Source organism: Opisthocomus hoazin, chromosome 12 (genome assembly GCF_030867145.1).
Source record: "Opisthocomus hoazin isolate bOpiHoa1 chromosome 12, bOpiHoa1.hap1, whole genome shotgun sequence".
In the NCBI taxonomy this organism is placed as follows: Eukaryota; Metazoa; Chordata; class Aves; order Opisthocomiformes; family Opisthocomidae; genus Opisthocomus; species Opisthocomus hoazin.
Window position 1 is genome coordinate 9,419,294 of NC_134425.1, and position 127,067 is coordinate 9,546,360.

Consider the following 127,067-nt stretch of genomic DNA (forward strand, 5'->3'; position numbering starts at 1 on the left):
AGGAGGATATCATGGGAGACTGTGTCGAAAGCCTTGCTGAAGTCGAGGTAGACAACATCCACGGCTCTCCCTTCATCTACCCAGCCAGTCATGTCATCGTAGAAAGCTATCAGATTGGTCAGGCATGATTTCCCCTTGGTGAATCCATGCTGACTACTCCTGATAACCTCCTTTTCTTCCACTTGCTTGATGACGACCTCCAGGATAAGCTGCTCCATCACCTTTCCCGGGATGGAGGTGAGGTTGACCGGCCTGTAGTTCCCTGGGTCCTCCTTCTTGCCCTTTTTGAAGATTGGAGTGACATTGGCCTTTCTCCAGTCCTCGGGCACCTCTCCTGTCCTCCAGGACCTCTCAAAGATGATGGAGAGTGGCTCAATGACATCCGCCAGCTCCCTCAGCACTCGTGGGTGCATTCCATTGGGGCCCATGGATTTGTGGACATCGAGATCGCTTAAGCAATCCCTCACACAGTCCTCCTCGGCCAAGGGAAAGTCATCCTCTTTGTAGGCTTCTTCTCTTACCTCCGGGGCCTGGGAATCCTGAGGGCCAGTCTTAGCACTGAAGACTGAAGCAAAGAAGGCATTCAGTAGCTCTGCCTTCTCTGCATCCTCTGTCACCAGGACACCCACCTCATTCAGCAGCGGCCCCACACTGGCCCTAGCCTTCCTTTTGCTGCTGATGTAGCTGAACAATCTAACCCCCACTTTAAATTGGAATACGGACATGGATATAATCTGTAAGCTTAGGTCAGCTACTGCAGCCATATGTTGCTCCACATCTAAAACAAGACTAATCACGCACTTAAAATCTTAAGCAGCATTAATGTCTGTAACATACAAATGTATAGAAGGGAAAAATGCTACTCATATTTGCCAATGCCAGAAGAGGAACATAACCAGAACATGTCTCAGTTCCTAGATCTCCGGAATACACACTATAATATCGTTTTCTTCAATTTGGTTGTGTTAGAGGAGAATTAAAGATGTTCCTCACAAACCTTTAAACAAACAGTGAATTTATGCACCAAGGCAGCTTTCTGACTAATCATCATAAGAGGAAAATACTCCACCAGTTTTGTGAATTTGAGTTTTGATATCAAAAATAAAGCGAACCAAATTAGAGAATATGCTGATAAAGCTGCTTAGATAAAGAATCAATAATGAGGCGGCAACAAACGTACTTTCTGTAAAGATGACATAACCTGGAAAAAAGTTCTAAGCGATACTCATTTTTCTGAACCTCAAATCACAGTGCATGTGAAAGATTTAAATAAAGGTACCCAAAACTAAACTGTGACAGTTCCTTGTTCACACAGATATTACTACTATCAAAAAAGGATGATAACAACTAGAAAACTTAACTCCACTTGTTTTTTAGTTTAAAAGGAGGCACTAACTAAGAATATGAACTTAGAAACAGTGACTAAAGTAACTATACTTCAATGAAAAGGGGAGGAAACGTAAAGCATGTTACTACAAAACTATTCAGATTTCAAGACAGCTAGTTTGTAGGGAGCTTTCTGAAGCAACATATACAGTACTAAAAGCCACCATATAGAAGAACAGCAAGAAAACAACAGCTAGATGTTACACAAACTGAAAATCTGAGGTTATATAGCTGAACAGAAAACAGACATCTTGCATATTAACAAGAAAAGCCTAGAGAAGAAATGGAAGAAGGAGATGAAACGAAAAAACCCACACAACAGGAAGGCATAAGACTTAGTGTGTGGTCAATAACAGAACTAAGAACTGCAAATATCAATAATTAAAAAAACATCATGGAATACAAAACTACTTTTGTTTTTTATGCTCTTCCCTTGAGAGTTATTACAAAAATGTTACATTTGATGTGTTTATTTTCTTAAGTCTCACACTGTCTTTTAGAGAGGCTTGCACATCATAGACTTTAGGATCAATATAAGATCCATTTCTTTCTCACAGTACTATTCCTATTGTACAATTCAGACAAAAATCTGGCCTCACTAATTCTAAGGTCAGTATCAAGACTCCTATTACTCACTGCAGGATTTCGATGTCTATCTTCCAAGCTCTTACCTGCCTCCTCTCACTTCCTTCTTGGTAGGGATTTGCTGTTTCAGACTTAGGTTTCAAAACTATCTAAATCCTCAATACAATCAAGCATGAGGAGCTTGAAAGGGATATAAGATACTGAAGTCCTTTCTTCTTGTGACCCTACTGCTTCACATAGGTAGACACCAAAAAATTTACTGCTTGTAAGCCAAAAACATCATATCTGTTCATGTACATCTTTATGCTGTAACTAGAGTTAACAGTATCTAGAAAAGTCACTAGGTGTCTCAGAAGATACTGTAATTAGAAAACAGTATACATTTATCAACCTCTTCTGTGCCCACCATCTAATAAGCATTCCAAAAAAGTACAAATGTACAGTTGAAACTATTCAAACAATTCTTGCGGTGCAATTAGCTTTCAAAACATGAAGACACAAGATTATGTGGAGCATAAGACCTGTGTTGCGGTGAGACAGACTGAATCACGCAAAAGGTCTTTTTGTCTCTGGACTATGAAATATGCATAGAAAAACCTTTGTAAAATTAAGTATTTCAAAAGACAGAAAAGCAATCGAGTTATGTTGTGGCCCACTGAAAAGTCTTTTTAACCCTTAGATAACAGACAAGAAAATATGAAGGCTTCTGTTCGACAAATATGTTATTCCCCTGTAAAAGGTGTACCAGAAAGTACAACACAGTCATGTAGCTTAATCCCATCCTTCATGAAAAGATTCCATTACAAGTAGTAATCATTATTGAACCTTTTAGCCCAAATGTAATTTCCTACATGTTACAACAAGTTTCACATGCATTGTGAAACTCAGCCAAGGTTGATGAAGTTCAATAACTTGGCTAACCAACCATGTGTACTACTCATTACAGAAGTAATAAATAGATTCATCAAAAAGGACATGAAAAAGCAGTATGAACATCTGACACCATTTCCAGCTTACTCAATAAGAAAAATAAATTACAGAAGTCCAAGAGGACCTTTTAATATTTACAAAATGTAACAAGTAGACAGCTGGAGACTTACATAAAGCAGAGCAATATTAGTATTCCACATTATTAAGCCAGAGTTAAAACAGTCATGGAAAACATGATCACTGTGACCTACCATAAATTTTCAGAATACAGCACTGTAAAGAGAACTCTCTTCTATTAACATTATTCAAAATTTGAAAAATCATAGCTTTTAGTAGTCTTTTAATTGTTCAAAATACATCAGGACTAATCCCTGACTGACAGCTACTAACATCCTGTGACAGAACGAGTTCAAAGTTTCACCCCACAGACACATTCCCCTCCATAAACTGTGCTTTTCTACACCAAATACCTAGATAACGTGTTCTGGCCAAAAATATGCTTCCTGGAAAAGGACTGTACTCTCATTTCCCAAAAACACTGGTGCAACAAAATTCATGCCTGCTACAAAGTTTTGGAATTCCACAAAGAAAATACTCAAAAAAAAAAAAAATTGTAAGTTTGTTTAAAGTGTGTTTAGGTAAGAAGCAAACAACAAAGCTCCTATACAGACACCAGCATTTTATGGTAAGGCTACTCATGTGGTTTAAGATAACCCATGCCAAGTTTGGTCCACAGCACGTGGATCACAGCACTTAAAAAATTCAGCCTTTAATTTTTCGGCATTACCCTTCATATGAATTCTTCATTAAGCAAGCAGCTTTTTCTCAAGAGAATTAATGAGTCCGTTGAAATCAGAGTAACAATATGAAACTAAGAAAACCATAGCTACATATACAATACCAAACCATATTAGGCTGAAGGATGATTATTTTTTCCCCCTCACTCTCACCACCCAACCACATTTTAAGAATGTTTAAAACCAAATCTCCATTGTCACTGATTTGTTGGTGAAGGATGGCAAGAAAACAGTCCCTAAACACCACAACTGTGCTGGCAGAAGACCCTGCTGTAAAAGTTACAACCACAAAATAATGATTTTATTGGGTAATTTATTTTTCTCATGAGAGGTTACTTTATTCTACCAGAGCAAAGCATACGCATACTGGCTGCATCCAGGCCAGCCGTGCTTTTCTGTTAATACACTATGCCGCTTATAATTGTGAAACATGATATATGGAGCCTAGAATTCACCAAAAAAATTAAATATACATAAAGGAACAACTCTTTTCATCCTTTTAAGAGCCCAGTAAATACAAAAGCATCCCATGAAAATCATCTCAGGGACAGCTAGGACTTGGCCAAGAAAAATAATCCAAGGTTCTATATTGCTGACCTTTGTGTTTGCCTCACAATAAACTTTGAACCCAAACCTCCATAAATAATATCCACTTCAGTTCTCCACATGTGAAACACTCCCAGCATGGAAACATACAACAGTGCAAAGGTTGTAATAGTTCGTTCACCACAAGTCATGCTTTAGTGAGAACATAAGATGCATCTCCTTAGTAAAACACCAGTATCTCCCTTCTCTCTACACCATTGAGCTACAACTGAATTATGAACAGAAATTCTTCTTAATAAAAACAGGCAGAAGTTTCAACTTATTAACCCCCAGGAATTCATGCATTTATGAAAACTAATTTTGAGTCAGACATCAAACTTTTCACTAAATTAGGGAAAAATTCTACATGGTAGGAAAAGACCGTTCACAAAAGATTGTCACAAGCTTCCTCCCCCAACCTTTTTCTGCTCTCCTAAGAAAAAGGGATGCAAAAAAAAGACCGTAACTGGAAAGCAAACACCTTGCTGCTTATTTATAATAATAAAACATAAAAAAGACATTTAGATTGAGATCTTCGAAAAAAGTTAACATATGAATAGAACTGATAAAAATAACAATACAGAACAAAACCACACAGATGTATTTTTTCTCAAAGATTATTGTTTCCAATACAAACTATCGAACAAAAACAGGCTGATTTTTTCCAAAGCTGACAAAATTCATGTGTTACAGCATAAGAAAGATTCCAGACCCATACAAGAAATCATAAAGTGAATCTGAAACAGAGAACTATCCTGAGCAGTTCCTTAGTAGAAGTCCTGACAGTTATACAACCTTTAAACACTACTTCATCTGGACACGAAAGAGAGAAATTAGAAAACAAACTTTGTGCTTTCAAAGAAAATGTACACATTTTTCAATGAAAATTCACAATCTAGCTCAAAAATAGAGCTGAACAATTCCTTACCTACAGATTCAGACAAGCATCTGTGGGCTTAAGACCACCAAACTCCATGCAATACAATGAAAGACAATGAAAATATTTAAGACAGTCAAATACTACTAAAATGAGTCCTCAATGTTATTTGTAAGGGTCTGTTTTCTTCCTCCCGTATTACTGCAGTTTGACTTAAATGAGACTGTTCACTGGTCTAATTAGGATTCAGCAAATGTTACCTTCTTTGTGAAGGCCGACAGCCAGCCTCAGTGAAAATGCTGTTGCCCACAAGTAATCTCAGTAGCTTCTGCAACTGGAATGGTTGCCCATATTCTCAAAATTCTCTTCTCTGCAAGTACAGAGCAGTCAATTTTTGATTTCTGAAGAGGTAAAGATGCTCTTTTTCATCAGACTTTTTCTATCTCTCCATTGCCAATAGATTTAGGGCACAGTGGTGAAATCTAGCCAGCCCCTATTAGAGACCTTAAATGATCTTCACAAGAAATTTAGATAAGCTTTAAAATTTAATTTTGCTCCTCATAAGTGTAGTAGCTTAAATAGCTATTACTCAATTAGCTGTTACTCAATTAGCCTAAGAAATGCAACAAAGGTTAACCACACCTGCCTCTATCACGGCTCTGAAGGTAGATTCTGCTTTTTAACTAAAAGAAACATTCAAAACAATACTAACACAGGAAGCGCCCAAACACCGTCACACAACATGTAGAAACAATAGCTCAGAAATCAGGATCTCAGAAAATCTGAAGCTATTCAATATGTCACTCCTGCAACAAAAACTTTCATTAGCTTCTGTCAGTACAAAGTATAAAAGCATGCAGTCAAGGCACAAGCAGCCTGAACATGTGTATTGCATCATTTATATACAGGTTTACTTTCTTATACACATTTGATAAACCAAAAAGTAAAAAGCTACTGAAAATAACTTTTTTTAATACAATAAAATGATGAAAGGAAAACAAATGTCTTTGGATGTTTCTGAATTGATGTAAGCACTGCATGCTTACTGAAAAGAGAGATTCCTAGCTTTCTGTTAAAGTTCTGTTTCCATCCTGACAGTATCAGATCTCAGATGCTATTGGTCCCAGAATTCACACAGTTAATCGCACATCCCAGACCACTGAAATTTTACTGGATTTTTTTTTCTCAGTAAGGGAGACAGAAAAGTTTCCAGTGTTTTGGGAACAAAATGATTTAAGAGGGATAACCATTCGACATTGCTCACAGATGTAAAGTGTTCAAATCATCTCACACATGAGAGAGATTTCTGAATTAGGTGCAGGTGATAGCGAAAGGCACATGATAAATTGCAGAGCTACATAATCTGTATGTATCACAAAAGTATCACCATGTGTGAACAAAATCTAATCACCTACATGTTACCATGATAATTAATACTAAGTAAATTATCAAGTTACCTTTTGTCCAAATATTATCTTCTACAGTTACACAAATATAACTAAACATTGTGAATATATACAAACCCTCACTGCAATTAACTATGACATTTGATACTGGGAATACAGCTCATTAAATATGCAATGCATTTCAAAAGCTGCACAGGCTCTGTTCTGATAGTTGAGCTCAAAACAGGGTTTTAGCTCTAAGTCTCTCCCCGTGATTTCTTATACCTCATCCTCAAGTATCAGCTACATTTGTTTAAGGGGATGCAAATCAGCCATGGGTGTAGCATACATCAATTTAAAAAGAATGAAAGAATACAGCTGCCAACTGTATTTTAGTAGTTAGTTATTTTTAGCTGTAAAAGTTAGTTATTTTTAGCTGTAACTTAATCAGACTTTTAGAGATCAAATACCTAAGTGATATGTTACAATCTAACTTGCACATCTTTTGCAATAACCATTTTTTGTTTTCAACTATGTCAAGCTAGCTTTGTGCACTTAAAACATAATACACCAATAGAGTCATCAGGAGAAAAGGCTATGAGAGAGGAATAACCACAAAAACTTCTGTTTATCATTTATAAATTAAAGGGTCAGTTATTCAAAACTTTTTAAATCATAAAGCACATGTTTAATTGCAAAAAATTATAATCACATTTCCTAACTTTTGCAACAGTATGACAAGAGTTGCTAATACTGAAGTTCTGCACAAGAAATGAGTAAGAACACTTCTCACACCAGAAGTATATGTAGACTGAAAGCTCACCAGAGCAGTGACCAGTCTGAAGTACTGAGAAAAAGTACCTAAAATACAACTTATCTCCTGGCTATGGCCTCTTCATTGCATAGCAACAAAAGTGCCAGAAAAACAAGAAATTCATTTAACCAAACATTAACCGACAATTATTTTGAAGAAATAATCTGAAACATTTCCACAATTATAAAGTTACACGCTTTACTCTGGTAAAACATAATCAAGAAAAGCGATATAGCAAGCCACATTATGACTGAAGTTTCTGGATTTTCTTCAATATTTGAAAAAAATTAAGCTGCTCAAAGCCAAAAATGCTTTTCATTTTCTTGAGATAATTTGTTCTTGTTCTGGGCATCCCCTACAAAAGCAATTAACGGTTTTCTTTTGACCTTCATATAGCAGAAAAATTAAAATTCCAGTTTGCGCAATGGTTTGGTCACAATTATCAACATGGTTTTGTGATAAAATCTTGGAAAACCATTAAGAAAAACCCTACTTTGTAGAATCTGCCTTACTGCACAGAACATACACATTTTGCCCTTCCATAATATACTGCAATACTACTTACATTTCACTACTCTTACATACTCTAGCAGTCACAATAGGTTAGATGCAACTGCAGCCGATAAGAAAACAGAACATGTAGGTTCAAGGTCATACAGCTACGTGAATCTTTAAAACAGATAGCAATATTCATACATGTCACAGAAAATCACATTAGCTACACAACTGTCTTCATATTAAAACCAAGTAATATTCTTTTTTAAAAAAATGTTTCATTTGAAGAGATTGCTTACAGATGCAGTTGAAAATACTTTTTTTTTTTACGAAATTAAACCTAGATGAACAGCTGACATGCTTTTTAAAAGTTCGAATTCTAGCCCTAATAATTAAGAACACAAACAACAAAATTACAGGAGCATTTACCCAAAACAGGAAAAAACACTAGGACGCTTTTGTTTAGCATTTTCAAAGAGCAACACAGCCCTCTAGTGGAAAAAAATGAAAGTATGACTTTATTCATACAAGCATTTTCTCTGTAACCTAACTGATGTTGAGACCTTTAAAACAAAAAACAATACACACAAAATTGCACACTATCTTTAATTCCTCACAGCAGAATAAGTCTTACTGACTTTAAGAGAACAAACTGACACTTCACACTACTCATGTTTAAATATACTAAGAACAGTAAGTTTTTAAAACCAGGACTGACACAATAAGACTAAACTGTTCAGTACATCAGTCTTACTTCCTTTTTACTACAACTAGCTTTACCATGACCAAAAGTTACCACAACTTCTGAATGTGATACTCACACTAAAATTTTGATTGAGCTTAAAAACAGATGAGAAAAAAATCCAAAGAACATTTGGATGGCACTGTCAGAAGAAAAAAACTTCCAAAATAAAAAATAAGAAAACATATTTACTAAACTCGTGATCTGCTATGATCTCTCTACATCATAAGAACAGAATAATTCATTAACTTTTTCCAAGCTGCTAGTGAAAACTAATGAAGTGTTTATAAATCTAATTTTAGTACTTTTTTTCCCCCCACACTTTTTGCAATAATTTTAAGGACTAAGTTAAGAAAGTGGGTATGTAATCTAGGGAATTCTTACAGTCCATATTCCTCATCAGTAATAAAAAGTAGAACCACAGAGCAGACAGTCTCTCCATTTTAGAGACACGTTAAGACAAGTTAATGGTAATGAAGTTAGATTTGAGAAGCCAGTTCGTGTGATACCAGTAGAACTCTACCACTGCCGAAGTCATCCAAAGTACTCCCTCAGTAATTAAGTAAGCATCTCTTTTTCAGAAGAGGAGATTTTTCAAATATGAGGGGGGTGAAAAAATATGCATGTCAAGCTACATTGGATCCCCTGTATTAGAGTCACAAATAAAGTGAATTAACATATCATTCCATCTTTATTGATCTGTTTTTAACATTGCTATCTTAAATGGGTGTATATGGATGAATAACAAAAAAAAAAAAAACAACTTCTATGTTCATCCATCTTTCAAGGGATTATCAGCATTTTCCAAACTTTATCTTGAGCATCCAGCAACGCCGTAACTGAAAACCCATTTTTCTGCATTTTGATAGACTGCAGTCTCCTAACTTACACATCGATCTTTGTTCTATCAATGCTGAAATGAAAAATTTCTCAATAAATGTACAGATAACAAAGTCAGTTTCAAATATACCATTGAAATTAATTTTGACAGCAATGAAAGGGCTAAGTGATTTTTTTTCTTACGTGATTAAATACAAATGCTCAACAAGTAATCCATTCTTTTTCAATCACTCTCTACTTAATGGACAGCAACATTTCCTTGGAATATTTACACTTACCTCAAATAAAGCATGATAGTGTTCTGAAAACACAGTAATGGTTTACTCCTCAAAATACTCAGGGAGGGAAATACTAACTCTAAAATACACAGAGTTAAAAGAAGTATCTACAAGTGGAGCACAGCACTGAAATCCTAAAATAACTGGGGAAGAAGCTCCAGAACTGGTAAGACTCTGCTTGAGCTAGCTAACTAGTATTTCCACATGGAGTCCCAAAGAATTGTGTTGATACACTAAAGCTCACAGGGATCTCTACATCGTAATCCACTACATGACACGGACGTGTTCAAAGCAGTTTGCCAAGAGTCTTAAAGCATGGCTAAGAACTAATCTAAGACTGGTACTTCTTAACAACTTGGACAACAGTTTCAAGAAAACTTCACATTCCGCCAATTATGTCCAAATTAATTGGACAAGAACACTATTAGCCAGCCCCAAAGGGGGAACGTTCCCTTCAGACAACACCAAGGAGTTTAACTCTCCATCAAACAGGCTGATCAGAAGTCACAATCAGCACAAGCCCAGTTCAGATTCTAACCTCCCTCAGCAGCCCTGAGGGCTAGGGGGAAAAAAAAAAAAAAAAAAAAAGATTATGAAAGAAGCAACCACCCTATAACTGCTTTCTTCTGTTTTAGCTTTGTGGTTCCTCCATAAATTTAAGCCACTGAAAAAGACATATCCTGTGCAGGTTGCTAAGTGAAACTTCAAATGGCTCAGCATATTAAGCTGGAGAATAAATCCTGTTTTCTGAGAAGAAAGGCAAAGCCTCAAAGCACCAAAGCTTCATTATAAAATGAAACAAAAAGTAGCTAATTAGAATCTCTCACTCACCCACTGTAGAAGTAATACTATGTAACAGGTATCTAAACAAGCCGAGTGCCTAAAAGGATTTATAAACCTACTAGAAAATACAATTAACAGGGATTTTAGAAGGTCATAAACATATTTTTTTGCCCTTAAGGAGTATCAAATATGAAATTCTGACACAAGTTCATCATCAAGTTGACTTGAAAATAACTTCAGAGATAGATTCCACAGCCTTCCTGGAAAATCTTCACCCGAGTTTACTTGCTGCTATTGGGTTTTTCTGAATACTTTACCCGCACTCCCCTGCAGCCATACAAACCTTAGTCCTTGTCCTAGCCACCAAGATTGTAAAAAGAACTTCCCTTCTCTTTCACAGCCATCCTTTATATATTTACATAATGTAAAATGCCTCCATCAGTATTTTTCTACAAAAGAAAAATCAACTGTTTCAGAACTTGATGTCTTTCCTGTGGCTTTCCTCTAAGCTACAGATTCTCCACTTTTTTTTTTTAAAGCAGTACACAAACTTGAACAAAGTTTTTTAACTAGGTTTTATATGGATATAATGCAAATGAAGTTTGCATACCAAAACCACGCAGATATTTAAACAACTGAAGTAGCCTGTTAAGGTAAAGATTGCCATATTTTACCTCATGCACAATGTTAACCTACCTATTCCTGAATTTGCTCCCGTGACTATAACCACTTTTCCACTCAAGTCATGACCCTGGAGTATTTCCATTGCAGTACTGTTTCCATCATATTTCTGTCTAGTAGTAGGTTTTACTGGATTATCTTCAACTGTAAATGCCAGTCTTGGGTCAAGGTAGGTAGTCCTTTTGTTTATGTGGCTGCAAAAGAACACAATTTCAACTGCTTTGAACTTTCAGTACTCTGCATTTAGATTTTAAATGTATTTCAACCATGCTGTGTACAATTCCAGTGGATTACTTAAATTTCAAAAAATCAAAACTTTTTTCAGTTTCATTGAAATAATACCAATTACTTTATCAACCTTTTCTCCAATTGTGACAGCATCCATTAATAATTGTATTCACAAACTTCACAACGTCATTCTGAACTTCATGTGAACCCCTGACATAGAAAGCAGAATTTCATCACGGGGGGGGGGGGGGGGAATCGCACTATATTAGGGAAGATCGTGTTCTCTTAGGAGCTCTGTAAAAGCGGCCTACACTACTTCCTTGAAACAATATACCAATGAGAAATGTAGTTCAGTACTTTTTTTCTCAAAAAAGTGAAAATAAATAACTTCACATCTGCTCAGCAAATGGCATAATTTGGGACAGCCTCACCTTTTTAAAACGGAGTTTTAGTTTTCTTCAGACAATTATCAGAAAGAGACACTAAACAGCAATTTTCAGTCTTCAACCCTTAACTACAGGACAGTGAGGCTACACTTACTATTTCGGCAGAATGAAGAATATTCACAGGCCAAGTCAGTTTGAGATAACTACCCCGTTTTGACCCTGCCACTGAAAATGTACAAGAGGAAGTGTTCCCAGAAATCTCTTTCTGCTTCTGTGAACTTCCTCCTCCCTCACCTTTCTAAAAATCTTTGCTAGCTCAATCCCCATCCTCTTTTCTAGATTGCAAGTGAGTCAGAGCTGCAGCAATTTTGTTTTCATCTTATTGTTTAAAGCACTACTGCAATGTTAACAATCAGCCATGAAGTTCTGGATGCGTTTTTGAAGTTACACATACAGAGTTTATCCATAAAGGTATACAAACAAAATGAGTCTAACAAACTTTGCCTGAAGGTCAGCTCACATCCCGAGATGTGGATACGCAACTCACTTCAATCTGTCACCCAAGCGAGTATTTCTGTGCACATGGAAAAACTCAGAAAACCACAAATGGGTGTTCAGACACTGCTACAAGTGTAATACCTGCATATGGACTCTGAAGTCATACTTTAATATTAATATCTTTATCTTTCCAGCTGATAGTCTCACAGTATCATAACTCAGAAAGGCTACCCAACATGAAACACAGTTGTCCTACTTGTCCATATTCTACATTTTGCTGCACTTACTCTACAAAATAGACTTGTCCATTTTCATCAGTCTCCTGCTCCCATCCGTATGGCAGACCTAGGAAATACAGAAAACATTATCTTTCTGCAGGCATTAGAGTACACTCAGATTTGAGGTTTAAGTGATTTCTCAGACAGATGTGGCAAAATTCTGCATTATTTCTGTAGGTAATACAGCAGCCTGCTGCATCTGAACATTGGAACTTGAAAGAAGGATTCCTTACCTAGTGACACACAATTGCTCTCTAATAGAAGTATAATATACAAGAGATCTGGTACAACTGTAAGGACTAGTATATTAAGTATCATCTAAGAATTCTTTCTAAAGATTATTTCATGTTATAGCACAAACTGGCAAAATGTAACCATGCTTCCCAGTGCATACACATGTCTATACCGGACACAGTTTAGTATCTATCCCTGATAAGGCAAATAGCAAAAACATCAAACTAAATGTAGGAAAAGTCACATAGAACACACACCAAAAGTTGGAAGATCAGAACCCTCAAGTGGGTATGGGATACATTAAATCAAAGTTGGAAGGACAGATAAAAGAATAAAAATGACAAAACTTTACCAAATAGATTATTACATAAAAGACCCTACGGATGTACTTAACAGATAGCATTCCCAAGTACTTCTAATCCTGTCTGATAAGTATCCAATTAGAATTCAACTGGCTCAAAATCTACTGAAAACATTCCAGTTCGTTATAGTCAGATTACCAATGCCAAATGAAATACAGCTTGTCAAGAGTACAGTACCCCTAAGCACGCCATATAGAAGCTTCTGGGAAGATCTAATTTAAGGCACTGACCCAAGGTCCTCAAGAAGCCATAGATCTTTTGGAAGTGTCCTGCAACATTAGCTGTCTTCTGTTTTGGCACAAACATTCAACTGGGTTAGGGAAAACAAGTAAAGTGAAAACTAATGGGACTTCCTTCTGTGCCAGGGTTATTCTTTGATCAAATATATTCTCTGAAGAATATAATCCGACTATAAATATTATCTGATGGACACCCGGAGATCAGAACCCAACCAGAGAATTCCAGCCTTTACAATATGCTTTACAAGCCACAGTAAAACAATCCCTTTATCTCAGAATTAGTATTTTGGCTTTATGGAGCAATACAAGACAGCCATAAAACTGCAAAGTCATCACTCTACACAGACACAATCACATATGTAAAACCCCATTGCAATCAGCTGTATTTTGCAAGCTCAGTTTGCCTAGGTGATTAGTGTCAACTAGAAGATCAGGATGAGATCTAGATCCCGCACAAACTCCAGCTGATGTTTGTAACCTAATTTCAGCTTAAACACAAACCTCCTGCAACTCGTTTCCTCTTCCCAGATTTAGGATGTTCCCACTGTGTTTTTTCTTCCAGGTGGCTGGAGGGAAACAAAAGGTTAAGATTTAAAAAGGCTGTCTAATAATTTTTCTGGTGTAATCCAGTTTTTTTCTATACAGTAAATACAGGTTTTAAACTTTTTTTTAAATACAGTTCCAAAAATGGCTTGTCTTCCACAAAAAAGAAACACGTCGATCCCTTGTTTCAAAAAGGTCAAAACTGCTGCTAGAAGTTACCAGGCTTTTATGTTGTCACAGTTCTAAAGGAAAAGTAACTAATCAGAGAGCACAGGAGTCTATTAAATTCCAAATAAATGTTTGACTTTCAATCTAAGTTTTGTTGCTTACAACGAGAAGAATGAAAACCCAAAAGTCATTAGAGAATAACATTACAGTCTCGGAAAACGTCACGAAAGGATGGTGATCCTTGGCAGGAAAAAGCAAGCAAGAAAAGAATTTATCAGAAACTAGTAGAAATAATACTAGAAAGTTTTCAAATAACACAAGCACCTTTCTAAAACTCTTGTTTAATAATACTGATTTGCAAGCTGTAAAGTCAGCAAGTCTGGACTTCTACACAAGCGATTGCAGCTTTGGACCTAAGAGTTTATCCAAAGGCCTTGACTAGCAGACTACTTACTTAATGTGGGTGTTAATGGTATCACGTCTCTTCTAATTCAGAGATTTTATTCACTTAAATCCCTGTAACAGAATTAATATACTCTAACTATATCAATAAGGTTTTCTGCACTACAGACTAATAAACAAAGCAATGTGCACATAAACAACGTCTTAAGATACCCAAACTGCTGAAATCAGGTTGGATATTAAAATCTTATCTTTCATTAAATATTTTAAAATAACCAAGTTTTAATATTAAAAGTCAGGCAGGGATTACTTGAAAGAGCATCCAAACTGTTAGCTGCCCAAGTTGGAAATAAAAACTGACAGTATTTTTGAATAACACACACAAATGATCACTAAACTACACATCTAGTAGCAACAGCAATTTACACACAAAATCAGCAACTTTTCCTTCTTATAATAACCATGCAGTTAGCCCACAGTGAGAGCACACTGTATCACAAGAATCACAGCTGGTGGTCTAAGACTAAGTAATCACATCTGTGTGACCCGCAGTAGCACTTCAACTTCAGGACACCGGTACACCAAAGATATAAGATCCTTCATTACTCCTGTCTGATGTGAGATACATAACCAAATTACTGCAGCTTAACAACCAAATGCATGCCCACCAAGCTCCACTTGTGAGCTGGTGCATACCTAACTCGCCACAAAGGTCTCTAAAAGTCTTAAAACAAAAGTAACCCTATTCCAGCTAAGTTTAAAGCTCATATTGTTGACAAGGTTTAAAAACAAATTTCCAGAATATGCAGAGGTATCACTCATACAGAGCTTATATCAAAGGTAGCAGCAATGTAACACTTCCTCATAGGAAATATTTTTCAGACACACTGGGCAAGATTTTCACCTGGTAAAGATATATTAATACCATGTCATTAAATTAAATTGAAATAGTTAAGTTTCACAACAGTTAAAAAACAGACCCACTGAATTGACTGTTTGTGTAAAAATTATGCTCAGTAGTATCTTATTATTCTGTAGGTTTGCTGCTTTCACCAAGTGATTCCTCTTGCCAAGAGCTTTTGAAGTCAAAGGAAATATACAGAAGTTTGACCTAGGAAAAACAAACATCCAGAGAGAATGCGCAGTGTTTACAAACCAAGTGCAGATAAACTAAAGCATTCTGTCCAGTCTTTGTAAAGCAAAACTTGAGAGGAAGATGCCAACTCACAACAGGTGAGAATGCATTACACTTTTCCCCCTTTTTGTGAAAGGGAATAAATCTTGCAGCTTTAAACAGGCTGAAAACAGGTTCCAAGATCAGCACAGTTACAGAAACCATAAGAGAGGAGAAAATACATATTTTCCTCTAAGTCAGTTAGCCCTGCAGCACATCCCCTTTTGCAACCGGTGAGGATGCAATAATTTTCAGAGTGGCACAAGCAGATGGTGCCAAAAGCAAACGTTTATCTCTTGTCAAAGCTGTGGTACACTGGAGAGCTGAGGGAGAGCACTTACAGCTTTTAACTTCCACGGTACCCGTTCCTTCTCTACTCCGACAAGGAGAAAGACTAAGAAAGTACAGTACCGTGTAAGGCTCAGCTGCCCACAGACCCACGAGGCGTACCGCACCACCAACAGCCGTGGGACCGCCCACCCCCGCACCCGAGGGCCCGGAGATGCTCCCGCATCCCTCCCCAGCACAGGCCTGCGTGCCAGCGCCGCACAGACCTGCCTGCCCCGCCCGCGGGCCCGGGGGAGAGCCCAGCACACGCACGACGCGGGCAGGGAAGTGACACGGCGACCGGTCCCGGCACCAAGCCCAGCGCCGGCCGCCCGACGGCGGGACCCCGCCTCAGGGTAAAGGGCGGGAAATGGCGGCTCCCGCCCCCCCTCCCCTCCTCCGCCGCGCTGAGGGCACGGCAGCGGCGGCTCCACGGACGCTGCCCCCGGGCGAAGGGGCGGGCGGTCAGAGGGCTCCAGGCGGGCTCGCCCCGCTCCCTTACTTCGCGTAGTAAACCCAGCCGTCCTTGGTGGTGCGCTCCTCCCAGCCCGGCGGCAGCTCCTCCTCGCTGTCCGTGTCCTCCAGCCCCGCGTACTTCAGCGCCGCCATTGGGACGGGCGCCCCGCGCAGCCCCGCGCCGCCTCTAGCCAGCGGGCGCGCGCCGCACCGCCCCTTCCGGCCGGCCCAGCCAATGGAGCGGCGCGGCGGCCCGCGGGCACCATGGGCAGTGTAGTCCGGCGGGGAGGGGCGGGGCTTTGCGGCGGCGGGGCGGGAGGCGCGAGGCGCTCTCCTCAGCCGGCGGGGCCGCGGCCGCACCGCGACTTCGCCCTCCAGCCTTGTGGGTTTTACCTGGTCCGCTGAGTGCTTAACCCCTAAGGGGCTCCGGACTGAGTTGAAATCATCATGGATGGCACAAGAATCTCAGATTTTGGGGGCATTAAGTGTTTCCAGCCTCCTGTTTCCAGAGATGGGCGTGAATACGACAAGGCCCCAGAAAGCAATGAAAAAGGAACTGTTCTTTAAGCTTTTTGCCATTAGTTGTCACCTCCTGGCTTCTGGGACAAGATTATCCGCCGTGGCCCTGTTGGTCAGAGCTCCTCTGAGTTGCTTGGCTTGGTGAGGAAGGCCGGGCTGGAGAGAAGAACCTCGCTGGGCCGCACGCCAGCCTAGGAGGCTGCAGGCTGCCTCTCCCGCCCGGCTGCACAGGCCCCTTTGCCAAGCCTGTGCCACCTGGTGACACAAATACGGTCAGCTGCAAAGACTGAAGCACTTCAGGTCAGTGAACTGACAGTAACCTGTAGTAACTCCTGTCCTGGAAGCTGAAGCCCAGGCAGCCCACTCTGTGGCTGTGACAGATGAATCAACCATAGAATCATAGAACAGTTTTGGTTGGAAGGGACCTTTAGATGTCATGTAGTCCACTCCCCCTGCAATGAGCAGAGACATCTTCAGCTAAATCAGGTTGCTCAGAGCCCCGTCCAGCGTGACCTTGAATGTTTCCAGGGGTGGGGCGTCTTCCACCTCTCTGGACAACCCGTTCCAGTGTTTCACCACCCTCATTGTAAAAAATTTATTTTTCATATCCAATCTAAATCTACCCTCTTTTAGTTTAAAGCCATTAACCCTTGTCTTGTTGCAACAGGCCCTGCTAAAAATTTTGTTCCCGTATTTCTTACAAGCTCCCTTTAAGTGCCGAAAGGCCACAATAAGGTGTCCCCAGAGCCTTTTCTTTTCCAGGCTGAACAGCCCCAACTCTCTCAACTTTTCCTCATATGAGAGGTGTTCCAGCCCTGTGATCATTTTTTGTGGCCTCCTCTGGACCTGCTCCAAAGTCCACGTCTTTCCTGTGCTGAGGAAGAAGTGCCTTGCCAGTTACCATTACTCAGCTGACATGGTGTACACCCCCTGACCTACCTCAGTGCTTTTGATCCCGTACCCATATGTTGACATATTCATATCTATTTATATAACCAAACCCAACCGTCAGCATTTGTAACAGCATCTTCCCATTGTAGTACTTTGGTAGGTGTTTTAAGCTAAAAAAAAGCCAAACCCAGTGTTGGACAGAGCCTGTAACTGCTGAGGACTGCACCAGGTGGCAGTGCAACCCCACAAACGCAGTAGAGTGCGCGGACTCCTCTGGGTAACATTTTTACGCACTGAAGCACTGACCTATATGGCTCACTTACTCCCCACTAATGGCAGAAAAAGCAGCTTGAACTTTTTTCTGCCCTGCTGCTCCCATCACTTTGCGGGTTCCCTTGAGGAATTACACCTACTAAATTATCTCCTCCTGCTAGAAATAAAAACTCACGCATCACCAAGAGCCAGTTTTCAGGCAAGTATTACCGGGACTATTAAGAAAGGCAGTGACCATACTCTCTTGGATAAACATATGAGAATGGAAACATCAGCGACATGCTTGCTTCTCGTCCAAGAAGCTGCTGAAATACTCCACAGGTGACCGAGTGGAAAGATGTGCCGGGTCTCAAGAAACTGCGTTATTTAAGTCAATATTTAAAGTACAGAAAAAGAGTATTAATCTAGCAGTAGTACTGTAGGAAAAGATAGATGTTAGTTTTCTTCCTCTTGCGGTCTGTCAGTATTCAGCATCCAGCATTCCATGAATTGCTTTCATTGGGTATGTGGAAATCATTTGTCTGATTCAGATATCCTATCCCAACCATCTGTATTGCAAAAAGTATGCATAATGCCCTAAACATAAACAACAGCATTGCAGCATTTCAGTGCTAAGGGTGTACAGTGTACTTCAGGTTAGAAAGAGAAGAGGTTTAGTTTGCAGAGCAGTGTGGGTATTAACTAATTGCCTTGAAGTCCTTGCTACACGGATAATATGATACCATGGAAGTCCTATGAGTTTATATTGTTTCCAGTTCAATTTCAGTTTCTACAAAAATATTTAAGAAACCCCACACTTCCCTCTTTCAGAATTCAGAATCAACAGAGACTCCAACAGTTATGATACTTCTCACAGATATTTCTTCCCCTCTACTTTTAGCCATCTCCTACTTATCAGGAAGATTTCATTGGGAAAAAAAAAGTCACAAGTTTTGATAATATGGTGACTCATGTTATTTACTTAATTGTTTCAAAGCACAGTGAGGTTCATCCATGTATTTCAATTTCAAATTCTGGCAAATGGAAAATTCATTCTCTTTCAGAGGCTCAGAGACTCCTTTGCTATCTTTTCCAGATTTTTCTTTTTACATCAATTACCTATATATCTTTACCTACATGAGCCAAATTACAAGAAGCTTCTTTATGCAGACACACAAAATTTAGGTATGATTTCGGTGGGGGTCCATGCAAGTTCAGGTTTCTGTCCATTTGTATTAAATTGCCAAATTAGTTCTGTTAGGTTACTCGAATGTCAGAAAGCAACGACCATGATTTCTGTAAGAGCAGGAGTGTAACTTTAGGACACAGATTGAGAACTGTAACAGTTTTACACAAATTAAGACACTTTTTCATATCCTAAAATGATAGCAGTAACATAGTCTACTCCTTTATCATTTCTTCCCCATCAGCTCTGTGTTAGGAAAGCTAGAAATTGTATATGAATTGACTGAGTGTACCCACTTATCTTTGAGGTACACTGTATGTGCATTGTTCTGGTTATTTTTTTAGGTTTTGGTTTTTATTTGAGTTTTTTGTAATAGCAGTTGTGCAAAGTTACTATCCATTTTTTTGCACTGCAGAAAAAGAACGGGTCTCTGTATTATTACAGTGATCTCAGCCATCCTTTTCATTCAGGTAGGGTAGTAAATAATCCATTCTGTTTAAAATCTTCTGTCACTTGCTTTCAGAGTCATATTTTAGCAAAGAGTGCTTCAAAGATATCATTCTGATCCATTACTGCAGCAATCCTGTAAATTAATTCTTCTGATGATTCTAAGCCTCATAGACCAAGATTAATTCCACCCGCCAGAAAGTGGATAAATTAAAACAAGAAGGCATTTAGAAATGGTTGTTGATTTCACAATAACACAAATGTCAATTAGAGCCTTAATCTCATTTTCTGTTAGCCATACTTTAAACCATCAAAATTAAATGTACCTGTCTAACTTCTCCATGAGAAACACTGACAAAAATTTGGTCATATAATTACACTGGCAAGCCTAAGGCAGCAAAAACTTAAGAATTCCTTAACATTAGTCACAGGCTTACATGCTTTGCTGAATCATAGCCTTTGTCTATCAAAGATCTGAGTACTGATTTATCTGACAAGGATTTGGGCACTAAGAGTTATGTGGACAAGGGAAAAATAATCGTGGCATGTTGCAAAAGCATCCAGATGACACAGCGAAAGGTTGATTCATCCTTTGATACAGCATGTGTTTATTTGTTAGAAACCGTGATTCAGGAATTTGACAAAAATCTGAGCAGCCTTCAGATCATATTTTTTCAGCAGCTGCCAAAACATGTTTGAATAGGCTACAGCTGTTTCTTTTCAGGTGAAAATTCTGCCTTGGTGACTCATGCCTTTCTTACCTCAGCATTAGACTAAAGCAGTGTAGCGTGCATAAGGCTATGACTTTAATCCACTGGGAGATGAGAAATGAATATTTGAGCTACTGCCTAGTGTGAATGTGCCATGTCCTTCAAGAGAAAAAATTGATTTTTTTTTTTTGGTGGAGTTAAACTCAGCTTTCTGTAAAAATGTTTACAATGTCACTTTTTACTTTCTTTGAAGTTATCAAAACTACTTAAATTATTTAAATCCCTGAGTTTTTACCCAAGTTTATTTTTAGAGATGGCAAGAATTTTATCTTCCTTCCTTACATATAATAACATTATTTTCAACACAATTTCAAAGTTAATAGGCTTCAAATAGGCCTTGTTGTTGATGATCTTCCAGTTTCCTCTGAAAACAACATAAAGAACATTTTGCACATGGAATCTATCTATGAAACCTCTGTGGAAACTCCAGCGTTAGAATCCCAGTCACGAGAGTTTCTGTGTCCATTTTGTTATTATTATTGTATTTCCAGAGAAAAAAACATACTAGTGAGATGCAAAAAACAGTGGAATACAATTGTGCCTTGAAATGCCTGTGGCATCCGTAACCTCTGATAGGCCATATTTGAATATTGTAAAGCCTTGTAAAGCCTATCTTTTCTATTTAAAATAATATTACTTCATTAAGAACATACACAGTATGGAAATTAATGTGCAGGGTCATGTTAGACATCCTTACCTGCAAATCCTGATATGTTATTAATAGAAATATTAAACTTGTTCAATGTGATTAAAAAAATACTGGTAAGAAGTGATATTTAACAGTTTTCTTACAAATGCTAGAAAGGACAAGGTTTTATCTTTTTATTCATCATTCAGGTAAGAACTTCCTGTCATTGTCCAGGAGCAAACCTTACCCAATGCAGAAAAGTAAAAGTCAAATAATCCAAACGATGAGGCAGTGTTCAGCCAAACTTTCAGCCTATATATATATTATTTCAAGAGCTTATAAGTTTTTGCCATATACATTAGTAATTTTTCATGTTATTTTTTTCTTTCTAAGCTTTAAGTATCCCTAGCCTTGAGTGCTCTGGTTTCTCCAGTAGTGGCATTTACAGGGACAAACACACTTCCTTTCCTGCATGTTGCATGGTCAAGGTGTTTCTTTTTTTGCATATCTGTATATGTACATAAATTTAATATGAATTCCAAACTTACCAGTGTCAAGCTTCACCATTCTGGGATCTTATTCTTCTGCAATAACATTGAACCCCTCGTTGAAGGCAGTTCTAAACGTCCTGTGAGACACCACATCTCAGCTAGCCTCCTGCTACACTGGATGTGACACAGGGCCAGTTTGTTCACCCTGGATTCTGTATCCATCTTGGAGGCACTGAAAGACGGATGGAATATTCTTCAAGAGCTGGTTAAAAAAAAGAACAAACAATAGTCCAGCCTCCCTAGGTACAAGTCCCATGTTTGAACAAACAGAGAAGTATTTACTCTCATCTAGTAAGTAATTACTCATCTTCCAGGATGCAAAATTTGACACTGATAAACTAGGAAAAAAAAAGAGGTGTAAGTCAGGTATCTAAACTCCTTTAAACATTCAGCTTTAATTGCTTTGTACAGACAAGAAAGCGAGAGGTAAATAAAATTAATTAGTGAAAGAACGGATTAATGGTAAAGTTTTTATACTTCAGTGAGGCAAACGCTTTTGTTCACTCTTGGTTTTGCAGTCTCTCTCTTTGTGTTCAGGGGTACTACTCATACATCTGAAGTTAAACATGGAAATGTTTGCAGCATCAGACCTGGAGGGTACAGGAGAACATCTGCTTCATTTTTTGTTACTAGTCCTGCTCCTACCTGAGCAAAAGTGAGAAAGCTAGAATATATATGTGCAACATCACTGGCAATGGAAGAAGGGGAATTACCGGTACATTCTAAAATGAAGATGAGAGTTGATATTTGACCACAGATGTGAAAAAGATGTTTTCATTCTGAGACTTTTAAAAGCATTCAGATGATTTGTCTATAATTACTCCCAAGAAATCAAGGAGATGGAGTGTTAACTAAAAGAAAATAGAAAAATCATTATAACTATTTGTAAATATTAGTCACCAGTACCCTTTCTTAATCAAATAAACTATCACTCCTGATCAATCTCATCTTTAATGAGCTTTTTCACACTGATAACAATGGCTGCAGTCTACAATAAACACAGTTCAAACAAGATTATTGTTTAGATTGAACTCTAGCATTTTCCTTAGAAAAATTGTTGTCTCCTAAAACTTCTTCTCTCCTAAAATTATTTCAGCACAATAGCCCATTGTAACTAAGTAACTGCATGCTCCTTTCCTTGATCTAGCAGGTTAGTGACCAGGTCTGCCTTATTTATGAAAGCAGCTCATCAGAATAAGTACTGAGCACTGATGATATGCAATCAGTTTACAGCACCATGGAGGAAAAAGTATTATTTAGATAAAGGATCAAGAAGATCAGATGGAAAAAACTTTACCTCCACTAAACAAAGCATTCTAATCCACATCAAATTGCTAGGAAAAAATAGAATTGCTACAAAGAAAACCAGTATTTCCGATAAATTTCACAAAAATATTGTAGTAGACATTTGATTTTTTTCATAGGCTGGCTGCTGGATTACGCCAAGGAAAAGCAGGACTAATATGTCAGAGAAGTCAGTGCAGTATGGACTGCAGTAAAATTGTTTTGGAAATACTTTGAACATCTTGAGCTGATTCTGATCTTGCTTAAACTGTTGATAACTGACATAGTGACATTCCACTTGTGGGAGATTTGAATCCAGTTTATATTTTAAAGGAACTTTAGTATTTGCATAAAGAAATATCGTAAATCCTTCTACACACACACCCCCTCCACTACCTTTGGATGACCATGTACTGTTTGTTTATCTGTTTAAAAATCTTACTTTTGTTTCCTTCTCTCTCTGAAGCTTTGATGGTCACCCCAGTGAAGCACATCACATCTGGCTTGCTGTAATAACATTATTTCCTTGGTAAGACTGTGGGAATTCTTCCTCAATGCGTGTTACATACAACCCTGTAACAGCATTTCAAACTGTCTCATAGAACTTCATTTTAAAGACGTTTCATCAACCAGTTCATGATATCCATATGTTTGGCATGAGCACCTCTTAGAAAAACCTCCACAAATGCAGGGGAAAGGGACCAAATCTCTAAATTCAGCTGGATTTCATTCATATTGCGCATGACCTTCTGCAAAAAACATATCACACAAATCTTGGTGTCAGACCACCTACAACAACAAAAATCATGGCAAAACAGCTCTTAGGGCATGCGTGGGTTTTGACGGGCTAGCCAGTAGGTTTAGACACACTAGAAAAGGGCTCCTCATATAAGGCTTACTGAGTGTGAGAAGGGATAGAGAGCAGCCTGGCAGCACAGACTAGTGACAAACACCTTATTTTTGGAAAATTTCTGTGTCAGTCATTAGTCATGTTTCTTTGTATGAAGTTAAATAGTCTACAGTCTTGCAGAGCTGAAAATGTGTCCTGTAGAGTCAGCCTGGTCATCTAAACAAAATAAATTAAATAGTATGAGGCCTAATGCATGTCCCTGAGGAATTTCACTGTGTACTTCACAGGGGTCTATTATCTTCTCTTTATGGTCCTTCAGCCAATTTTCGTTCTGCCTGAAAATCAATTTGAATTCAGTAAAAGGCTAGCAGTACATTCATTTACATTCCTGACATCTACTGATTCTGTAATTTAGTAATACAATAGCAGTAACAATTGCTTAATCTATTAACTTAGTGTTAAGATGATCTAATGAGAACAAAAGCATTTATGGAAGTGCAAATTAATGGACACATTGGATTTCACTTCAAGTGTTACATAATGACCTGGAAAACATAGTGCATTGTACTGAATGATATGTCCCTATCAGAGGAAATATTTCTAAATGGCTAAAATCTCATGTTGGCACCAAGTAGCTGGATTTTCAAAACGGCTAAAGTTATTGAGTGTTGAATGCTGTTGAACCTTGGGTCTTGAGTCTGAATGTACTCTTAAAAACCTCATCATGCGTTCCCTTGAAAGTCTAGCTTTTATTGTATGAGATGTTTGAATTAATGTATTCACCTTTCCTTACTCAATGAGAATATATGTTCTGTGGTTTTGAAGAGGGACCAAAGGGAAGGTTACTACCCAAAATAGTCTGTGCTTGTGCAGCTTTTAAAAATGAAAAATAGATCTTTAAAGAGTAATGGTTGACAATGTACCCTCATTACTCATGTTTAAATTGCTTTTCTTGGCACAAAACTTTTCTGTGCTGAAGCCTCTATTCCATAGTTGGAGACAATCCAGCGTTTTAAATCTCTGATCAAACTTGCAAAATCTTCACAATTACTCTGTCTTTGGTGGTAAAAAGAAATCCTCAAAATGTGTTAATAAAAATCTTCAAACACACACTTTTGTATCCATAAGCCAAACATAAGACTCTAATGGGATATTCTGCTACAAGTATTCAACAAGTGTTTGGAACACTCGGATGTAGCATATGACAGTATTAAAAAGCAGATCTCAGTCCTCTCGGCTAAAGATCATATTCCTGAATGTTTTTCATATTATTCATTAGCTTCTAATAACAAGTGTGATTTCTTTGGGAGCACAGCTTGATAACACACTATTTATCTTTTTCCTCAATGAAAGTCAATTGCATCTTGATCTTATAGAAGAATGTGAGGACCTTTCCTAGTTCCTGACACAAAAGGGGGAGCAGAGATGCCTATGTAGTATACATACCTCTGTCAAGTGATGCCATGAAAAGTTGGAGTTAATAAAAACTACTAACAACTAGAAAATCTCATTAAACCTACTTTGTTATAGTTTCATGTTTCTTATGATCCCTTCTATCACAAGCAAGAAGGTGGGAAGAAGCATGTGGGAAGAAGCACAAAGGAGGAGAAGCAAAGGTTATTACCTTACCGAGATATTTCCAGCAAAGTTTACTGTATCATGACAAAAAGATGGTATTAAAACCACCTTTTAATACTGCCTGGTTGACATGGCAGCTAAGGAAGACTTGTGGAGAAGTCACAAATTATGACAGTTGGTGTGCTCTCACTCTCTCAGGACTGAGTTTAAAGACAAAAGGTGTACTTATAGCATCTGAGGCAGCCAGTTGTTCTCAGCAGAGGTTCTCAGCTCCATGCTTAGTGGCTGCATAGCTTCCAAAAAGGAAACTCATGTCTAGCTGTCTCAGGGCATGTAACTTAGAGAATTTGATACCGTAGACATATCCTATTCATTCTATCCTGAGAAATATCTGTTCTCATCAGCTGTTTTGGAGAGGACAGCTTGTACAATTGCTACCAGGCAGAGCTGATCAGACATCAGCTTTTAGGGTTTTTTTGGTTCCATTCTCGCTACATCCTTTCCCTGCATCCAATCTCTCTTTCTTCTTCCCTCCAAGAAAATAAAAGAGAAAAAAAAAAAACAAAACCTCTACATTTTCTGCTTAGTTTGATCATTTTTCCCCTCCTGATTTTTTGGTTTGACCACAAAACCAGACAACCCATTATTCACTGAGCTCTACTAATGAGCTCCTTTCTCAGAGTCTTTGTACCCTGCATAATGAAGAACATCTGCATCTTGTGTAAAGCTTGACATTTCCCTGCCTATTCACCAATGGTCTTTTTCTCTGTTCTTTCAGTGATTGAACGGATTAACACTATTGCAATATTACGAATGAAATGCATGGGAAAGGAAACTGGCAGAGTCTCCAGAACATTCTATTCTTATCACCTTCCCTTAATATTTCAGTAGAATTACCCAATTCATATTGTAATCATTTCATTCTAATCAATGTTTCATATGTAACCTTGCTTATTCACTCCTACTTATTCCTACTTGCCAAGAAAGCTGAATGAGACTATTGGGGGTATCTGTCTTTCACGATACTGAGAACAGATTAATAATGCTGGCAACATGCTAACAAAAAGATGTTTTTCATTAATTAACACTTATAAATGATTTGTTAAATGTTACAGACTGATTAATGTATGCCTTAATAAACAGCTATTACATGGACCAGCCAAGGAATAAATTGCAATGAAAGCTCTTCTGATGTGCTTACAGTATTTCTCACCCTTTCTAAAAACAAAGGGCCACCTACTATCCCAAAAAAAATACTGACTGCCTAGTCCTGTAGAAATGGACTATTTTGTGCATCACTGCCATAATGTGTTTCATAGGAATTTATTCTATTTTATTATGCATGTTAACATACCCCTTCTTATTTTGCCATGATGGTTTGGTCATGTGAATGTGATTGTTTGTGAGACTATTTTCTTGGAAGGGAGAGAGACCATTTTGCAGACTACCTTGTGATGTCTGGCAAACCATCCGTGATCCAGGTTGAGGCATAGTGATGTACAGTACACGCTGCTCATGTAAGCATTAACAGTTTCTTTATTATCTCTTACTAGAAGTGTACTCATGGACTTAGATTCCAGTCATTGACATTATTGAACAGCTGTGTACACACATATGCATGCAGATACAGTTTATATTTCCTAAGAAACCATCTGGTTTTAATTTAACACTAGTAGAATATGGAGTTTCAGTAGGGCATCTAATGAAGAATGAAAAATCTGGATTTAAAATTTTGAAAAAAGACAGCAAAGCTTGTCTTCTAGCGGGTAAGGACTACGTTGTCTCCCAGTGTCCCTGCTACATCAGCAAGATCTAATGGATGTTACTTAATTGCTATATATTGGCAAAAATGTTGTAGGAAAAATTGTAGTGCTGTGCAGACAAAAGTTTGGGAAGATTCACATGCTTATAAAATCCCTATGAGCTCATTGTCTTTCATTTATCACAGTGTCTCTATACCAGAGTATACAAAAGAAAGCTGAAGCTGTTTTCTTTGGTACCTGTCTCTGATCTCAAAAGATGGACTTGCTCCATATGCATTCCAAGGTTCTACATGTAATCTGGGCTGAACCCAAGAACTGAACTGGATTCTCCACAAGATCCATCCCCTACCACAGGTTTTTTTGGCCAGTATCAAGATACATGCTTCCTTACAGAATAACCTGAAAAATAATTTTTACAATGGATACTCATATGTGATTATTTTACATTTGATAGGGAAAATGTATGAAGTAGTTCACATTCTTTATAATGGGTATACCAGCAAAACGACCTATGAAAATGTAGCCCTATGTCAGTCAAACTCATTAGGAATAAGTTACAAGAAAACATAAACAAAAACATTACACCTAGTTTGAAAGATCCCTCGTCCAGACTAAACACTTCTGCCGATTCTTTACAAATATCTCAAAGTACCACAGAGGTATTACTAAAACTTGGCACCTGATAGCACTTTGAACTAGTTATGTGTGTTCCATTTCAGAGATATGGGACACAGCCTAGGAGACTGAGCAGTTACAATTTCATTTCATTTAAAGCAGTGGAGAAATTCCCCTGAAGTCTTTGAGTAGAATTAGTACTAAAGTTTTCATGAACTGGAGACTAAGCAACGTTCACATTATTGTCTTTGCACAATAGATCTTACGAAAAGCAGGATTTATGATGGCCAAAGGGCTTCTTAACAATGCCTTTCAACTACATTTTATAATGTTCCAGAATGGTTACAGTGATTCTTAGTAAGCAATATTCTCAGTTGTGTTTTAATCAGCAAAAGAACATACTAGAGGGTTGCAGGTAATACATATGATGATTAACAATAAGAATGGGTCGATAACGTCAATAACTCCAGAGCCAAGATAAAGTTGGGCATGAGTAAACATCTTTGAAGATACCATTTGAACCTCTGACCTTCATGCTTGGAACAGAAGAACCTGTTTCTCACCTAGTGTACCAACAGAGTGATGCCTATAGACTACAGACTACACAGTCTTAAATCTTTGTATTAGCCATATTTTTACAGAAAATAGCTTAACTTTGTGTAGCTTGTTGCATATATTGAAATATATTTGCAATAGGAACAGAATTAGTTTTCTTTCCATTTTTCCAACCAATTAAAATTATAACATTATAAATATACAATACATATTTGAACCAAGACAAATATCTCAGTCTTCAGCAAACTACAGTGAAATTAACTGAAATAGTGCCTTGTCGAACTTGGACAGGTTTCCTAAACCTGCAGTATCTATGTTTGCACTTCACCATACTGTTCCTTGCTTCATTAGATACCAGCCACAGTTTGCTTCATGCTTTTAATCTTTATATTTTTCACATTGCTTTAGCTAGCTCAGATTGACTGCTCAGCTAAATATTTAAGATGATAATTAGTTTTACATCATGTTAGATTTATAGAGCAGTTCTACAGTAACTCATTATTGGCTAGACTAATCACATAGTGCACACTAACATAATTACTCTAGACATACTGGAATAAATATGAAATATAATGTTTATCTGTTGAACGCTTGGCATAACATTACCTGACCCAAAAAGTTAATTTGATATTGTCTTCTTCGTGGGAGGGAAATTCAGGGTTCTGTCAGAGGACAGGGTGGTTCTGGCAGGAACAGTCCTTGCCCTCCTCAGTCTCCCAGCTGCCATCTTTGTTAGCTGGCACCCGGATCCTCCATCCTGCTCCATGCCTGTGCTGCTCCCACACACACACCCCCAACCACTGCTCTCGGGATGGGGGTATATGTCTTTTATAACCTGTCACTCACCCCAGATCTGACTCTTGGGGAAGAAAGTACCTGGTGCCTAAGATACTGGCTCCAGAAGATTTAATTTTCTGTTCTTTGCTTGACAATACTTTATTTCAATCCTTAATTTCTTAGTGCTTCAGCTTCCCCTCTGTAAACTCGGGATAATAATCTTCCTTTTGTCTCTCTAGACTGTAAACGTTGTGGAACAGACACTTTGTTTTACCATGTACACAAGAAGGTCCCGAACACAAGACACTCTAATATTTTACGTTAGACTAGGCAACTCTGATTAAATACAGGGGAAAATTAAACAAAACAGTCATCTTTTGAAAAGGGCTAGTTCTGCAGGTGCTGGGCACTGCCGGTTAAAGCTCATTCTGCCCTAAGAAATCAGCATTAACCAGAAGTTGTCTTTTTAATCCTTCACAGAATCACAGAATCACAGAACGGTAGGGGTTGGAAGGGACCTCTGTGGGTCATCTAGTCCAACCCCCCTGCCGAAGCAGGGTCACCTACAGCAGGCTGCATAGGACCTAGTCCAGGTGTGTCTTAAATATCTCCAGAGAAGGAGACTCCACAACCTCCCTGGGCAGCCTGTTCCAGTGCTCCGTCACCCTCAGAGGGAAGAAGTTCTTCCTCATGTTCAGATGGAACTTCCTGTGCTTCAGTTTGTGCCCATTGCCCCTTGTCCTGTCACTGGACACCACTGAAAAGAGCTTGGCCCCATCCTCTTGACACCCACCCTTCAGGTATATGTAAGCATTTATTAGGTCCCCTCTCAGCCTTCTCTTCTTCAGGCTGAACATCTCAGCCTGAAGAACAGCTCCCTCAGCCTCTCCTCGTAGGAGAGATGCTCCATCCTGACCTCTCTCCTTTCTCAGAAGTCCCACAAATCCTCTTTCTCCTCCTTCTCATACACTTTTTGCACTCCATTCCTCCAAAAGCAGACAGCAGAACTAGCAGGGATACATTTTCCTACCAACAGGTTTAATGTACAGTAAATATTGTTTTGTCTAGACAGAAACTGTGATCAAAACCCCATTTCAACCGATTTTATATAAGTCTTGAACAGCGTCTCACAGCAGAGCAATACCCCTGACATTGCACACTAACCCCAGCTCAACAAAAAATCAGCATCATTTACCCCAAAAACTTTACGAAAATTTCCTGAAATCCTACGTATTTCGAAGAGTGAGACACTGCTTCTGCCAAGGGGTGCCGCGCAGGAGACGCAGCCCTCGCTGAGGAGCAGAGGCTGGAGGCTGAGGACACCGGGGGGCGTCTGGGGACCCCGCGTCGCACCCCGCTCCCGGACGTGCCTAGGGAGGAAACTCCTCCGCGCCTCCGCCGCCCTGCGGCCCCGCCAGGGCGGGCACAGGGGCCGCCCCCTCTCCGCCGCGCTGCTCAGCGGCTGGCTCGGCGGAGGAGCGCGCCCGCCTCCAGCGCCGGGCGCTGCGCGGCCCCTGCGCGGCATCTTCAGCACCGGGCGCGGTGGACAGCGCCCCGCGCAGCGCCGCCCCCAGCGCCGCTCGCCTCGGGGGGCCGCGGGTCCGGGGCCGCCGGGCGCTGCCTGGGGACCGGAGCCCTCCCGGCGCCCAGCCCCAGCGCTTCGGCACGGTCACAGGTCGGTCATCGCTGAGCCCGGGGCACAAAAGGATCATCTCAATGAAAAAAAAAGGAAAGAGCGAAAGAAAGAGCGAAAAAGAGAGAGAAGGAAAGAAAGAGAGAAGGCAAAGAAAGAAAGAGAGAAGGCAAGAAGGCAGGCAAGAAAGAAGGCAGGCAGGCAAGAAGGCAGGCAAGAAGGCAGGCAAGAAGGCAGGCAGGCAGAAAGAAGGAAGGAAGGAAGGAAGGAAGGAAGGAAGGAAGGAAGGAAGGAAGGAAGGAAGGAAGGAAGGAAGGAAGGAAGGAAGGAAGGAAGGAAGGAAGGAAGGAAGGAAGGAAGGAAGGAAGGAAGGAAGGAAGGAAGGAAGGAAGGAAAGAAGGAAAGAAGGAAAGAAGGAAAGAAGGAAAGAAGGAAAGAAGGAAAGAAGGAAAGAAGGAAAGAAGGAAAGAAAGAAAGAAAGAAAGAAAGAAAGAAAGAAAGAAAGAAAGAAAGAAAGAAAGAAAGAAAGAAAGAAAGAAAGAAAGAAAGGAGAAAGAGCATGGGTTTAGACAGCTCATTTAAAAGTACATTATTTACTTTATCAACTAAACCATCTTTAGTCTCGTGCCCCTGCTACACTGCTGCTTTGCTTTTTAAGTACACCTATACTAATCTTTGGCTATCCTGACAGCAGGGATCTATGTTTGTGGAATTTTCCACATTGCTTCTGCATACAAATATAACAATAAATCACAGTGCTTTAGTATTTGTATCGTGTTCCTGTGGTTTAGGTCTGAATATATCTACCTCATAGGCAGCCTGCCTAATTATATCTGCAGGCACTTGGCCATACTGTATCATTAACAGGCTCTATTCACTACCAAAAAAAGTTTTTAAACTTCTTTTCTACTTACTTGGCTGCAAGTATGAGCCGAAGAAACATTTTGAATGTCATAGGGTGATTTTCTCAAGAAAAATCACAAGTGTTACAAGTTTGCTCAAACTATATTATTTATATTCAAACTCTTGTACTATTAATTCTCCTTCTTTTCTGCACAGGCAGTGCAAAGAAGCTACGCTCTGTGTGCACCCCAGCCTCTGGGCTATTCCTCCCTAGCAAGTGAGAGTTTGCCCATCTGTACCCTCACCTCAGGTGCTGCTAAAGGAGGAGAAGAGGCTGTCTGGTACAGTGCAATACTGTGTCCCTCTATTTCTCTGAGCCTATAGACAGCTGCAACCTGAGAGACCAAAAGATATCTTTAAAATACTCTCAAGCCATTCCCTCCTGCCTAACACTTGGCCGGGGGGAGGAATGCTGCATCAAGACCATCACTCCAGGGAAGTTATCTCTTGTTTAGACAACACTAAATGAGATTGGTGTTATTTATCAGTGCAATAAACTGTTTCTAAGGTACCCATCATTTAGTTTACAAGATCTAGTACTGCTTTTATCCTTCTCTAAAGTGATCCACAATGTGGAATTTAAGAAGAGAAGAGAAGCTACAGACGCTTTGTATGAGAAAATCTATTGAAAACCACCTATATAATAAATAGAAAATCAATAAAGAAGGAAATATTTCCAAACTTTGAGGAGTAATTGCAGACCACAGAGGGGAAGAAATAAGCAGAAAAGGAAGTAGAGTTCCTTTAAGCAGAAAGTATGCATAGTTAAGCCTTATTTTTTTTCCCCAGAAAGTATTGCCAGAACTGTTAGAGGTTTAGCTAAGCCTACATGGGCCAAATTCTACCTCAATTTGTCAGCAGTCTTCCAGCTGTTAGGATAAATACAAGCACTCTAAGAGTGTGCATCACATTTTTATTCTAAAATGTGATTTTTGACAGCCTATCTGCAAGTTACTTCGTCACCAGTAAGGCTAGCCTGATTCATGGCAGATATTCCTTTTTTGTGTTTGATAGTGATCAGTAAGAGGATTTGGGACTCCTTGAAGCAGGTTATTTGCCTCTTTCCAAAGGCAGAGGGGCAAGGCTTGTACTAGTGAGAAAATACTCCTGCAGTTCAAATGAGACACAGCAAAACCCTTACAGTACTTTTGTTCTGTGTAGCACTTTTGTCCTCAGAGAGGTTGCAAGGCAGGAAGCTACATGCCTGCAATGCAAGCTCCTACTGCAGGCTTTGAGCTCACCTAGGTACGTACATACCTGGTCTGCTGAGCACAGAAAGGTGCTTCCAGATGGGATGCAGCAATTTTAGCTGGGATTACATCCTCCAAACCCCTATGTTGGAGTCCAGTACAAGAGGATTCTCTCCTCTTATAAATACCACTACAGTGGAAGGAACATAGCTTTCCCAATACCACAGCCATCTCTGTGTTCTGTAGAGCTGATTTAATCCCAGAAGAAGGTTTAAATTGGAGACTAAGACCAAGAAAGCTGAAATTTGAAATTGTTTCCCAACATTTTAATGGATTTCCAGTTAGTTTTAGTTAGTAAACATTTTCCCTTTTTAAAGCTTCTGCTACTAAAATCCACAGCGCTCATTAATCCATGAGATAACCTGTGCCTTAAGCATAGCTGAGAACTTTTTACTGCAACCCAAGCGTTTAAGTGGGTAAGGGTGCTTGATGTATGCTAACAAGCTTGGGCTGAGCTTAAATATGAGCAGAGCTTCCAGGTGGGGCTCTTTGTCCCTGCAGAAGAATCCCCCTTGCTCATTGCTATGGAAAGGTAAGGCTCTCTGAGGTTGCTTCACATTGTTCACAGGTACAATTTCTTCAGTAATTAACCAGATTTAGGCAGTTGTAGTGCATGTATTAGGCAAGTCATACGCCCCCGCGCATATGGCAACATGTGACTTCATAACTGGTCTGAGCTTTCTGGGACAACAGTGTCTCAGAAACACTGAGTGCCCCACAAGGTACTAGGATGTTGCTGATGGATGGAAGGAGTTTAACAAGGTTGAATTTTGCACTGGTACTAGACTCAGTGCTCAAGAATAGATCTTCAAAGTCTTTTAAATTGTAGACCTGGCTACAGAAGCAAACCTCTATGCTCCCAGAAAATTTTCCTTTCCAGCGGGTTAATGTGTATGAATGAAGACTATGGAAAAGAACATATGAAGAAAAATAAATGTAAGGAGTAAAAGTCAAGAGAGAAAGGTGAAAAAGGTGCAAATACCAGTAAGTGAAAGTACTGTGCTTACATTCTTGTGTGTAAGGCCTGCTCTGGGCTTGGCTTTGAAATACAACTTCCTTCCACTTCAAACTGCTCTACTTTGAGCTTTATGCTCCCAACCAAGTTCTCTAATGAAGGTCAGGGGCAAATCAGCAAGCCTTGGGCTCTGCTGTGCTGTTTGAAAACCCTGGGAGATGTTCCTGAGCCCCTCTCAGCTAATATCAGAGCTTTCCCTTCAGGAGCAGACCAAAGAGGGTAACTGCAGCACAGCTAAGCTCTTAGCTGGATGTTGGTGCTGGCAGTCTTTGTTTTGCCTCAGACTCTCCCCTTGCTGGCAGGCAGCGTCAGCAGCCTTGGTAGGATGAAGATCAGCCTGGTTTAATATAGACAGGCAGGGCTGAGGTGGTCAGGAAGGAATGAAGCTGAGTTGTTGAAAATCCCGTGACATGTAGCCCAGATGAAGCCAGACCAAATGATACTGGGCGTATACCAGTGTAATGAAGAGGATGAAAGAGTTTCTGCTGCTGAAAACCTCTTGTAAGTACCAACTCTTATGCTAGAAACAAATTACTGCCAAAACACATAGCAAGGCAGAAGCAGAGATGTGAACGCTGCAAAGGGAAATGTCTTGCTCTAATAAGAGATGAGTTGCCTAAGGACAGAGCGGAGAATGGTGACCTAACCCTGTGCCACCCTATATGGTAACTTGCTCACTTAGGTGCCCACAGGCAGCTTGGCCTTCCTTTAGGGCAGGAAGGCGCAAGAATGAGACCTCCCCTTGGAGATGAAGGAGGAGGGAAATCCACAGACACATCAGATGCAAGGTAGAAGGACAAATAAAAGTATGAAATAAGTGGGGAGAAAAATCACATGTTATTTAACCTGTTGTGATGCTGCGATGCAAGAAGTGGTTTTATGTTTTTTATGTTGTCGTATCATATATTCAGGGCACTATTCCTGAGGCTTTTATCACAATGAATGCTTGATTTGTCAAGATAGAGTCCATGAAACAATTTGAGTTAAGAAAAAAAGACTTTTTTTTTCTGCTTGAAGTGAAAATTTTTCATATATGTCATAAAAAATTAAAAGAATGCAGGTTTAGCAGTTGAATATTAAGCACTTTTTAAAAGTAGCATAAAGCCTATCTAAAAAATTTCTTTTGTATTTTCTTGCGAAGATGCTAGTAGATGTTTGGACATGTTACCTTGCACCTTTTTCCTGTAGCAAGCAACTAGAAGCAGTCTTTGTTACTGTAACCGCATGGAAGTGGCACTTGACTTTGTAAACTCTGTATTCTCCTGTTGTCCCACTAGGTGGGAGTGCTGGAGCTTTTTCAGTTGGTTTTGCAGTAATGTGTATAAAAGCTGCTGTCGTATGTCCTGTTGAATTCCCAGACACCCAAGCAATTCCCCCCTGAACTGTGATGACTGTCCAGTGTGTAAATGGGAAAGTACTGAGTGAGTGCCCACTCCGTGACACAGCTCTCATCTGCAGAACAGAATACCCCAGCTGCATGCAAAACTGTCTTTGATACCCCTTTTGCCAGCTGTACATGGATGTACTGGGGAGCAGGGGTCCCTCGTGCAGTTTTGTGTGACTTTTGCAGAGGTGAGGAAACTGGAGTTGGAATTTGAAGGGAAAACGTCACTGGGACACCTCATAGGATTTGGGAAACTAATTGTGGGAGACAGGTGCAGAGAAGGGAGCCTAATCACCTTGAATGGAAAAGATGGGCAATACCGTATGTTTGTCGGGAGAGAAGGTTTGGGGACAAGAACTGGTGCAGCAGTGGGTCAGAGCGGGCCCACCAGGCAGCAAATATTCGTCCTCACTCTGAGCTCACTTTGCCCAGGCACATTAGGTCATTGAGAGGAAAAATAGTGGCAGTTAATTTTGCAAGACAAAGTTTGTCTCCCTGCTGTGTTTCTACTCCATTTTCTGCCTGTCTTGCTTCCGATGCAGGCGTTTCTGGAGAAGAGCTTTTATCCTCCTACCATCTCCTCTCCCACTCACTCCACCAGAGTTTTCTTCCATAATTTTTCCTGTTTACTTTATGGCCCTTTGTAATTTCATAACTAAGCATTCTGCTGGGAATCTTTAAGTTGATTACTGATTTCTGTATGGTGGGTTTTGTCTTTGTGCAGTAAATCACTGCTAAAAAAATAGTTATTTCTGTGTCTGGTATCTGTATTCAGTGGTTGGCAAATGTCCACCAATAATATCTGTAAACATTTTCAATTCCGGCACACAACTTCAGAAGCTTGGCTGAAATAGGTTCAATAGGACATAAAGTTATAAACTCCTCTACGGTAAACCAGTTCTGGAATTGGTGGTGAATTTCCAGTTTGACTGTAACTGTAGGGATATGCTGAGATACTGACCTATTTCAGACAAGCCAGAGGCAAAGAAGCTGTACAAAATTACTGCAGACTTATAATCCTGTTAAAATGTAGGCAAAAGGAATATTGATCCCAACCTTAGCAAAGGTCAGTAGATCTTGAAAGAAAATTGGATATTTGGGGACTTTTTGCTCTTTTATTTTAACTCAGGAGCTAAATGAGAGAATTCAGAATTGGGCCTATTTTACAAATACTTTGTGTTGGAAAATGAAATTAATTACAACACGTTATAGTGGTACATTGAATAGTTGCATCTCATACAGCGCTTGGGCAAACAGGTATCCAGATTTTGTCCTGTGGCACACAGGTCCACTAGCAAAAAAAAAAAAGTATGGTATAATGTGCCCAAAGGCAGTACCCCTTTCAAATCCTCAAGAAAAGTCCTAGGAAAGAATGGTCTTCACATGGATGCATAAACTGTCAAAAATACTGCTACAGTTAAATACCAGTACTCACAAATTTATTGCATAGTTCAAGAAAATCTTGCACAACTGAAAGACGAAAAGGAGGAATTAGGCTCCAAGCAGCAATATTTTTAAATATTTAAATGAAATTCCTTTACATAGGAGAGAAATTGCTGTTTATAACAGGTAGGCAAATCCCTGTTGTGAGGTCAAGCACAGCCAAAACTAACCAGCGTGTTTTACTTCATTTTCAAATGTCGGGTGTTAATTTGGGAAAATTTGCATGTGGCCAAATGAGCCGTGGTTTGGTCCCACTCTTTCGTGCCAATCGAGCATGTTGCCTGCCACTTGGAAAAAGGTGAATGAGCAGTGATGTTGTGCCCAGAAGGGGGATCCTTCCTCTCCGCTCGTGCTTTCAGGCAGTGTTACTGTCTGAACTATAAAGCCTCTTTCTGATCCTGCAGGAGAGAAGGCTTTTGCACATCTTATTAAGGCATTACAAAGTAGAGGTATGATCTAGTCCCAGGTTGGTTTCTTCTATGGGAATGTTCCAAATTACATCTAATATTTAACCATAATTGAGACATTTAGAGGCAGACATGTTTAGACTAACTGATATTTTAGAACAGCTACTTCCCCCATTTTCTAGCAATGTATCACTTCTAACTCCATGTAGTTTAAAAATTAACATCAGATTTTTCTGTTTCATTTGGCTTTCCTGACCCCTAGGTAAAACTCTTGGTCACAGATCCATCCTGTTAAACTCCATATGGATGATGGCCATTTTGCACAGGAGCTCACATAATCCCAAAGTCCTTCTAAGCACTGGAACTGAAAGGATCCCTACACCTTGTATTGGCACATGTCGCCCTACAGCAATCTTTTGTAAACTTTCAATAAATTCACTAGAGTTCTGAGTTCAAGTAAATACGATTCTACAATGGAAATACAAAGTACAGAAATAGGAGGTGAATTCCAGCAACCCGAACATCAGGCTGAAATAATATGCCAAAATATGATACAATGTAGGTCAAAATATAATATATATCCCTGTACATAATGAGAGCACTCACTAAACGTTTTTAGCATCTGAATAGAAAATAAATTAATAGAGAAAACTTTTCAGGAAAGAGTGAGTACAATGCAGGAGACGAATATTTTTAACTTGCCACCGTCTAAGTGGGAGGGGTTACTAACAAGAAAAACTGCGTATTAATAACCTAAAACATGGTCATGGTCATTTGTATATGTAATTATGGGATCAGAAATTCACAAATATATCTTTTGGCAGTACGGCAGACTTCATCCACCCACTTGCCTTGTGATAACTGAGAAAAAAAGACACAGTTTTCACGCTTCCCCCCATTTGGTTGGGCACGATCCCAGTTGAAGTACTGTAGAGCCATGCCATTGACATCAACGAATTTCCCTTCATTTGTCATGTCATTGACACCCAACCAAAACTCAGACACTCCAGGCATACTTTTCTTGCCATAATCTCGAAGAGTGTTTGTTTCATCGTTGTTCCTTGGGATAGCCAGTGTCCCTCCCTTGGCTATGCAGTCTTCGTTCGCTTCGTGAAAATGTCTGGTGCCTTCTGATATGAGGTAGCACTTCTTATGGGCCTTTGTCCCACGAAGACAGACTGTGAATAGATATTGGTTTACACGTTCAGTAAAAGCTTGGGATATAGTTTTGAATAATGTTTCCTAAATTGACAGTTTTCCAAAGCTATGTTGGGAATTAAGCAGACAAGTCCCTCAGCAAGTGAAAGGCTCTTGCCTCCACAGAGGGGGGCCTGAAAGCAGCAGTAAGATCAAGCTTTCCTGCTGTTCCTCCTGTTCCTGTTGGACCTCGTATGCAGCCAGCATGTTAGCCTGCTTCAGGAAGTCTGAACAGACTGCTCACAGGCACTCTGCAAAGCACCTTAGACTGCAAGGCATGGCCAGAAGCAGGGCGTGCTCATACAGCTGCTTAAGAGGAAGGACAGACATAGCTGTGATTTTAACACCATAAAGTGCTTTGGAGAGTCTTTCCTGGTTTTGTGCTGATAAAGCTCCGGCATGAGCTTGAGTCCCAGATTCCCTCCAGCAATGTAATTCTCTCAGGAACTTCTTTATTTTGCTTTTTCAGAACACTAAAATATAACCAAGTTCTGTTGTGAGTATATCTTATGTTGTCTTTTAACAAATAGTCCTGCTTTCACAAATTTTTTCCATATTTCATCAGTCTTAAAACTGATGGAATGGATGATGCATGGATGTTTGCATTGTTTGCAGTTGTGAGTTGGTCATCAGGAAACCTACACTTGGCTTTATAGTAGAGAGACAAATCTAAGGTCTTTCCTTATTTATTGTATCTAAGTGCCAAAGAAAAGTAAAGGTTTATGCATTAACTAAGCCTAGTTCCTAGCAAACAAAGGCAGGACAGAAAAATGTTGTTTTAAATGTGTTCTGCTCACCAGAAAAATATTGTTTTGAAATTCATAATGCAAATCTCTGTCTGGATGATTGATAAAAGTATATTTCCACCTGCAAAAGAGTACACATTCGCCTCTTTAGTTCTAAATTTCCGGTCTTTCCAGCAAAGTCTGTCCCTTCAAACTCTAAATTCAAATGAGGTAAAGTGACTTAAATCTATAAATACTTTTTAAAATTTTACACTTATTACTGAGCTTGCGTGACAATCTGAACCAAATCTAAACATTTGCATTTATAAATCTGTTTGCTTTTAGTTCTACTGGAACATACCAGGGATGTCTTGATGTAAAGTCCAAAATGTACTAGAACATTAATTTGGCATATGCTCTGTAACTGGAATTGCCTTGAAGAACTGCTGTCAGAGTGCTTCCAGCCCAAGGTCTGTGTGGGCAGGCTTTCAGGAGTGAATCCTTAAATTTTGCTTTCTAGCTCTCCTAATGCAGATAGGTGAGAAAGTGATTCTCCCAAGAAAAATACTTAGAAGAAGACAAGTCTCCTCGAATGAGTGTTCCTTCTGAGCTGAGGAAGGTAGCAAAGGCCTTGAATGAACTCCTGTAACAATTATTTTTGGAATCCTGCATGTGACTACTTCCAGATTATTTCATTTATTGCTTAAACTCATCTTGTATTTATATTAGAAATATGTCATGAAACAATATGAACATCTTTTGTCCTGATGTTTTCTATAATCAGTTTCTAATTCCTGTCATCTGTTCTTGTAAAAAAGTAATTATGTTTCTGATCAACAGGATGTGGAAATCCACTTTGGACCATATCCTATATGTCTCAGTGTTTTAGTACTTCCAGTTGTAGTATTCATTGTATTCCTTAGCTGCACTTTCAGGGTCATCATTTTATATTAGGTCTTATCCTTCAAATTTTATCCTTTCTAACTGCTAATGGCCAAAGAAATGTAGTGAACATATTTGCTAAATGCAGAATTCTTTAACAAATTTATATTCGTGGGAAAGATCGCAGAGACCTTATCTACTTCAACAATGCTGCAGTGATAATGAAGACTGGCCTTCTTTAGGGAGAAAGCATGTGCTGCTAAATGGCGTGTGGCAACATTTCATGGTATGTAGAAAGGAGACCTAGGAAATTCAAGCAAAAGAAGAAATTGGATTGTAATCTGTGTCTTGGAGATGTCCATAAATGAAACAAACCAGCTCCTTTGTCAAGTATCGTAAGGACATTAATAATGCAGTCGGGGCTAGAGGGGTGATAGATCTCTTTTTGTCAAATTTGGAATCCAGTTGAACAGTGTGGGTTCTGAATTTAAAGTACAGCTCAAAATAAGTTTTGAGGATAGAAAATCTGGCTCTGGATTCATTGCTAAGCCACTGTGTGCTTACTTTCAAGCTCTTTCTGGAAGCAATACAAGAATTACTCTTAAAGAAGAGTTACTTGTCTAGCACAGGCTCCCTCTTTTGAGAAACTTCTAAAATCTTCTTACAAGAAATTTAAAATAAAAATATTTTGTAAAGCTCAAAAATCTCTCTGTAACCCAAGACATAAAACAGAACAACCCAGATATTATCATCCCTAAGGAAAATATGTTCTGTTTCATGTGAATGATGTAATTTCCTCTGTAGTGTCCTCTTATACAGGTTTAAATGCCAAGTTATACGTCAACAGCTGTGAAAAAGCACAACTGTCTGTTAGGTGCATTTACCCTTCTTATTTTGTTTGGAAATTTCCATCTGGCTATTTAAATACTTACAGCACTCTGCACATTGATACGGGATATTTCTGAACTCACAGTGGGTATTACTTTGAAGTTTCATGGCAACATTCCCATTTGGATGCCACAAACTGCACACTTTAAAAAGGCTCTGTCCTTTTAGCTTCCTTTTGGGGATACTCCCAGCCTTTTCTGTGAATATTTTTGCCTTGACCGTTAGCCTGTGTTCATATCAAAGCTGAGGACCAAATTCATTGACCATCTAAATTCTCAAACCCTCATTGTGTTGCCTCTGATTATACCTAAAATCACAGCTTGGTTTCAGCAAAGCAAAGGCAAAAGTAGTTCTTGCTCCAGATTAATTCTTGCTCTTAGTGATGAATCATCACTTCTATGCCATTAGTTCAGACTTCATTTTACTTCAGTGCTTCCTTCAACATTTGTCTCACCATTACAACTATGGCATACCATGCTCTTCAGCAGCTGTATTTCTCAGTCACAAATCCCCATTAAAGAGAAGGATGGAAGTGCAGGACAGAGGAAAGGCAGTGATAACTTTTGGAAGCTATTGAATAGTATAAGCTGCTTTACCTGTCTGAAGTGCTTGCATTTCTTTCAGAGCATTTACTTCTCGCCACAATTTGTCAATCTGGGTCTTTAGGTCATCCTTTTCTTCAATAAAAGAAATATAGAGAAATTAAAACATATGCATGCAAAAAAATTTTTTTTAAATTATATGTTAAAAGCTGTTTCAAAATATCATGGGGTTTTGCATGGATGAGGTATGCTTTGGTTTCTTTTAAAGATTTTTTTCTTAATGAAAGGATTCCTGTAGGGTTCCTATAAAAAAAAACAGGAGGAACCCACCTTTACTTTTCACCCTCATAGTTCAAATCTCATTTTCAGTTGGACTGTATCATAGTTCAAATCTCATTTTCAGTTGGACTGTATCATAGTAACTCTTTGAAAAAAATGGACTGTTGCAGCTAGTCGTTATTTAGCGTGCCAGTATCTAATTCACAGCAAAATTTGGCTATTTACTTTTGAACCTGTAATGTCATGGTGTGTATACATATCACTACAAATAATAGGTAGACACAAGTTGTGTTTATTCAAAGAAATGTTATTTCTCTGAGCAGGAAAGTTTCACACAGCTCTTGTTTTAACACAATGAGGAACAAATATAATCTAACTTCATAGTCTGCATGTATGCAGACAAGCTTGCTCAGCTGCAGTTTCCCCTGCCTGGGAGGAGCCTTCCTTTCTCCGTCAGTATAGAGAGGGCCTGCTGACCCAAGTCACAAAAATTCAGTTTGAATCACCATTTTGTAGCACTTACACAAGCACCAGGAAGATAGGAGGAGAAGAAAAGAAGCTAATTTGCACGAAACTCCATTTTCATGTTCTCTTTTCCACTTTTTTTCTTAATCATTATACTATTCCACCACCACCAAACAACTAGCAGGCATTGCACAAGATGACAATTTCATTGCAGCAGTGACCAGACCTTCCAGATGCCACAGTAATGAACATGCGGAATAAATAAGCTCTTTCACACGTGGCAGAACTAGCAAAACCACAGTTCCTACAGATCTGTGTTACATCACCTAATACTCCAGCTGTACCTCAGAAAGCTAATCTCCATGTTCCCTACTGCCTGTGGGGATAACCCCGGCTGTCCTTCATGGCTCCCTGGTTCCCCAAGGCAGGACTCCTGTTTCCTCAAACTACGCTCCTCCCTGCGATTCGCAGTAGCCTCTCCAAGTCCCCTGTCTGCTTCAAAAGAGGCAAAAAGCAGAACAAGCTGAGCTCCTGGTGCAATCTTTTCATAGTGAGACACTAATGCAGATCTCTCTTTTTTTTTATTTTTTTATCTTTATTTTTTTTTCCCTGCCCCACTTCTGAATTTTGTAAAATATTGGGGAACTTATCCTCAGAAATTCAATTCTTCTTCCAAATTGTTTCAAGTTCAAAAGTAGTGGAAGTTTGACAGACAAATGTGCTGGCAAAACAAATGCATAAGCAGCTTGTCCTTAGGACAACAAGATAAAACTATAGCGATTCAAAAGGAGAAGCAAGAATACATAACTGTATAGCTCCGGAGCAGCGTAATCATGCTGTACAACGGCTTCATGAAAGCTGCATTTTCTTCACTGAGTAGGAGTTTAAATATTTGCCATTAGTGTAACCTCTATCATACCCTCTTTTATTAGAAATAAGTCTTTAAAATAAATACAGACATTTCCATACAACGTTCAGTAGTTTATTTGCTCTGTAAGCTTTGCTCTAGGAATTCATGCTTTATCTTTTCCTGCTAATTCTTTTTCATTGCCATTTTGCACTACTTGTCACACAGTTAAAGTAATACTCCACAAATATTAGACAGGCATTCTGTTATAATTAGGAAATGGTACAAAAATCTGAATAACCCTTGGAGACTGAATATTTTATTCTGTTCTTTTCCACCAGATGAACATGAATTTTCATTCTTCTGATCTTAGTCACTATAACTACATAACTAAGAATGATCATCCAGAGTCCTCTCAGCTGTACCTCTGAGTCCTAAATAATATCAATAGAGATGAACAGGTATAACAGAGCAATATATTTACAACTGTTATACCACTTTACTTCCATAAGTCATTCTGCCACCTTATTTTTAGCTTTGCTAACTCCCATAAAAATATTTTCAAGACATATAATATAGACTTCACTGTCCTTTGTTAATAAGCATTTGTATAATGTTAGTTTCTGGTTCATGCAATGTTATCTAAGTACAGAGAAGCTTATAGACTATGCAAGCTTACTATCCCTCCTCCCAGTTAAAGCCTGGTACCTTTCACTCTACGTTTGCTGTGCTTCCTGGCTTTGAATTTGGAAGCCTGGCTGATGGTCTGATCCAGCAGTAGTATGCTTACGAGTAGAAAAATCACAAGTCCAGTTTGTGCCATTTCTCTTCTAAAGAACGAACAAGAAGCTTCAAGAGATTCTTTCAAGCAGCTCTGAGAGCAAGTTATAGGCACATCTCAGCAGGGGCTGACTGAGGTCAGTTTTATAAAAGCGTAGTGGTAGGGTTGGCTGTACAACTTGCTTACGAAATGTGTTTAATACTTAAGCTGGCTGTAGCATAAGGCACCCCCTTGTTCTCACATCTCATCTGAATTCTTATTTCCATTTTGAGTTTGGCTGGGACAGGTTGCTTTTCTAGAGGCTGTACCAGCACTGAGCAGTGCATCGATAGCTACTAATGAGTGCACTATATCTTCTGTTTTAACTTTGAAGACAAAAATGTATGGAAAAGCAGACAGATGCTCAAAAACACCTTGTGCAATGCCCCCTCTAGGAGGGGTAGCAAAAAGATTTCTACAAATATAACAGCCTCACCCAGCATGGCTCTGATCCAAGCTGGTTAAGTCATGACAACAGTCATGATCTTCTTTACATTGAAACAAAAAAGAATTTACTCCTAAATAAATGCAAACATTGCAGCTACACACAGACACATACACATACGCTAAGATCACATCATGTGAGGAATGCATTTATTAATTTATGGAGAGTTAATTAATACCTAATAGATGTGACTGCATTTCTGATTAAGAACAATATATGCTATTAGCAGGGTCTAGTCAGGGGAACAAAAGATAGTGATACTCTTCCAGAGGTTCCCAAGTCCTGACTATGTGATCAGAGGAAGAGATGCTGCTTTCAGTAAAGCACAAGATGCCTGAAGCAGGACAGTGTCTCTCCGGACTCTGGAGAGCTCTCTGCATTTGGATCTCTTTCATCTGTCCTTGGGCTCTGCTGCTTGTTGTGGGACTGCCTTTTAACTGAGATTGCTATAAGTAGTAGAACCTCTCACTGATTTTGGTGGACAAATTGTCACAATAATATGCCCATCCACCACATGCCTTTTTTTTTTTTTGTTCTCCACCCCTTCTGCCCTGTAAGAGAGGGGTTTTAAAAATGCTGACACTGAAGTCATCATTGGGCAAAGGGATGCTGGTAGTCACACTTCATGCCCCTCAGAGCTGTTCCAGACATCTCTACCATCTCTGCCTTGGTTACATTCTGCTCACATTGCCAGATATTTTCAGAACTGTAGCAGCAAGAGACTTATTACTTTATTAAATGAAAGCTGAGATTTAGGGACATGCTGTTATACTGCATGAATGCATACTGGCTTTCTCCAACCCCCACACAGAGTCTAAAAGCACTTCAGTACTTATAATGTAAAACACACCTACACCATCTGGTTTGGATACCTTTAAACAACTAGCTGTACCCTAATAATCTATAACTAGTAAGCATCTATTAATCATTAGTTAACAAACTTTCATAAATGCATCCTGATACGATAAAACTTAGTTTTAGTGGTCCTGCTTCAAAATATTGACGTATGTTACATTGTGTATGGGAAACCTCTGGATCAATGATGTTAAGCCCTCAGTGCTATTATGGAGCAGAGCGCACCAGAGATGTTATTACAGGGTCTCACCCACCCAGGACTGTCTAACAAATCACTCACACAGCTGCACATTTCAGTACACAGTTAAATGTGGAAAAGGCTGCCATTCCAACTAGCACACCAGAAACTGAAATGCGAGCTGTCAGAGGAAAACAAGGAGCTTTGCAAGGGTCTAGTTCAAGGTTTAATCTGTCATTTAGAATTAAGCCTAAATTCAGGGTAGATCCATATTTTATCCCAGTAATATTGGGGCATCAATATAAGTTAATTAAGGGTGGACAGGTGGATCAATAACTGCCTTCAGTTAGTTTTTCACTTGGTCCCTTCTCAGAGGTTGTGGAATTGCACATGAAGCTGATCCTGAACCACTACAGCTTTTAGCCTGACATATTGAACTAGTGCTAATTTTAGGTTATCTCAGTAAGGGACCTGTAAACCCCTGGAGCTGCTTCATGTGGAGCTTAGCTGTTCCACAGGCTCTGAGAGAGGCAGGATCAGCAGCTGGGGTCAGCAAGCATTTTAGTGTGCATGTGTAAGAACTCAAACACCAGAATGTATTTTCTCCTCATAGGAACTTGAATTTTCTAACACAGGCTTTCTTCTTTTCTGTGAAACGAGTCTGACAGGTTTATACGGTACTGAGGCAAGCATACGACTGTAGAAATGGAGGAATAAAGAAAACACAGACTTGGTATTCTGAGAGTTCTTGGCCAAGGGCCTGAGTAAAAACCTGAGCTTTTTGGAGTATGCCATGTTATGTCCTTTTAAGAACAGACTGAAACGCTGTTTTGAAAGCTTCATCCCCCTTGTTCAGTAGTCTCTTTGAGCATTTTACCAGTCTGCAAGTAGCTCAGCTGGACTTCACTTCTGAAACCTGAATCACAAAGCTATTCTTGCAGCTGCTGTGAGAGTCCATAAGGGTATAGGGGCTTGTTTGTCTAGAATTTGTCTAGAGTACCTGAGAAATAGGTTTCTCACGAATAATATAAAGCAACTGAGGAAGCAAGTTTAACTTCTTGTATACAGTATATGGGCAGGAGAGTGAGAGAAAAGCGAAAATATGTTGCTGAGAAGACATAAAACCCCAGTGCTAGGAGGCTCCACATAGAAGGCTCAGAGCCTCACTGAAGTGAGTACCTGGTCCATGTATGGTCTTGAAACCAGCATTACAGTGTCATTTAGAGTAGTGATTTTTCTTTTACTAGCGTAATTATAGTAATATAATACAGTAATATAATTATCAAAGAGTGATAATACAGCCCTATACACCCATGTATAGGTGTAATTTTTCCTGGGATGAATTATTCCTCTTTCCATATCAGAATGTGCTATACTAGTACAAACAGCCTCATACCTTTACAGCTGCATCCAGGCTAGGATGGGATTGCACTTTTTAATTTCAGCCAGTATAGCAGAACTTCTGCATACAGGCAAAATCTAGTTTCTCTTGAAGTGCTTAGTTCACTTCCAACTACTCTTGAAGTGCTTTGTTTGATAAGGAACATTTTGCAAAAGCCACAGCTCCGGTACTGCTCAGGCACCTGGTTTTATGGCTCGCATCTCCCCACCTCATTCCGTTTGCTTTCAGACAACCGAACCATTCAGAGCATAAGCATCCTTTGGTAAAAGGTTTATTTCAGTTTCTCTACAGAGGCTCTTCAAGGTAAAAAGTCTATTCCCCTTGGAGACAGTTCTACCTTTATAGGCTTCTGTAAACTGGCTCTGAAAAACTGTTCATACTGTTGGTTTTTTTTCCTCTCCATTCTCAGCCATCACTGGGTTTGTGGAAAGAACATGCAATTGGGCACAGAGTATGAGAAGTCAGTGTGAGATGAGGACTGGATGCTCGGCTGAGATCCTGAAATAGGTCTGGCTGCAGAAACCACTTCCTGATGGGTGGCGTAAGATCCTATGTGGGGAGATCATGTCCTTTACTTGTCTCCTGAGGTAGTACAGCTACAAATAAAACTCTGCGTGTAAAATATATCTTTAAAGAAAATTAACGCTTCAGTCTGAAAGGCAAATTACTTACATATTGCTCGTAGACTGGCTATATTTTACTGCGATGTACAGTCCCCTCCATGCTTCGGAGCTAATTGTGTTGTGGAATGTTTGACCAAATGTGAAACCGACAGGCTGTATCTGCTACTGAAATCACACCAAAATGGGGTTTTTTGCAGCATTTCAGTTGTGGAAAATTCATCTCAGCATTGGATTTGGGAAAAAAGCTTGTATGTGTGTAATTATTTTCCCCCTTCTACTCAGTGTATAAACAGAAAATGAAAACTGATCAGAGCTGTTACCAGGCTAAGTGATTTCAAGTGGGGCAATCCAAAGAGCCAGTATAGCCAAAAACAGTAGATAACACAAAGGTTAGTAAAAGGTTGATCACCTCCTGTGCATAATTTTTTTGCGACCATCTTGGGTGGTAAATGGGATCCACTGGTTGATTTTCATTTGTTTCTATTAAATGTAACCAAATTTGCAAATTCTGCTAGTCACGGATTATGTTGTGCTTGGAAAATTACTGTATGCTTGGTTTCTTTGGCCTTGAAAAGTCTTGCAAAGTCTTTCTTGATCTCAGGCCAACCAGGTATGAGGCAGGATTATGGCTGACATCCCAACACCAAAGTTATTTTGGGGAAATTTGTACAAACAAACTGTGTGTTTAGAAAAGGGAAAGGCTAACCTTCTGGTATGTGAGGTGAAACTTCTTAATGATATCTGGGGTTTTCTCAGGCGGTTCAAGTGTTTTCCTGACATACTAATTTGCTCTTTTTGAAAGCAAATTTTCTGGCTACACGTGATCTGCTCTACTAGAATTAAAGGAGGTTCCAGATTTGTTGCGAAAGTAGGCTGCCCACCAGTGACATGCAGTGAAGGTCACTGAGTGTTGAAATGAGGGCACTCATGTTGTCCATAGATATATGATGCTGCTATCCCAAACGTATGCTTCGCCTTGGCAATGTGGCACTGATAATGGGATTGATCAATAAATTGGCTTCTTGAGGTGGTATTTTTCAGTTCCAAACCTAGCCATGATTACCTACAGGTCCAGAGCTTTTCATTTCCTGTGTTGTAAATACAAGATTCAAAAAATGAAGAAATTTGACATATAAATATTGTAAATGTACTGAAAAGATGAATCAGGGCAGTATATTGATCTTCCATAGTAAGTGCTTTTTGTATCTCTTACTCAGGGTCTTTGTCACAACAGCATCTTGCAGCTGGGTCTTAGCAAGCAGAGGGGAGGGTAAACAATTTGCAAGAAGTAGCAGAAAGGCTTGTCTTACACTTATCAGACACGTTTAAGGAAAATATAATTATCTTGTCTATGTGACCAAACTATCTCACCTGTACTCCTTTCATTCTTTTGTAATGGCAGCGAATATAGATTCTAGGTCGTAAAGCTAAGAAAATACTGCTTATCAAAGTCAGAAGAGATTCAGAACTCAGAAGAGACTCACCAAATCTACTTGAAGGAATGTTAGCAAAGGCATTGCACTTTTTCTGGTTACCTACCCAATACTTCTCTGCACTGATAAAATTGTCTGCTTACAGGGTTCAGATATCTCAAACGAATGGCACAGTTGCCAAATCCTTTTTACTTCAGACCTTTAGCTTCAAAAATAAGTAGGTGCTGAGTGTTTTGCTGACTGTCATTGCCTATTTCTTTAAGCAGGAAGGACTCCAAAGAAATAGCTATTTATTTAGACACAAATGTTTTGATGGCTATGTGAAACGTGCAAAGAGAGCAAACCACAATTCCCCTCGAAACAGAGACTTATTTACAGATGAGGTGACTTTGTGTCATCTCTAAAGATAAGGGACTTCAGGAGAAAATTTAAAGCAGTTTCCTTGCAGCCCAGGTGCAAATAAGAGTTGAATGGTGTCTTTTAGAATGCTACTCTTGAGGGCTTGGCAAAGTCTCCATGTTGGGAATTCCTGGCAGCAGCTCAGCTAGTTTAGTCCTCAGGATGTGTGTGAGAATCTGTGTCTCCTTCTCTTTTGTAAACACTAATTACCTGTTGTGCTAATTTTCCTCCTGTAACGTGTGCTGCCACTTTTCCTTCTTGGAAATGACCTGAAAACATCCTAAACATTTAATTTCTCCTTTTAAATATTTTTGATCTTCACAGTCTCCATAATATCAGGTTTTCCAACTTCACGTTAACATGATCTTAATAGGTTCTGTTCATCCTTACTTGTGCCAGACAAAACGATTTGGACAAAGCCTTGATTTAAGCCGTGTGAAACTCTCCAGACAGTCTGAATTGCACATTCAGAGGTTCACAGTAGGTTACCAACAGTTGCAGCTTTGCATACTGCCAGTAGGGCTGGCCAGAGTGAGGATTACCTTCTGGCTTGTGTAGACGTTTGTAGGATTTTCCTTTACCAGATGGAAAATCAGACCTTCTCAGGAGTGTGATCATGTCTCCCTGTGGTGTCCGCACTTCACTGAGGACTCAAAGGTTCTGCTGAAGGGCTGAGGCCTTCTGCTTTGCCAACCCAGCAACTCGAGTTCCCACTTCATGTATGGCCATATGACCTCTGAGGTTCCCAGCACCTGCACCACGGCCCTTCTACAGAGGTGCTCAGAGACCCTCCTGGTGCTGCTGTTCCCACCCAGCCAGAGTGGCTGCCCACTGCCAAGGAGGTGCTTCGGCTGGGGGCTGCCAGCCTGGCTTGGGGCAGGAAGCCAAACCACGGCTCTGCAGTTCAAGGCTGTCACAGGACCTGCAAACAGCTGACCCTGCTTGGCTGTGTCTCAGAAGCAGCACTGCCCCCATGCATAGGCATAATCAGCTCATGCACCAGGCCCCAGGGCTGGAAAATGTGAGATGTGGTCCAAGTAAAACACCATTCTTTAAAATTTAAAGGAAGTATTTAGCTGCTTGGTCAGGAAGAGAAAATAGCACCTAAATGTAGATGCTGGGGAAATGTCTGCTTGTCTCTGAATGTAAACTCAAGCAGTGAGAAATGGAAAGTGACCCTGCCTTGCTGCAGGCTGGGAAAGGGGCAGAGGGGGCAGTGCCTAGCTCCCACCCAGCAAGCCCTACCACCATGAACATCCCTGAACCTGTGATGGGATAAAAGTGCAAAACACATATCACCTGCTGGATGCTGAGGGTGGCAAAGAAAAAATAACCTATATCAGCACAATTTTCTTTAACAGCCCTATGTATGTATTGAGAAACAACATTCTTTTCTGGGACTGCTGCCCTCTTGTGAAAGGTCAGCTGTATGACATTCTCTCCCATCTTCAGCTCTTGTACATTTAAGGCTGTGTGTTCATGACACACAGACTTACTATTGCCATTACTGTATTACATGTCATTTCACACACTGTCCCTAAAATTTTCCTGATTACAACACAGAAATCTGTGATGGCTTTCTCGAAGTCTTGGTTATTTTTCCTTGCTGAGTTCTAGCTTGGGCAGAAAGAATCATGATGAGGTAGCACTGCATCCGCCTTTCCTGTTAGCTGCTGTCTTTAAGGATCTGAAATCTTAGTACATGTCTTGGGTGGATATTGTAGCCAGACTATCATGGCCTTCAGTGCAAACTAGCAAAACACTTATTTTACATATCTTTTCTGAGATGTTCTGCATCTTGTTTGCTGACAGCACTCTAGCTATCTAGTATAAAGGCAGCTTGTTAATATCTATATAAAACACTCTCACTGCACTGTCTACACTGTCTATGCAGAGAGACCCTGGATGAGATACTAGCAATATTTAATGAGGAGAATTAGCCCATTTCAGAAATTGTGGGATGTTGCAGCTCCTGTACTACATGTTTGGGAGAACCCCAGAGTTTTTTAATGAAAAGCTGAAGGGATCAGCAAGAAAGGAGCTGCAGTTGTACCTGAAAGGGTGAACTCATCTGCAGTTTAGGGCTGTTTCAGAAGCAGGGGTTATGGGTCTGGACGTGGCGTTCTTTTGGACTCAGAATTGAAGGAATTCACATTATCACATTATAACTAGCTAAAAGTGGCTGTCCTTCATGAAAAGGGGGATACAAATCCCCACTCCTCATCTTCTTTTCTTTCTGAAAAACGAGATTCCTCTGGTAGAGTTTGGATGCTGTAAGACGTGTATCTCTGTGCATTGCTTGCGCCATATGTGAACCTCATGTCACACTCCTGGATCACTGCCTATCTCCCATGTATTTCCAGCCTGGTGCTGCATCCTATCCCTGTACCACGGCTCCACGAGCCAGGTGCTGCCAGAGAACCTGAGCTGTGGATTTATAGTGTGGGATTAAGCAGCTGAGGATGTGCAATGGCAGGGCCACATGCTCTGACAAAATATACAATGTTCTGGGAAGCTCTTTAAAGAGGACTTGGAGTTGCATTATGATTTGCAAGCAAGACGTTTGTAAGCACGATTTGTAAGTAAAGGGGGAAAGAAAGATTTGTGTGATCCCCTGTATCCAACTACAAAGGCAGCGGATGTTCACATCCATCCAAAGCCTGAAACCTGGCCTGTACTTCAGAGTCAGAGCTTCTTCACAGCACATAGTGCTACATATTGTGCATGCATGTCTATTGCATGACCTTACACATCAGGGAAGAAGGGAGTTCAAAGTCTGCATTCAGGCTTGAAGTTTCTTGAGACTGAAATTTGATTCGTCAGTGACAACTGGAACTGCAGGAATAAACAGGATGTTTATTCAAATATTTTCAAATAGTAATTTCAAATTGAAACTATTCTGGCATTTGCCAAGTAATTTAAACAGTCTGCAAAAGTAAATTTCACAGAATTTTTCATTTTTTTCATTATTCATTCTGTTATATACATTCTTATTGCAGTTTATTCTCGTTTCCAGCAGGTGTCTTAACTGCCCTAGGAATGACTAAGAGAGCTCTGTTTGTATATTGCTTATCCATCAAAATGCAAAGAGAAAATACCAGCTCTGCCTGCTTAATACTGAGGGTAGATCCATTTTGTTGTATGCCCTTACACCAGTGTTACCCAGTAGAGGATCAGGCTCAGTCTAATTATACAGTTTCTAGATGCTTCATTACTGTAGGAAGAGCGGTTGCAGACAGACACCTGTCAGGTCAAAAATGTTTGTACAGTTGAGTTTCAGAAGGAATGGGAGATTAAATGTATTGGCTTTGTCAATATTGTTTCCTAAAAAAATGCTATGGGCTCTGCCCAGATTAAATCAGCTTCACGTAAAAAGGTGAGATGACTTCACAAGTTACATGGATATCTGATGGATTAAACTAGCTGAGTAACCTTCTAAAGATCTTTGAATCTCAGGATCATATGTGTTTGACACTACTTCATTGCAGAGGGAGAACGAACAGGTTGGGTTTGCCTGGATTTGCCACTCACTGCCCATGTTCATTCTTTGTGCCTCTCCAGCCATGGGACACATCTTTGCAGGTCTCAGCCCTCCCTGCAGGGCCAGGTTCCCCACTGACATGGAGTCCAGCAGCCAACATGGACCCGCCAAGTCGCACGCCTTACCTTGCTCCTTGCCCTGTGCTTCACCTCTTGCAGCACTGGCAGCTGTACACAGCTGAAGCACAGTGCTGGTGAGCACAGGCTCAGGTTGCAGCCCTGTGCTATGGTTCCTCCCCTCTCACTTGTGCTGGGCAATCAAACAGCAGAGAGCGCTGCTATTTTATGGCTTTATCCAGCCCTGTGCTCTCCCTTGCTCAACAGACTTGCACGTTACTGGAAGGCTCTCAGCCCACAGAAATGGGGAAGAGGAAGTTTCTGTGAGTTAAATTCTCACTAAAGGCAACAGAGCTTTGTCTGTGTAAAACTTTGCTCCTTCTCTGATAAATAATGGCAAAACATTTAATCAGGGACCATCTTCTAAGCTGGACATGTAGAAGTGAGCCAGTAATATTTGTTCAGCACTACATCTGAGCTAGTGCAGCCTGCTGAGATGGCAAGACTGCTTCTAGATAGGAGCTGGCACGTTTGCGCAGAGCTACATGGTGCTACGTAGACTTAACAGCTAGGGTCTCCATTAGATTGAGGAACTTGGCACTGCATGCTGCTACTTGATGTAGGTGCTCCCCAGGTTGCAATCAATGAATGGTCTCTATCAAGGCAGTCCCTTTGCGAGGGATCTAATGTAACCAGGAAACAAAACAACTGTTCTAAAGAAAGGTTAGCAAATTCATCTCTCAGTGCAGGACCTGTCAGACAAGTGCTTGCTTTAGGTATCCAAGCTTCTTATACAACCTGGCACTTGATGCAGGAGCTTGGTCGGCCTTTGCATGCTGCCTCCGGTAGAGTGGAGGGCTGCAAATCCCCTGGAGCATCAGAAGCATCACAGCTGCAAATGTAGAGGAGCAGCTGTATTCTCTGTGCAAGGATTTTTCCATTTTGTACTTCACTTACTTGCTCCAGGGGCTCCATAAAATCAGTATAAAGCAATACTGCATCCTCAAAAAAGATAACTGGGTTTAGCAATGCATATAGTGTATTTTAATACAGAGAACTGAGTAAGGATTGAATAAAAGAATCCTGCTTTTTTCCCCCACCAAAAAAGTTATGACATGGAAATAAGTATTAGTCCCTGAATTTTTAATACTGCAGCTATGACTAGGTTCATTTAGAGGACCAATTGGCTTGATGTTGTCCCTATCAAAGCCAGTGGTGAAACTCCTGTGAGATTCCAGTTTGAGCTGAATTTACCATATTAATGGGAATAAGGAAGGAAGCTTGCAACAATTATCATTTTATTCTCCTGTTTTTCTTGATGATTAGCAAACAGAACACTGTGTAATAACTTTATATATCGCTGACATGTTGAACAAAATGCAGATCAAAAATCTCATAAGAATCATATTATGTATGTTTTGTTAACCTAACCTACAATGCCAGGGAATGTGATGCAAGAAAGACAATACTGAAATGAGACTAACATTTAATATATGAACTGTGAGGAACTGGTTAGAGCAAGTGTCACACAGCACAGCCAGTGGCATCTAATACGTTTAGGTGGGCAGTTGCAGATTGATCATTGAGGTGAGACCTTGAGGACAATTCTTTCCATAAATCTCCTGTCACGTGCCTATGCTGAGTCTCTGAGTACTGCCTCTCTCTAGTGACACACTGCATGAACACACCACTGATGTACGGGTCCAACATCATTTGGCAATCAGACTTTATTATGGCATTAATTTTTACAGAGCATGCAACACCATTTCCCATCTGATCCTCAGACGGAGCAAGCCAATTCTACCCATGAGGCGAGAATGAGCTACAATGGCAGGATCTGCAGTCTCATCTGAATCCAGGTACTCCTTCTTGGAAAAGGCTGGGTTTGGCGATCTGGGTTGCTCCCTTCCCTGTGATGCCCTGCCAGAGGCAATTGCTCAGATGTACATGGAGAGGATGATCAAGAGCAGAAGATGCTTATAATGGCCACATTCAATTTTGGTTCAGACTCTGAGGTGTCATATTTGATGAGAAAGCAAGGAAAATCTAGATTTTTTTTCTCTCAGCTGCATATATTTATATGGGGCTTTGCTGACAGAGTCTCAGCTGAGGGTATTCAGCATAAGGTTCTGTGCATCTCCTTTGCTTTGGAACAGGTATGATTTAAGACACAGCTTTCAGTCATGGAGGCAAAACTTTCAGATCAGCTGCTAAGTTTAATCAGGATTCCTTCAGTAAGTGAAGAATTAAATGTCAGAGAACCATAAATCCTTAAACCAAAGGGCAATAATATGGCATTGGACAAGTCACTTAATTTCATTTTTCCTGTCTACAGTAGAAATGGTCCAGGAATTCAAAGGGATGATTTTATAGGATAAACGAGATACTTGGCAAGACACAGGAGACTTGGTTTGATTTTTTAATTTTTTTTTTTTTTTTACAGTAGGAAAATATTCCTAATATAAAATGCAGACACTAGAAGGAAAAAACAGCAGCAGAGAATCAGAAAAATAATCTGCCAAAGCAAACTGACTTAGAAAAGAAAAACATTTCACTTGTCATCATGTCTCTTCTGGGTTAGCACATAAGAAATGTTTTCTCCTAGAAGCATCTGGAAAACATCAGTGATCTGACACGTCCTCCAGGCTACACAATGCCTGTGTCACCAGAAGACACCTCAGTCACCATTCAGCTAACTTCACCCACCAGCCTTTACAAATATAGCTTGGTTATTAGCTTATCACCTGGGCAGCCCAAGGGCTAGCCATTTCAGGGAAAGTACAAAAATCCTTATGATAAATAATGCATCTAGCATATCTGCTGTCTCACTCTGTTCTTCCAGGGCAGCTAAGATGCTGCATCATTTACTGCTGCACTATATGGTGAAAAACATCTCTCCATGTGGGAGATGTATTTACAAAGATTACCCAGCAGAAGAGCACACAATGATTTGTACTGGAACCTGCAGCTTATCAGGAAAACTATATTTGGCAGGGACGCAGCTAATGTCTGGCAGAACGTAGCACATTTCCAGTTCTGGCAGTTGCAGAGGCAGAGCTGCCTCCAGCAGGGCTGCAGGTAGCAGGAGACCGATTGATGGCAGCCGCTGGGTCTTGGGTCTGGGACCTGGGATTAGCAGAGAGCTTGCAGGAGCTGTGGGCACGGGTGGCACAAGCACTTTGCAGCTGTAGCTAACAAGAGCAAACCTGCCCCCAGAAGAGCACTCACCTCCTGTTCACCAGATCCTTAGATCTCACAGTAGAACAGCTTTTCCTTCGCTGTTTTTCCTGGGTCTTTTGGGCTAATTGTAGCATCTCTGCATGGTTTCTAAGCACAAAAAAAAAAAAAAAAAAAAAGCACTCTACCAGACAGGTCAAAGCCCTCCTAATCTCAGCAGGAAAACAAGCAGGCCCTCACCTCTGCAGCCCTCCCTCACTCACAGACCCCATCCACCCAAACCACAACCCCCCTTTCCCTTTTACAGCTGGCAGCTGCTGTTCCCAAACTAACAAGTGCCAGTGGCACCCCTTAGCCCAGCCATTCAGTCCCTGGCTGCCCGGTTTGCAACTTCGTCCTGTGTTGTCTGTACCAAGCATTAAACATCATTAGGGTTCAGAAGCTGCATGATTAAAGAGTCTTCCTTTGTCTTTTTGGATTGTTTTAGTTCACTCAGTCTTAAAGCTTTTACCAACAACTGTGAAGACTGTTGCTTTCTAAATGAAAGCACATCTTATATGATGGCAGGTGTTTGAGTTTTTAAGAGGCATGCCAGTCACTGTAGGCTGTCAATGCTTGCTCTTGGCCCTTTTTTCTTCTCTTGTCTAAAATGCCTGTGGAAGAGAAGGAAGGTTCCCATATGTGAAGGGCTAATCTACCTGTGTTAAGTCCAGTAGTTTTTCTGTCACTCTCCATGGGGGATGAAGTGGACGTGACCCAGTATTCTTCAGGAGGTAAAAAATTAATTCTCCTGAAGTGCTGCCAGAGAACACTGATGATTATTGAGTATTGCAGGTACTGTAGAAAGCCTGCAGAGAAAGGCTGGGACCTCCATGTCAAACCTGGTGAGAGGTGGAGGGCTCTTAAAGTAGCTCCAAGTAGGATACTGACCAGCAACAGTGGTGGCAGTGTCAGGCACCCCTTTACATCTCTTGAACCTTCTGTTTTTCAGCTGCGCAGGCCTGGCTGGCTGGGGTAGGAAGCAATAGTGCAGCTGCCCCCTTTACCTCCCAGGTCAGTGCTGATGGGCTGTTCTGCAGCCTGGTAAACATGCATGGCTTCATATGAGAGCCAGGAGCTAAGCTGAACTCTAAGTACCGAACGCTTTCCCTGAAGTGAGTCAGGTTTCCAGTGACGGGGTAAAAAACAGAGCAAGACCAGAAAGCCTTAGAGGCTGCCACACAGGAGTGCAACAGTCTGGGCAGCGACTAAACCCCACACCTGTAACAAACCACCCCACAACTTCCCTTTCAAGCACACAACTAAATCAACAGATAAGATGCTGCAAATTCTACTCACCTGTTACTCCTGGGCAGAGACATACCTGATTCATTTCTTTTCATGCATTCATCCTCTTACGTCTTCATCATCTGCAGTTCTCACACCACTTTCCAGTTTCTGCACAGCATACTGGTGGTGAGGTGCCCAGCAAAGCATTGTTACAAATAGCAAAGATCAAGGCAATGTTCAGAAAACTGCACCGTTTGCTGCAGAGGTAGCTGACAGAGATAGGCCAGGTAAACATGAAAGGAATGGCTTAGGATTGACTGAGTGCAATCAATCAGCACGACAGCTCAGACTGAGGAGATAAAACTACACTAGCATTTATACACTGACTTGTTCTCTCAAAGGAGAACATTAGGATGTTTGCCTAGATGTTACAAATTACTTGGAAAAAAAGGTGCCTTGATGCAGATAGCAATTATAGTGTGTTGATTGTTTTGACTCTTTCTGCAGTGGAACAAAATGCTAGCTCACACCAAGGGACTTAGGTGCTGCCTGGGGGAGAAACTCCTGCACAGTTCTCCAGCAGCTGGAGGGTTTAAGTGTGTTCTGTGCTGGCAGTCATGGCCATACCAGAAGAATCTTTTCTGACAAAAACCAACCAGGATTAACAACTAAGCTCCCAGAAAATGAGAGGGGAAGCACAAAATGGAGGATGAGGTGAGACCCAGGGGTACTCAGTATCCTAGGAGGATTTTTGCATTTTTATCTCACCAGATGAACATTCAACATTCACAAAGGCAGCCTGCTGCATCCCTGCTTGCCTGGCAGCAGCCTCTGTGTGTTAGATTGTATGACAGTCAAGTATAGATGGCCTAGTGGGAAAGCTGGTAAAAGGCAGAGCTTTATTAGTAATTAGACAGAGTTTGCACAAGGATATGGCTGTTTGCTTTCAGCCTTATCCTGACCCTGTGATTAGGGATGCACTGATCATTTGCTTATTAGGACTTGAAAACAGAGGGCAGAAATTCACTCTGCTCCTCTTCATGATCAGCAAGTGTTCACACGAGCTTATAGATTGTAGAGCAGATGCAGTAACTACTGAAGTGAGATTTTTCCAGGGACATTACAGGTTTTAGAACATGTCCTGCATGACTGGAATGAACCAAAGCTAACACTTCCTCTCTGTTTAGGTAGTAAACTGAAGTTCATTGAACCATTTCTTCCTTTCATGCAGGGAGACCTTTAAAGTCATGTACTGGAGTACAGGCTTGAGATGACCTGTACGGTTTGGTAACCATAATCCATTCTTTGAAATAAAAGGTGTAAGCCTGCTTGCAGCCCTGAATTAAGACCAAGACCCAGGGAGAGTGGGATTTTAGATTCAATCACGTCCTTCTCCTTTCTATTCGCCGATCTGGTGGTGGCTGTTTTGGATCCTATTTTTAAGATTATTCTCTTAGAGTATCTTCATTTCTGAAAGGAACCATCTCTCTGAGGATAACTTGTGTGTCAATCCATCTCCCAGTGCCATTTAAGTGCTAAAATTCCGGAAACTAGTTTCTATCTGTATCAAAATACACTTCCCTGAATGCTTCATGAATGGTGCTTATATAATGTTTTGAGTTTCTTAGACTGTAACATTTAACATTTTATATCTAAATAAACTGTTAATGTTGTGGGAAGTGGTACACAGCCATTTTAATAACCTTGATGTACTGTAAGATAAAAAAATCTTTGTATATCCCTCAGTGACCAAAATGGAAAATAAGACCTCATATTCTGCTCTTAACCAATTCCAAGTCAGTTCCCTAATGTGACTGTAATATTAGGAAAAAAAACATGTAAGCCAAGGATAATGCTATGCTCAATATTTTATTTATACTTTTATGTAAACATAATTTGCTTTGTAGGCACAATATAACAAAAGCTCTAAAGCAACAAATACAATTAAACAGTGTTTCAGTTCAATCAGGCTTAAGTTAAAGAGAAGCTTTCACAGTTCCTTTAAGGCAAATTGAGAAATAATTTCTTTCACTTGAAGAAACTATCCAATTGTCTTAGGGTTGTTTAAACAACACTGTCAGTAGTAAGCACAAACCTTCATTTCTACTACAGTAAGACTTGGTCGGTAACAAGTCTCAGCATCTTCATTTTGTATAGCATGCCCTCTATCACTTCAGACATGATACTACTGTTTGTGGTATTCTAAAAGGTACTTAGGGCTTGTGGGCCAAATTCTGCTAGCACAAATCCTGCTTCCAGAACAGATATCTGAAAAATTTCCATTAATTTCAGTAGTAACCTTCATATACACCATATTAATACCAGTAAAACACAGAGTAGAGGTTAGCCTGCTGATGGTAATACTCATTTGTGTTGCACTTGGGTAGACCAGAAGTATTCCTTTGTACTCACTGCAATTACCTGATACTCTGCTGATCAGAAAATGGCCCTAAAATTGGTATGAATTAGCATGAAGAGTATTTTTGCCTTGCTAACAAAACCAGAAAGAACTAGCCAAAATTATTTCATTTGATTGTTGTCCCTGTGGTATCTGTGGCCATGACCAAGATCACCCATCTTTATTTGTCTTGAAGGGTAGTTTAAGTGTAGAGCCACCCATACTGCGGTTTATAACAGAAGAACGGATTTGCTATTCTGCTTGCCCTCCTAATTTAAGGCCTTGAGAATGCCACTTTACTGCCAGTTCAAAGGTCACCAGCAATATTGCTCACTTTGGCATCAAATCAAAATTTCTAGTTATGTTAAGGTTTGTTGCAGGACAACATCATTACACTAACTGCAAAACAAAATTGGGCATGTTTCCTACCATTGTCAGCTTATGAGTCATGAAAACTTAACAGCCTTTCTTAAAAGCCCAACTGGCAAGCCCAATACATGGAAAACTCTCATTACATATATTTTTTTGTGGGTAAAGTCCCTGTTTGGGCCTGATATGGCACTGGAAGTGTAGGCAAGTCCAGCTTGAAAAGAAAATCAACAAGAGTGAAGTTCCATATCAACATCTAGAGAAAACTGAGGTTCAGGTTCAATTAATATTTCAAAAGCTTTTTTTGGAATTTTTCTCCACAGTTATTTCTCCTCATTATTTCTGAATTTGTTTAACCCAAGGGAAACTCCTTCAGAACGAATATTCTGCACAATTATCTGGTATTAGAACAGCAATTTCATGAGTACAGTGTAAAGAGATGGACATTAATACTCAGGCAGCAAGATGAAACAAACAGAAAAAAACCAAGAGATAATCTTCTAAAACCACACATAAAAGTCATCCAGACCCACAAGTCCTTTCACATTGAGAAAAGCCTGAGCAGCTCTCCCTCCCCACTTTTCTATATTAGTTTTTAACTTCTATCACTACAGGATATTTGTAGATTTAGGTGAACAACTAGCCATGCTTGGGAAAATACTTTCATTTGAAAAATAATATATTAATTCGAAGATGTATGGCATTATACAAGGTCTCTTGACATTCCTTTAGCATTTCTACTGTAGGTGATTGCAGTCATTTTAAAATAATTTTTTTAACAAGACAATTGAGGACCTGAGTAGCTGCTGCTTGGATAGATGAAAGACACGGACAAAAAAAATTTACTTTTGTCATGTTTAGATATAGTTTCCACTAGTGGGAGGTAGATAAGACTAGCTGGTCTTTGAATACTTGATCCTGCAAATAATTATAAACATAACTGCACATATGGAGCAGAGGTTTTGACAGAACTACTCACCTAGATAAAGTTATCCCTGTGCATAATTTCGGATGGGATTAAGGCCTAAAATTCATTTTTAACAGGGTTAACTTCTGCAGGAGTTCAGCACCAGCTTGGTAGCTAATCAAGACATTAGTGATTTCACAGCAGTAAACTCCATCAACTAATTTCTTTCCACATACTGATGAGTGATCCTTACCAACATAATTTAAAAATGAAATTTAAAACTTTGGACACAGACGAGTCAATATGTACTTAACAGAAGATGTTGATCTGTAAATAACAATGCTAATTGCTACAGGCAATGAAAGTTCTGGGTCTAAAACGAGTGGCTCACTGACCGTCTTCTTTGCCTGTAACGTACGGGCTGATAGCTCAGACCAACAGGAAAGCATAATAGTTGGCACTCTGAATGAAGTGTTTAATTACTGGTGCTGATGAGTAACGTGAATATACAAGGCTAATCACAGTCTCTTAATTAAAGATTTCTTGCACAATTTCAGATTCCACAATTCTAAATGAGGTATTTTTGAAGACAGGATTGCTTATAAAATGACAAAGCATGATTGAGGAAAACGGAAACTCATCTTTTTTGTAACTTTTATCTGTGGTTCATAAAATTAAAACTATTTTAACACTGAAAATCCACAAACTTAAAAACCTCCCTCCAGTTACAATCATCCAGAGAAGTGGGGAATTTTTTTTGTTACTGTTTCCAACTTGTAAAAAAAGCCCAAGCTCCCCAAATAACTTTATGCAAAATGTTGGAATTTGCATAAGAAAGATGCCCATCTAAAATTACACGGTATAACGCTTTTAAACCGGAACAGAAAAATCCATGGGACTGCTACAGGGAAACTGGGTGTTACACAGCAATGTCATAATACTGCACTGGATGAGAATGGCACTTGAGTTCAAAACAACAATGATCAACAGCTCATAGCTCAGCTGACTGCAGACAAATACAACACACACTGTACTACAGCATTTGTTCACTGATGCACAGAATAGATTTCCCAGTCTTGTTCCTTTCTACTTCATCAATCTTTCTGCTTCCACCACCTTCGGTTGTTACTGGATGAATGGCATGCGCTCCTTATTCTCGTTGTCCCCTTCGTGGTCTTCCTCCTCTTCTCCAGCCTCGCTCGTCTCTGTGCTGTCGTTGGCCATCTGCGGGATGAAAAATGAAGGACATCACAGCACCTTTCACATTGTTTTATTCATTCTTATTTCAGTTTGATTTATTTGATGAAGTGATTTTTAAAATGAAAGAAGACATGGTTGCAACATGAAAATAAACATTCTGTTTGTGCAAAACTTTTGTTGGCACTACACCACTTCCAGCTACAGTTGTAAGCTGTTCCCTCATGGCTTACAGCTGAATCACGTAACAGAAAGCTGCTTTGCAGGACAGTTGCACAAGTGGACTCTGGTCTGTGCACTTGTAGCAAACTGGTATTAAGGCTCTCGGATAGGAAATACGACTGTGTAGGAAGTTTACTGAATGTGTGAGACCTCTGGTTCACAACTCCTGTGTCTGCTCTTCCAGCAAAAGGTAATGCCATTCTGTAATGCCAGCTCATGGATGGGATCTGGTCCCACATGAGGCATAGTGTCATGAAAACTCAGAGAGCAACTGTTGTATATAAAAAAAAACCCAGAAACTTTATTATAGAGCAGCGGATATGTAGACACTGGCAGAATATACTCATGACAGAGTGCAAATCTTGGATCTTACAGAAGCAGGGAGAAACTGCACTTCCATATTTTATTGAGGGCGCCTGTACAGGTAGGGGGCCATTGCAGAAATTTGTAGTTCAGGGTAGCATTCAAGGAGCACATCGTGTGTTTTCACATGGGAATATTTATTACAAGCTGTGTATAGGTGCAGACCCTCCTGTACTTCACCTTGTCAGTTTGACTTGTCTCTGGAGGCACAACAAGAGGCTGGTTAACTGCCCAGGTGGGGGTGTTTACAGCATAGATTAGTATGAATGAATTCTCTTACATACCAACACAGGATGTCTCTTGTCTCTTAGGACACAAGAAGATTCTTGTATGAGCTTATAACTATTTCAAAACCAACTAAGCAAGGGATGGATTTACTTTCTAAAGAGAAATGCACTGACGTTGTACCTTCCCTGTTTGACTACTGGCCTCTGCTGGAAATAAAACTAAAAATCTCAAACACAACCTGATTTCAATGGAGAAAAGCAATGCTCTGAATTTACCTGTTTTTTTGAATTAACACCCTTTCATGAAAGTGTATCAAAGTGTCCCCACAGCCTTTCTTTTCCTTGCAGCAATTTAGTATGAGATTTGGGGCCAACTTTAGACTAAGCGCAAGTAACAGCTTAACTGTAATTCCAGGTTCTTTTCTGTTCTTTTGAAACAGGAGGTATCTCAGGTCTCAAAGCAAACTTCATACATCAATATTGACTTCAAGTCAGTTTTTCATTACCTTCTTCACTGCTCTTTCCTACATCATCAGCGAACGTTTAGGCATGAACCTGACCTTTCATTTACTCCTGCTCTCTGTAATGTTTCAGTACCATGGGAAGTGCTCCAAATCCAGTGGCAGTTTTACCCTGATCTAAGACTTGCAGACACATTTTTGGAGAGGCAGATAGCCCTTCAGTATAGGAAAGTAACTGCTGGGTCTCTAGGGATTTCAATTACATTTCACTCTTGGGTTAAATATATAAACTATGATTATTGGTTGTATTTAGGTGCTATGGATCAAGAAGAAAACAGTCTAAAAAAAAAATCTTACGGGACACATCTCCAAAGGTCTCTACCATGCTTTAACTTGTGTGACTGTACACCATGCAGTAGAGCTTTGCACTCACCAGGGGAGTGGGTGCTTTCTCCACATCCAGAATTAGTTTTCCTATATTTCCTCGGTCATGGATTCTCTGCATGGCTTCCTTCACCTGAAAGAAAGATAACTTACTGATAATTTTCAGGCACACAATAAGAGAAGCCTGAATTCCTTCCTTCCAAAACCAGCAATACATTTAAGGCATGCTATGTGCAAGGTCATTCAAACAGCTGCTTGAAACAAAATCAACAGTTAAACATTTTTTTAGTGAATTTTTAAGGCCTGATTTTTGCATTGTGTTCGCCAGAATGGGGTGTGAATCTTGATGACAGCCTCTGAATAGCATTAATACATACATAATGTTAATGTAGTACAGAAGTAATGGTTAGCTGAACTGCTGAGAAAAATATAGGCCTAGGGAGTTAATCCTTACAGGTTGGTCATTAGGTTTTCTCTGTGCAGAATATTTGTCAAGAAACCCTACTTTCACTGAATGAAATGTTTTTCTAATTGACCTATGATATTTTTCAATGCATTTCTTTTGTGTTCGTATAGAGAGAATGACGTATCCAGGCAGTGGCTGTGATTAATGCAATACTGTGGTTCTCATTTCATAAGCAACTATTTCTTTTCTCCTTTTTTTTGTTCTTTTTTTTAATTGTAAGTAAGTAATGTCCTACAGATACTGCTAAGACTAGACATTTAACAGCTGCCTGCAATTAGCACAGGTGAGAAAGGAACAAAAACCTCTTCTTACTAATGCACTGGACAGGAACTTATTTTGATGAATGAAGTTTCAGAACTCACGAGAGCTCAGTGTTGATGAATTGAAATTGTGTGTGTATTGCACTGAATGTTCCCTGTGCAGCATACAGACCACGATTAAATCACTGAAAATTGGAAGATGTCAAGAGTTTTCTCACTTCCATGATGGGAAACTTTGGGAACTGAAAACTTACACAGAAAGGCTGTTTCATATCCTCATCACACTATTTTTTGCCAGCATAACAAGATATGTTGAGACAAGAAAGAGTTTTATGTTAATAGGATCTACCATCTGTGACATTTTTATTGAATATTTTAAGAATAATGGCATAGAAGTTTGAAACAATATGCTGACCAAGGAACAGGTGGGTCCCGCAGTACATTTAAAAGCTTGAACTGGGGTCCAGGCACCTAAGATCATTACTGAACGTCTAATACAGAATGAGATTTTTAAAGATACTAAGCGAACACAGCTTTCAACTTCCAATTAAATTTAATGGATGCTGGGCACAAAATGTCTCTACCATCTGTCAGCCTGATTTTGAAAGCTGACTGCAGTGAACTCAATATTACAACCTTAATTTTGCCAAGTGGTTCCCCCAATTAGTAAATGCCAGACTTAAAAAAAAAAAAATCTGTTAGCACAAAAGAAAAATTGCACTGCAAAACACATTGACTTTCTGACTTAGGGCACAATCGTACATTAACCTTGGAAAACACAATCTTATGAATCCCACTGGATAGAATTTTGACCTCTAAATGTAGTCCACAAAATCACAGTAACTTTTTTGAAGTTACCTTACAGCATAAACAATACCTAACTATTCTGTAAGGCTTATTCTGCACTATAGACAATATTCCTTTAAGAATATCCAATAAAGACCCTGAAGAAGCAGCACCTGTATTATTTTTTTGTGACTCCTATTAGCCAAAGCAAGCTTTTAGGAGTCTATAGCACAGCATAAATAACCAACATAGACATGACACAATTGGAGAAATCAGCAAACACACTTGCCCATCAACTGAAATTTATTACCAGAACATCATGTGGAAAGCAGGGTATGCAACATTCATTTTAATTTGTACCATATCATATTTAGCAAGGCAAATTTGAGAAAATGTGCTTTCCTTGCATTTTTCACATGCACAGTATCAAATTTAAGACTCTGGAGAAAAGTCCGGGAGTTGTTTCCAGGACACTTGTAAGTAGCCTGCAAATGTAAACAGCAGGTAGAGACAAAGGGAACAGTAAAACGTCTAACAATAATAGTGGCTATGGAATCCAGATGGAGCTATTAAAATATATCAAAAATCTGAAAAAAAAGAGTTTGAAGAGCTGATACAACATCTGTATGTTTTAGTGTTATTTGCAACTTACCAACCCAGTTAGTCAAATACTGTACTGGTGCAACGCTATTCAGTACGCTATAGTTAAGAGACCATAAGCTTTTTTATAAATGAGTAATTTTTATGTTTATGGCTGCTAACAGTCCACTTACTCAACCAAGACTGCAATTATTTGTTTCCCAAGGGTGCCTGAATATTAAAACCATCCTCTCACACTATACAGGGCAGAGAGCACAAAAAAACCTTCTTTGCTATGCAAGTGTGGTTAAGGGTAAAGTTGTTCTATGCAGGCTATATAAAAGTATTTACTTTTTCACGTGAACATGTAAGTGCTGCGTATAGTCTGCTTTTCACAGAGCGTGGTGTGGAGCTTCTGCTAAGTCTGTGCCCGAGTGTTCACACGTTACCAGTGAAGACAGTGAATCACTGCACTTGGTTAAAATCAGACCCAGCCCTAACTGGTAGTACAGCGAAGCATGTGGAAATCCTAGAATTTACTGGAGGTTCTCTGAAGTGGCTGAAGTTTGAATCAAAATAAATATCCCTTCCAGTAGCAAGGATCAATAGGATTTCCCTTTTTTTACAGAATTGTGTCCCTATATTATTCTTCACAAATTATTCTGTATTGGTTGCTATTTGCTCAAATCCAAGTAAATGGATCCGACATACTTTTGTTTAGATTGGAAAAGTTAACTGAATTTCTTCTTGTGCAGTATCATCAGCAGAGGGCTCTTGGATTGGAAAGGGTGTAAAGCAGTGTTTACTAAAGTAAAGAGTTTCCATTTGAATAAAGGACAAAAATTCTGTGGGCCTGTGTTTGCTCTCCGTATAGCTCAGACCTTACAGGGTTTGTCTAAACTAATGCTAACTAGAGATTTTAGCCTTGAGAGCCCCAACATTGACACGGTATGCATCACAGAGCTCTGCACTGGAATCAGAACTGTTTTCACACATTAGTGGACAACTGGAAAATGCTTCCACGCTTTCCATGTTATTTATGTATGGAAAGTTGACCAAAAGTTACTGAAAAAACAAGAAAGACCCAGAATATTGCACAGCAATGCAGTCTGATGAATCCAATACAGGCACTCCTAGGCAGCAGTAGAGGGAAATTATTAATAGTAAAGGAGAAGGAACCCCAAGGTTGCCTTTTCCCTCAAGTACACTTGCATTAATTCGTATTCAGTCTGACATACTGTTTTTATGCATACTCTAGAGTAAAATCATCTTCCCCTATCTGTTCAGCCTAGTGGAAAATGATAAAAAACACAGGAAAAGGACCTTTCCAACTCAGTTTGAAACAATTTGCATTTGCTTTAGGGAATATGCTTTTATAATTGGAGAAACAATTTTGAACAAGTATATTTCTCCCATCTCAGCTTTACAAATGGTACAGTCATGGACATATCCTCATTCAACTGTTTTTCAGCAGTGACAGTGAATTTGGAAATTAAAACGGCCTATGCAACAATGAGGTCATCTGTAAAACAAGAAACACGGTGTAGAAAGACAAACCCAATGTACCTCAAGCTCCTTTACAAGTCATGCTTACCATGCCCCGTGAGAAATATACAAATTCTCATTTTCCATCACAATTCCCCAAGTGCTGTAGATTTTCTGAGCCTTCTATGAGCTCCTTCCTCATACCACTCTGCTGGACCCAAGCAGAGAGGCAAGGAATATAGAATATATAGAGCTCAATTGGGAACGTACAGAACCATTGCACTGTGTCAGCATTATAGGCAAAATTTAGCAGCATTAGAATTTCTTAGAAATTTTCATCTATTAACAGACACTGGCACATTTTAAAAGGTGTTATAATTCTTCAAAGAAGTCCTGAGACAAACACAAGACAAAAAAAAAAAATCACAAAGCTGGCAAAGAAAGCCTGTTGTGAAAAAGCCTACTGAAGTATATTTTCCTGAGGGGATGTTATGGTTGGGATCCCAGAGCTGCTCTTGGATCAGAGCCATTTCTGTCCATCTGTATTATGTAGCACACTGAGAAGAGCAACAATTACTGTCAATAGACCTTGGCAGGAGAGTAAGGGTGGAAATGCCTTCATGTTACTGGTCAGAGAATGTTCTAAAAGAAGTTTCACAACAGAGCGATGTTCTCTGGAGGTTTGACAGCTGTACTGAATCCTCTCCAACACCACCGTAGTCTCTCTCTTGGGATACTCCTCAAAAAGGAGAACTTTGGATACTGTGTCCTCTTCAAGATTTCTTATCCCGCTTCAAACAGGCTCATCTTCTCCAGGCTCAAATCTTTTCAAAACCAAGCCGAGGCACTTACCTTAACCAAGAATGGTAATTTTCAGAATATTGTTTAATACTTTCATCGCCTACCAGACTAGATTTTCTCTGTCTTCAAAATCAAGCTGTAGCAAGGCCTCACTCTAATAATTTTTATACAGGTAAGTACTGCAAAAAGTTAGTATTTTTAAAAGTTTGCAGATAAACTAAAACAGAACAGCAAAGAAAAAGCAAGTTGACCAGGCACACTGTGTTCTAGATTCAAGAGACAGTTACCTGCTTTGCCTTCCTGCTTTCAAACATCTGAGTTCTACAGGCTTTCAAACACAATGTAGGTAATGACATACAGTAAAGCATAGGATCTGGGAAATTCCAATGATGGATAAGTCTGGAATTCCATGTAGGTCTAACAGGTTTTTAAAATCTGGATTTAGAAAGCTCAATACTTGTTCCTCCAAATGAGAATTCTGGCAATAACTGGCTGTGCCAATAGCTGTTTGCAAATTCAGAAACGATGCCTCACTCAGTGTAATGGCATGCAATATTCTGCTCAACATTCCTTCACTGATTAAAAAATTAAAATTATTGACTATTATAATCCTGTCCAATTCACACAAGAGCAATACAAAGAAATCAGCAGGAAAATCTCAGCACATCTCAGGACAATGCTTTGACTAGCCAGGTGTATGTATTTTAGGGTATTCTGTTTGTGTGGTTTGGGCGAGTGTTTATTGCTGTGCTTTGTGATAGGGAAAAGATTAGTGTGGCCTTTACAATGCTATCTTTCCAATGGAGTAGGTTGCTAAAGAGATTCATTCAGTGTTACTGATTCTAATGGATTTGGGGAATTTGATATAATTTTAGCAAGCCTGATTATATACCCTGAAATTACTGATACTTGGGTCTTGATGCTACCTATTACCAAAATAACCCAAACAGGAAGGCACAAAAATTAAATAATTTTTAAAGTTTGTCTGTGAAATTTGAAAATGGTATTTTTTTGTAAAAAAAATAAGTTGTCATCGTAGCAAAGAGAATGTTTTCACCCAGGCTGTAGTTCACAGAGATGGCTATATAGTCTCAAAGCAACAAAACAGCTAACTTAGTAGTATCACATAAGCTCTAGATACCGTTACAGAGAAATAGCATGGCATTATAAATACAAAAGATTTCCTGTTCCTTGTAGCAATGATACGCTAAATTGATACAGTATCTCTCTCTAAAAGAAAGATTTCTGTATTTCTTTAGCTAATACTTCATGGCAGACCATATGATTTGCAAAGTTTTTATTTCACTAAAAGCAAAAGAGAATACTCTATAATAACAGCCATAAATTACTTTCCTCTACTGAATACAACACCAGTGTATGCACTGGGAACATGGTATGATTTTATTGTAGTCATTCTGTCATTAGCGAGCTGATACCGATTCGAATTTAAAGTACAAGCTTGCATAAAGAAAAAAAACCAAAATGGAAAACCAAAAAATATTTTGGTTTCTTACTAGCATTTCTGAAATAGTAAAGTACTAATAATAGCAGAGTACTAATAGTAAAGTACTAACACTGCAAGTAAGAAACCAGCTTTTAGGAACCACATTATATCCACAAATGACTTACATAAGTTTAATTAAACTACTGCTTTATAAATATAGGAAAAGTTAAATGGAAAATGTATTACTAATTATCTGTTGCACCATTTCACAGAGATAAATGCAGCCTGCCTAAGAAACAGATGCTATTTTCAAGCCTTTAGATATTATTTTAAACATAATGATCCATTTCTGTATTTGGCTCTTATAAAGAACCAATCTCAGGAGTAAAATGAGAGCGACTGCAAAGCTGGAACACTAAACCGCTTGCTATGCCAATATAACACACTGGAGGCTTTAGGCCCATGCTAGTAATACGGATGTTTAGTAGAGAGAAACAATGAAGGCAACATGCCATGGAAAAACTTCCTAGTGGAAATGTCAAAACATAATGCTATCATCATCCTACATGAAGCTGTTCAGCCCGGTAATATCATTAATTTTATCTTTTTTTTTTAGTAAAGCTATACATTACTTCAGAAAAAAAAGGAATTGAAAGACACTGGTGTAATAGAAGAGTGGATACTCTTTTAACTCCATGAGGTTCAATGAAGTTTGTTGCATCTCCAGATTACAATTTCATTTTTGCAGACGACTTCTTCACCCGCTCACTCTCAGCTAAGGCAAATTTATTGAATGGTGGCAGAGGACCGTCTGCTTTCTTTTCTTGGGCCCCTCTGGTGATAGTGGGTTTCCCTGAGGTATATGAAAGGATTTCTGCTTACAATAAAGGAATCCTTCATTCCCCTTTTTAGTAAATTAGGCCGTAGTATGAAAGGCTACAGAATTTTATGCCAAGGTTACAAGTTTAATCCAAGCCAGAAGTGAAATTAGTTCAATTATCTCAGTGTAATCTGTTAAACTCACCAATCATTCCAAAGCTGTATCATCACATGTTGTCAAAAAGGTGAGCAGCACCCAAATAAAGGGAATGTCCCTCACCTCCAGATGGGCACAGCAGAACTGAGAATCAATTTAGTTTATGATCTGCAACTGTATTTTTTCCCTCTCATTAGTTCCACACCTTTAGGTTCAATATTGCTGTTTACTTTCACACAACATCTCCAAGAATCCCTTTTGTCCTCTGTTACACATTGAAATTGTCCAAGCCTTCCAGCACGTCAAGACTCTTCCCCTCTAGCCATGAAATAACCCCCTCAATCACTGTAACCTGTGCTGCAAAGACCACCCCAAAATCTTAGTTTTCCAGCTATGTTCCTTGCCTCTTTAGTCCTTGAGCTGATTCTCCAGACTAAAAGCGAAGACATAAGTAGCAACATTTACTCTCTGTACCTGGTCATCAACCCAAGTCTTTTCTGCCCACATCACCTCCTATGAGCACTTTTACCCAGCATTATTTTAAGCACCCACATGATTCCTGTGCTGCATTTACAAATAAGAGACAGTCCAACACAGATATCTCCAAAGCCAGTGCTTCAGTGATTCTTTACAGTAATCCCCAAACCAGCAATTCCACTACATCCCTCAAATTCTTCCTAAGTCTCTTTTGGTGTGTATATGGGAGGCTGAAAACAGCTGATTATGTAAGAAGTAGCTGCCAAAGTCATGTAACAGTTACCCCATGCTCGCTCACTTACTGGCTCATACCATGTGATGCTCTTCGACAGTTTTTGAAGCAGGGACTGTGTCTTCTTAGGGGTATGTATATCATGTCAACAGAACCCCCACCTGAGCATAGCCAAGCCTTCTGATCACAGCTGTAGCACACAAATAGGAACAACACCTTTCAACCATCTGTCATTGTACAGCCAACTTCATATATAAGTAAAAGGTGGAACAAAGCTTTTTGCAACAGCAAAACAACTTTATCCTGACGCTCTCTTACCTCTGTTCTCCAAAGGGTATGGGGAAAAAGGAGGGAGCACTCATTTAGCCTGTTTAACCATCAGAAACAGAATCATGTCTTTTCTCAGAAGTTTTGTCTGTTTGTTTAACTGTATTGTCAAATCAAGTTCAGGAGAGAAAGAAATAGCAGTAATGTAGAGGCCAAACACAAGAAAAGCAGAAACAAGCGAAATGATTTAGATAATTGTCTAAACATTCAGGCATGTGGTAGAACTTAAAGCTAGCAGCCTTGGTTCAGAAATAGGTTGGAAAAGACAAAGAAATATTACATTATCTCATGGGATCTTTCTAACACTCAGCGTGGTCTTTGCTTTGGTATTGTGCAGAACAGGCCCAAAATCTACTTCACAGTGCTACTGGTGAGGTTCAGTAGATGTTGGAAAGGAAAGTGCACAGCATGACAGCTAATTTTTGAGGAGAATTTGGAATATTCTATGTATATGAACAAATTTCACTCCCTGTTCCACTGGTGTAACTTCCCTGACATCACTACATTGCACGTGAATGAGCAGAGCAGCTACTGGGAGAGGATAAAAGTCTCATTTGATAAAGGAATACTAGTAGCATTCAATAGTCTTCAATTACTCGAGCGTACATTCTGTAAATGAATATTATCCTTCAAACATGGTTTTCACATAGGTCAGCACTTTCTGACCACTCCTCCAATCTTGGCAGAGTATCAACTATCCATTAGGAGAACTCTGTATTTTCCTTATGAAATCCAAGAGAGCTTCCACTTACTACCCTTGCCCTAGTCCTCTATACGTAGCTAAAAGAATAAGAAGTTTAGCTTCTGCATGACTTCTGTGCAGGCTCTCTCTGACAGAGAAAAGAGCTGTCTGCAAAAGCATTCCTCACCGATAATTAATTCCTCTCTTGCTCACCGTCGTGTGTCTGAGAAGCCTGCAACTGCATCATGTCTGCAAAATCACATGGACAGGATCTCCATGGTGATAGTGTCATGCGGTATGCAAACATCAGCTGGCTAGTCAAGGTTACTTTGGCAACCCAAGTGTCACAGGTAATGATCCAAATCTTGTTCAGATTTATGAAAGAATAATCTGAATCAAAACCTGCCCATTTTTCAATCTAGGGCTGGTTCTGTTCTGTTGCTGTTCGTAACAGACAGTATTTCAATGAGCCCAGAGCTATTTCTATTCGAATTACAAACACTAATTACAAACACTAATATCAGTAATATTTATTTAAGCATCATTTGTGTGCAGTAATGAAGAAAAAAGATGTATACTGCAGTCTATTCTGGCTGAGATACCGCATAAACAAAGCTTTAATACTGTAGCTTTCATTAGTGCTATAAGGCAACATGATTTTTATTATCAGACTCACTGCTGTGGTCTATTACAAAGCTATGTTGTCTTTAATATGAATTGTGAGCTGCATTATAATTGCAGAAGCTCTTCTCAGACCAGGAGAAGAGTTTTCTTTCATGTCATTAGCATATATGGCTTTTAAAACTAAACACAGCACTGCATACAAAGAAAAAACATGTAGTCTGTCTTCTGGATAATGTCTGTTCAGCTCTGGTCTGTGGAAGGCAGGAAACTCAAGAAACCAAGGATCACAGTTTTGTACGTTGCTGGCAGCTCTGAGGGAAGTGAACTAGTATACCACTCCATGAAGATTTGCCACGGCGTTAGAGCAAAAGTAAATCTCCCTTTTAGGCTACGTTTGCCACAGCCCTGTTAAGGTAGCTTGGGCTAAGAGCAGGGACAGGACATGGGCTCCCTGGATGTCCTGTGACACCCACAGTGAGAAGTCACTGGGCTCTTTTGCACTAATGACTGTGTCCTTCTACTCTCAAAAGTGACATCTGCCAAAATTTAGTCCTGTTGTTTTGCTGACATATTTCCTCCTTGCTAATCTCGAAATGTCTCTCTCATGTTTATGCAACATCATTTAGTGGACTAATATTTCATTGGGAAACATGCTGACTTTTTTTAAAGCCTTTTCCTTTTTCTTGAGTTTGCAATACTTTCCTTTCTCAGGCTAAGTCTTCTGTACCAGCTTTTGTAGAAAAGCTGTTTGCCTGGGTGTGATTACTGACAACTGCCCTACCACAGACACAGTTATTCATACAAAACCATCCTTTTGCTGGTAGGGATTATTTGCCTTGGGAGCAGTGGAACAACCTGTCTTGATCACAACACGCTTCCACGGGAATGATCTGCATTCACGATAGTAATATTTGCCTTGCACTGTGTGGCAGAATAGCTAGCAGAAAAGTGCTTCTGGTATCTAACTGACCTAACTGCTGTGACAAAATCCTCCAATTATCTGTTTGCAAGGGAGCTGGATATATGGGAGGCTGGAAAACCCATATCTGCAGTTGGCCTTGATTCTTCTCTCTTACCTACACCATTAATTCTAAAGAGACCTCTCAAACTCTCTCTGTTCTCCTGGAGGCTGAGGGTGTGCAGCATCTTGCAAGACAGATGGGAAAGAAGCATAATATTTACAGGATTTTGAACAGGCTCTATTCCTGCCTATGGTGAATACAGCCAGCTCTTAACATGCAGAAATCAAGCACTGAGCATATGCAAGAAAACACATCAAACTCAGGGTATCTGGGGCCCAATTTTCATAAACACCTACTGAAAAAACCAGTGCATAGGGAAAACATGGATACAATCAAAATCAAGTGCAGAAGCGTTAAAAACTCAGTATCCTTAGCAATGATTTTGAGCTGATTAGAGTATTTTGGACATAGGAGTAGGAAAATGACTTGGGTCATGGAGTCTATTTCCTTGCTGTGAAGCTAACATGTCATGTCACCCTGCTAGTATCTATCTGAAATAAAAAATTATTTTATCCAACTCATCTGTTTATGCTCTGTTATGCTGAACTTTTGCACCAATGGTTTTACCTGCATACATGCAAATAGAAAGCACTTTTAAAATCCCTTTCATTCCTCCATTGCTATTCGCAGACAGCAGCTCTGGCCTCTATTCCCTTCTGCTGCCTCTCAGCAATGAGAGACCTTTTCTCTGGAATACCTTTTAGCCTCACTGTATGTTGCCATGGCAGCAAGACTAAAACCAGACCCAAGATGAGAAAAATGTCAAAGGAATAAAAACTGATGCTACAGGCAAATTCTGACTCTGAGTCCTCCCTCGGCTACTGAAGATATCTATTAAGTTATACATCTTTTAGAGAGCTACAGCTGCAGAACTGTGCTGTTTTCACTCTTTCCTTATTCGTATAAGCTCCTGCTGACATCAATGAGTATTTGTTTTGCCTCAGTAAAATTCAAAGAAAAAGAGATACAAAGCCTTGTAATAACTCAGCCACATCTTGCCAGCTTTAACTTAAGGATCCAACATGGATAAAGCAGAAAAAAGGCAGCACCAACATCAAATTAAATATGTAGAAGTACTAAACAGCAGTGCCTAGATTATGAATTTGGTGTGAGCTTTCCTACATGGTAAAAAAGGAGGAAAGACCTTGAAATTTGATCCATCAACACAGAGAATCGAGCAACTTAGGACAGCTCCATTCACCACTTTTGCAGTTAAAGACTAGCATTTTGGTTGCAAGCAAAGTGCTACAGAAAGAACATCTCTACAAGACTATGTGTATTACCTTAGACAAACCTGCACAGAGCGAGAAGGAAAGCTATTTTTGATTTACACTGGCACAGCACAGCTTTTCTCATTATCACTTGCTATTAATACAAGCTTGAAGAAAAAGGGAATTTTTTCTGCATTAACGGTGGAAACAATTACCTTCTTATTTTCAAAGTCAAGGGTTGTTCCTGAAGGGTAGAGATTTGGTGAAGAAATCCCTGGAACACACTCGAGCAGAAAAGCCATATCTTGTGAATCAGGATGAAGCTTTAGGGATACTGTGCTGGAATTTCTTTTAGAGCAGCACCAAAGCCAAAACTCCTGGACCCAAATCCTCTGCAGCAGTCTGTCTAGTCGACAGCACAACACAATCATATTGACTCTATACTGAGATTAACCAGTCTGAAGATGAGCAAGTGTTGTGTGGAAGGGATACAGAACTGTTGTGATAAAGCTAAAAAGTTTCTCAAATCCACTAACCAAAGGGGGATCCCTCCTACATCACGCTTCTGGTTGCCACTACATCCCTGTGAGCCACTGACTCCCAGCTGCTGGCTGAGTCTTTGGGATTGCTGGTAGAAATTACGATAGCATGGTCCCAATTTACACTGGGAAGATGGCTTTAAGCACATCGACACCACAAGCAGAGGAGCTCAGAACTGGTCACCATTATAGTACTTTCCTCTATTCTGAGCAGTAACACACCTCATAGCAAGCGGCAGCCAACTGTGCACGCAGCGATGCCCCAGACACTCCTGAACCTTGGGGTATTCAAGAGCGTAGTGGTTCAGATCCCACTCCAGTGAGTCTGGTTTGGTCTGCAGCAGCAGCTCTTACACTGGGGAAAAAGAGTTTTGGCAGTTGCAGGCAAAAGAAACAGGCCTTCTGTGTTTGGTTAAGATGCAGCAGTCTCCTGTCTAAATTGAATTAATATATAATGTTCAGTTTGATGTATTCCTGTATTCCATCACAGTCTGTTATAACAATTCATAGCAGGAAATAAAAGTTTATGACATTTACCACTATACAATTAAAAAAAAGATATTTTATGTTGTTGTTGACTATCAAGCTTCATGACATCAGTTTTTTAACTCTTGCCTCAGCAATGCTGCCTTGTGATGTCTTTGAGAAAACATTTGGAGAAAAAAACGCACCAACCAGCAAGTATGCCTCATTTGTTCTCTTTCACACAAGCACGCCCTAACAGAGCGTCATTAAACTCTCCCCTCCTCCACCCGCAGAACATGCAGACTTAATCACAAGCATACTGCTTTGTCGTATTGTTGCCTTTCTAATTATAATGCCTAGACTGTAGAAGGGGAATGGTGTTGATTTACTCTGCACAGCTTTGCAGCAGCAACCCTCTCTGGTTACTGCTCTGTGGGAATCTGGCAAACAGAGATCCCTCTTCACACACAAGTCAAAGATCGGACAGCCTTTCTGGAACTATGTTGTTTCACAGCCACACAAGAACTCCCAAGTCTGAAACACTTCCAGAACCACAGCTTTTCACACAGACTGTCTAGACATTTGCAGGTCACTATTTAAAGACAGAAGACTCTTTTCTTTGACACCATATTCCAAATTGCCTCTGAGCTATCTGCAAGGTGCTCCAAGTCAACCCATGTCTTAACTCTGCCTCTGGGCAAATGGGCACAAACACCGCCCCTTGCAGGGGTGGGGGGAACCCAACAAACCAGCTTGCAAAATATTAGGTGATTTCTGAACATGCATTTATCAAGAAGAAATTCCAATTCTACCACGGTTTTCTACATATATGCCGTTACACCAGAATATAAATGAAATACCAAAGACTAGGCTCTTTTCTCCAGGGCCTCTGCTTCATTTGAGCAACACTTGGAACCATGGGGCTGTGATTCCTGAGGTTTCCAGGCACAGTAGACTTTACGTTAATGGCAGTGTTAAACCTTCACACTGACAGCGTGTGTTGTTCCAGACTCACAGATACTTTTTGTGGATGTAACCCTGCTTCACTATGTGCCTATAGGCAAAACACTTGAATTACATGCCTTCTTTTTTTGTCTTTATGAAAAAACCAAAAATATTTTCGTAGTTCAGAGGAATACTGCTTTGTGTAGTGCATGAGTCAGGTGGCCCTTTAAACCACAGCACAGCTTTAGTGTACAGGCTATTACAATTTTTAATGTTCAGAGCCAAGTAACATCAGAAAATTATTCCAGAAAGCTCAAAGTGCCTGCTCTAGATGCTGTTTCTTTTATTGTCTCTTTAACCAGCAGTCCTTGTCATGTTAGATGCTGGATTATTGGTGCAGATGAAACCCTGTTCTGATCTCGTATGACTGTGCATATGGTCCAAATGCAATCAAATTCAGGATAATGCAACCTGAGCTCACCCAGGTACACCGAGGTTTGAGGCATGAAAAACCATAGGCATTTAACTCATATTTTTATTTGTACTTGTTACTCTGCCTCGTGCCAGGATGCAGAGCTGCACACATCATTTGGGTTTGTGTGCATACGCAAAAGGCAATTCGTGCTATAATTGGTTTGCTACTATGACAAAAAAACAGCTATTCTTTTTTACAGTTGTATGTTTAGACTAAAAGCCCTTCCAAGTAGCTTCTGGATACGACAAAACCAAAACCCCACATGACTACTTTCCTGCTCTTTCCCAAGCTTTTATCAGTACCTGTTGATTCAAATTTCTGTTTATTGGCAACAAAACAGTTTATTTTATATAAAGGCAATATTTCTTTATGTGTACCTTACTTGGGAGGATTTCTTCTGTTTTAGGAAACTGCAAAACTATGGAAAACTTTCCAAGAGGAAGGTCCTTTATCTCATATTATTTGACCAGCGCTCCATGCTGATGGCATATATAACTCCTTCTTCATTTGTGTTTGAGGCTTGTTTCAGTTCTCTGATCCCCCAGAACCATCATCCAATAACTGGTTCTTCACAAAAGATCTTCATTTCTAAAGTCTCTCTATTGAAGATTTCTCCACAGCTTACCAGCACCACTTATTTTTCCAGTGTTTCTCATCAACACTTTTAACCCCAGACTCAAAGCATTACAACTTGCATGACAGTAGTTTGCCATCTTCTAACATGTCCCTTAACCTTCCCTCACATGGCATCTTTTCTTTCTCTTGCAGTAACAGGGGATGCTGGCTGTACCTTGCTTTCTTCTACTTCTTGAACCTTGTAATAAGATCCTGCCTCATGAAAACACTTGCTTCTTCCTCTACTCCTTCCCAAATTGCAGGTGATTTTTTTTTTGGATGTCAGGCACAAAACCTGTGACCAGCATGACTTCTGCCACTGTAACTTTTCATCAGATTTTCTACACACTTCAAGTGAGTCAAGTAGTTTTACTCCAAAAGCCCTTCTATTACATATTCCTCAGACCCTTCCTTGAGCTCTGTTTTGAGCTTTATTTCAGAATGTGGGATCTTAAAATCAGTAATACAAAATTAGAAATTCATGCACTACCTGCCTGCTGATCCCAAGGACCTTTAAGTCATCCTTTATTACTACTGCGGAGAAGAAATTATGCTCTGTTCCAGAGCCATTATTCCAAACCACGGAACTAAACTTACTGGTTATAATATACAGTAAACATTCATTCCATCTTCCAGATAGTGAAGACATAATCATTAAAAAGTCTTGATGGTAAAATTTCTAAAGTCTGAGAAGCTTTATATACAAATTCACCAACTAGTATCAGATTACAAGAGCACATGAATATTGTGTCTTTGAAAAAAATTCCCCGTGTTCCTTCGTAACAGTAGATTCTCTCCAATAAAATCCATCCTTAATCAGTAAACCAATTATGTAAACTCTTGAAACTCATCAAGGTAAATCCCAAAGGTCTCTAAAGATCCAAATGAGAAAATATTTCTTCTTTGATTTCTTGTGTAATTTTTTTTTGTTTGTTTCAGAAAGTAGTACCACGAGGATTGCAACTCTAATTATTCATAAGTCATCACTGTATTTTTTGATTATTCAAGAAGGTCTCTAACTCAGATCCTACCACTGGGTGCCATTCTGTAACTTAATTAAAATTACACTTAAACAAAACCCACCGATGTATTAAACTGTAATACAGTTGTAATGCTAAATAGTACAATTTATCCTTACCCTCAGTTCAAGCTACACCATTTTACAGTAAGATTGAAATTCTTCATCTGTAAGGTGCAAGGCATTTGAGTTTATCTTGCTCACTAGCTGACACTTTTACAATGTATTGTGTAGTCCCATTTCTTTTATTACTTAATATTTCTCTTAACACTGTTAAAAAAGTCTCATTCTAAGCCTATATTAAAGATCTTAACTTCACATAAGTATTGTACCAATGTGATTGCTATAAAAATTGATTTAGTTTACAAGGCTAATGCTCATGTGTGCATACTCGTTCAGCCTAACATTACACTGTATCAACTGAAATCAGACTGCTATGTAATTTGTAGCAGGGAAGCCAAAGCACAAGTATTCATGTGATAGAACATCACTGATTCAGCTGAGCCAGTTTCTGATCTAATTCAATTAAGTCTGCATGTGTAGATGCACCAAAAAAAGCAAACAGCATGTATACTACCTACAATAATTCAGGAAAATAGGCAAGAACTGTAGTAATGCACATCTTGCTAGCTCTAGGCTAGCATAAGCTTAACTATAGGAACTGCTAGAATTACACTGGAAGTTTCCTTCAAATTGAAGGAAAAGATACTGCATTGTGTTAGTTCTGCTAAAGAATTCAAAGGTTATGCCCTTTTTCCTCAGGAAGGTTTAAGATCTTTTTTTGTCCAGGACATAACCATAGCATGCAATACAAAAAAAACTCGGGTTATTCTCAAGGTTGTTGGTATCTGGTGATGGTAGGGAATTCACTTTTACACAACCTTTATCCTACTGAACTCAATGCATTTGAACAAAGATTTGGAGCTGCCTGTGATGTGTGAAGCTTTATTTCTTATAGATATGGCCTACATTTTCAACTGTGTGCACGCTAGTGCCACATTCAAAGCCTGAACTTTGATATTCAAACTAACGTATTCAGTTGAAACAGTAGAAGATCAGTTGCTCATTTGAAAATCTTACATTACATTGCTTCCTTTTAGTATTGCTATGCTGGTTTTGGCTGGAGTAGAGTTAATTTTCTTCATAGCAGCTAGTATGGAGCTATGTTGTGGATTTGTGCTGGAAACAGTGTTAATAATACAGGGATGTTTTAGTTATTGCTGAGCAGCGCTTAAGCAGACTCAAGGCCTTTTCTGCTCCTCACGCCACCCCACCAGCAAGTAGACTGGGAGTACACAAGAAGCTGGGAGGGGACACAGCCAGGACAGCTGACCCCCACTAACCAAATGGATATTCCATGTCATAGAACATCATGCTCAGCAATAAAATTAGAGAGGAGGTTTGCTGGGGGGCCACTGCTTGGGGACTGGCTGGGCAGCAATTGGTTGCTAGTGAGCAATTATTCTCATCTGCATCACTTGTCTTTCTTGGGTTTTACTTCTCTATTATTTTCCTTTTCATTACAATTTATTATTATTATCTTATTTCAATTATCAAACTCTTCTCAACTCAACCCCATGAGTGTTCTCATTTCCACCCTTCCAATTCTCTTCCCCCCATCCTGCTGTGGCAGGGAGTGAGTGAGTAGCCATGTAACGCTTAGTTGCCAGCTGGGGTTAAACCACAACAATTGTTTTCTTTAAGTCAGTGATCATAACATACAGATTTGCCCTTCAAAATATCTTTGTGTTCTATCATTCACAGCAGGCTAATATAGATAGGAACCTTTTAGTATCGACAATATATCTGCTTTGCTTCCTTGGTGCTAATTTATATCATTATCTGTAATGAGCAGTAATATCATTACTAAACTGCAATACCATATAAAACTCTCAATTATCACATTAAATTTGGATTATATTATGCTAAGAGATGTCTTTATGCCCAAGAGTAATTTTGCTTTTAAAACTCATCTGTGCTTAAAATGACTGAAAACAATATATGAGCCATTTTCATTAGGTGAGAACATTTATCTTGATTAATGATTGTTATGCACTAAAATAAAGTGGTATTTTGGATACAGTCATTGCATTTTGATCAGGGTAAAATTATGTAAACCTGCAAAGTAAACTTGCTTCCAACTAAAGCTCCCCACTATACTTAGAAAAGTAGAATTTAATTATAGTATGCATTAATGTTGTAAAATGTTATAAAATCTTAAAGCTTTAAGGCTTTAAAAAAAACATGCAGGGAACTTTGGAGAATCGAAAAAACAAATCCGAATCAGAACAGCCTGATAATCAGGTGGCATCAGAACAGAGCTGTACATACTGCGTGCTGCTACTGCTACTGAGTTAAGTGCCCTCGACCAACTTTCACAGCCTTTGGGGAAACTGCATGAGTCTCCTGGTGAACCCCAAGAGCGGGCTTAAAGCACAACCTGGAAGATGTTAGTTTCCACTGACTGGGAAAGTCACTCTCTTGCTCTCTAGAGAGCAGTGAATTGGTCCATGTTGTGATGATCCAGTAATGAATCTCATGGTGTGTAAGGTAGGACTCAAACACTGGAATACAGTGACTCATGAAGTTTAATATTCAACTGTGCTTCCTAAGTACAATCAATACCAGCAATGGAACATCTAGTTAATATGTAGAACATTATCTACATAAAACTACAAAATTATCTTATCTACAAGTCTTGTAGATAAAACAGTAATAATTCCTATTTTTTATGATATCGGCAAAGTTGTATGAAATAGAACACAAAACTTGTGTTGTCTTTGCAATAAAGAGAATCTATTACCCTAATTAGGCTATTAGTATGAAAATTAAAAAAAACCCTGAAGACAACAACCCAGGAGATGAATTTTGTGCTACTGCTCAACAGATTTCCACAAATTCTATGTCTGCCAAAACTAGCCATCAACATGATTAGTTTCTGAGAGACAGACTTGGTTTTGCTAATGGAACTAATAATTTATTTTTTCTTTAGCTATTGTTACATAGATACGCTGATAAGCATATCCTAGGGGAAGAGCTAGAATGTTCATTTTAGAAAGGCGTTTCTAATACCAAAAAGGCCCAATTCATTTAATTTACCAGTGTTCTGTGTCTACTGACAACTAAACATCCTTCTACTATAGCTGAAAGCTTATGTCAATGTTATCTTTTCATAGGCGAAGCACCCAAAATCCCGAAAAGCAGAAAAATGTGAGCTATAATGTACAGCAGAAATGCTGAAGGCACAGTATCTACTGATGTTTCTCAGCACAGTAATCCTGCAGTTTCTGAAAGCATCTCATTCCCTTCTGCTCTACTAACCTTTCTGCACAGTCAGTCATAGAAGATGGCCACGGGCACCAATGCTGCCAATGTAGGACCTACCACATTTAAACATAGAGAGATATTTTCTTTATTCTCATCTCCCACTCTCTTTTGATTCTTCTCAGTGACTCCTTACATAAGTCTCTAGGCATTCATTGATTGATGAAGTATAAGACTTAAAGATTGTAGCCAGAAAAAAAAACCCAAATAACTAGTCTGGTTTTATGCAAATCAGAGGCCAAAACTTCATCCAAAATAATCACGGATCTCTTTCCAGTCTGAAAATGGGAAAGTTTCAAAGGCAGGAGGAGTTTGAATTATTCGTGTTCTGTATTGTGCCAGAGACATAAGGATGACATCTCTCAGCTCTCTCAACATCACGAAGTAGACTCCATTATTTCTTATCTCACGTTTTCTAAAATCCTTAGCACCAGGGTGCTATGGATTAAGGATTTAAGGATTTAAAATTTAACAGAGACCAGAAAAACTTTCCGACAGAATGAAAACAATCACTAGGAATTGTTAACACAAACCTCAGATTTCTCCTTCACAATACCCTGGGACAAGAGCTGAATTTCTCACATTAGCAGTCCCTGCCAGTTCAACAACTGAGAGCTTTCTTTATGAACCAGTCAGCTAATTAACAAAGAGGCATGAGCGGAATTTTTTGACACAGAGGAAAATCCTAGGTTCCATTCACAGGCTCTGTGGCTTACACTACACACACCAATAGCACATAGTACAAGAATGAAATAGCATCTAAATGTGTCTTTGAAAACTTAGTTTCTAATATTTTCTCTTTAGTACCTGCTATCTATCTAGTGTTTTTCATTTATGGCATCCAATAGTTACTTCTGAGTGACAGAAAACACTCACTATTCCAAATCTTCAGCATTCCTTGCCAGTTAGTGGTACTACCAACTCTGTGGAACACAAGATAAAGTTTCTGTTAGGATCCATTTACAATTATTTCTGCCGGTGGATGTAATGTATTGGCATATATTTAATCAACTTGCATGAAAGACTGGGAGAAGACAGGCAGATGTTTCATTGCATTATCAGGCAGAAATAAAAAGGAATTGAAGCATGTTTGGATCAAGGGTATAACAGCAAGTAGCTTTTGTTCTCTACTACTTCATGCAGAGTCTAGAAAGCGTTTTTGAATAGTGAAATGACTCCATTAAACCCTCTTTTCCTGACTTTTGAGAACAGCTTAAGTTCTATGACACATGCAGTAAAAATGAAGTGTAAAGCAAACACATTAGAGTCAAACATTCAAGATAAATATAGAAGAAATACACTCTGTCTCCTGGAGTTATGCACACATGTTGGTGTTTATAAAGGTGTGCTTGATGTCTAAACTATACCCCCTCTGCTTTGGTAAAGCTTTCCCTAGCTAGGCGTTATTTTCTTGCACAGGTACGGTATCAGCAGATCAGTTCAATACATAAGGAATGTGTGCCAGTTTATCACTTAAAAGCCAGCTAATATATTTCAGTAAGCAGACTACTCCTGTAAAATACTGCTTCTTCACAGTAATTAATCAGCAGCTTGCTCCATTTAAGGGGTTTGTTCTTATTTTTTCTAATAAATGACAAAGCAGTTCTTCCCATATACAATCTCCTGTTGCTAATTTAATTAACCAGAAGCATATGACTAGTTTATCTTTAACAGCATACACTTTCTTGAGTGGAAGCTATCAATGCTTCCTATACTGTTTTCCTGCCTATTTCCCCCTGCCCTCACACGATCCACCAGGAACCAAGTCTGTGTGTTGTTTTCCCTTGGCCTCCAGCTACAGAAAGCCATTTTCTCTGTAGCACACAAGGGCAAAGAGAAATGACAATCTGTCCTCACCCAGAAACACGTATCATGACTCACTACTGCACTTTCAACTGCCAGTGTCTCCTGCCTTCTAGAAAAGTATTTTCTGCCTGTGTGTCTCCATAACTAATTAATTCTTAGCGGAGTGCTTACTAAGTAGATTAAAAAAGTGCTGTAGCTGCAGGCTGTATTTATGTTAATTGAGAGAGGTTTAGTCTCACATTAGTCAGTTTCTAACCTTTGTCACAGCAATATTTGAACACCAAATTAACATTCATCAGAAATATTACCAAAATACTTTTTCACATCTGCTACTTCATTGCAAAACATTAAGATACCATTCTCCTGAAATGGAACAGTTTACTGAAATCTGGTAGAACACACCACGTTCTGAGATTAGAGCCCTCAATCAATGCACGGAATCACAAAGGCTCGTAGAGATGCTGAGACAACACCTAGGCGCTTGGCTGTTAGAGGCTGGAACTGAAAATTAGAGATTTTTAGGCTGATCTTTCCACTAATGTGCTGCATGGCATCAGGCAAGTGAAGATATCCACTGCCTCTTTTGTTGTTTATATATTAAATGAGTGTTATAGCATGAGTGTTATCAGCATACACAAGGGAACATTCCAAAAACTGTAGATGGCAAAATTGTTTAAACACAGGTACTCAACTAGCAGGCTAGACAAATTAAGCTAAATTGCAGAAGCTGTAAAGAAAATAAAACAAAGCACAGAGCTGAAATTAATCACTTAATTAAATTCCATTCATGTAGCTTGAATTTCATGCAGTGTTTATAAATAATATATATCAAGTGAAAATAACTGACTTCTGCTTACATACTTAACAGACTCACCAAGTGAAGTCTGGGTTTCCTAAAACAGCTCATTTACCTGACCTGATTGTGTGGTAACATAGCTAACATATGTACCTGAGGCCTTAGTACAGAGCCACAGTGCCTATATCTAAGTGTTGTCTTGCTTCTTTCTGTCTCACTCTTAACAAAATCCTAATCGCATTACATTGCCACCAACAGTGTGTGAAGCCAAACAGACTACTGGGTTATGCCATCACTTGCTGATACAGGTAGGAAGGGTAGAATGAATTATGAAGCAATATGAACTCCTGTTAAACAGCATTAAACAGGACAGAAATGTAAATGAAATTATACAGGCCTTTAGTAGGAACTTAATAATTCATGTAACAGCAGCAAAGATCCCATAAACAGGCATACACAATGTTTTAGAGGGGAACAAAATTGCAATACCTGATTAGTCTCCAGTACTTTCAAGGTATGTTTTATTCCTCTAAGCATGTAGCACTGAAATTATTTGGAGTTTTTATTAATAGTTACCTCAGATAAGCATCTTGGGAAAAATTCTTTGCAAAGTCTTTATTAAAAATCACCTTACTTCTGGCTCAATTTTCATTGATTTAGAACCTGCGCTCATTACAGACAATGTTAGTGATGTGAAATTGAAGTGAGTAACTTTCCCCGTACTCTTCCCAAAATCTGAAAGATGCTTTGGCCCAAAATTGTGTATAATTTGATCGTGAACATAGAAGCACGCTACTCTGAATTGTTCAGGTTTTGCTTCTCAGCCTGCTTTCCCCACATCTCTATTTTGAAACCTCCTACCACCAGTAAGACCTAGCTCCTTGCGTTTTTGTACACTTTGATATCTGCATGAAGCTTGTGTTAGACTTATTTGTATACAAAGAATCAACGGTGATGTACAGATAAAATATTTACATTACTTTGAATTACAGATGTTTATTTTATACAAAGGGAACAAAATTGCACACGTAAGAACAAAGACACTTCTATGGCAGGATCACAGGACAGTGTATGTGCAGAGCTAATACCTGTAAATCAGGAAAGCAGCTCAGGAGCAACTACAAATGAAGTATTTTTCAATGAAATACTTGCAGTACCAAAACAAGCAGCACTGTCATGCTAGAGGAGCAATCATAGAAAAGGAAACATGGATGTGTTCGTGGGAGTTTTCACAACAAGTTACATCTCCTTCTTTCAGCAATACAATGCTGCTAAGTAAACTGTTTTATGCTTATGAAAAAATTATTCTTTTTTGTATTTCAGGGGGGGTTATTACTTTGGTTATAAATGAACCTCCACTTTTACCATGTTACTCTAGATTATTTTGTGTACCTTCAAGAACAAATACATATACAAATAAATGCTATAGAAGTCACTTGACTGCAAAAAAGGTGTAGTTTGTTCAGCTGAAGTATCTGTTTTCATCAAGCAGAAAACACAAAAATCTGCACCTGCCTTTAGCATATTATCATTCAAAAAATAGATACAACATGGTATTTAGTACTCATAAGAAGATACCAGTCTGACCTGATATTATCAGATTGCCCTCTTACTACATTAAGAGTAACTAATGGGTCAATTTTCTCTATGTCTTACTATAGTGATACATGAAAGGCTTTCTGCCCTGAAGTTAAGATCAGTGAAAGGCACAAATAGCTTTGACGAAATTAAAGTCTCTGCTTTAGGGGGTTCACTGTTATTATACTACTATCATGGGTTCAAGATTTCCTGTCCCCACACCCTGAATAATGTTGGTATCTGAGACGGTAATTCATGAGAGGATGAGTTCAGTGGAAAACAGCAGGTTCACAGTACCTGAATCCTTCAAAGCTACAGAGCAGTGCTAGAAAGAGAGGTGATGGCTTTGTCCTCCCCAAAACATGCTATAAATTCTGTATGGGAACTGTTCTTTCATCCAGTTCTTGTCACTGGACTGCAACTTGACAAGGCTCTGGTCTTAGACGTAAGGCTTCTACTGTTTTCCTTTGCATGCTAAAAACATTGAAAGCTAACGCAGAGAACAGAAGGTATGTGCAAACAGCAACATACGAGAAAATGTTTCTTTTAAAGGAAATTACTGTATCAGCAGGTATTCTATAATGTCCTTTCAGGTTAAGGTTCTTAAACATAGTTTGATTTTTCCTTAGCAATTTACTATAGAGAAAAGCTCTGGATTCAAGAGGACGGAATCTCACTTATATAAAAATTGTATTTACAGCTAGACCTGCAACATCTCTCATAATTATTCAGAAAAAAAAAATTGTGACTGATAGTGCACTGATCCCTACAAACTAAATCAAGGGTGCAGGGCTCTTTCCAGTCAAAAGATTCTGTGCACTAACCACAAGGCACAGTCATTAGTCCTCTGATACTCATATCAAGATCCACAGGCCTTGATCCACAACTGTAGTTAGTGCCCCCATTCCAACGATTTCCATCCCAGCTGAGTGCCACAGTATATTCCTGCATCGGGGCTACAGCTGTTGCATTACTATTTGCCAGGTAAGGAGTTGCTAAAGACATTATTACATTACCCCTACAAAACAGTGACAGAAGGTGATGCTCAGTGTCTACTATAAGGTACTGCCCTGATCTTGTAATATTACTTTTTAAGAGAAAGTACCAACTCCACAGGTTTCAGTATCTTCATCATTCTTACTAGCCCTAAGGCAGTACAGATCTTTGATAGCACTATTACTATGTAACAGTGCATTCCTCTAAACCATTTGTGAGGCAAGAATGCAATGAATCCTCTGGTACACCACACAGATCTGTAGTCAGGAGGGTTTTCCATAATCTCACTGCTCACCCATATAGACTAAAACAGCCCAGGTCTGAAAATTTTCTGACTGAGAGTCCTTTTTGAAACAGGTAGTCTAGCATGAGGGAAAAGGGCTTATAGATATTCTGATGACATGGACCATATTTTTCACTGTCGCTTTCCTGACTGACAGTTCATGTGCAAAAACTTGAGAGTTTTGTTTTACATGCCATCAGTGCTACTTTCAACTGCTGTGAATCACCAGAGAAGGTGCATGTAACCACTAAGTCAATAACCCGTTCTACCTTGAGTATATTTTATTTTGCAATTATAAAAACTGAAGAAAATTGAATTTTGAAATGCAACGTGTAGATTTTTATTCAACACTAGATTTTTTGAGAACCTCCAGTTTTCATCCTGCTTAATAATCTAGAATCATGTAGTGTGTAAAGCCAAAGATTCACAGACCCTCAGGAGAATGCTAACGCATAAATGCACACTACAAATTAAACAGAACGAAGAAGAGTGACTAACTGCAAAGTAAGGATTAGGTAAGTAGACGCTAACAAAGAAACAACCAAAAAGCTCAACAAATATTCACTGAATACTAATTCTGTTTTAAACTCCACTATCTGTAATGAAATGTCATCTTACAGACAATCAGCCTTTTAGTACAGAACAGTATTTTAAGCAAGCACTATCTACAAATTATCTCATCTTTTAAACACTTGAATGCTTAAACAAATAGCTGCAAAATAGCAAGACATCTCAACAGCAGCTAATTTATTGTCTGACTTCACTCATCTCACAATGATTAATTCCCCAGTTAGAGTTACATTTTAAAGTATATATGGATTTTGTTAGTGTCTCTCTTAGTTACATCTTTCTTACATTAACATCATAAAATGGCTCTAATGGCCTACTTGAGAACAGACTTGACTCTACTAGGATTTATGGATGTAAATTTGAGATAAAAATTACCCTTCCCAAGCCAACACCAACAGATACCACAGCCATACAAATAGTTTTGCTGCATAGCAGTAGTCAATAGTCTAGATCCTGATCTCCCTTGTGTCAGCACTAATCTGATGCACCGAAGAAAGTGAAGTCACTTCTAAGTTTCCACCCAGATTAAGTTCTGTCCTACTCTCTCTTCAGTCAACTGGTAAATTTGTTTAAGCTGTCTGTACTGAATAGGTAGGGCAATACTCATCATAAAACAAAGGCAAGTGAAACTAGGAGTCCTTCCACTGACGTCCACGGCCTTTGGACGAGGCCCTAAACCAGAGAAATCCGAACCCCAGAAGGGATTATATCCTAATTAGAATGATCTCACTGACACTCAGACAAACCTCCATTGTTCCACAGGAATGGTATCAAGCTAAGTCTGTTGAATAATTTCTGAACACTGCTATCTTGAGCATTACTCAACAATCAACTAGACATCACTTAAGATACATTACGTGATAGACAAATGGGAATCTAATAACTTTCTCTAAACCCGGTATTACTGCCACTTGAAACACTTTATAATGTAAAAATGTCACTGCAATTACAGTGTCTCTGATCAGTATATTCTTTTAAATTCAAACTGTGTACTTCTGCAGAAAGTATTAAGGAATAAATGCTGTTCAAGGAACCATACCAGGCTTTTAGAACAATGAAATCTTTTTTACGCAGTTCACGGAACTTTTATCTGGCTGTTCCCACAAGCACTAGAACATAAAGCCCTCAATTTTGAGATTATCATGCAAGGAAGTGGTCCTGTAGCAAGCAGCCTTAAGAAGCAAAGGGGAACACCACTGTAGATATAACTCATTGTCTTCTAAGACTGCAAAGATGCTTCTCAGGTCTGATACACAATGGCTATTGCAACTGATACAGAACTGAAAAAAGAAGTATTTGTACTGTAATACAGGTTGGAAGAAAACCAGGTGTCCTCCATGTTGGCTTTAGAGAATCTGCATTAATTTGTGAATGCATATTCTGACAAAGAAGGAATACACGAAAACAAATGCAGATGCAGAGTGAATAAAGCAAGCTGAAGGGATACGCTGGGGATATGCCTTTCATACATAGATCAAAACTTTTACGTATGTGATGATACTTTCAGGCATCTAACATTAAACATTTGGAAAGGTGTCCCATGGTTAAGGCTCCTTTGAGATTTTTCCTTAAAATATTTTCATTTTGAATGTCACTGGATTCAAGCTCATCTCTATGGCAGAATTACTAGTCAGAGGACAAATGAATTCTCCAATGAGCTTCTGGAGAGGGTGATATTCTTCCATGGAAAACTATTCAGTAATTAATTTTCAAATGCCATGCAGGAAGTTTACCTTTCTGCCACTCTCTAGTTAAACGTATTTATTCTCAATGCTGTTACAGGTCAGGAAATATTCTTAGGAAACATATATGGTAAAAATTGGTCACATTGGTTGAGTCTCTAATAAAGACTACTAAGAATGGTCAAAAAAAAGTGGACCTTTGGAGAAAATCAGGATTACTCAATAGGAAATGAAAAGCAATCAGATGTCAAACTACAGAGGAGAGATGGTAGAGCTATGGAGTTAAAAAAGAAACCCCCCAAGACAGAACAAAAATACATACCAACCGTTCTTCACTCTGGTTCCATTTAGTCCTCAGCTATGACACATTTTTCTGTGTATCATATTAACTGGAGAGTCAGCCCTGTGTTATTTTTATACCCACAAAAATATATCCCCAAAATGATAATGCCCTGAATGAGTAATATTTCAGTAATACTTTGCAATCGATTAAGGACACCTCTAGCACCGTTGTCTCCCTGAAGATACTAGCCAGACATTTCCTTTGTAAATTACCAGATAGCTCACGGAAAGTGAGCAGGAATGATAAATGAGCTGTAGATTTCTAGACTGTGCTTTTTAACAGATGTATTTACACATTTCACAATCCACCGGTAGGGATGGTGCATGTTACTGCCAAATGTTAGATGAAATGTTATCAAACAGAAGTCTCCCAACAAATTCCCATCATGTTGACTATTAAGATCAGCCTGCCATGTGTAATTTTTCAAGCTAACTCCTTGATCAAGATTTTTTAAGCTATCGTTACTATTTTAATTATCCTTTTCTTACTCACCAAATACATGAAAAGTATATATTTACATGAAAAAAGAAATTGCAGAATGCCTAGAGACTTACGCAGCTTAAATTTTTAAAATACTTCATAAGCTTATTCAGTAATTAAATGAAAAACCCCCCCATCAAAAACCTAAGTCTGGTCTCATTTCTATTCTACACTGCTCTTCAAAGGGCTCTGCCTTTCAGACGATAGCAGAGGATTTTGTCTCGCCTGAGCCAGCTGCTCTTTATCACAGCATCTGGTTTCCCTTCAGCAGTTCGACGGTGAGAATTAGCCACTGCCATGCCCCTGGCTGGTAAAACCCCAGGGTGTCAGAGCTGCTGGCAGCAACAGCGTGGCCTCAGGTAGACATTTCAGAGAAACAGGAAGAGATTCCTGGGGAAGTTGTCGTTCCTCTCTGTTTTGCTGTAGAAAAACAAACAGAGCCCGTATTGTGCTGGACCATTTCCACCTGTGTACCACCCAAAGTGGCGTGTTGGGGTACGCTAGGGCAGATAGCAGCAATAGCATGAAGAGACATATAGTTCCCACATTAGCACAACCTAAGGCAGTACACGCCTTGTCATATAACCTGGCCCAGGCATGGAGAAGCCCCAGTGAATGTGCAATGCACCCTGCTCCAAGAACTGTCACAGGCTGTGGAGTCCCACCACGCAACTCAAGATCTCTTGCCTGTGTCCATGACAATGGTAGTGCTACAATGCCACCTGAATAACGAACAACATGCTGGGCTCAAAGCCCTGCCCAGAAGGCATTCAAAATCTCAGTAAAATACAGTATTATTAATACATTAAGTCTGATGGTTACTGTCTCCTCATGGATGCATAATACCAGCTAATGTGTTCAGACACAGACACTGTTTTGTCACAGCACCTTCTGAATAGCAACCATACACTGATATAACCACAGTCCACATTCAGCAGAGCTCTTACAGATCATGCATCTCGAGTGATGTGTCAGGCTCAGTGTGCTTCACAAACGCACAGCCCACAAATATTAGTCTGGCGGTGCTACTATAATCATGCAGGTTCTTTACATGTTAATGTCTGTTCACATCTCCAAAAATACTTACGTTCATTTATCAGCATCTTAAGTATAAAGGTCTCAGAGACAGTGCTTTGGTCAAGGGGCTTATAATTCCCCAGGCTGTGATCAGATTAGTTTCTTTACACGTCTTTAAGGAGAGCTGAGCAACTAGAAGGAAAAAAGAAACAAAAAACCCCACCCTACACAAATGTAACTTACGTTAAAAGTGATTCTGATTTGACTGCCTGTGCTACATTTTCAGGAGCTTCCCGAAACCTCCGAGGTTCCAAGGGTCACTAGCACAACTATAACACTGAACCTAAAGCTTATGTATCGGATCTTTTCCTCAGAATAGATTTTAAGTTGTTTTCAATTCTAATGTCTGCATTTCACACTGCACTTGTTAGTCACATGTCTCGTGCACTTAGGAAACAGAAACAATTTTCTAAGATTGAAAACCCACATTTATTAGTAGTATTTTCAAAAACTTTGCACAGAGCATTTGAAACACCAGAAATGTTTATTTGAGAAATGTTTGCATAACTCGGGATCATGGAGCTTCTGAATAGTAGGGGCTCTGGACAAAACTTGTGCACAAACTAAAAAGCAGAATACATTAGTAACTAGAAAACATCTTTAAATCTTTTTTTATATCGAAAATGCATACATTTCAGAAATGTCTAAATGGGGTAAGAAATTTTGCTCCTACCTCTTCCAAAGCCCATAATGAATCAACCACAGGCTTGATCTTCTTGCTGTTATAGAGATTTAGGAGTTTGTCCACCACGCCCTTGATCAGGGCACCTCGATTCTGTTTGAAAAGTAGATTCAACAGGGAAAATCCAGCGATGACTTTGTTCTCTTCATACAGCTTGATAGGATTTACTTTCTCAACCTGCCACCACTGGAAAGCAATAAATGGCAGCAGGGTTAGAAAAACACTTTTCAAGAAACGAACAGGAAAGTTAACAAGAAAACTGTCTGGGCAGATGTGACACACGACTCATCTGTCAGATCTGAAGCAACAGCCAAGAGAAGCAGCAAGGAGTTTATTTAAGGAAGAGGCAAAACAGTATGCAGCTGACTGACATGGGCCAACAGAACACAGACTTGTGTTGCATGAGATCAGGGTGTTAGAAGAACGGTGAACAGATCTGGTTTTAGGACCTGAGTCTAGAAGTAAGGAATTTGGGTCTCCCTTCTTACTTCTGCTGTCCTCCTTTGTTACCTTAGGAGAGCCATGCAACCTTCCCAAACGTTCGCAAGCAACTCTTGACTATTATTCCTCTCTCAAAAACAAGGAAACCGCGCACTGTGTATCAGCTTCCATTTACTTTTCACCCATTATTACGTTTGTGATATTTGAGCAAGCTTCATAATAGCTAATGAAATTACTCACTTAGCCTAAGAGCAGCCTTGAGACTGAGATCCCACTTCCTACCAAGTCTTCTTTGAATGGGTCAATTTTTAATTAAAGTTTTCATACAATTTTGATAAGTTAATTCTGCAGTATAATTACATAAAACTAGTTATACTCTTATACAAAATTTTATACGTGATTTTTTTTTAATTCAATTTATTCATATCTATTCAGTCAATAAATACCAGTGCTATTTGAAAAACATTTCAGTTGAAATTGATTTTGTTGGCCCAACCTACCCTACAAATTATAGGCATCTGGATATGTTTGTATCAACAGTAAAAAGGCTGTGTAGTAAAGATTATCTTGTTTTAGTTCACAAACACCTGACAATAACAAAAATCATGCCACTACAACCATTAAGAAAATGTAGGAGGCAAAGAATAGCTTCTTGCTACAGTCTTTGATTTATCTTGTTTTCAACTACATAGAGACATTTGAAGCTAATTTCTCCTGGGAAGGGGTTGTTGCTGGAATCTGTAAACGAGCTCTTGGCAGAAAAATCATGTGATAGATCTTCAGTCAAGACCTCTCCCTCTGTTCTTCCTTGTCTCAAGGAATCATTTTCACTCCTGGTTAAATTAATTTCTCGCTAGCAGTTTATTTGATATATTTGTGCCTTGTCTCCACGATTTCTGAGCAGATATTTGTTGTTGTAGTAGGCTGAAGACTAAAAATTTAATATTTGAATTTTGGATTTGTTGACATCATCCATTATAAAACAAATGCAACATGGTCATCTCCTTGATGTCAGTTGAAATTGCAATGGAGAACTGAAAAATGCACTTCTGTATGGAACTGACTTCTGAAAAGCTGCAAATGGCTGGACGCAAGCCCCATCTTCAGAGATCTAATCTCCTTTAATTCACTGCACTGTCCTGACTGCGTTTTCAGAAATGCGGAATGTATAGAGTAGCATTATCCATATCCATGGATATGATATTCTGCCATAAGCAAATAAATAATGCAATCTAACTTTAAACTTAGCTGTATAAGAGATATACGCCTGACAGCTAGCAATTTAAATACGCATTGCATGCAGATCCAATTCCTGCCTAGCTGTTGTATCAGAAGAAAACACATCAGACCACACTGCAGTCAGAAAACCACTCTCTTTAGCAACATCAGAAGTAGTAACTTAATAGAGATAAATGAGAATGATAAAGATGAAATTGCTACAGAAAAGACTACTAAGTTAGAGGAAGGAGCAGAATCACAACACTGAGACACTTACTGATTTTGCAAAACTGAAGAAGCTTTTTGTCTCCCCAGTAACCATGTTAGATGAACCTGTAAAAGATGAGTACATTCACACAGAGCTTATTACATGCTGACAAGAAGACCATTTATTATATGTAAAATCATTTCTGTGATTCACATTTTAGAAAAAAAAAATTTCCCCAGCTTTGAAAGGGATTAGTAGTCATCCTTATACTTTGGGAATAAATAACAAAGAGGCCAAGGTGACTGAGCTCTACAATTTTATAGATATTCTGAGATGACAAAAACAATCTACCAAATCTTCCAAAACCAGGAAGAGGTTAAGTGCTGTTAGGCATCGTGACACCAAAACTCTTCTACAGCCTTCTCCTTCTCCGCAGTAAAATGCCATTTGTCTCTGACACACTATTGCGTAGCAGCGACCACCACACGGGTGTCCTTTCTCCGTACCTGTAAAGATACATTTATCTGACCACTACACGTGTGAACATACATGCACTGTACACTACAACCTGTTAGCAAGTGTAATGACAACTCACTGGCAGGGACTTCCTTACAAACAGGCGGCCAGGTTGGTTCGTACAGTCCCCGCAGATATCCGAGTGACCACTGCCACCCTGCTACCTAGAAGAACACCTGAGGAGGCAGGAATGCTTAGCCATGACGCCACTGCACCTCCCACTGCGATACAGTTACATTCTTCATTTCCAAAGTTTAGCAATCCCTTCAGCTGTCCTCCTACAGAAGCTTGGCCTGCTTTGCCACACAACACGGCAACCTGGCAGAACTGCAGGAAAGCCACATTTACTGCATATGTGAAGTAGCCCATGCACAGGAATGGAAACTTGTAAACAGAAGCCTGCGCTTGAATTCCTGAAAATCATGTCAAATAAAACTGCTAGCATTCTTCCCGAAATCTTCCTCCCAGCTTCCCTCCCACAAGAACTGTATTACAGTTTCCTTGGCCACACTGCGATTCCTACGGTGTGCAGAATGAGAGATCCAAGCTTTCTCCCATGCTTCCCCTGTTATCACCCAATCATGTTGAACAATCTGAAACGTACATTCAGTTTCACTTCTGGATTTTTTTGCTTTTAAGAGCTTTTTCGTATGATCTATTGTTTCTCAATAATTTAGTCCATGCTCAGCTTCACTAAAATCCTTGATTCAAAAAGGTCAAACTGAGAAAGTATAACATGGCAGCTTCCCGTTCTGGAAGGAGTGGCATGGGTGATTTTAAGCTTTTCAAAGCTTTAGTTTTGAAATATGTATCTGGCTTTGTCCACTCACCGTATAAAATGTAAGTCCCAAGTGGTTTGAGAAGACTGAGGCCTTTTCCAGTATTTTCTCCACAAAGACAGTCCAAAACAATATCTACTCCATCTGCTGAGATTCTAAGAAGCAAGAAAGAAATCCCACTTTGCAATAAGATCCACAGGACCGCTCAGCCAGAATGATACAAGCTGATTGTTAACATAACACTAACATTTTCCAGGTACTTTAGAAAGGACTAAAGGCTGAGGCTTTGACTATGTGAAAACTTTCTTCTCACCAAAAGGCAATTCAAACTCATTCAGCGCTGGAATGTGAGTTAGTTGGGCTAGCCAACCCACCCCTTTTAGACTTAGAAGAGTGGGAAACCATTCTGTTCCCCCTTTTTGAAAGCTTTCAGTAAAATTATATCATCAAAACAACAGGTGACAGATACAAAGTTCTTTTTGAGTGAATGTGAATGTCAGAGAATGTCTTTTGGTCAATGAATGTCATAAAGAACATTTTTGTCATTCACGTCTTATTTTCTTTTTCTGAATTCATAAGAAAACAGATCTTCTTATCCTAGTTCTTCTCAGATAAATGTTGTCCTTGTAAAGCCATTTAGAGTCTTCTGTTTCAGACTTTGTATCAAGTAGCTGTCAGCAAAGAGTTAAGTCAAGCATAAAGAGAAGTCACCAAGAGCTAGAAACCCAGCTCTAAGGATACAATCAGGCCATATTATAGAAAGCAGAAAGTATTTATACTGTTTCAATAAACAGTTCATATATTTATAGTTTTCCAATAAATAGCTTTGTGAATGCAGCAGAAAAAACAGACACCCAAACAGCCTGATTTGGTTGTTTTTTTCTGGTTAAATGCCAGCCTGCAAAATCCTATCACTAGTTTGATCTAAGTCTAAGATCCTACTTCCTAACCAAGTAAACAGCCCAAGCAGTAGTAAATTCTTTATTAACACTCTTAAACAATTATGCAAATAACTGGTGCAGATACTAAAAGAAACTTGCAGCCTTGAGACTGTCAAAGGTTTCGGGGCAGTCAATAGCATCCAGTCCCCAGGAACATCAACCAGCTCCTGGCAGCCATGCCCTCTGCAGGGGTACAACTGCAATTAGAAGTCAGGGAAGACATGAAGCTTTATGGCTTGTAATGCATCTTTCTGTCTCCTCACAAAACAAAGGTGATACTCGGACATCCACTGGTTACAAACTGCAACAAAATCGGGCAACTTTACTCTTTGGTACTGCTGCCGTATGTGGAGTAATAAGTTGTTTATGTTCAGGCCACTGGATGAGCTTTCACTAAACGAACAATGGCTTTGCAATCGAACAGCTTTCAGTGGCTTCCAGGGTTGAACTGATTCCTCAACACCTAGGAACACTGCCACATTCATATCACCTCTGGGGCTGGTTTTTTTGTTCATTTGTTTGGGTTTTGGGGGGTTGGTTGGGTTTTTTGGATTGTGTTGTGGGGCTTTTTTTTGTTGGGTTTGTTTTTTTTTTTTGACTTTGCTCCCTGATGAGAGCTCTTCCCTGCAATAAAGCAGGCTCCTACCACCATCTTTTCCCAAACACGGGCCCACCCTTTTCCACTCACAAACTCTCAAACGAAGAGCCTTCCCCCTCCCTCAGGGCTCCCCTAAATGTAGACTAGTCATCTTCCCCGCTGGCCAGCCAAATATTTTAAGCAGAACATACTGTACAGCTAATATCCAGCAAAACAACTACACTGTCTCCCCCACTGCCTCTTTCAAAAGACAGTTTGTCTTTATAGCATTCTCAGAATTACCACTGTACTTTTTTTTTCAATGCAAAGTGAAAATACATGGATCTGAGCAACAAATCTGAGTATTGGCGTATTCTGCTGTGTGCCAATTCTGTCTTTTAATCTGGACTATCAATTCTGCTAATAGTACAGACCTCTATACCACGAAAAAAGCACAAACTAGCTTGCTGCATCCACATTTTACCCTTTGTACCCACTGGTTCTCTGTCTCATTGGTCTATTGTGAGGTGAAAAAGTATGTGAAAATGCAGGATCGCTAAAAGGGATTTTAACAGACTTAACATAGCAGAATTCCACCCCTTTGTAACCAGGTCTCCTTTGACAGTTACAGTCTGTTACACAGAGTCAGGGATGGTGTCAGGGAACTGCCACAAAAAGAACTGTCCTGATGAAGGGCAGAAGTAGCCAACATTATCTGCAATCATAAAGTTACCAGGAGTTAAAGAGGCTTTATTCCTTTTTTTAAGCACTGATTTCTGCTGTATCTGCTCCCACATCACATACCCATTTAGATTAGATCTTCTGCTGTCCCTGCCAAGAGTCAGGATTAAGGCTGGTGCTGAACCCTGATTAATGTTTTCAAGTGTTCTTTCTTGACGAATCAATTTTTGTAAAGTGGGGATTGCTAGAATTTAGTCTTCAGCTCACTACAGAGATTCTCCAGGGGCAGCGAAACACTTGGGTATATATACCTCCCCAAGAGAAAGACTATCAAAGAGCTGAAGAAGTGTGCTGCAAATCTTCTGAGCTGTAAGAAAATGGCAGGGGTGGCATCTGCTGGACAAGTCCTATCTCTTTCTGGTGAAATCTCCCATTCAGAAAAAGTTTCCCTTGACATAAAACATCCTTTGTGATGGATCACTTCAAATGTTCTCTTAAGCCCTTGGCTCCAGAAACAGTAGCAAGACACCCTACTGTCTCCTCCAACACCAGTCTGGCTTGCTACCAGCTCAGACGAAAGCCTGCTGTATCCTGAAATCCTCTTTAAGGGCTAGCAGCCCTTGTACGGAGAGGCCTTCCGAGGCTTTGCGTGTCCCTCGAGAAGTGTGCAAGTTTGATGGGAAGCCTATCAACTGTACTACCTTGGGATGCCCCCTTGAGAAACTTCTTGGTTTATACCCAGCTACATAATCCAGTATTTTGACAGATCCTAGATGAAGGGAAAACATTGTTCTTATCTGACACGTAAAATCAAAAAGACTTTTTTTTCAAGATTTTCTTATCAATTCTAAAGTTTTGCCGCACGTATTAACATCAACATCCGAAACCAGGCAAACTGGAAAACAAAATATTTGAAAGCATGTAAATAGAAACACACATGATAGCTTCAAAAGGCAACAGGATGATTCTAATCTGAACACAAACAAACAAAATCTAAGGACCTGAAATTGAAACAGACATCATGTGCTCCAATATCAATCCCTGGCAGAGGATGAAAACCCAGGCAGACAGAAACACACCAGAGAACTCCAAAACCTGGATAACTTACAGATCCACTGAAAACATCTTACTCGGTGCACTCCAGTGAGCTACTGCATATGCAGATAATAGCAAAGTATGTTGTTCTGTCTATTCTTTTTCATTTAATTTACGTTGCTCACAACAGACATCCAAGTATGAACAGGGACTAACAAAGCCTATGTTGCTTATAAAGAACTAGGGAGATGCTTGCTATTTTGTCCCCTGTAGCGGTCAGATAGAATATTTGGAATAAACTACAGTTGCCAAACTTACAAATGTAAACTCTTCCAATAAATATGATCAGTCTGGTGTCTTTCGTAGCATTTTCCAGATACTATACAACCCTTACTCAGGAAAATGAAAGATTACCTTTTCACTTCTTGAACATAGTCGGCATTTCTGTCAAACAGGTGAGTTACTGAGTCTTTGATTGCTTCATGTTTGAAAGATGAAGCTGTTCCAAAAACAGTAACATTGGGAATAGTTGAACAGAGCTGAGCAACAGCTTGACCCTGCAAACACACCATGATGTTAGTTCACTGACATGGAAATTGGTTGACAGACTTTGCAGCTGCCAATTCACTCACAACACAGCAAAACTGAAGACCAAACTGCTAGCAGGGAAGCACTGCATAAATGCCGAACCATCTAGATTTCAGAAAAGATCCTAACAGGTCATCTTTTTACAACCCTGGGTTTTGTTTTACTCTTAACACACCAACAAATGGAAGACAGACTTCTGGTAGACACATCCTGCCTCTCGTAACCACATTATTCCGCTGGAGCTAGCACAGTTACACAGATATACTCAAGAGCAAGAAGTAGCAGCATCATTCTAAAAATAATGTCTGATGGAATTCAGCAGATTCTTACTTATATTTACAGTCAAAAGATTGTCATTTGTAAACTGTATGCATGACCAGTAAAATTATCCATGGATAAAAACATTTGTCCATTCCAGCCAGAAACCCTGATTATTATTACGTAAATACAAGCAATCAGTGCTTGGGTTTTATTTACAGTAGAATAATTACATAACCCTGCACACTCTGGGGGTTTTGACATCCTCATGTATAATGCTGAATGTAATTGCTAGTGACAATCCTCTGAGCTGAGGATCGCAAGAGAGGGTAATATTATTATTTATATATGGTGGCATCCAGGACTTTCAGGTCGGTTTCCTACTGGATTAGTGTGTAAACAGCCACACAGCAAGGCACAGCTCATGCGATCCTTTGGACAGGTACCAACAGACACAGAGAAGAGAGCAGGAGAACAGACGTATTCTCATTCTGACTTTACAGATGAGAATGGAATAGCACAGAAAATTGAACAACCCGTCCAACAGCTCAGAGAAACTTCCAGAAGTCTCATTCTGAAGCCCAGGTCCACCCGCTCCACAAATATTGTAATATCAAATTACAAGGAAAATTAATCTGGATTTTGTATCTCTCCTCTTCTTAGTCCTTTTCGCTAGCACTCCTCTTTTCTCACTTTCTGCGTCTCCCAGAAAACCATCACCCACAGCAGTTTAGGTAAGTCTGTGTTTGATAGTGTATACTACTTGCGTGAAACTCTGACATTATTGATGTATTCTCTAATTAGTTTTCTGCATTTTCAATCTAACTTGGGAAGACGAGGGATGATGAGTATCTCCTGAATCAAAAACACCGAATGTTTAAAAGGTCAAATATTAAAGTAGAAAACATGTTGATTTTTATGCTGCAGAAGATGATTTAACATTTAACAAACTGACAGTCAGACAAATAGGAGTAATGCACAAAAACCCCAGGATGTACATAACCTATTTTCCTCCTGACTCAAACTCGTTCGTACGGCCCTCCCTCCCCCTATGGAGATAAGCTTATCTAAAACCCCAGATCAGAACACTTCCCCGCTTTCTGTAGATACTTAAAGCCTAAAACTGACTCATATGACCAGTACTTTTATAATTGGATGAACCACATCACTGAAGTATTTTGAGGTAATTCCACAAAACATTCTTCTACCGCTTTCTGAAGATCTTAACTTGACGTTGACTCTTACTTATTTTTGTGCAAAATATTCTCAGGATTTGTATTTCAGAAATATTGAAATAAAGGCTGATATTGGACCCTTCATGCGTTCCCCATCAAAACAGGTGAATTGAACTCAACCTATGAACTCAAATATTTCACTAGTGTCTGTGGAATTCAGCTAGGCTCCAAAACAGCACTGTCGCTATGCCAGTCACTCATAAATTTCTTTTCTAATCCCTCAAGTCATCCAGCTACCTCTGGATTAGCAGCTGGTGTTCAGAGGGCTATACATGTTAATGGCAAGCATGTGAGGCCCCGGTGTTCAGAACATCCACACTTCACAATGAAGCATGCACACAAAGCGCTGCAGCTGGAAGGAAGAACGTCCTCATCCCAGGGCTGGAGGGGCTGGGCTGGCAAGGTACCCATGCAGGGTCCTGCCTCGCTGCACACTCTCACCAGGAAGCACCCTTTGATCACAGGCACAAGAGCCCTGTCCTGTCTTTCGGATTCCAAAGCCATTTCCCTCCTGAAAACTGCTTTGTGGTAGACACAGGAGAGCTTTCTCTCTCCTCCCCACCCCGACAAAACCACATCATCTCTGCTACTAGCTTTCACTTTGGAGACCACATGCCTAGGGAAGCAGGCACCATGCTACCAGAAACAGCTTATGAAATCTAAAACCTTCCGAGACGGTGTCTAATTAGCTAGGTGTGATATGAAAAACAAAAATAAAACTCTTCAGACATCTAATTTTTCACATACGATGCAAATTTCTACATGTAAGTACAGACTAAATGCTTGCTTCCTGAACCTGGGAAAATTAAGTGGCAAAAAATAATTCTCACTTGCACACTTAATTTTATCTTTAAAAGGATTCAGCAGTCTCTGAAAAAACTGATCAATTGTGTCACTGAAGGCATAGATATAGTTACAAAATATTCCCTCAAAACAGAATTAATGTCCTCTAAAATATATGTATTTTACATACTACCTATCATGCAGAACTCCACACAGCGAGTCCTCAAAGAAATTAATAAAGTTGGGTTAAAGCATTCTCTGGAAATGAAGAATGTCTCCTAGTACTGGGTTTGGCAGAGGAGTCTTGTGCCTCCGTAACTCCAAGGTCTGTCTCACAGATTCCTTTTCAAGGTATCCTGTCAATTTATAAAACTGGTATGTTGAACCTAATCTACACATATGATTATTATAGATTATTACAATTATTATAAATGGTTATGCTTATAGTCATTTTAGATCCAGTAAAAAGATTTGGATTTCTTTACATTCCTTTGCTTTAAACCCCAACTTTAAGCCTGCAGGATTGGAAACTTCTCATATGGACATAATCCCATAAAAGAACCGAAAAGTAGATTTTTAGGAAGTCAAAATGAAATAGACTGTTCTGTGCATTTAAACAATTTCAAAGTAAAAAAAAACACCCCAACATTTAAAACATTTAAAAGTCAATACAGAAAGCAAGAATAGAAGAAAAGTTACTAACCTAATCAGCTTATTAATACTTATTAATTTCACTGGATGAAATATAAATAAGGGGTATAAGTCAGCAGATTTCCAAAAGGGTCTGATCTAATGGCACAAGCCAGACCTCAGTCTGATGTGCAAGCTGTGCTCTGAATTACAGCAGTTATAGATCGGTACATTTTCAAGAAAGTATCTTTTTTTGCTATTATCGAAACTGAGCCTAGCTTTATTGCAGGAGAGAACAAACCCTCTAAAAGACACCACCCTGCAAAAATGCATGTAATAGAACCAATAGCATCAGTAAGATATTACCATTTCTGTGATGTACTTTTGTAGCCCAGAGGTGCTACAGCATTTAAAAAAAATTAAAAAAAAAAAAAATCACTCAGACTTAATCTTGCACAAGAAAACTGTCTGGAACCAAACATGAGGAGAATCCACATTTCCAGAATGCTTTGATGCTACCATATCTGAAGGTGGTATGCAGTACACATATAGCAAGAAAACTGCAAGAGAAGACATCTACTAATCTCCTGGCATCAAGGAAAACTTTTATCTGGTGTTAGGAGAAGTCAGATACACAAGACTCCATCTCCTGAAGATGTCGTTTTCCCATTACAGCAGAAGAAATTGGAGACCAAACACTAAGGTGAACACCGCGAAGTGGACAAACTGAAATGTGATTCTCGAACAAGCATACGGCAGCATCTGCTACACTCAGTGCACCACAAGTTAAGTTTTGGAGTAGAGGGAGGGGAAGAGACACCATGAGATAATGATCTCTTTTACCCTCAAAATCTCTTATTTTCTGCAAAAATTAGCAGGGTGTGTTTTTTCCGACCCCCTTGCACAATTGTGCACTGAGCATCCAAAGCTCAGTGCTGAATCTCCGTCTGGTATAAATGCTCTTCAGTTCAGTGGAGCTACAATACACCCCAGCCGAGACCCTCGCCCAGAGGAGATAAGCTCCATCTGAAACAGTAGCAGCGCCAAGGAAGAGTTAAGCACTGCCAGTCCATGGCATGACTCGGCAGGGGATTCAGGGAAAGGACACGTCCTCTGGGGAGTGCAGGGCTGCGAGAGGCAAAAAGAGAGGCCTTCAGGGACTGCAGCCTGCTCTGGTCAGGGAAATTGCTTTTTGTGTGTGACTCACCAGGCTTTTGTGTTTGATTAACAGAGTATGCTGAGGCGCTGTCTGGAAATAGGCTCCGGCATGGCAGTGGGACTCTCCCGAGCTGCTGAGGGAGCACCGCCACTGCTTCAGAGGCATTCAGCCACACAGGGCAACTCAGCCTCGCCATACCCTGTCTGGCTTTAAGTTTAGAGGCAGCTTGGGTACTTAAAGCGGCCTAGACTTGGTTACACAGAGCTCTGTGTGAGCTGATTTATTCCCTTCTTTGGCTGCTGGAGATGAAGTAAGAGGAAAGCACTTGGGGTGTATTCATCAAACACAGAATGGCTATGAACTGCTAATATGAAAATAGCAAGTGCAGTCCTGGGAGGTATTGAGTAAAGATTTCAGCAAAGGGGGAAGTATTAATGCCATTGCACAGTATGATGGCCAGAACCATCAGAGGAGTGGAGTAAATTCTAATTATTCACATTCAGGAATGACTGACTCAAACACAAGAGTGCTATTTAATGTGCTCCTACCTGCTAGGTGCAGACAGACCTAAATTCAGTCTACCCATACAATGTTTAAAAGGATCAGGAATGCTGTGAGACCTATTTTAAAAGGCTCTGGTGCTCGTACCAGCTTACTGCTGCTTTGCTGCGAGCCAGCTCAGAGCCCAGGAAACATGTACGTATCTGCCTGGACCCATGTCCCTAGGGTGACCAAGGAAACAGACATCTGACCTTACAAAAAAGGGGTACGAACATACCAACCTGCTTCCACAGCCTGAAAAATACAGGCCAAGGAGCTTGTTCTATAGCTGTAAACACATACACATCCCACCAAAAAGATCTGAAAGAAGTGCCCCAAGAGGAAAGAACAGCTGATTTCAATTAACAGACAACGCCAGCAAAAGAACAAAGATACATTAAGTGGCCACAAATGAAGTCTGGAAATCGAGAAAGATTTCTCACTGAGCAAGACAGAGCAGAGAGAATTTGAAGGGATAAATACAGAGGGTTTTTTTTTGTTTTTAAAGAAGAAATTTCATAATTCTCTTGAAAGGGTTTCTATACGCTGCCTGTGATAGTGGGTGACTAGGTTTACTAAGGAGTGCCAGTTCTTTGTCAGATAAAACATCACCACTGCAGTGATTCAGCTTGGAACACATCCTCAAATATTTGCAATTTATGCAGGGGAGACACAATACAAGAGAGGGCTCCTGCCAAACAGTAACCAATCCTGCCAGGATGACCTAAATCTGTTGCCAAGTCAGATTTACCCTTCAAATTCAAACATGTGAGCTGCATCTGTACCTTCCTCTGCTTGCACCTCCTCTGTTGCTGAGCCTGAAAGGGAGGGTCAGATCCCAGCTTCAGGATAGCAATCGATGCTCCTGCATGAAAGGCGGCTTAATTTTAGCATCGGTAAGATCGAAATGCTAAAGAATTGGCTACTAATTCTGCCTTACGTCTCAGACGTTGTGACAAAACTGAAGTGTTTACACAATCTTTCTAAATGACCAAAGTTTTGTGCTCTAAATATCCACAATGGGAAGCACATAAAAAGCAAACAAATAAGCAAACAGGCATAAAGGCTGTCTCACAAATCTAAATCCCTGAAAGAAATCATTTTCCAGGTAGGTATGACAGAGGTAGAGACTGGATTTATTAAAGCTAGAAGAAAGAGCCTAAGGTTTTTTTGTTTGGGTTTGTTTTTTTTTTATACAGTCCTGTATTTATATTAATGCAACTAATCCAGGACACAGTTTACAAGTTTACATTAATAACTTTGAGAGCAACTTTACAATCTCATAGAAGCCTGTGCTGTGACTCACACCAAACGCACTGACTTAAACAGTCTTTAGTTTAAAGAACTAATTGCTTCGTACCGCAGATGAGTCCCAGCGGGGTGCACGCTACTGCTCAGTTTTCTCAGTGTGTCTTCCTCAGTTGCCACTTTGCTTCACTTAAAAAAAAAAAGAAGTGGGAGTATATTTGCGAAGAGACCTACTCTACCACTGTCTTACAGTCATTTCAAACATTACATTCAGTGTTTTACAGTTAAGACAGGCCAATATATGTGCTACAGTAAGTCATATGTTCTTGCGAACTCGTATTTCTGTACATTAACTTCTATGTACGGATAATAGGAAGTATTTGAAGTTGAGCGCTAGCTTTCTCCTTATTTTAGCAATCAGTTCAGGAAGACACAAACATTTCCACAGCTTTAAGCATTTAAACTAAATTTTATCTTTTGTTAATTACCGAACTGCCCTGCTATAACAGTTTAAGCAGAAGTGTTAAGCGTCCTGCCAAGCAGAGGCCTGACAGGGAGCATATGACAACCATTGCCCTTGTTAGATCCTGGTCAGCAGCAGCTCAAGCAATGGTAGCAGAATGCTTTGCAATGTTTCTCATAGAAGTCCAACTGAATCATGCAATGCATCTGTGAACCTGTACCATGCCTTCCTAGAAGGCCTGTAAAATTTCTCCAGCCTACCTCACTGCTTAGGCTGAGAGCCGCAAGTGTGTCTCTTAACTGCCCCTGTCTCAAGAGGGAGGCAGAAACAGCAAAACCGTATCAACCCCCAAAGCAGCCCCCTTTCCAAACAACCAAAACCAACAAGCCACTCGAGGAAACAAAAGCAAATACCATCTCTCCTTGCAAAAGCCCTTTCAAAGCACTGCAGCAGGTCCTCCTCTGCAGAGGAAGGCTGCAACATACCAACAGTGTCAGAAGCAGAGTCTGCGAGTGTCCACCTCTCTCCTCCTGGTTCAGAGGCAAGGCACTTCCCGACAACTAGCCACATCTCCTACCACGAACAGGGAGGAACGCATGATGCCCTGACCTTTCGGCTGGGTGGGCAGCAGGAAGGGTACTCGTTTGGTATATAGAACAGGATTCAGCTCTCTGTAGCAGAGAGACAGGTACGTGAGACTTTTTTCCAGGTAAGTTATCTTGATACACTTCCTTTTTCCCTACATCTTCTGATGTCCCCAGGAACTTCTGAAAATAAGTAAACTGACTTATCTAAAGCATCCTGTCAGACATCAAAGGCCACTATCACATACTAATCACACCCCAGGCACAGATGGGAAGACAACTGCTATAGTTACTTCATTACTAAAAATATCTATAAACAACAATAAGGCTACATAAATAAACTGAGACAATACATAAGTAAAGGTCCCAGAGAATTTTGCCAGACTTGATTTATCAAAACAGCTGCCAGATCCTCCTTCAAGGGACTGGGGAGCCAGAACAAAGGACCTCACAAATATTTTTGATGCAACAAGTTCTTTTTCATAAACTGCCTGAAGCAGCTAAAATAATGATCTTGCATAATGAGAAGGGAACAATTACAAACTTCTCATCTCACAGGGAGCCTATTGTCTCATTAAAGTGTCCTGGAATGTCTATGACATTTAGAAACACACTGGACAGGTTTCCCACTTGCTGAAAGTGGGAATGGGCCTTCTATCTATTAAAGTGACAGCACAAAAAAATACCTCTTCCCATAGCAATTTCAGTGCCAGTTTTCCACTTTATCAAGTAAGAACTTTGTGAGAATGATTTGTTCAACTGAGGCTGATAAATTTTTCAAAGAATTAACAGACAGGTTACTAGAGCAGCTGAAAGAGTAACACAGACCCCTCCGAAATCTTGTTGCCTAGTTAGCAGAACAGAAAAAATTCCATGCATCTCCAGAGTGGTATTTTACCTGCAAGACCTATCAAGCAATAGGAAAAGTCTTTCCCTCCCAATTCTAGCTACACACGCTCTTCCCTTACAAGGCACACGAGGCTGCATGAGGCACTCCTCTGCGGCACAGTGATCAGCATCCTGCCTTGCAGCCAGCCAGCCCCATCTCCCTCTCATGCATGGCCCCCCTGGATCGTACACAGGCCTCCATCGGTTATTGGCCAACTTGGCTGCTCTTCCTGCATCTCTGGCCTTTCCCCTGGAAACTGTTTTATTTAACTGCTCGGCAGGTGATGGATCTGGTTTCTCCTTGTTCTCCTGGCAGCCAATCAGGACCTGCAGCTTCTCTCAGTGAAGGTCCACAAGCAGCCACCCAGAGGACCAGCCAAAGGCTGCTCGCTGAGCATCTGCGATAAGAGGGGAAGCCAGCAGCTCCTTACAGGAACAGCCCAGCAGAGAGGCCAGGCACTAGTGAAGATGACTACATGAGAGTTGGTAGAACATTAACACTGCTTCAGAAAGAGAAGCAAGAAATACCAGAAGCGAGTGAGGTTAGAAACTGAGAGAAAGAAATAAAGAAATCCAGCAAGGACACTTTAACTTAATAAGGAGGAGGAGTTCATCTTCCCTGTATATGTGCGTATGTGTGGGGATTGCCTTGGGGTGTTTTGCTAATTCTGGATGCTCAGCCTGGGTCTGTATAGTGTCAGCTGGGCAAATGGCCTCACAGCTAAAGCTGAGACTTTGACTCCTGTAGAATATACAATCCCCCTGTATGTGTGGCCTCATGTTGCTTTACAGTCCTAAATTCCACATGAAAAGATTTAATATTAAAGAACAATAAAGTCAGCCATAACCCTCTCGGTTGTACTGTGCCAAAGCATAATACGATTATAAATTCCATTCATTTACACAAGTATTCCAAGAGGACCATTTACTACAAGTAGGATTATCGTTAGCTAAAAATACTTTGTAGAGGGAACTCATGAATTTATTCCTTTGATTACAGACTTCTTTTGTATGAGAACCTGAAAGCAGGTCTAAGGGCACAGAATTAGGGATAAGGTGTTTGGGGCTGCTCACCAGACCTCAGTAGACAACAGAATATTAATTTGGCATAACTAAGGCATAACAGGAAAACAGAAGAGATACTCCAATTTGAAAGGCTGTGATCTGCTAATGTTCTTCAGTTGTAAAATCTGTCTTACGGAAAAGGATTGCGTAATTTCAAATGTAAACAAACTCCTCTGTCAGTACCTTAATATTTTGCACAAGCTTAAATCTTTTCCTAAGGAGAGACATTTTCCTAAAAGATAGTTCAAGGAACTGGCAACACAAAATGCTGACTTTTTATTCCATTGTGTGGCCTGGTGTTCCACTGAATTCATCCTCCTGTTGCTTTGCCCATGCAACACAATGCCTCCTAACTAACGATCCAAACTATGAAACGCAGCAGCCACCGCTGACTCCAATTCAGCATTTGTGTATTTTCCTCAGGGTCGGCACGATAATGCTTTTTGTTGCTTTCAAACCCTCTACAAGAAAGGTGGGGGGGTGGGGAGTGAAAGTCTTTCACAGAGAAAGCACCACACACACTCACACATGGTATTTGCAGGAGTATTCCTGGAGGGCCATTTCCTGCAAGGATTATGGTTCCCTGCAAACACCTCATGCAGGGCGTTGATTTACACGCCCCCTCCCTGAAGTGCTCAAGGCCAGGTTGAAGGGGTCCCTGCCCATGGCAGGGGGGGTGGAACTGGATGGTCTATAAGGTCCCTTCCCACCCAAACCATTCTATGATTCTATGATTTATTCCTTTCATTACAGCCTTCTTTTACACAGAAGTAGTACAAGGTGCATATGTTCAGGAATGCAATGTTTGGGACAACCCTTGCTCCTTGATCTGACAACCATTTACAGGGTTTTGGAGGGGTTTTTGGGTAGAGTTTATTGTCAGAACATTTTTATTTCACCAAAAGTTCCTGCCAACCATCCATATTAGCATTTTGATGGGAAAGCAGATGCAGTTCCTCCCACTGCAATCCCCCACATAGGGAAGTCTGATACTGAATCAAACTGCAGGGTCTGGCACGTTTCAGAAACTGAGGTGCATCAGACTGCTTCAGTTACTTGGGGACAGGAAAGTAAGAGAAGTTCCAACTTACCACCCCACCTCCTGCCGAGTGAACCAGCACAGACATGCCTTCTCTTAGGTTAGCAACTTCAAAGAGCATCATGTAGGCAGTTACAAAGTTCATGGGAAACGCAGCAGCTTCAGAAAAACTCATGTCATCTGGGATCTTGTAGACAAATTCTACCGGGGTACATACTACTTCAGCCCATGCATTGTAGTTTACAAAAGCCATGACTCTGTCTCCAATCTACAAACAAGAAAAAAAAAAAAACAGCATTGAGGATGTGACTGCAACTGAGACTGCAGAGAGCAGCCTGTAAGACCCGTAACTCTCCTGTTCAAGCTGTGGGTCACTGAGTGACTGAAGATCATCACGCTCCACATCTTTGGCAAAACAGCAGTTAAGCTGTTCAGCTTTAGGCTTTTACCATTTTTTAATTGCATTTATTTAAAAAGTTGAATTTAAGAAAAATATCCAACCAAAATTTAAGAGATCTCTTCTTTTGTGCCACACTGCTGCTCTGATGGAGTAGTCTTCATTAGCGTTAATACAGATCATCTTTCGCTGCTAGCACAGCTCCTAACAATGAAAACAGCATTCTTGCCAATAACCAGGAAATTTGCTTACAGAAAAAAAGAAAAAAAGGAAAAAAATATTATAATCATATTGATGAGATGCACAGAATAAACAAAATTACACATAATTTTCACTTTGCTTTCCTGGTCTTCACACTAACTTAGAGCTACTTTTCCCCTCTGTGGACTGAGAAAGGGAGGCCTTGTACTCTGGTAGACAGCACACATGAACAGGTTTGGAAAGCGCTCATTAGAAGATAACACCATCTGTACCCACCCTCTATTTTTATTATCTTCGTAACTGATTCTGCCAAAACATTTCCATGATTGTCATTTCTACAGTCATGTGTCCGAGCAGAATTTGATCCCAGAACTTCAAATAAGCCACCTTAAACATCAAAAATATACCTCTGGATTCTGAGGCACTACTAAGCCTGCAAAGTGACTTTGACAGGATTTAAACGAGCAACGAAATATTCTCTTCGAATGCAACATTTCTCTACTCAATTTCTTTGGAAAATATATAGTAGCAAAAAGGTATTTCACCACGGAGAAATAAAGATTTGATGTTAATATTAGATAGAGTCGGTTGCTCCTAGGAACCTTTCAGAGGTCCAGGCACATCAAATTCATACGTTTGTATAATGGCCCTCAGTGTAGCTTCATGTTTTTGAAATGGAGATAGCGACTCCCCACAGATGGACAAGAATTATAACAAGGCAACGGGAACTTTGAGGCTCCTGCAGGGATACAACCAGACAAGGAAAGCAACTCTCGTGTAAAACTAGAACTTGGTCTGCTGGGGCTACTAGGGAGAGCTGCAGTGAGCAAACATTTGGCCAATACATATTAAAACCTTCATAGGCACGTCTCTCACAAACTCTCAATAATGGCTTGTCACTCGCAGCCCCCACGCATCTTTTACCTTCTCTTAGACCTCTTTGCCTAATACACCAACAAAACCGGCATCCCTAGCCATGAAAGGAGTTCTTCAATGGAGCCACAGTCTAAGTAGTAAGGCAGGAACAGCATCAAACTTCATGTTGTCATGTTTTAACCAGAACTAACAGCAGCTGTCCCTCTGAAAAACCTTTGCTTATCTGCCGCACATATTCTATCTTACATACTACTAATATCTACTAATGCTTTAGAAATACCACATGTTGTTCTTGGACTATTTCAACTATATTCCAAAGCAATGGAGTAATGCACAACACTTTAACATTTCGGCAAACATTTATAGCACAAGCACATTTTGGTCTCCCAAGTACTTGTCATCACTTTGGCTTTGGGATATTGCGGGTTTGCTAAAAGCTAAGGTGCTGCTGACAGTTCTGAAGGGTTTGAGGATGCTGAAACAGAACTGTCATTCCAATTTCACCAAAATGCCTCCTCCTTTTGAAAAACACATTCAAATTCACAATGCCGCACTGGTAACCACTCTGTGGTTCCCTTTTGCTGTTAGAGAAGAGTCTAAAATGTAAAGTCTGCTAGGATTAATTAGTGAAGATATTAATATGTCCTATATCCTTGCAAACAAACATAAATGACTACCAAGAACAATGCAGAGAAGTCCCTCTTGGTGATTCCCAAGGGATTTCTTAGTAATACCATATTTTACCACAAACACTATACAGAGCCTAGTCATCATATCAGATTAGGCCTTAGCACCTGAGAATCGTCTCCACAACTAGAGAGAGATGAGGCCTGATGCATCTGAGCTCAGCAGAAATCAGCTTTCTCTTTTAATGGGAGAAGGAATAGGCATTACACCATTATTCCATAAAAGGGCTATCTTTCAATGCAAAATATGTCCTTACACACTGCTGTCAAAATGGACTGCTGTTCAATGCTGTCATTTGTCATACAGTAACACAATGACAGCAAACGAAGACAATAAATGGCTGGCAATATCTCTGTCATAGTATCTCAGGTAGTACAGACTAAGGGCCAGTAAGACACATTTTTCCAGAGCATGAAATGCCCACGACTTTAACATACTTGAAGAGATCTACAAAGGGAAAGCAGGTCAGAAGATGTAGGGTGCAATCTTTGCCATGGACAGCAGTAACAGCGTACATCAAGGACACAACAAGCATTCGGCATGCTCCTACTCTGTGCAAGAAATCCATAAAGGAATGGACAGAACGTCCTTGCATCTTCCTCACAGTAGGTTCTCCTGCCGATGGGTTCACACCTGTGCACAGCAGTTATTCTGAGTGTCGCCCCTTCTTCTAGATCACTCAAACACTACCATGTTTAATATAAATATATATTTAATCTGCTATGCAGATTATATATTAAAAAAAACCCCACACAGCTTTTTCAGTTTCAGTGAGTACACTGACCACAAACATGTTCTATAGACAGAACAAAGATAAAACTTTAAGAGACCCAGCATATTCAGTCAGGTGCAACGCTACTCAAACAAGCACCACATGCTTTAGCCTCATGATGCCTTTAAAAATAGCAAGAACTTTTAAACTGAGAATGCTGATCTAGGGCAGAGACTTTCTATACTCCTTTCATAGAATATTCTTCGATACAGAGCGTAACTTTAAAACTGTTGATTTAGAGAAGTTAAACTGTTGATTAGAGAAGTGTCCTAAGAAGAGCTCATTGCTGAGACCCTGCTAGAAACTAAATTGGCCATTATCTTGACTCAACTGAGAAGTTTTACAGCTCTTATAGAACAGCAAAAATGTTACCTTTAAACATAAATATTTTAGGTAATTTCCTTCTTAAGGCCAAGATACAATAAGAATTCAGAAAATGCAACTACTTCATGACACATCTGACTCAGCAAAGAGCTAAGATAGGATTGACGTGCATTAACTCAGTTTTTATTTCAAAATTTTTCTATCTACTTAGGAAATAAAGTGCAAGATTGGAGGAAATATATATGTTTAACATCAGTAATGGAATAGAATGTAGGACAGAATGCTGTTTATAGGTAATGAGAGATACCAAAGAGTACATAAAGCTAACCAGTTATGAAAACTTTATTATATATATTAACTATTTATCATTATTCTGTTATGTGACATAGATGCTTTTCCTGAGTGACCAGAATAAGTCATATATCCAGAATCAGGGTCTCAATTTTATCTGCATCATAGCTGTGAGAAGCAAAGCTTACTGTAGATGGGAGTCTCATTAACTCAACATCAGAAGATGGAACTAGGATCAGCAGTGCATGGGTTTTGAGAAACAGAGCAACAATGATAGCAAACATGGCAAAGAAAAGAAACTTCACAAGTTACCTCAACTTCTTTTACTTTCTTAAAAGCACCTTTCCAGTTCCTGTTTAGCCATCAGGATACGCACAAGGCACAAGTGACTTTTCAGGACGGATTTGAAGGAGATGGCAGTGGTGGCTTTACAAACTAATTCAAAAGGCCATTCACATGCTTGGGATGCAGCAAGGAAAAACTGCCCTTTCAGATCTCAACAGGGTGGTAAAGGCTGCTGTCGCTGGGAGACCAGAAGGGATTAGGGACAACATACTTAGTGAAACAGTGATTAGTCTTGCTCTGAAAATAAAGAAAATATTACCTCAAATCCTTTCACGCTATCTCCAAGAGCTTCTACAATTCCAGAGCATTCAAACCCAGGAACAAGTGGTGTCTTAGGAGGGTTGTCGATATTCCCCTGTCGCACCATCAAATCAATAAAGTTCAAACCACTGTAAAACACAGGAAAAAGTTCAATCAAGACTATTACTATAGATCAAAGCCAGAAAATTTCAGGGCAGCATTAAAAAGCTGGTTGCCACAGCGTAAGAGGGACCCAGCAGACATTCATATTCTTCATGCGTGGAACAGACAGACTCTACACCACGCTGCACAGGCCTCGGGCCGAAGGGTACACATGCAAGGCAACCACAGCTTTCATTAGCCCCAAAGCCTGCAAGACTGTTTAGGGGTCACACACAGAAATTCACAAAGGGCATTTAAAAATTCAATACAGCAAAACATTGTGATTTCTATGAATGCATTACGAGCTGGCAAGTAAACCCAGTTCAATTTAAGACCATATCCCCAAATCTCACATATTATAGACGTTTTGGGCCCAGAGCAACCTTATGTAACTGTCCTAACTGCTGATGTGACGCCAGGAATGAGTCCTGTGTTCATCTCTAAACCTTGACATGAACTTGTCAAGTATCAGATAGGCTGTTTTAAAACTGTTCCTCCTAGACCACTTCTGTACAGTTTTGCAAAGGTTATTTAGGTCTTTGGAGCACTCAGGGTTACTGCTCAGAAAAAATACAGGTCTTACCCTGTAGTCTCCGTTTTGCAGAAATCTAGAAGCATCTACGCTTTGTCTTTTCTATGCTATCCAATTTTATTAAGTAAAATTTTGCAGGTTTCTATACAGCCACAAAAAAAAAATCAAAAAATACACCACTGATCTACTACGTGCATATACTGATTCCTGGCACAAATGCCATACATTGTTAAGACTTCTAAAACTCCTAGCCAGCTAAAATATGCTTCAGCATTAATCCATTGTTCCAAAACACAACCCTGTATTTATTGCTGGCTGAAATTGCTGCATACTAACTCCCCCAACTCAATGAAGCTATGCGCACAGCCAGTCCTACTCACGCATATGATACCAGCAACCACTTGGATACATAAAATTACTGATGTGCACAAGTATTTATAGGATGGAGCTTTAGTCAGATACTAATCAAGACACAAACAGATTGAACAGACCCAACAAACAAAAAGACTGAGCAGACACAGCACAAGCAGGAAGACAAGACAGCATTCATGAGATGTAGGTCACTGGGGATGGGGGCAGGAAATTCCACCAAACATAAGTATTTGTAATTGTGGTGGAGGGCTTAAGACCAACCTAAATCCACAATTTTTAGCTCTGTAAAGGCAAGATTATGTCTTGTTTTTTAAAAACATGGCTTTGACAATCTAGCTTAACAAACTCAGGAGAAAAAAACAAAATTAAAAGAAATAAATTTAAAACCCCCAATATGCTAATACTCAAAGCTCGTACCATTAACCATACGGAATGTTAGGAAGGGTTTGGCACAATTAAGTTGGGAGCTTTGAAACGATTTTGGAAAGGCCACTTCTTATCCAGTGGCTAAGACCACCTCCTACATTGTCACGGTAATGTCGGTAATGAAAGAGAAATTCCAAACAACAAAATACCTACAAGACAGTCATCATTTGAGGGGAAGAAAAAAAAAAATAAAAAAAAACCAAAAACCCCACAACATATGCGGTGGCAACCACTGCCTGTGCACGTTAACTTCAGTGATGGCCTTGTGAATGCATCCTTTCCCCCGTGAGCATTTTACAAAGTTAACTTTTTCTGCATTCCTGCAAGAAAGGGCAGCTGGAGGCAGAGCTGTGATGCAGAAACCTGTGCAGGAACACACACCATGACATCATAACAAGCAGGCAACAAACAGACAGATATGGCAAAGACCATAGCTATTTGAGAATGACATAAGATTACAAATACATTATTACAGCTCTTCCTAGAAACACTCATTCTTACGAAATAACTTGTCAGACAGTTTTTGAAAGGGCACATAATCTGTTTTGCATCTAACAACATAATAGCAGCAATTCACTTCTGTTTTAGTTCCATTTCTCTTTCATCTGTCTTTATCCTCAAGAAAAGGCAGCAATATTAAATAAAATAGGGACTTCATCTCCATTACAATGAACTTACAAGACTTGATACTAGAATAAGGGTGATAAGGAGAGAAAAAACACTACACAAGGTATGCAATACCTAAATCATTTTATCATTTTAATTACTAGCTTTTTATCATTTTAATTACTAGCTGGAACACAATAGTGTTGATCAGCTTTTCTAATCATTTCTAGACACTTTCCAGAGTTTCTTCTTCATTCACTTCAACTTTCACCTCCTGTATGTCTATGTGTTGTCACATCCCTGTTACTCTCATACATGCATTTGTTCCCATTCTTCACTTTCAGAAAAACTGATTTATTTTACCTGCCAAATTTGAACTAGCCTTACCAATATCAACAGACCTGAAAGCACAATTACCTTGTATGGTAAAACTAGTGATTTCTGTCCCCGCCCCCCTCCCCTTCAAATAACCTGAAAGGCCCAAACATGAATGGCTAGTTTAGTAACTACCAAGACACCCAACCTTATCAAGTCCTCCACTGACATTCACCCTACAGTAGACACAGGACATCCCAAGAAAATACATCTCACAAAGAGTGATGATTCTAGAGAACAAGCACAATATATTTCCCGTATCAGTAGAAACCAGCATAGCCTGTTCTGGTGTGCAGCCAGGGAAAGTGACTCCTGAACTTTTAAGGAAGGGCGTATGCAGAGGGAGAAGTGTAAATGCACGGTGATCCAGTGATAAAAAGCACTCTATTTCTTGCAGTTGTGTGGTTTTAATCCAAGAGCTGGATGCAAATGGAGATAGGGAAGGACAGGAATTACCAAGATCAATACATTGAGATAGGGGTTCCGCAAGAACCTTTCCATGAAAGAGCAACGATATTGGTGTGAACTGCATGGACTGAATTACCTGCGCATCTCTGGAGGCGGAGTTTATCAAACATGGAAGTATCTTTCAAGCTGACTTTCTAAATCTGCAATGCCTTGCCTTAACACCACTTTTGACGATCTTGAATATTATCTTCTATACTTGTGGTTTAGCTTTGCTGCATTTTCATTTTCTAAGTGTGAAAGTCCTGCGGATAGAAAGCTGAATTCTAGACTCCTTTCACCAGCAGACCAGCGACGGTCAGCTTGGTTCTCCTTGATCCATCCATGCACTCAAGGATGCCCAATACCTTCCACTGCAAAATACTAAATTATGCAGACCATCCTTTACCCTCTGCTTTGGAGAGGTGCTGCTTTTGATCTGTCTTATTTCATGTAAAACTCCGCTGAAAATAATTACTGAAGTTAATGAAATAGAACAGAGCAAATAGGAGGACCACCGAGTTTTGCCTTCTCAAAAACCTTCCTCTTACCTCTGGCCAGCAAACTGCCTGACAATCTTTAAAAAAAGTGGAAAGGTTTAAAATTATCAGACCTCAGGCTTTTTATCCAGAAACACCAACAGTATATGAACAAGGCTGCCTTTAAGAACAAAACTGATACACTGTCCACTACTCTGCTATGCTTAGGATTTCTTTTATTTGCTGTCAGCTTTTTAAAGTGCTGTTACCTCACAGTCACAGAGTCAGAAGGGTCACTTCTGCCTCATTCCTCATGACGCACATGTATAGTGGCACAAGGAAGAAATATAATTATATCAGAGAAAAGAAAAATAAAGGGAGGTAATTACAGGACACCGTTCCTCATTCACATACCCTATCTGAAATACTGCTTCGGTTTATTCTGGCTACTTCTCTAATTTTTAAATACGTATACCAGTGTTTTGCAGCCTGCAAATTACAAATGCAGCAATTTCAACTGCTCCATCATTATCAATCAAAAATTATTTGAGGAAATATGCAGAAGCTGTGACGCAGCTTGGACATCAACGGCTGTTCCATGTCTTAGTCACTGATTGAGGCTAACACATGACTCATCTCAGCTGACACATTTTCAATTGGATCATTGATATTCCAGACCTTCAAAAGAATTATTCATCTGGCTTAGTGCTAAGAGCAAGATATCCTCCATCTCCTCCATTTATAGTACCATACTACAAAATGTATACATATGATTCAACTGGCGTACACATATGATTCAACTGGTTTCATCCCCCAGTGAATGCAGAGACCACACAGAACTTGCACTTTTTACTCATATATTCTATTTATCATGCATGCACACCTCCTTCTTAAAATAAACATTATTTTTCTCTGCAAGTTGACAGAGAAAAACAATCATTATCTTTAATGATGGTCAACTGCAAAACCAATTCGACTAAAAACTTTATTTGCCACCAACACGTCTTACTCGGGCAGCCGTTCCCCGGCGTGTTCCGCATGCATGAACATGTGCACACTGCACTGGGCAAGGCCGACAGACGTTTTTCTTACTCAGTCTCCCAGACTAGACCGCAAGTCCATCATCATCCTGATCAATCTTCTGTATTTACAGACTTGGGTCAAGAAGATCAGCAAATTGATTTTGCCTTGTTTGGAAGCACGCTTCAGTGACCTGATCGCATTTCAGTCCTGTGGCCATTTCCAGCCAGGAACGACAAGCAGATGCTGTACAGCCTAAGGCTCCTCCGTTGTACAGCCCAAGGCTCCTCCTGCACGAAGGGAAGCTTCCAAAACACACACGTGCTACTGTGTGACCTGGCTGTAACTATGAAGCGGCTGAGCGGGTCTACAGATGTCAAACAGCAAGCGTGCAACTCGCACAGCTCACTTGTGATAATGCAACCCTGGAAAGCAACTGTGGTTGTAGCAGAGCCGAATATTTGTATTTTACCGCCAAGCGTAACTTGCTATTTGTGATACACACAGATCTACTGCTCTGATGAAAGTGGAATTCATACAGGTGCTGGGGAGTGCTGTAAAACCCTCAGGCACTGAAAGGAAAGCGTCCACATGCTCAGAACATTTCAAGTTTTGCATGTTAACTTTTGTTAACTCAATGGCTGAAAAAAATTATTCAGAAAACAACACAGTCTGTTCTCAAATGGAACTACAGCCCTGCCTGACAGCAAGATGAGCTACCCAGCAGCTACTATGCTACCACTATTTCTTAAATTCACCCAGCATGGAATTTCTTGCATTTCCCCTTGTGACTAGTAGAGAAAAAAAAAAACCCAAATGAGAACGCATAAAATCTCAGTCCTTCATTTAGTGGTTCTCATTCAGATTGACAGATACCACCATTTTTCATGGGCAACACCTTGGGGTGGCAGGGGAAATGCTCGCATAGGTCACAAACCTTACGGTCCCCGTTACGCAGAAGGGGAATGGGCCCCTGAGCGTCTGAATGGGCCCAGACATTCAGCTACGTTAACCTACCCGGGTGTTCTGAGATCCGAGGCACATCCACAGGACACAGCTGTTCAAAACAAGCTCACTGTAATTTTTAATGCAAGTTATTTCTCAAATAAACAACTTGGCCTTCACCTTGGAATTTATCTTCCAGAAGCGCCATGTTGTCACATAGCAGAAGAGGACAACAAAAGATAAACCCCTGCCTAGGCAAGATTAATTTGGTCTGTGGTACACACCGAGCTGCGTGATAAGATCCCGATGCTGCTCCTGTCGCTTCACAAATAATCCTGTTTTCGTGAAGCAACACGTGCGCCGAGAACCAGCGGCCTGAGAAGAGCAGTCTGCTCCACTTCTCCGGGGCAAAACCAGCGGACGGCCCTTCCCGGGAAGCCGGTCCCAGGGTGCCACAGCCCGCGGCCAGCCCCGCGGCACCGGGCGCGGGCACTGCACACCGCCCAGCGACCCCCGGCCCCGCCGCGCCAGCGCCCGGGGGGGAATAACGGTGACTGGAGGGTTCCCGAGGGAAAAACAGCAGCCAGGGCCGGCAGCAGGGAGAGCGACGGGTGCCGAGCAACGCCCGCCAGCCGGCACCCCCGTTCCTCCCAAAGAGGAAACGGCGAAACCCCGAGCACAGCTGGCCGGGTTTCTTCCCCCTCCCTCCCTGCGAGCACCGCGAAAAGCCAGCGCTCCGCTTCCCCTCCCTCACAGCCGCTGCCGCCGGCCCCGCTCCGCGCACCCCGGCCTCAGCGCGTCCCGGCGGACCCCGGTGCCGCCGCGGGCAGGCAGCTGCAGCGGCCGCCGGAGCGGGGCTCCGCGCCCTGGGGGACGCCGCGGGGAGGGAAGTTGGAGCAACAGCCGCCCCGGCCCGCCCGCGGGGCTCCCGCCCGCCCCCCAGCAGCCCCCGGCCCCGCCGCGGGCGTGAGGGAACCCCCCCGGCCCCCCCCCCGCCAGGAAGGAGAGGGCGAGCGGCGATACTGGACCAGGCTTTGACGCGGATCTTCAGCTCCCCCTCCTGCGGCTCCGGCATGGCTTTCTTGGAGACGCGGAGCTTGTTGAGCCCCCCGAAGGCGGACAGCACCACGGCTCGCATCTCCTTCGCGTCCCCAGCCCGCAGGCTGCCGGCGGCGCTGCCCTCGGCGCCCTCCTTGCCGCCCTCCTTCTCGATCATCTGCTCCGTCTCCTCCGCCCGCTGCGCTCCCTCCTTGGCCATGGCGGGGCTCCTCGCGCTACCGCCGTCCGGAATGGCCGCGGGCGCGGAGCGGCACGGCACGGCGGCCCGCCCGCCGCAATGCACCGAGTAGCTGCGCAGTGCCATCCACCGCCCCGCCGCGGCGGGAGGGGCTGGGCGGGGAGGGGCGGCGGCGCCACCCGCGGGTCCCGGGCCTCGCCCGCCCTCCGCAGCGCAGCGAACGCGGCCGCTGCCCCGCCGAAAGCGGCGCGTGGGGCCGGGCTTTCCGCTGGGGCGGCCTCGGGCGGGCTCCGCGCTCGCGCCGTGTGAGGGGCGGCCGCCGCCCCCCGGGCCACCCCGGCCCCGCTCCTCTCCTCAGCGGGGGGCCCGCCCGCGGCAGCCCAGCGCCCGGCGCCGCAGGTAGGAGCCCGCGGCCCCGGCTCTTGCCCTCCGCCCCGCCGAGCGGGGGCCCGGTGCTGGCCGCGCCTCCGCAGGGGCAAAGCTGAGAAATGGCCCCCCGGTGCTTCCATCTTCGGCCTGGGCGCAGTCCGGGGCCCCCCCAGCAGCTTGGCGTGCGAGCCGGGGCCGCGGGAAAGGGCGTCTGCCGAGGCTGCCCTCCCTCTGCGCCCCACGCCTGGTGGCATCTGGCTCCGATCTCCACACGAGGTGCCCAGGGCATGATCGTCGCCTGGAACCGCGCGTGCAGAGTCGCTCCTTGCCCGTTCCTTGTCCCGAGGCTGCTCTCGGCACCGGGAGCGGCGGGCGGTTCCCTCACGACTGACACACACACTCGCCAGCAAGAGACCCAGGTTTGGAACTCTGCTGTGAGGAGCGTCTCGGCCCCCCTGCAGCCGGTCTCCTCCTGGGGACTGATGCCGCTGTTGGCCGGTCTCCGTGGAGAGCTTGATCCTTCACTTGCGAGTGCAGCATTGTGCTCTGAGGAGACCTCCCGCAGCTGGAGGTCCCTGGGGCTGGCCCTAACAAGGCTCAGGCACCAGCCACCCAGCTCGGTGTTATGAGGGCGGGTGCCTGCAGCCTCCCCTATGACAGCGGAGCATGGATTTGGGGCGGTTGCTAGTTGTGGTTCCATGGGTGTCTAAATTTTGTCTGTGGAGTTCAGTATTAGATCCTGCATCAGTGTGTTGACGGCCCCTTGGTCTGAACAAATCCACTGCTTCAGTGCCTGAAACGGTGGGCGTATTTGTGGAGTTTGAGAATTCGTTGCGGCGTGCTGTGTGTATAGCGTGCGTGCCTGGGGACCTCTCGGTGGGCACAGTTCTTCCATCACCCCGCCTGCAGCAACTGAGTTCGTCCTGAGAAGTGACAGGACCCTTCTGACTCGCGGTAGGGATGAGCACCACCATCGCTTTGGGCTGTGGACTTGTTGGGGCCTGAGTTCATCAGTATCCCTCCATTTCACAACGTGCATGGATTTCATCTTGGGTTATGTGTTCAGTGTCTTGTGTTTAGAGGAAGCAAAAAAACTTGGAAAAGGCTTAGCGATAACGAGTAATGGGGTGAAACGTTTTCATTCACGTTAACGAACAAAGGGAGACAGTGGAGGAATGGATAGTGGGTTTGTATTTCTTTGTACTTGGTATGTAACACTTTAGGGGTTTTTCTGTCTACTCGGTAAAAAGTTTGCAGACAAAGTATTTTTTAAAGCTGATTTCTGAGACTTTGTCATCTAAACCTGTCACAAATGAAGCAGTAAACAAATGCATGTTAGGAGCAAAGGAGGAGGAGTAGTGGCCACAGGGAAGCTTCACTAGCTTCATTATCTCAAGAAGTTCAAACAGATTTTATCAAAAGTGAAGTCTGATGCCTCAGACACCTCTTACGTTGTCCTTAAGATATGTTTTGGACAGAGATTCAAAACCAGCTCATTAACACCATTGAAAATTTTCTGTGTGACGTATTAAAGTGATGCCATCGTTTCTTTCTAAAGAACAGCTTGTGGAGGGATCTAACCGTTTCAAATATCAGGCAGCTTTTATTCTTCCGTTGCTCCCCTGGTAATACCATGAATATTCCCTTCCCCGTCCCCTCTGCTTGCCTAATTCCGTGCTGTACCAGGGAATACAAAGTTCTGTCGCTTCAGATCTGGCCATTTGGATGCATGGCAGGCGGGCGGCCGCTGAACACAGAGCAGCGTGCATCTGACTCCAGATGACTCACTCGGCTGGCGTCTTCCTGGGTGACCTCCAGTGACCGGTGAAGTGCAGAACGACTGGGAAAAGTAAAAAAGTAAAGCAGATAGCATATGACACCCAAGTGGCATCCAGAATAGCGAAGAGGCCGTGGGGCAGCTCGCTCGCATCACTCCAGTGGTCTGAAATGTCCAAAGGAGTGAATCTGGACCTTTAGGCTGCGTTTGTTTTGCATTGGTTTGTCCGCTGCTGTAGTCCTGGTCTGCATTGATGGCTTGGGTGTTACCTGATTGCCCCTACCTATAATGATTTAAAGCTATCTGTATTCCTCCTTGGTCCTGAACCAAAAGTAATTTATCCTGAGGGATTTAACCATGTACTGTTGGCAAGTCAAAATGATTGAAGGGTGGCCATTTCATAGACACAGACTGTCGTGCTGATGGCAGAACCACTGCTTGCACATGTCCGTTCTGGCAACAGGTAGCATGCAGCAGATATTTTTGCATGCTTCTTATTCCATTGTTTTGATTTAATTCACAACCACTTCTTTACGAATAGATGATGCAGTACAGAAGCTTGCACTAAGATAAAAAAACAGGATTTATACTGACAGCTGACTGTAAATTTTACCACCCTGGCAATAGGCTGTGGGATGGCCATTCATATCACTTAAGACTTAAATAAAAGCATAGTGAATTCTGATGATGGCTTTCTATTGACTTCAGTGGCTGGTGGATGAGACCTGTGAAAGTGAAAACATAGACTCGATTTGATGGGTGTAGTCAAGTGCTGTCAATATTAATGAACACGTGAGAGCCTGAACAGAAGGGAATTAAGAGTTCTTTGATCTCAGTCTTTATCTGCTGGTCAAGTTGGTGTGATCTATTCAGCTGTCATTCGTTGCAGTAGTGATTTTTAAAAATACTATCTAGAAAAGAAGGGAAAATGCAACAGTGTACTTGTGGATAAATGCTGGCAGTTACAGTCAACATCCCTTCCTGATCCAGATCCTTTATTTTCAGAACATAATAATTTATTCAGCAAAAGAACCTATGTCAGGGACAAAACAGTCCTCTTCGCAGCTCTTGTTCTGAGGGTTCATGCCCTAATTTCGTGGAGGTGAGCAGTCATTTAGGATAAATCTAACTGGAGTATTACCATACTTTGGGAGTGAGGTAGCTGAAGAAATAGAAGTTGTTGCTATAAACACAGAGCACATGGAAGGTCAATCAAAAACTGAAGTACATGAGTTAAATGCAAGGTTTGATCCTGGGCAGAGATGAAGCAGACCAAACCAAACCAAACAACCCTCGGATCTTTGTGGAAAAGAACTGTCCTCCGTTAGATACCTATTATGTACTTCATATCAGGTTTTTTTGGAAGAACAACAATGAGGTTTGTGTTCAAGAAGGACTTGATGTCACTGTATCAGTTTCCCTTCTTAGCGGGAGCAACGTTTAAGACCCTGAATGATGGCTAATCACTTTGCTCAAAGGAAGTAACACATAGAAGGCAAAACCAAACCCTCAGTTAGAATGGATAATACTGCATTTTTTATCTCACTGGTTTTCTCTGGGGCATAAATCATGTTTTGTCTTAGAGAACAAAGTATGAAAACTATTTTTAAGCTAAATCATGCATTTTTCTGATAGTTACCAATAACCGTGTTGATGTATGTTCTGGCTGTTTTAATGCATAAACAGGGAAGCTTTTAATATGTTGTGTTCCAAAACATTGTTTTCTTTACAGTCTGCTGTTATAAAATTCTGTTTAGTGCAGGGACAGAAAACAAATCCTCGAGACTCTCTTAACTTTTCAGTCTTACTCAACATCTTCTCCCTATGGCTTTGTGTGCTATAAAACATCCGTATTGCTTGGCAGAAGATGCATCTTATGTATTATGCTTTGAGAGCATGTTCATAATACCTGTTTCAGCTGTTGTTACAGCCTTTAGTCCACAACATCTCTTATCAACAGGAAAATCGTTTTAGTGACTTTCCCCCCCGTGTCCCTGCACAGAATGCATGAACGAAGACAGACATTTCCGAAGGAATCTGTAAGAGTATAGGATGCTTGATTTACTTATTTGGTTTTTTTACAAACGGAGACCTCTATTTCCTAAGGTTAATTCACATTGAGATAATTGTTTTATTTTATTTTAGCCAGGGGCTTTCTCTTACTGGTGGAGCTAGGAATGAATCACAGAAGCAATGAAGCAATTCTCTGTTTATAGTCACTGAAAAGAACTGTATATTTCTCTTCAGCAGAGAGAAGGAGTTTAAAGCTCCTCAGAATCATCAGGAGTAATGAAAATCTGTTGCGTTTTACATTAAAGAGGAAAAGAAATCAAAGCATTCACACAGGATTTGGCAAGGCCAGTATATGCCGGTGTGAGTTATCCTGTTTCCTGCTCAGTTATTGTATTCCTTCATTACTTTGTATTCAGATAATTCAGTGATGGGAACAACAGAAATTAAATAAATTGATCACATTATTGATCAAGAAATAATACAATTTAAGAAAATTTAAATAGATTGTGAAATCTTTACATACTTATGATAGTCATCAATAAAGATGGTCAGACCAAAACAACCCCTTTTAACAAAGCTTCATTTGCGTATTTATTGTTGAAGTCAAATTATCCATTTGCTTGGCTGACTGAATGCACAGTATAATGAAAAAAATACTGTTCACTATCTTTGCCTGCTGTCTGTACATTCAAACACTTCTGGTGTGTTTTCTGAAAGCTCCAAGTATTTTTTACACTGAAAAAAATACTATTATAATAATTTTGATAGTCAAATCGAAGCAGTATGTTTCCTTTTTGGACTCATCTCTGAGAAATGAAGAAAAAAAAAAGGGCAGGAAACAGTTACAGAGCTGGATAGTAAATCACAATGAGCAAAGTTACAGAAGATGAGTACATTAGTACTGTTATTGCTTAAAAGCATCACTTCAGACATAAGCAGACTGGCTATACTGTCCTGACTCCATCATTTCAATTCTTTATGACTTATTTCCCTCTTCGTAAAGCTGAGGGGAATCATGTTTACCCCATATACATAATAACTAATAATACACACTTACAGTTCACTGGTAGTACTGTGCAAGCTCTAAGTTCCCTTAGACTTTTTTAGGATATTACAATGCCATCCCTGAATTCCAGCAGGTTCAAGACATTATTCATACCTTGTTCTTTAAGGTAATTCACAGGAAAGGTAAAAAATTATTGCACATGTTAAATCTCCCGTTGAAAGTACTGTGGTCAGTAACTGGACTGCTACATATCCGGGGATGCACGCCATGTTTTATGCACTTATTCATTCCGTGTGACTCCAGGGATTGAGAAAGAGTAATCCCGCTTGGCATTTCGACTCAGTTTGGTCTCAGTAATTAGGGATCCAGAGCAACTTGTTGGAATCTTGTGAAAAAATGTCTCCGAACTTTACAACAGAGCTCAAGTGTACAGAAGAATGAGAATTCAACCAATTCTGAGAGTAAGTTTGAAAAGCATATCCAGTTGTTATACTGGATAAATCTAGTTATTATACTGGTTATATCCAGTTGCTATCCACTGTTACAATACAGTGCACAACATCATCAGGAGCATCTGCCTGTGAACATAATCTTCCAGACTGATTACATCTAATAATGCATTGTATTTTTGATCAAAGTTACCTTCTACAAATTACCAAACTATTTTACCTTTCTGTGGCTCTTGTTTTTTTCTTGTTAAGTATTTATACGTATAATACAGATAGCTCCTGAATCTGCTCAAGGAAACAGAAGTGAGCATTTAGGTTTACTAGGCTGAGCTCTGTTTTGCACATCTCTGAAGCTGCAGTCCAAGAGCATGCGACATAAAGGTTGCTGCTCCGAAAGCAGTGACGCTTCTAGCTTGAATTTAAACTTGAAGGCATTATACTAATTTACAGCTCTTGTGAGAGCTCTGTCACAGCACAGAATTTCCGTAGGGTTTACAATAAACTCTCCCCCACAAACTCCTGATGCAGCTTTCAGTATCACTCTGGTTGTGCCCTCTGTGGTGAGTCTTTTGAAGAAAGGAACAGGATGCTCTTTAGCACAAATGTGTTTTCTGTGGAGTGTTTTATCATGGTCTATTAATGGTCTGTTTTCCTCCGTTGCATAGCTAGTTACTGCTTTCTAACTCATTGATTTTAATAAAACAGCTGAGCGTGCCGCTGTATTCTCTTCTACTCTCCCTCCAGAGAAAAAGAAAATACCCATAACAAAAAGCATAAACACCAGTTTATTGGGAGATTGGTTTACTCTACGCACTCTGAAGATGCTAATGGAACTGTTCGTTACAAAGCTGGTAGGTTAGATCTCACTCGGGCTGGCAGAAACAGGCATTTTCACTGAACAAAAGTATATGAGTTTGCAGGCAAGGTTTAGAACTGGCACTGGTTTTTGCTGGGATGGAGTTAATTTTCTTCACAGCAGCTCCTGTGATGCTATGTTTTGGATTTGTGACCACAACAGTGCTGATAGCACACCGATGTTTTAGCTATCGCCGAGCAGCGCTTACACAGCATCCAG

The 127,067-nt window shown here is 40.3% G+C and overlaps 3 protein-coding genes across 11 annotated transcripts in view; all 3 read right to left on the reverse strand.

Moving 5' to 3' along the window:
- Positions 1-16,668, reverse strand: part of WWOX (WW domain containing oxidoreductase) — a 529,815-nt gene extending 513,147 nt beyond the window's left edge. For all 9 annotated transcript variants that reach the window (XM_075433872.1, XM_075433873.1, XM_075433878.1 and 6 more), the window contains exons 1-4: positions 16,520-16,668; positions 13,905-13,969; positions 12,578-12,635; positions 11,194-11,372 (exon numbers count right to left, since the gene is read on the reverse strand). In XM_075433872.1, coding sequence (XP_075289987.1) covers positions 11,194-11,372; positions 12,578-12,635; positions 13,905-13,969; positions 16,520-16,626 — 409 coding nt within the window. In that variant the 5' untranslated portion in view covers positions 16,627-16,668. The remainder of the gene's footprint in view (positions 1-11,193; positions 11,373-12,577; positions 12,636-13,904; positions 13,970-16,519) is intronic.
- A 21,292-nt stretch (positions 16,669-37,960) lies between these two features.
- Positions 37,961-43,822, reverse strand: CLEC3A (C-type lectin domain family 3 member A). The gene is made up of 3 exons (XM_009945331.2): positions 43,708-43,822; positions 41,463-41,543; positions 37,961-38,352 (listed from the first exon to the last, which is right to left on the reverse strand). The coding sequence occupies exons 1-3, from the start codon at positions 43,820-43,822 to the stop codon at positions 37,961-37,963; spliced, it is 588 nt and encodes a 195-aa protein (XP_009943633.1).
- Positions 43,823-59,047: 15,225 nt separating this feature from the next.
- On the reverse strand, positions 59,048-120,535 carry VAT1L (vesicle amine transport 1 like). Its single transcript, XM_075433882.1, has 9 exons — positions 120,170-120,535; positions 113,800-113,929; positions 109,700-109,915; positions 99,582-99,724; positions 95,985-96,088; positions 94,708-94,763; positions 92,763-92,957; positions 63,775-63,858; positions 59,048-62,095 (listed from the first exon to the last, which is right to left on the reverse strand). The coding sequence occupies exons 1-9, from the start codon at positions 120,502-120,504 to the stop codon at positions 61,997-61,999; spliced, it is 1,362 nt and encodes a 453-aa protein (XP_075289997.1). The 5' UTR covers positions 120,505-120,535; the 3' UTR covers positions 59,048-61,996.
- Positions 120,536-127,067: the final 6,532 nt, after the last annotated feature.

Bases quoted from the DNA above. Each gene is read 5' to 3' on its own strand.
- CLEC3A (XM_009945331.2), bottom strand. From the start codon at position 43,822: ATGGCACAAACTGGACTTGTGATTTTTCTACTCGTAAGCATACTACTG. The intron at 41,544-43,707 runs GTACCAGGCTTT...CTTTTATTGAAG, and splicing joins CAGCAAACGTAGAGTGAAAG to AAAAGGATGACCTAAAGACC. The intron at 38,353-41,462 runs GTAAAGCAGCTT...ATCTATTCACAG, and splicing joins AATGCAAGCACTTCAGACAG to TCTGTCTTCGTGGGACAAAG.
- VAT1L (XM_075433882.1), bottom strand. From the start codon at position 120,504: ATGGCACTGCGCAGCTACTCGGTGCATTGCGGCGGGCGGGCCGCCGTG. The intron at 109,916-113,799 runs GTAATATTTTCT...TCTTGTTTGTAG, and splicing joins ATAGCGTGAAAGGATTTGAG to ATTGGAGACAGAGTCATGGC. The intron at 62,096-63,774 runs GTGAGTGCAAAG...TTCATCCCGCAG, and splicing joins AGAAAGCACCCACTCCCCTG to ATGGCCAACGACAGCACAGA.